We start from the raw sequence: 116,367 nt of genomic DNA, 5'->3' as shown, positions 1-116,367 counted from the left end.
CCTTCAGCCAACCCTGTTTTTTTTATTTTTTTTATTTTAATTCCATTTATATCCCGCCCTTCTCCGAAGACTCAGGGCGGCTTACAAGCTTAGCAGTAGCCTTCATTCTATGTATAGGCCTGCTTATTAGGGCTTTCACACACCCCACAAGCGGCATTATTACAAAGTCAGCTTATTGCCCCCAACAATCTGGGTCCTCATTTTTTATTTTATTTATTTTATTTTTTTAAATTTTAATCCCATTTATATCCCGCCCTTCTCCGAAGACTCAGGGCGGCTTACAAGCTTAGCAGTAGCCTTCATTCTATGCATATGCCTGCTTATTAGGGCTTTCACCCCCCTCCCCCAACGGCATTATTACAAAGTCAGCTTATTGCCCCCAACAATCTGGGTCCTCATTTTACCTACCTGGGAAGGATGGAAGGCTGAGTCATCCTTGAGCCTGGTGGGACTCGAACCTGCACTAATTGCAGGCAGCTGGTGTTACTTAAGGAGGCATTAGCCCACTGCACCACCAAGGTAAATGGGAGGGGGGGATGGCGTGCAAGCACCCAGCGTGGCGGAGAGACCCTGGGGCAAAGGCGGCCAGGGGCTCTCGGTGCCCTGGAGACCCTCCGGCTAAACGTCTCTTTTCGGCTACGACTGAACAGAGCCCTTCCCGTCCGGGCGATGGGGGAGCCCGGTTGGGAGGCGGCCCGGCTTGCTCTGCCTCGCAAGGCATCGGGGGGGGGGGGGGGCAGGGGCAGGCTCCTTCGGGGAGGCTTAAATGAGGCGAGATCCTTCCCGGTGGAAAAAAGGTGGAAGGGCCGCGGATCACCGGCGGCCCCCCCATGGAGCTCCCCCACCCCGAGCGCATTTTATATCTTTCTTTGAAAAAAACCGGCCGTTTCTGTCTTAGAAGACTGAACAGGTGGCGCTGGACGCAGGGCCACTTTGGGACTCAAAACCTCTGTTGCTACCTGAAACATTTGTTAAGTGAGGTTTTTGCCCTGTTTTACGACCCTCCCTGCCAAAGTTGTTAAGTGAATCACTGTCATTTAGTGACCTGGTTGTTAAGTGAATCCAGCTTCCCCCATTGACTTGGCTTGTCAGGTCGCAAAAGGGGATCGCGTGACCCCGGGACGCTGCGACCGTCATAAATATGAGTCAGTCGCCCAACGTCCACATTTTGATCATGTGACCTTGGGGATGATGGTCTTGTAAAAAAGGTCACGAGTCATTTTTTCCAGTGCCGTTGTAAGTTCAAACAGTCCCTAAATGAACTGTTGTAATTTGAGGATTACTCTATGGTGTTATTTTCCCAGCACAGGATTATTTTATTAACTTTATTTTAATGGTTATTTTAGCCTGTTTTTCTCCCCTTGTAAGATAACTGAATAAACAATTTTAAAGGTGCAAATAGAAATTGGATACAAATCTTGCACACTGCATTTTAACCATGGCTAATGCACCAAGAGAGCCTGTTTGGTGTCGTGGTTGAGGTCAGAAACCAGCAGATCCAGTCCTGCCTTTGGCACAGAGCCAGCTGGGTGACCTTGGGTCCTTCATTTTGTCCTTGGAAGGAGGCCACAGGACAGGTCCCTTCCGAAAATGTTGCCAGGAGTCAACGCCAACTCAAGAGACACAATAGCATGCTAAAGAAGTTATTTCACTTCGTTTTAAAATAATGGTATAAACTAAAAAGAGAACAAAATAGAATTATCATTTCTCTTTTACAGTACCAAAAACAGAAGCCTGGGTATGAAAGTAATTATAGTCAATTCTGGAGTAAGGAATTAAACTAAGGTCCTTTGGAACCACCTAGATGGGGCAGCACACAAATCTAATACTAAATAAATTGAAAATAAAAAACCCCTATTTTGTCCAGCTGGGCTTCTCCCATCATGCCCCAATTCAGGGGCAGAATAGACAATTTTCATTCAGCCAACCTACCATCATCATCATTTTTCCCCTAAGACTAGCCACCATATATTCAAGGCTTTTCAGATAGACAAATTCCAGATTTCTGGAATTTAATTTAGCAGCATATTCACATTTTTAAAACTCAATTTCCTCTCCCAAAATTAGTTTACCACCAACCATGAAAGAATTTCCATTGGATTTGACCAAACCAAACACCAAACCACACCATGAAGTCTGTTCAAATTTGGTACATTGCCAGTTTAAGAGTAACTGTGAACTCTTTTTAAACAGCTGTTGAAGAATGCAGTCACTTCCAGAAGTAATTTTTTGTTGGACTAACTTGGTTTTAAAATAATAAGAAACATTTAGTATTTCTTAAAATTCAAGGCCATGTGAATCAGCAACCATTTGTGTATTCTAAATTTATTATCAAAATTAATAACACTTAGCAATATTATCTAATTATCTCACTTTCATAATGAGCTTATGCACTGGAGACAAATTCCTTGTGTGTCCAATCACACATGGCCAGTAAAGAATTCTATTCTATTCTATTCTATTCTATTCTATTCTATTCTATTCTATTCTATTCTATTCTATTCTATTCTATTCTATTCTATTCTATTCATATAACAGAATGAGAACAATAAAGAAATCACATTTTTACCTATATCAATTCTATATCACATTTTTACCTTATTATCAATTCTCATGTTTGAACCAACTCCCAGGTTGTTGACTGGGGAACTGTGGTGTTGAAGTTCTAAAGTTGCCAAGCTTAAAAGACACTGCATTAGACTTATACTAATTTAATTGTGTACCAGAGTACTTATATTGCTGTACAATTTCTACAAACCAAGGTAAAAACATCCTTTATGTTAAAAAATGGGACGCAGTGGCTCAGTGGGTTAGGACGCTGAGCTTGTTGATCAGAAGGTCAGCAGTTTGGCGGGTCGAATCCCGAGTGCCACATAGCAGAGTGAGCGCATGTTACTCATCCCAGCTTCTGCCAACCTAGCAGTTCGAAAGCACGTAAAAATGCAAGTAGAAAAATAGGGAAGGTAACAGCGTTCCATGCGCCTTTGGCGTCCAGTCATGCCGGCCACATGACCACGGAAGACGTCCTCGGACAAGCGCTGGCTCTTCGGCTTTGAAACGGAGATGAGCACTGGCCCCTAGAGTCGGAAACGACTAGCACGCATGTGCGGGGGGGAACCTTTACCTTTACCTATGTTAAAAAACCAACACTCCAAATATAAACTGTATATTATATACCTTCCTGCATGCCACTAGCTTATTAAATATATCAAAAGGTCCCGTATTTATTGAAATAAATAGCATTTGGGGGGAATTACACATTTCATTTTAATTGGAGAAAACTTTATCGGTAATCAGTGATATGGGATGAAAGTATTTTTTTCTTATCCGTTTTTATCAAAAACAGCTTATCTTCATTACCTACTCCAAAAACCTAAATTGGTACCATGTCAAAGGCCTTTTCTGCATCCTATGATACCAAAATAGTGGTTTTCTTTTTATTGGAATGGGGGTTTGGGGGTTTATTGGAGGTTTTCAGTCACCCAGGTCTCAAAAGGACTCCCCACCCCCCTTTTTTTTCCTTCGAAAGGCAACTGGACTGTTTTTCCTTGAGGAAAAAGACCAAACATTTCTCATTCAACAAAACGTTTTGTTCTTCGAGGAAAAACAGTCCCGTTGCTTTTTGAAGAAAAAAAGGAGAAAAGAGCTTTTTATTGGAATATACTATTTTTTTAAAAATCAAAAGTATTATTAACTAAGGCTGTAGCCTCTGTTCTCTTTGTGCCAAAGTGTGGCTACTAAACGTGTTTGTGTGTACACACACACACACACATGTACACGTAACAAAAGTTCTGGAGGATGATTTGCACAATTCCTAGGGTCCTTTTTGCCATTCAGAACTACCACTAAACAAGCTGGCTAATGTGAGCCCAGCAGGGCCTCTGTTTCAGAAGGCAACTGCAGAGTTCAGAGCTAAAGGCGATATGGGAAATTCTGAAGATTGCATTTCTAACGCCTCTATCAGATTGGGGAAATTTAGTGCTTTTCTGATTAAAGACTTTCCTCTGTTGTCGAGTTTACTGATGCCGTTTTAGCATGTTTTTATGCTGCTGTGCTACAGCTGGGGGCGTGGGGACGTTGGCTGGAGAAGACTTTGGAAGCTGCCTTAGCAAATTTTGATGTTGAAGAATGGCATAAATATTCGAATAACTAAATAAAGAGCCGTGGTGACATAGTGGTTAGAAGGCAGTATTGCAGGCTGACTCTCCCCATTGCCAGCAGTTCGATCCTGACCGGCTCAAGGTTGACTCAGCCTTCCATCCTTCTGAGGTCAGTAAAATGAGGATCCAGATTGTTTCGGGGTGGGGGGAAGACGCTGACTCTGCAAACTGCTTAGACAGGGCTGTAAAACACTGTGAAGCGGATGTAAGTCTAGGTGCTATTCCTTCCTTCCCTTAGGATGCAATATTTGCAGGCTAACTCTGCTCACTGCCAGCAGTTCGATCCTGACCAGCTCAAGGTTGACTCGGCCTTCCATCCTTTTCAAGAGCAGTAAAATGTAAAGCACTGTGAAGCAGTATATAAGTCTTAAGTGCTAGTGCTAAATATATGGGAGTGATTTAAAAAAACTTTCTATAGTCATAAAATTTAATACTGGAAATTTCCGCATTCCTTCTTGCTCCCTCTTCCAAAGCCCCCTTTCCCAAGATGAAAACCTGCACAGAGCACCACAAGCCCCTTTTCTTGGTTGGGCTGAATGTTGATTGTTGCTTCTGCCATTTTCCCCCCAGCTGTTATATGTTTTCCATTTTTGGGTATCACTTTTAACACTGTTAGCCACCTGGAATCACGTGTTTGAGATGGGCAGCCATAGAAATCTACTGAATAAATAAATTCTGTTTATTGCCTTTTTACCGCCTGTATTTCCTAGATTACAATTTATCAACCTTTAGGATATTTTGGAAATCCCTCAAACGTTCTAAATGAAAGCCCAGGACCCCCATTCTAAGAGAGACCAAACTGGAGTTGAGCTCCTCCGGGTGGGGTCAACAAGAAAGCCCTGGGCCTGCCGGCCCCTGCCTTGTTCTGCTGCCTTCTGAGGCGAGCCCCTTAAATAAAGGTAACAGCTCGTCATCCATTGTTCCACAAAACCCACAAGGGCCAATGCTAGGCATGGTGGGAGACGTTCCTGGGACCCTTCTCAAGAAAAAGCCTGTCTAGGCTGCAGCTTCCGAATGAGCTCCAGCAGATTCATCTGGAGCGTCAATTCCTGGGAGAGAAAGAAGAGTTTAGGTTTTACTGAGGACAAAAGAGCAAGCCAACTTCTTCCACTCACCTGTCGGCAAGGTAAAGCCAACCCACGTCCACCTCCTGCCCACAAACAAGGGATTGGTGTCAAACTCAATTTCATTGAGGGCCACATCAGCATTGCGGTTGCCCTCAGGGGGCCGGGTGGGTGTGACCAGGGTGGGCGTGGCCTACTGGGTGGGCGTGGCTAGAGTGCGTATGGCCTACTGGGTGGGCGTGGCCAGCTCTACATCGTTCGCATCAAGGGTGCCTACGGGGGGCTTGGCAGGAGTGGGACAGATCTGGGGGTCTCTGGCAGGAGGAGGGTCTCTGGGCCAGGTCCAAGGCAGTGGGGGCCGTTCCCTCACTGTTTCCACGATGGCTTTGCGGGCCACATGAAACCACTTCGCGGGCCGGATCCGGCCCCTGGGCCTTGTGTTTGACATGTCTGGATTAGAATCTCATCTTGGGAAGCAGTAGCCCCCACCCCCAAATCATCTCAGTAACAACGACCCTCAAGGGAACTTTAACCTCCTCCCTGCTGAGGGCCCAAATCATTGTGTAGACCTGGCCAGTTAGCAGGTTTCAAAACGTCTCCCCGGTTTGGACTCTGGTGCAAGAGGAAGCTGAGGCAGAGGAAGCAGTGTGTGTAATCAATCGCTCAGAGTAGAGCTAGAAGGGACCTTGAAGGTCTTCTAGTCCAACCCCCTGCTCAAGCAGGAGACCCTAGACCATCTCAGACAAGTGACTGTCCAGTCTCTCCTTAAAAACCTCCAGTGATGGGGTTGCCCACAACTTCTGGAGGCAAGCTGCTCCACTGGCTAATTGTCCTGACTGTCAGGAAGTTTCTCCTTAATTCCAGGTTGCTTAATGGTAGGTGGGAACGACCTTGGGAAGAGCCACAGGCTAGACCACAGTCTGATAAATGCAATCTGTCTCTAAAGGAGGAGGAGGAGGAGGAGGAGGAGGAGGAAGGGGAATGTCTCAGAAAGGACTCTGCCTACTTTTCAGGAGAATAAAGGACGAGAGGACCACTTTCAGAAGTTGCAAGAATCTGTTACTATCCCTTTACAACAAAGGTGGCATTAGAGCTCACAGCACCAGACCTAAGGCAGGCTGGAGGGCAGCTGATTAACTCCGTGTCTCTCATCCAGCGCTTTCCTCCCTGCTCCATGTTCCCAGGGACCAGATAGCATTGCGTATCAGTGATTGTGCGACCCCTGCAGATACCATACGCTAAGTAAATAAATAAGGAGCAGAGCTGCGTCTCCTAGCCGGACCTTCTGTATGGCCCCTGGCTCTGGCCAGCTGCTATTGCATCCCTTTCTATGGCTCACAGCCCTTTTCTTGGGGGGGGGTGCCTCCGCAGCCTCCCTTTCCCCTTCTCTCTTCCACCCTAGACAGGAGCTGATGTAGAATAGAATAGAATAGAATAGAATAGAATAGAATAGAATAGAATAGAATAGAATAGAATAGAATAGAATAGAATAGAATAGAATAGAATAGAATAAGGAATGAAAAATAGAATAGAATAGAATAGAATAAGGAATGAAAAATAGAATAGAATAGAATAGAATAGAATATAGAATAGAATAGGAATAATAGAACAGAACGGAATAGAATACTACAACAGAATAGAACAGAACAGAGAATAGAATAGAATAGAATAGAATAGAACAGAACAGAGAATAGAATAGAATAGAATAGAATAGAATAGAATAGAATAGAATAGAATAGAATAGAATAGAATAGAATAGAATAGAATAGAATAGAATAGAATAGAATAAGGAATGAAAAATAGAATAGAATAGAATAAGGAATGAAAAATAGAATAGAATAGAATAGAATAGAATAGAATAGAATAGAATAGAATAGAATATAGAATAGAATAGGAATAATAGAACAGAACGGAATAGAATACTACAACAGAATAGAACAGAACAGAGAATAGAATAGAATAGAATAGAATAGAATAGAATAGAATAGAATAGAATAGAATAGAATAGAATAGAATAGAATAGAATAGGAGTTGGAAGGGACCTTGGAGGTCTTCTAGTCCAGCCCCCTGCTCAAGCAGCATGCAAGTCTCTGCCCTGGTGATCTGGAGATGGTCCCTTGAATCTCTCCCTCCCTGCTAGACCCTCCAGGGTGGGCGGCTTCCCCCCCCCCAGGGCAGGGGATCCACAGCCACCCTTCTTTTCGGCACTCAGCTTTGGGCAAGGAAGGCTTCCGGCCTGAACAGACCTGGGGATTGGTGGTGATGTAGAAGCCAGAGACGCCAGCTTTCTCCAGGGTGCTCTGCTGGTCCACCACTTTCTGATCCAGCTCCAAGACTATTTTCTCGTCCATCATCCGTTGCTCGGTATGAATTCGCTGCTCCACAGCCTGTAAAAGGTAAAGGTAAAGGTTCCCCCGCACATGCGTGCTAGTCGTTTCTGACTCTAGGGGCCGGTGCTCATCTCTGTTTCAAAGCTGAAGAGCCAGCGCTTGTCCAAGGACGTCTCCGTGGTCATGTGGCCGGCATGACTAGACGCCAAAGGCGCACGGAACGCTGTTACCTTCCCACCGTAGTGGTCCCTATTTTTCTACTTGCATTTTTACGTGCTTTCGAACTGCTAGGTTGGCAGAAGCTGGGACGAGTAACAGGCGCTCACTGTTACACGGCACTCGGGATTCGACCCGCCAAACTGCCGACCTTCTGATCGACAAGCTCAGCGACCACCATTAACAGCAATTGGCATTTTGAACAATGCTTCAAGCCATGGGCTAAGAGGGAAGGCAGCTCTCCACCCATTAAAGACCAGGCAGGTCCACGGGCGGGATCAAAAAATGTCAAGATGGAGGCCAGGACAATGTAGTCAAAATTCCAGTTGAGAACTGAGAAAAGCAACCTGGAATTAAGACATTTCCTGACAGAATGATTCACCTGTGAAACAGCTTTCCTTTAGAAGCTGTGGGTACTTCATCAACGGAGGCTTTTAAGAAGACCCTATACCAGGGGTCCCCAACCTGTGGGCACGTGGCCCGGTAGTGGGCCATGGTCTGCTGACCAGGGGACAGGCTGGCCAGTGCAGGCACGTGTGCGCGCGCACACATCCACTCGCGCTAGCGCCACAGCCACGGGGCACGAAAATGGGCTGCCGGTGCACCTCGGGGTGTGAAAACAGGACACCGCCACTCCTCGGGTGTGAAAACAGGATGCCGACAGCGTGCCGTGGAGTGGAAAAATGCACAGCGCTGTGTTGCGTAAGAACAGGGCAGGGCTAGTATCATGCAAGCGCTAGCCCCGCCCCATTTGTGTCACGTGTGTGCTCACGGCCCCATGAACGCACGCACACACATGTGCACGTGTAAAATACTTCCTCCCTCCCTTTTCCTCTGGTCCGCAATGGAGGAAGGTTGGTGACCTCTGCCCTCTGCCATTGCAGCTACTTATTTGGAATGGTACAGGGTCTCCTGCTTGAGCAGCGAGCTGGACTAGAACAGAGTTCCCCAATCTTTCCAGCTTGGTGGGGATGGGGGGGGGAGAGGATGGTTCTGTGTAAGTGGCATGTGCCCATCGCTCGCAAAAATGGAGCGCCGCATGTGCGCATGAGCGGCCACTTGCAGAAATGGAACTCATGCGTGCGCTTGCCCGCTATCTGAACAACCTGGCTACAAACGGGCCACAGCCTAGTCGCGGACCAAGGTGCAAGAGTTAGGGAACCCTGGGCTGGAGGACTTCCAAGGTTCCTTCTGCATCTTGTGTGGCGTGAAAACCATTAAAGCTCTATCCTAGTATACCACCTCCAACAATGGATTAATTCAATAAGCACATGAAGTATGTTTGTCTGAATGGGGAGGGGGGGGGACTTCAGAGCAGGTCTGTGACTGGTGTCCAAAATTAGAAGTTGGAAGGAAATTATGTACACCTCTGCTCACAATCTCCCCATGGGGATCTTATGTGTCAGAATCCATTTATATCCCATTCCTAAATCCCTATCTGTGTACCCCTAAATCTCACCCCTCGCTGGATTCTGCCATTCCCAAGGAGGAGAAGAGATGATGTTAATTGGCCATCCCTATCCATTAGATGCAAGGTTGTTTATTCAGCCTGCCTGGAGGCCATCATCAAAGACCAGGGAAAGAACCTTTGAACTGAGAAGAACAAAGAAAGAGGGAGGAGAGATTCTGGTTTGTATCTCTGATTGGAATCTGAAGGGGAGGAAGTAAATGTCGTAAAGGCATGGAAGATCCCGCTTCCCATGGAAGGTTTTGACACCTGAACCTTAATTGATCCGGGACTGACCAAATAGACTGAGGGGAGGGTGTTTTTTTTTACTCAGGGACACTTTAAAAGTATCAATCTGCAACACAGTTTCCAGATCCTGTCTAGATTATCCACTGACAATCATGTTTTAGTAAAAGTTCCTGCTTGGACAATCAAGAGTTCTTCTTTCCTAAGACGTGGATTGGGGTGGGTCCTGACATTATGTGACCTGATTGCATAGAACAAGGGTCTTCAAACGTAGCCCTTTTGTGACTTGTGGACTTCAACTCCCAGAATTCCTCACCCAGGTACGCTGGCTGAGGAATTCTGGGAGTTGAAGTCCAACAGTCATAAAAGGACCAAGTTTGAAGACCTCTGGCATAGAGCTTGAAATCATTTCAGCGCCACAGAGTTACGATTCCTCTCCAGCCCTTCCAGGAACGCTGGGAAAGCAGCTCAGAAGTACTGAAGGGGCATAAAATAAGAGACAGAGCCACGAAGCTGGTGGGTCAAAACCTCCAGTGTCTGGATTCAGACCATCCTTCTAATGTTTCTCAAAGGAGTGGTAAGCTCATTTGGAAAATGAGTTGATTGGAAACCAGACAGGAGAAGAGGCCTAAGAGGACAAAATGTACACCTGGCCTTGCATCCAGGTGTACCTGTGAGGGGAAGGTCCCCATGGATGCAACCAGGTCCAGAGATCAACATCCTGCACTGTGTGTGCTAAAAGTAGGACTGAGGGAGGAAGCAGCCAGTATGTTTGCATTAGGAAATGGACAGGCCAGTTCAGCCCAACAAAGCTTCTGCTGTAAAGCCTCTTGCGGCCTCTTGCGGCCTCTGCGGACTTCGGCCTGAATCATTCACCCTACCCAAGAGACATAAGTTCCTTCCCGCCTTCCTTAGCCGCTGCTGCCTTTACCTCCATCTCTCGCTGCTGAGCGGCCTTCAGGAGGGGCAAGTTGTGAGGCTGGCTACTCTGCTGGTCTTCCTTGTGTTTGCGAAGGACCTCCTGCTTGAGGGCTGGCGGGAGGAGAAAAGCAGAATGAGGCCCCCGAGACGCAGCCCATCACCCTTCGCTAGTGACACGGTGGGTGCGACCCATTTGTGTGCGCGGCTCACGTGCCTCGATGCTCCGTCTGCAGTTTGAGCCGCTGGTTGTAGAGGTTTCGCTCGGTCAGATGCTGGATGTCCAGCAGGCCTTGCACGATTTCAAAGACGGTCCCGTCAAGGAGCGCCAAGGCCAGGTCACTGAGGATGGTGTAGGACAGCCTCTGCTGGGAGGAACTGGGGGGGGGAGGAGAAGAGGAAACATCTTTGTCATCAGGACTGCGCTAAATGGGGGGGGGGCATCTCAACCAGGAAATCTCACCCACAAGAGAAGCCCGTAAGTTGGCCTCTTTCGCCCAAGCGCTAGGCTGCTTTCCTTCAAGGACTGCATCAGGACTTTGGATGCAACTGGGTCCAATTCCCATGACTTTGCATTTCTGCTTGTTGGGTCAAAAATGTTGAAAGCAACGTGTCAGCTGGGTTTTCTCAAGCGTTAAACCCAGTCAACAGAGGCCATGGCCGTATGCATACACATAATACACTGCACCCCTACAAATAGAGTACAGCTGGGGGGGGGGGGTAGGTTTCTGCACTGAAGTCTCCCCTACCCCGACTACCATTTTCTGTTGGGTCCAAGCCTGCCCCTCCCCAGCTCTTATTTCCAAGCCTTCAAACTTTTTTAACAGAATGGAATAAAGGAATATAAAATTGGAAGGGACCCCAGAGGTCTTTTAGGAGCAGGACACCCATCTTGTCAGTGATGCATAAAAGCAGATTGATAGGCCTGGGTACATTTGCATCTTCAGGGCATGCAGTAACAGTTGCTCTCCATTTTCCATTTCCACTGTCATTTCTCAACTCTTTGATGGGGAAAACAGGAGTTTCCCTGACTAAATAAGGCAAGGCCACAGACACATATGTGGAAGACAGAGACTTCAAACAGTGGGAGAAGAAAGTAATGAGTTTAAAAGATGTTTTTTCCTTTCTCAATCAGAAAACAATGCAGTGTGTATACTGCAATGGGTCTAAATGCGACCGGCCGAATAGTTTTGGTTTAAAATTTATTGATCATTCCAGTCAATGGACTGGATTCAAAGTCTGTCAATGTTGTGCCGCTAAAATCAGAACAATAGAGCTGGAAGGGACCTTGGAGGTCTTCTAGTCCAGCCCCCTGCTCAAGCAGGAGTCCCTATATCAGGGGTCTTCATACTTGGCCCTTTTATGACTTGTGGACTTCAACTCCTAGAATTCCTCAGCCAGGCATGCTGGCTGAGGAATTCTGGGAGTTGAAGTCCACAAGTCATAAAAGGGCCAAGTATGAAGACCCCTGCCCTATATCATTTCAGACAAGTGGCTGTCCAGTCTCTTCTTAAAAACTTTGAGTGAAGAGGCACCCACAGTGTCTGGAAGCGAGCTGTTCCGTCCGTGAGCTGTTAAGACTCAGTCCTGCGGAAAATGGGATAAATCAAAGTCTACCCTAAACACAGTCAAGCCTGCTTCCAACCCGACTTTAGAAAGCCAACAGGCGGCCACTGAGCTGCTCAACAGGAGTGGAGTGCTTAGTGGAGCTTCTGTAACGAGGCAATTCACGTCCAAAGAACTGTGGCCACCTTGCATAAAATGATAAAAAGGTCAAAGTTCCCCCGCACATGCGTGCTACTCGTTTCCGACTCTAGGGGCCGGTGCTCATCTCCGTTTCAAAGCCGAAGAGCCAGCGCTTGTCCGAGGATGTCTCCATGGTCATGTGGCCGGCATGACTAGACGCCAAAGGTGCACGGAACGCTGTTACCTTCCCACCGGAGCAGTCTCTATTTTTCTACTTGCATTTTGATGTGCTTTCGAACTGCTAGGTTGGCAGAAGCTGGGACGAGTAACAGGCGCTCACTCTGCTACGCGGCACTCGGGATTCAACCCGCCAAACTGCCGACCTTCTGATCGACAAGCTCAGCTCAGTGTCCTAACCCACTGAGCCACCGTGTCCCTGTCAAATGAGAGGCAGCTTTAATGATGAGTTTGGCCACTTCTTAGAGACCTGTGTGAGGCCACGGCTGTAGGTCAGCCAGGTGGAGAGGAGCCCTCTGATAGGAGAAGGAGAAGGGAGACGGGTCATCTCCTTGGGAATTCTCCTTGGCTTTATGACTTCATCAAGGTTGACTCAGCCTTCCATCCTTCCGAGGTTGGTAAAATGAGGACCCAGATTGTTGGGGGCAATTAAGCTGACTTTGTAATAATGCCACTTGGGGTGTGTGTGAAAGCCCTAATAAGCAGGCATATACATAGAATGAAGGCTACTGCTAAGCTTGTAAGCCGCCCTGAGTCTTTGGAGAAGGGCGGGATATAAATGGAATTAAAATAAAAATAAAATAAAAATAAATCCCTGCAGGCTAAAGCGCCAGTCACTGACACTTATCAGAGTGAAGCTGCCCTCCTAGAGATAAGCTGCCCTCCTTTGGCGGCCCACTCTCAGAGGGGCGAGCGAGGGAGAGAGTGGGGGTTAGATTTAGGGTGGGGGCCTGGGTGAAGGGGAGGGGGAGGTTGGGAGGGGCAGGACCAGGGCAGAGAATGGGAGAAAGAGGAGGTAAAAGGGGGTGGGGGCGGGAGGCGAGTGGGAAAGGAAGATGGGGAAGGGGAGACAAGGGGGGGGAGGGCAAAGAGGGGTTTGTTTGTTTTTTTTTTAAAAAAAACACGCCTTTCTTGAAAAGATCACATTAGGAAGTTGCTCTTCCTTGGACCCAGCCTGAAATCTGCCTGCACCCCATTTCAGAGGCGGCTTCACACGGCCTGATAGCCAAACCGGCATTAAGACACACACACACACACACACACACACACACACCCAAAAAAACCAAACCAGTCCCACCTGGGGTCTTCCGAGTAGCTCCCTCTCGGCCTTCCCCGGACCAGGTGGGGGAAAGCCCGCGATCGGAGCCCGGGGCGAGAGCGAGAGAAGCGCCCGCCGGCCAGTCCTGCTGCCCTGAGCGAAGCCCCTCCTCGTTCCCCCCCCCCAAAGCCCACCTGGGCAGCTCCTTCACCAGCTCCTGCAGCTCCGAGAGCAGCTGGTAGTGCCGCGCCTGCTGCCGCGTCGGACGGTCGCCGCCTCCTCCTCCTCCTCCTCCTCCTCCGGCCGGGGTCCCGCCCGCCTCGCCCCCCGGGAAGGCGAAAGCAGCCCCGAAGCGCTCCATGCATGGCCTTGGGGGGGGGGGCAGCGCGGCGGCGGCTTCTCGCGCGAGCCTGCAGACGCCCCGCCCCCAGAGCCAAGACGGGCGGGGCTTCCACCCCCCCACCCCCCCACCCCCCCCTGCTCCGGCGCCTCCTGGCGTCTCGCTGGATGCGATCCTAAGCCTGGTGGCGTTGCACCGCTGCGTCCTCCCTATGGCTGACTCGGATGCCGCTCGGGTTGCTTGCAAGGGTTGCAACTCTACCTGAGCTCCGGTGTGCCCTGGTGGTATTCTGACGGCGCTGGGTTCCTCCTGTTATGTCCTAAAGGAGCCTCGGTGGAGCAGTGGGCTAAGGCCTCCTTGAGTAACACCAGCTGCCTGCAATTAGTGCAGGTTCGAGTCCCACCAGGCTCAAGGTTGACTCAGCCTTCCATCCTTCCGAGGTAGGGAAAATGAGGAAACAGATTGTTGGGGGCAATAAGCTGACTTTGTAATAATGCCGCTTGGGGGGAGGCGAAAGCCCTAATAAGCAGGCATATACATAGAATGAAGGCTACTGCTAAGCACATTGATTTGTGCTTAGATTGTAAGCCGCCCTGAGTCTTCGGAGAAGGGCGGGATATAAATGGGATTAAAATTAAAATTAAAATTAAATAAAAGCAAGGCAACTTTAAGGCTTGTGGACTTCAACTCCCAGAATCCCTCAGCCAGCCACAAGCCTTAAAAGTTGCCATGGCTGAGGAGCCCTGTGCGGGGTTGCTGGTTCAAATTCTATCACTCTGCTATTGTTAGCTGTCAACTCCTGGTTCCAGGGCATTTCGAAAGATCCTGTCTTGAACGCCCGGGCTTCTGCGGGTACTGTTTGCTCATGAAGGGGGCCCGAATGGGATCGTCAGATCAGCATTTCTGCAGAGCTGGCCTGCTCAGTTTCTCTTTGGGGCCGTTAAGAAAAAACTGGGACTGCTTTTCTGCCTTTTTAATATCCCCCCCCCCAAATATTTTCTTCTCGGGGAGGGGGCTGGCTTCCCACAGATTGGAACCCCAATTCACCAACCAGATGCCAGGAGGGTGCTTTAGCTGAATACCCCAACATTGCAAGGATTCCCCCGTGATAAGCCCCCCCCGCCCCCCAGTGACCCAACACTGGTTAATCCATGTGCAATTCCCCCCCCTTCCCTGTTCTCTGTTGTTTCATCCCTGGAAATTGTGAGTGAACCTTTCAACCATAGAGGGCAGCCAAGCATTAGGGGTTCTGGTTGCCCTCTTCTGGCTGCAACAGGAGTTGCAGCCGCTGGGAGTTAGCTGCAGGAAGTGGTGCCAGAGAAACGTAAACCATCCTAAGAATGTAAGGTGAGGAGAGGCAAGAAGGAGCCAGGTGTTCTGTACCAGCCTGCTACTGGCCCTGCAGAAAAGGCAACCCCTTTACAAACGGCAAGAGGCTGGAATACGTCTGCCAAATTTATTACTACAAAAACAAACAAGACACGAACCAAGATACAGGAGCTTTGAAACACTATCTGAGCGGTTGCTTTCAGCAAACCAGCCCTCCCCACACATTCCCTTTATAAAGAGTTCAGGGCGTGGCTTCTCTCTGCCTCCTTCCAAGAAGCCCCATTGCCTTCCTCTGTTTACTCCTACTTGACTGCCTCCTGCGTCGGGCGTCCTTGAACAGGGCCAGCTGTGGGTCATCTTCATCCACACTGTCAGGCTCACACAGCTGGGTCTCCATGGTGACCAAGTGGGAGGGGCCTGCCTGAGGGCTATCATCAGCAAGATCTTCAACCCCCTCAGCAAGGTCTTCAACACCCCCCTCCTCCTCTGAGTCGTCCGACCCAACTGCCGAACCCACAGGCTGACCCTGAATCACAACACCAGGTTCCAGGCACGGCAGAGACAGGGAAGGGAATTCCTTGCCAGAGACTGCAGAAGAAGGCCAGAGTGGTTCTTTCCATCCCGGGCTTAAAAGGTCTAGTCAGTTTCAGGGCTTTTCGCACTCTCTTTCTTTCTCAACCTCAGCCATTTTTAAAATGTGTGGACTTCAACTCCCAGAATCCCTCAGCCTGCATCTTAAAAGTTGCTGAGATTGAGAAACACTGCTCTAATTTGACTAATTAAGCTGGGCCAATTCCTTTTATAAAGGAAAAGTGGCCGTGGGAGTCAAAAGAGGAGGAGGAGAAGTCTGGAGAAGAACCAGTCCAAATTTGCTGACCTGAAACATGGAAATTCAGTTCCTTCAACATGCTCTGGGACAGAGGTCCCCAAACTATGGGCCATGGCCCACTACTGAGCCGTGGCCTACTGGCTACTGGGCTGTGGGATAAGCTGGCCAGTGTGCGCACACACTCTAGTGCCCGTGGACCCGTTTGTGCATGTGTGCTGGGCTAGCGGCAGTGGATAGCGCCTGCGCGCTTGCACAAACGGGGCTGCTAGCACGCGCACTGGTTTCGTGGCCCGTTTCCGCAGGCGCATGGGGCTAGCGGCGGCGGCTAGCTCCTCCATGCCTACACAAATGGCCGTGTGGGTGCTTGTGGCCCCCTTTTCGCATGTGCATGCGCGCACACAAATTTCCTAGCTCCTCCCTTTCCCTCCAGGCCTGAAAGGTTGGTGCTCTCTGCTGTTGGATACCCATCCAGAGCATCTGGCGGGCTCCCGACGGAGCAGAGTGCTTCAGCTGCCTTTGGGCTCCCTCGTTTACTGGATAGATAGTAATGCCCAGATTGTACCAATCAGACTTATTTCAGTCCAAAACCAGGAGGACGGTGGCTTGTGGATGCATCTGCTCCATCAGAGTTTCCCTACTTTGGCATCTTAAGACACGGGACTTCAGTGCTGGCTGAGCAATTATGGCAGTTGGTTCGTATGTCTTAAAAGTTGCCAAGATTGGGGAATCCTGGACTCCGGAGAGAGGAGACTGCATGGATTGGTCCAAGGCTGGCCTATTCGGTAACCCCATCATGGCTGAGAGGAGTGAGGGAGAGGCCCGACCTGACCCTTGGCATTTTAACCAGCCAAAGGAAGGACCGTCTTCTCCCAGGCATCTCTGCTCATTTGCTGCAGTTTGAGGTTAAGCGCTGGTTCTGCCTTGTGGTGGCAAGCCTTGGGGATACGTTTTTCTTCCCAAGTAATAGCATGTCACTGATGTGACATGTCTCCCCCCCCACCCACCCACCCACAAAAAAGAAAGCAAGTATTTTAATGAACTTTAAATCATCCAGATTGGCTAGGGCAGGTGAGAAATGCACTGGGGCTAGTTAAAGTGAGGATAGTTAAGAGCCAGCATTTCAGGAAAATCCCTGTCTTTATCGGGTGGGACTGTTTATCGTTGGATTGGTTTTTAAATTACATTGTTCCTTGTCCAAAGGTACTTTTCAAAAGGCAAACTGGACTTTGTTTTTTTTTCCCCCTTTCCAAGACATTTTGCTTCTCATCCAAGAAGCTTCTTCAGTTCTGACTTCTTCAGAACTGGAAAAGCTTCTTGGATGAGAAGTGAAACAGCTTCAAGGGGAAACCCCCCCCCCCCAAGAAAGTCCAGTTGCTTTTTCAAAAGCACCCTTCGGACAACCATGACCCGGGTGACTGAGAGTTTCCATAGACATATATTGTTCCTTGTGTTGTGTGGTTTGATTTTATACAGCATTTGGAGGTCCCATTTATGGCCTGGCATTGCCAGTGTCGTTCAGTTTACTGATGCCCCTCGGGGTTGTCTGAACTCAGCATAGATTCCTCGGCCCTTTCCTTAAACAACAGGCAGAGGAAGATGATTTGCCCGGCTGCCCGTTGGCCCTGAGGCTGCAGTGTCTTTTGCCAGCTGGGAAGCCAGTTGCTGAAAGCCCAGCGCTCCCCGTTAAGCCCCAAGCGTGCTGCAATATAAAATAAAATGAGTTTGGCTCAAGGGCTCCAACTGCTCAGCAGCTACAAGTCCATTGGCTGCAGCAATGAGCGCTCCTACTTGCTGTTTGAAAATTTTCCAAAATTCTCCTGGCCCAATGTTCCTTTAGAGCAGGGGGTCTTCAAACTCGGCCCTTTTATGACTCATGGACTTCAACTCCCAGAATTCCTCAGCCAGTCCCTGAGTCATAAAAGGGCCGAGTTTGAAGACCCCTGCTTTAGAGAATTACAGGAAATTAAAGGGCCAGCAACCAACCTAGCCAGAGGCCTTGGTCAGCCTTCCCCAGCCTGGCACCTTCCAGATGTATGGAGACTTGCATTGTCCTGATAAGGATGTCTTTGGGATAGCAATTTGGGGGATGGTTCTGGAGAGCAGAAGAAAGAAGGCTGATCTGGAGAACTGGACTGGACAAAAAATCGTGGGCGCTCCATCGCTGGAGGTTTTTAAGAAGAGGCTAGACCAGGGGTAGGCAACCTTGGCTCTTTTATGACTTGTGGACTTCAACTCCCAGAATTGCTGAGCCAGCATGACTCAGCTTGGAAACTCCCTTTTCCCTCAGCATGGCTGGCTCAGGAATTCTGGGAGTTGAAGTCCACGAGTCATAAAAGCCAAGGTTGCCTACCCCTGGGCTAGACAGTCACCTGTCTCAGATGGTATAGGTTCTCCTGCTTGAGCAGGGGGCTGGACTAGAAGACCTCCAAGGTCCCTTCCAGCTCTATTCTATTCAAAACCTAGTGCTGACCCCAAGCCAGAGCGTTCTCCTAGGGTGCCGAGTCCCTCAGCTACCTTGAGGGCTGGAGCAGGGTGGCCCTAGTTAATCCTTGCGTGGGAAACCCCAGGAAACCCGCCTGAGACATCCAAGACTTCCTTCTGGGCAATTGTCCATGATGGAAACAGCAGCTGAGTTCATCCTGGGCCCCTCGACCCAGCACAAAGGGAGGCTCAGCTAATCTCAATGTACACATAGTTGTACTTTGACAATAAAAGGTTCATTTCATTTCATTAAGGAGAGAGCGCTGGACCTGGGCGAGGCAAATGGTTCACCAGGAAAAGCAGTCCAAAGACGAGGAAGAGCTAGAAATATCATCCTTTTATTTGAGGAAGGACCAGGTGGAGCCAGGCTGGCCTCCAAAGCTTCCTGGCTGATGCCCACCCCCCCACCCCTCCCGTAAGTGAGGAGGATGGAGGCTGTTGCATTGGATATTCCAGGTACCCAGCGACCGACGGATCAGAGGCAGCCCGGGTGCCTGGGAAACAAAGCTCACCGCCTCTCTGCTGAGAAGGGCCCGAGCCAGGTCTGTTCTGATGGTAGCCTCCAGGTCAGCTGGAAGCAGCCCCTGCGCCCTCTTCCTGCAGAGTCTGCCCTCGCTCCCCAGGGACTGGGGACCCCAAAAGTGAAGTCTGCCTCCCCCTTTAAGTAGCACCTTTGCCCTGGCTGCATCCAGGCTTTCCAGAGGTGAATGCAGCTACCCCCTCCCCAAGAAAAGGCTGGTCTGCTGGCTGCCTGCCGCAGACCCCCAGCACCCCAGTCTCCTCCCCTCCCAGCCCCAAACCCAGCCCAAGGCACCCTTCCCAAGGCCTGCGAGGGTCTCCCCGGAGGCCGAGAAGCAGGTCTATGCAGTTAGAACGCTGGTTTAAAGAAAGCCCTCCACCCCGCCCTCCCTGCCAGAGCCCAGCGCCAGCGCTGGGTCCCCGAAAGCCCCCCCCCCCCGACCCGTCCCAGGGGGAGGCCATCCGAAGAGAGGCTGTGGCTCTCTTTGAGGCGGGGTCTCCGCTGGCCCAGAGCGAGAGAGCAGCCCCTCTGGCCCCGGGACAGGTCCTCCTTCTCCCTCCCCTTCCCCTATTGTACAGTCTGCGGAGGGGTGGCGGCTCCCTTGGGCGGCTCCGCGACCCCCTCCCGGCCCTTCTTGCGCGGCGGCTTCTTGATGGGCGTCTTCTTGACGGCGGGGTCTCCGGGCGCGGGGGTGGCCTCGGGGCTGCCGCTCCCGCCGGCCGGCTTCTCCCCGCTCTTGGGCTCGGCGGCGGGGTCTCCGGGCCCCAGGAGTTTCTGCAGCGGGGCGGAGGTGGGCGGCAGCGGCTTGCCGGCTTTCTGCCCGGGGGCGGCGCCCGCCTGCCTGGCCTTCTGCGGGGGCGCCGGCTTCTCCCGCTGGGCCGGGAGGGGGCTCATGCCGTTGGGCCGCGCGCCCGCCTCGCCCCGCTGGAGGCTCTGGGTCTTTTCCTTCAGCTGGGCGGCCAGCAGCGTGGCGGCTTCGGCGGAGAAGCCGGGCGGCGCCTTGGGCTGCGCGGGGCTCCGGGGCGCCTCGGCCGGCCGCCTCTCCGCGCCGGGACCCCCCATCCTCTTGAGCGCGGAGTGCAGAGCGCCGTTGAGGTTCTCCTCCGCTCCGCTCCGGCTGCGCTGCCTGGCCTGGGCGGGGCAGGGCGGGCCCTCCGGGCTGCCGGGCTCCTGGGGGGGCCGGGGGGCCCTCTCCTTGGCCCGCGCCGCCTCGCCGGGGCTCCTCTTGCGCTTGGCGGGGCCGGGCCGGCGCTCCGCTTGCAGCTCGGCCGCGCCGGGCAGGGAGTTGCTGCTCTGGGCCGCGTGGTACTTGTGGTGGATCCAGGAGACTTTGGGCTTGGTGGAGGGGTCCGGCGGGGGCGGCTTGGCCCGCTCCGGGGAGGGGGGCTTGGCCGGCCGGGCTTCCGCCGCCGGGGCCTCCTCCTCCTCCCGGGACTGCCTGGAGAGGCGCGCGATGCGGGCGTAGAGCGCGCCGCTGACCGAGCCGGAGCCGCAGGAGGAGCGCTCGCTGTCCGAGGACTTGAGCAGGGGCGCCTCGCCGCTGTCCGGCGGGCCCGGGGGGCTCTCCTTCAGGACGGTGGACTCGCCGGCCTCCGCCGCCTCCTTGCGCGGCGGCTGCGGCGCCTTCTCCAGGGTGCTGCTCGGGGCCGAGAGGCGCTCCTTGGGCTCGCTGGCGCTCTCTGCGGAGGGAAGGGAGGGAGGGAGAGCGGTCAGGGCCGCGGCCGGGAGGGCTGCCATCGAGACAACTGAGCCAAGCTGCAAAGAGGCAGGGAGGGGACTGTTCCCGCCCCCCCGTCACTTTGAGCCACCCATCCCCCCCAATTGCCCCCCTCCAAGCCTTTTCAGGAGACACCCATTGTCAGAAGGCTGCAGCGGCAGAGAAAAGCCTTAAAAAAAAATACATTGCTAGCCGCCTTTCTGAGAATTTCGGCTCCCTTCAAAGGTAAAGGTAAAGGTAAAGGTTCCCCCACATGCGTGCTCGTCGTTTCCGACTCTAGGGGCCGGTGCTCATCTCCGTTTCAAAGCCGAAGAGCCAGCGCTTGTCCGAGGACGTCTCCGTGGTCCTGTGGCCGGCGTGACTAGACGCCAAAGGCGCACAGAACGCTGTTACCTTCCCACCGGAGTGGTCCCTATTTTTCTACTTGCATTTTTACGTGCTTTCGAACTGCTAGGTTGGCAGAAGCTGGGACGGGTAACAGGCGCTCACTCTGTTACGCGGCACTCGGGATTCGACCCGCCAAACTGCCGACCTTCTGATCGATAAGCTCAGCGTCCCAAACCACTGAGCCACCACGTCCCTTCAAAGACAAACCCATAAAAAACCAAAATCTGAAAGTCTCCAGCAATCATTTGAGATCGCCCACCACTGGGCTTCCTCCTTCTAGCCGTGGCAGAATTTTGGCACACCAGCGAGTGTGGCAGAGAGATTGCATGAAAGGAGGGATTTGGCTCCAACAAGTATTGAGTATGCAGAATACAGCTTGTGCTCAGGGGTGGATTTCATTTCATTATACAACAAGGAAAGAGACGTTCCTTTTAGCTGGTACTTAATCATTGATGTGCAAATGATTTGCACGTAGTTCAAGGCAAAGCTGAGGCCCAGGCAGAATTTAAAAATGCACCAACAGGCGGCTTCCTTGACAGAGGTAAAAGCAAGAATATGGGCACACTTGTGTTGTCAAAGGCCTGCCCCTTCTTCCTATGTCTGTTGTAACTACACTCCAGACTTTTCTAATCTGCCCCAGATGCTGCTGCACTGTCTCCAAATTCAGGGGTAGGGCCAGGGTGCAAAAGGCTGCAGTCCATCTGGGCTTCACCTGGATATCACAGAAACTCACATTATTATCCTTTCCTATCACAAAAAGATGCTGTCCAAGCCAATAGGTTCTGCATCAAGGAAGCAAAAAACAAACTCCTTTTATTCTTGTAGTTCAGGGGTCTTCAAACTTGGTCCTTTTATGACTTGTGGACTTCAACTCCCAGAATTCCTCAGCCAGCATGCCTGGTTGAGGAATTCTGGGAGCTGAAGTCCACAAGTCATAAAAGGGCCAAGTTTGAAGACCCCCGTTGTAGTTTGATAGTGAAAGGTTTCAGGGTGGGTTTTTTTTTAAAGGGGCAATTGGTATGCAACATTTGAGATAAAATTTAATACACTGAACCAAGTTCATGATGCTGAGCAGACTTTGGGTTGTTTTTTTTAAAAAAATCAAGATTAGCAAACATTTTGTTTCAATATTGAGTCTAAGACAGCTACAAATTTCCGTAAAGAGCACTCCTGCCGACAGTTGAAGGCACAGTCCCTCTCCCAACTCCGGTGCCAGATTGGAGACTGTTTTGGAAAGGATTTTTGCTGAGAAATATGAGTGGCTTTTGTACCCAAAGCATTTTGGGAGGTTTGAAGTTTCTTCACCCACGGATATCGTGCGTATTTGCCCAATGTAGTCAACTTGGTCACATTACATTAACTCATTACTTGGAACGAGACAATAAGTCTTTGTTTTTTAAAGCTAGCCAACTGCTCCAGTCACACAACACCCTAACAACAGAAAACAAACAGGTCAACTACAAACTAACCAGCAGATTAAATGGTATATCTGTGGGGAGGGCCAATTCCAAGAGGCTGGAACCCAGCAGCTATTAAAGCCAAGGAGTGGGGGGCTGTCATGCCAGGATCCCAAGTGAGTTTGAAGGGGCGTGGTGGTGTGTTTATGTTTGTATGTGCGTGTGTGTTTTGAAAGCTGGCTGGAAGCCAGGGCAGACACTCCTGAGGCTGGGAGTTGCAACAGCAAGCAAGGGGGAAGCAGGAGAGGGGAAGTCTGTGGAGGTCCCACAGAGAGGGACCCATTTCCTGTTCATGCATGTGCCAAAGCAGCCACAGAGCTTTAATCTTACGCAGAGCTGTGACTGCAGGAGTTAATTTCCACTGGTGGGAACATCTCTGCATCGTAATTATGGTGCTGTTTTTTTCCCCTTTCAAATCCATGCTTGAGAATTCCTTAGGCATTACAGGGTCCTTTGTGAAGAGCCTGTTATTTGCTACAAAAGGGTTGCGGTGGAGCTGGGATCGAGTCAAAGTCCTCTGTTCCATAATGGTTGCCAAAATAAGAGAGGAGAGGAGAAATTAGGAGCTCAGATCCTAGGAGAAGCACCGACCGCAGGCCTGCCATCCAAATGCAGAGTGGAGACTCCAGCCAGCTTTGCCGTCACCACGGGCGCACCCCTCTAATTCCAGAGAACTCCAGCGATCTTATTGTAAGGCATTGGACAAAGTGGACCTTGGTGGAGCAGTGGGCTAATGCCTCCTTAAGTAACACCAGCTGCCTGCAATTAGTGCAGGTTCGAGTCCCACCAGGCTCAAGGTTGACTCAGCCTTCCATCCTTCCCAGGTAGGTAAAATGAGGACCCAGATTGTTGGGGGCAATTAAGCTGACTTTGTAATAATGCCGCTTGGGGTTGTGTGTGAAAGCCCTAATAAGCAGGCATATATACATAGAATGAAGGCTACTGCTAAGCACATTTGATTTGTGCTTTAGATTGTAAGCTGTAAAATGGGGCAAAACTCACTTAACAGCTGCCTCGCTTAGTAAAAGAAATTTTGGACTCAGTTGTGGCCGTGAGATCTAGGACTGCCTGTGTAAGATTAAAAAGTGATGCTTTGATCTTGCTTTGATCCCTGCCTGGTTTCTCAAGAGTGACACATTATTCAGGTAAAAGGTCAAGGTTCCCCCGCACACGCGTGCTAGTCGTTTCCGACTCTAGGGGCCGGTGCTCATCTCCGTTTCAAAGCTGAAGAGCCAGCGCTTGTCCGAGGACGTCTCCGTGGTCATGTGGCCGGCATGACTAGATGCCAAAGGCGCACGGAACGCTGTTACTTTCCCACCGGAGTGGTCCCTATTTTTCTACTTGCATTTTTACGTGCTTTCGAACTGCTAGGTTGGCAGAAGCTGGGACGAGTAACAGGCGCTCACTCTGTTACGCGGCACTCGGGATTCGACCCGCCAAACTGCCGACCTTCTGATCGACAAGCTCAGCATCCTAACCCACTGAGCCACCGTGTTATTCAAGGAAGTCTCAATCCAGCCCTTTGCAATGTGCTGTTCGAGGGAAACTTTGCCACGTCAAAATCTTGAATTCAGCATGCTCAGCGGCCCTCCTGTTCTCTCTAAAGCAGAGCCCCCCAAATCTTTTGGGCACCAGGGACCGGTTCCATGGAGAGAGGTTTTTCCCCGGACCGGAGGGGGCCTGGTTTTGTGTGCTGCCTGCATCCTGCAGATGGGGCTTTGCTTGTTTGTGCGGACCGTTGCTGGCATGCCGCAGCCTGGTAGTGGTCCACAGGACTAATTCTGTAGCGAGGCTCTTGTGAGCTGGGAATTTTAGCATACTTGAACTCCAACTCCCAGCTTGCCTTGGAGAGAAACCGCAGAAGTTAAGGAGCATGGTTCTTTCCCTCTCCCAATATGAGGAAGGCAGAGCCAATCTGATTGGTAGGACCCTTGCCAAAATGCCGCTTGGGGTGTGTGTGTGAAAGCCCTAACAAGCAGGCATATACATCGAATGAAGGCTACTGCTAAGCTTGTAAGCCGCCCTGAGTCTTCGGAGAAGGGCGGGATATAAATGGGATTAAAAAAAACAAAAAAAAACAACCCCTACTACTTGGTAAGCTAGAAAAGGGTGTAATAGACAACATCACCACCAGATGGATCTGTAGCTGGCTGGCAAACCGTACTCAACGAGTAGTCCTCAACGGCACTACATTTACATGGAGAGAAGTAAGCAGTGGGGTACCACAAGGTTCCGCCTTATTCCCAGGACTCTTCAATATCTTCATCAATGACTTAGATGAGAGAATTGAAGGGGAACTCATCAAATTTGCAGATGACACCAAACTGGCAGGAGTAGCCAACACCCCAGAAGACAAACTTGGGATCCCAAAAGATCTTGACCAACTTGAACAAAGACCTCTTTGAGCTCTCGGGCCCAGGCTGAGGAGAAATTTATTTTAATTGGGGTTTTTAATAGTACAGGGTTGGTTTAATCTTTTTTAAATTGGTTTTAACTTTTGTATGGTTGATTTTTAACTCCCTGTAAACCGCCCTGAGTCCTCAGGGAAAGGGCAGTATATAAATGCAATAAAATAAAATAAATAAATAAAATAAACAATGGGCCCTATCCAACAAGATGAGTTTCAATGTGGAGAAAACCAAAGTTTTACATGTAGGCAGGAAAAATCAAAGTTACAAGTACACATTGGCCGAGACCTGGCTTAAAAACAGTAACTCTGAGAGGGACCTTAGAGACCTAGTCACTAGTGGACGATCCCTTGACTACGAGCCAGCAGTGTGGAACAGCAGCCAAAAAAGCTAACACAATCCTGGATTGTATAAACAGAGGCATAGAATCAAGATCACACAAAATATTAGTACCACTTTATGGAACTCTAGTAAGACCACACCTGGAATACTGCAGCCAATTTTGGTCACCATATCACACCATATCTTCTCTTCAGAGAAGAGCAACTAAGATGATTAAAGGCCTGCAGACCAAAACATATGAAGAACGGCTGCAGGACTTGGGTCTGGCTAGTTTAAAGGAAATAAGAAACAAGGGTGACATGATAGCACTATTCCAGTATCTGAGGGGGTGCCACAAGGAAGAGGGGGTCAAATTATTCACCAAAGCACTAGGGGGAAGGACGAGAAACAATGGATGGAAACTGATCAAGGAGAGAAGCAACCTAGAATTAAGGAGAAACTTCCTAGCAGTGAGGACAATTAACCAGTGGAACAGCTTGCCTCCACTGGCTGCTCCATCATTAAAAACTGGAGGTTTTAAAGAAAAGACTGGACAGCCCCTGTCTAAATTGGTACAGGGCCTCTTGTTTGAGCAAGGGGTTGGACTAGAAGACCTCCAAGGTCCCTTCCAGCTTCTATTTTTATTAGCATCCTAGTCCTCAGTTTTGCAAAAAGAAAACTTGAAGAGGGCCCAGTCTGTGTTAAAGGAACAAACCTTTGGGAGAGGTTTCAGCAGCCAAAGTGAGAGGCGACATCATCAGGGCCACAAGAAAGTTTTGCACATTTGTTTTGTAGGTTGTCCTCAACTTATAACTGTTCCCTTAGTGACCGTTCAAAGTTACAACATCACTGGAAAAAGTGACTTTGGGACTATTTTTCACACTTCCGACCATCGCAGCGTCCCCATGGTCACATGATCAAAATTCAGATGCTTGTCAACTGACCCATATTTATGACGGTTGAAGTGTCCCGGGGGTCACGTGATCCCCTTTTGCAACCATTTGACAAGAAAGACTCCACAGGGGAAGCCTGATTCACTTAACAACCGTGTTACTAACTTAGCAACTGCAGTGATTCCTTAACAACAGTGGCAAGGAAAGTTGTAAAATGGGGCAAAACTCACTTAACAGCTGCCTCGCTTAGTAAAAGAAATTTTGGACTCAGTTGTGGCCGTGAGATCTAGGACTGCCTGTGTAAGATTAAAAAGTGATGCTTTGATCTTGCTTTGATCCCTGCCTGGTTTCTCAAGAGTGACACATTATTCAGGTAAAAGGTAAAGGTTCCCCCGCACACGCGTGCTAGTCGTTTCCGACTCTAGGGGCCGGTGCTCATCTCCGTTTCAAAGCCGAAGAGCCAGCGCTTGTCCGAGGACGTCTCCGTGGTCATGTGGCCGGCATGACTAGACGCCAAAGGCGCACGGAACGCTGTTCCCTTCCCACCGGAGTGGTCCCTGTTTTTCTACTTGCATTTTGACGTGCTTTCGAACTGCTAGGTTGGCAGAAGCTGGGACGAGTAACAGGCGCTCACTCTGCTACGCGGCACTTGGGATTCGACCCGCCAAACTGCCGACCTTCTGATTGACAAGCTCAGCGTCCTAACCCACTGAGCCACCGTGTTATTCAAGGAAGTCTCAATCCAGCCCTTTGCAATGTGCTGTTCGAGGGAAACTTTGCCACATCAAAATCTTGAATTCAGCATGCTCAGCGGCCCTCCTGTTCTCTCTAAAGCAGAGCCCCCCAAATCTTTTGGGCACCAGGGACCGGTTCCATGGAGAGAGGTTTTTCCCCGGACCGGAGGGGGCCTGGTTTTGTGTGCTGCCTGCATCCTGCAGATGGGGCTTTGCTTGTTTGTGCGGACCGTTGCTGGCATGCCGCAGCCTGGTAGTGGTCCACAGGACTAATTCTGTAGCGAGGCTCTTGTGAGCTGGGAATTTTAGCATACTTGAACTCCAACTCCCAGCTTGCCTTGGAGAGAAACCGCAGACGTTAAGGAGCATGGTTCTTTCCCTCTCCCAATATGAGGAAGGCAGAGCCAATCTGATTGGTAGGACCCTTGCCAAAATTGACTGTCCCTGAGAAAAGGGGTCTTCTCGGATGCCTGGTAGATGAGACCAGGGGCTTTCAGGAGGAGTCAAGTGGCGGGGGCTGCTTTGCACCTGGATGTTCCCTGTGTTCTCTCTTTGGGTTATTCCGAGTTTGAATTTTTTTTAAAGGTATTTTTGATTGCATTTGGGGCACTTTTAGACAGCGGTGGTCCAACCATGCCATTGGGTCCACAGCAATGTTTGTGTGTGTGTGTGTGTGTGTGTGTGTGTGTGTGTGTGTGTGTGTGTGTACATATACTCTTACAGGGCTTTTTTTTTTTTTTGCTATCCCAACTTTTCCTAATAACCAGCCAAGGAAACGATACCCTTTTGGGGACTAATCTCTGCTCTTGTGACCACTGACTTTCACTTTCAGTGGCCAGGTCTGATCAGAGTCTGGCTCATGCCAGGAGTTCCACTGACCTTCGTGGGGCACGCAGTAGACGGGTCCTTCGTCTGTGGTATCGAAGGAAGAGAAGGAGCCCCTGGACGACCAGGAGGGTGACGGCTGATCGACCACAGAAGGAGGTTCAATGAAGCTGCAGTTCAGTGTATTCTCCAGGTCATGATGAGCCACTGCAAGACATGGAGAGGATGGAAAAGGGAGGTTCAATCAATCAGTCAATCTATCATCTATCTATCTATCTATCTATCTATCTATCTATCTATCTATCTATCTATCTATCTATCTATCTATCTATTCATCCACCCATCTGTCCTATCCATCCATCCATCCATCCACCCATCTGTCCTATCCATCCATCCATCCATCATCTACTATCTATCTATCTATCTATCTATCTATCTATCTATCTATCTATCTATCTATCTATCATCAGAATAGAACTGGAAGGGACCTTTGAGGTCTTCTAGTCCAACCCCTTGCTCAAACAGGAGACCCTATACCATTTTGGACAAGTGGCTGTCCAGTCTCTTCTTAAAAGCCTCCAGTGATGGAGCACCCACAACACCTGAAGGCAACTTCTGTTCCACTGGTTAATTGTCCTCACTGTTAGGAAGTTTCTCCTTAATTCCAGGTTGCTTCTCTCCTTGGTTAGTTTCCATCCACTGTTTCTCGTCCTTCCCTCTGCTGCTTTGGTGAATAACGTGACCCCCTCCTCTTTGTGGCAGCCCCTCAAATCCTGGAAGACTGCTATCATGCCCCCCCCTAGTCCTTCTTTTCTCTAGACTGGCCATACCCAAATCCTGCAAACGTTCTTCATATGTTTTTGTCTCCAGGCCTTTAATCTGTTTCCTGCCTGAGCAGGGGGTTGGACTAGATGACCTCCAAGGTCCCTTCCAAATTATTATTATTATTATTATTATTATTATTATTATTATTATTATTATTATTATTATTATTATTATTATTATTATTATTATCATCTTAGTTGTTCTTCTTTGCACGTTTTCCAAAGCCTCAACATCTTTTTTTAATGTGGTGACCAAAACTGGATGCAGTATTCCTGGTGGGGCCTCACTAAGGTTTTATAAAGTGGTACTTCACGTGATTTTGATTCTATGCCTCTGTTTACACAGCCAAGGACTGTATTAGCTTTTTGGGCTGCCGCCACACACCGCTGGCTCATGTTTAAGGGATTATCATTCTAAGGTCCCTCTCACAGTTACTGTTTTTGAGCCAGGTTTCACCTAATCAGTACCTGTACCTTTGTTTTTTTCCTGCCTAGGTGTAAAACGTTGCTTTACTCCACATTAAATTTCATGTTGTTGGATAGGCCCATTGTTCAAGTATGTCAAGATCTTTTCCACCACAAATGAAATCAGAAAGCCACTTGCATCCAGGAACTCAAAGCGAAGATATTTTATATTCATAAACCACTATCTGATGTCTCAACCCAAACTGAGGGACTGAGCCAAAGTTATTAGTGACTGCCTTGCTGAGCAACTCTTCACAGCTATGGCAGTGATGAAAAAGTAAGTTTATGATCCACATTTACTACCTTTGCAGGTCTGTAAAGTGAGGAAAAGCTGAAGTAAGATCAAAAGCAGTCATGGTTTCACTTAATGACCATTTTGTTTAGCGACCAAGTTGCTGGTCTTAATGGTGTGTGTTAAATAACAACTACATGTTTAAGCAAGTCAGTGAGAGATTCACCAGCTGCGTTCACACAATATGCTAAGCTTGGTTATTATGAATATTGGTTAGTTTTTCACAGTGCTTTTTTTGTAAAAGAAAAAGGTGCCGGAACTCACACATGTCATACAACCCACCTTGCCTACCCTACAAGGTTCCATCCAAAAAAGGTGCCGGAACTCCATTCTGAGCATTCTATGAGAAAAAAAGCCCTGGTTTTTCACCAAAAAACTAACCAGTAGGATAAATGCTGTATTTGGCTGATTACTATTTTTTTGTCAGTCATCTCCCTTTAGGGCAGGGGTGTCAAACTCAATTTCATTGAGGGCTGCATCAGCATTGCGGTTGCCCTCAGGGGGCTGGGTGGGTGTGGCCTGGGTGGGTGTGGCCTACTGGGAGGGCGTGGCTAGAGTGCGTATGGCCTACTGGGTGGGTGTGGCTAGTGCGTATGGCCTACTGGGTGGGCGTGGCTAGTGCGTATGGCCTACTGGGTGGGCGTGGCTACAGTGCACATGGCCTACTGGGTGGGCGTGGCCTACTGGGTGGGTGTGGCCAGAGTGCACATGGCCTACTGGGTGGGCGTGGCCAGCTCTACATCGTTGGCATCAAGGGTGCCTATGGGGGCCTGGGTAGGAGTGGGACAGATCTGAGGGTCTCTGGCAGAAGGAGGGTCTCTGGGCCAGGGCCAAGGCAGCGGGGGCCGTTCCCTCACTGTTTCCAGGGTGGCTTCGCGGGCCACATGAAACCACTTCGCGGGCCGGATCCGGCCCCCGGGCCTTGTGTTTGACATGTCTGCTTTAAGGCCATCTAAACCATCCTCATGTATTGCGGTGGTCCTTTTTGAAAAACAAGCCACGGCTTTTTTGGGCTGTCCCAGGATCAGGGGGCCACCTCATCTGAGAGCCACTGCGGTGAAGATGCCAGGCCGGGAGTGGGGAGAGCAGGTGGCAGCTCCCCTGGCCAGGCCCTTCCTCTTGGCCCCAGAGCCAGGGTGGAGGGGGGGGAGATGCAAGAATGGGGAATCCCAGTTTCAAGTCTTGTTGCAGACCCAGGATCTCCCTCAGCCACGTACACCCACCCGTGGGGTGACTGGGCCTAGCTCTTCTCAAATAGCCAGGCAGGGTAGCGGGGAGGGCGCTGGGCCAGGCCCTGGTTCCCTTTCAGCCCCAGCTTACTGCCTTACACGGTTGGTTTTGTACGAAAAGTAGGAGTCCTCCTGCATGAAACGTGGGAAGCACAGAGGATCCCTAAATGCGGAAGACCCCCTTCTTTGGGCAGTTAAATGGCATGGCCAAAAATCCCCGACTTCAAACCACATTGATGATAAACAACAGCAGTTTGATTGGGAAGGAAAAAAAGCAATCTGGCATGCCAACATCCGCCACACCCCTGAATTTATCGAGGCCTGTTGTCCAACCAAAGGAGCAGTTAACAAGCATCTTGATCTAGATCCAGCATGTGAATGGGTAAGAAACCGGACCATTCGAACTGCCAATCAACAAAAGAACCAATCAGCTGCTCAGAATTCAAATATAACTCCAAACAAACGACCAATTGCGCGATCAACTGACCACTCTGGCCCACAAGACATTTATAAGCTGAGGAAAATAGGACAAGAAAATCCTCTTGATGAGGTCACCTAGTTTGGTAACAAAACGTTCAGAAATTATATTGAAACAAGCTGGGAGAACAAACAACAGTCAAAAGAAATCTAAGTTCCATTCGCAGCATTGGGCAGAGATCTGTCTTTCAGGAGCAGAGTTTGCTTTGGGAATGCCTTTGGGCATCCGTGTAACTTCTGTTGGGAACATTGAAAGCGGCCACAGAAGGCCAGGGAAATACACAACTGGTGTCCATGTGGGCATCTACCGGAAGGAATCCTGTTTACTCATAAGTGCATCTATTTGAGAACAGATGATGCTGAGATAGTGGTTGGTTTTTGCAGCGGATTTTTGCCCTGCTTTAGTTTGCCTGTTTTCCTGAAACTGAGTCAAAGCTTCTGATGGGAGACCTATACACGCAGAGAAGACAGTGGGGGTTGTAGAGGTAGCAATGCCAAGTGACAACAATCCCAGGAAGAAGGAATGTGAGAAGGTTAGAAGGTTGAGCAGGGGGCTGGGCTAGAAGACCTCCAAGGTCCCTTCCAGCTTCTATTCTATTCTATTCTATTCTATTCTATTCTATTCTATTCTATTCTATTCTATTCTATTCTATTCTATTCTATTCTATTCTATTCTATTCTATTCTATTCTATTCTATTCTTCATTCCATATTCTATTCTATTCTATTCTTCATTCCATATTCTATTCTATTCTATTCTATTCCATTCCATTCCATTCTATTCTATTCTATTCTATTCTATTCTATTCTATTCTATTCTATTCTATTCTATTCTATTCTATTCTATTCTATTCTATTCTATTCCATTCCATTCCATTCCATTCCATTCCATATTTTCTATTCTATTCTATTCCATTCTATTATTCTATTCTATTCCATTCCATTCCATTCCATTCCATATTTTCTATTCTTCTATTCTATTCTATTCTATTCTATTCTATTCTATTCTATTCTATTCTATTCTATTCTATTCTATTCTATTCTATTCTATTCTATTCTATTCTATTCCATTCCATTCCATTCCATTCCATTCCATATTTTCTATTCTATTCTATTCCATTCTATTATTCTATTCTATTCCATTCCATTCCATTCCATTCCATATTTTCTATTCTTCTATTCTATTCTATTCTATTCTATTCTATTCTATTCTATTCTATTCTATTCTATTCCTATTCTATTCTATTCTATTCTATTCTATTCTATTCTATTCTATTCTATTCTATTCTATTCTATTCTATTCCATTCCATTCCATTCCATTCCATTCCATTTATTCTATTCTATTCTATTCTATTCTATTCTATTCTATTCTATTCTATTCTATTCTATTCTATTCTATTCTATTCTATTCTATTCTATTCTATTCTTTTCTATTCCATTCCATTCCATTCCATTCCATTCCATTTATTCTATTCTATTCTATTCTATTCTATTCTATTCTATTCTATTCTATTCTATTCTATTCTATTCTATTCTATTCTATTCTATTCTATTCTATTCCATATTTTCTATTCTGTTCTATTCTAATTCCAATTTCTATTCTATTCTATTCTATTCTATTCTATTCTATTCTATTCTATTCTATTCTATTCTATTCTATTCTATTCTATTCCATTCCATTCCATTCCATTCCATTCCATTCCATTCCATTCCATTCCATTTATTCTATTCTATTCTATTCTATTCTATTCTATTCTATTCTATTCTATTCTATTCTATTCTATTCTATTCTATTCTATTCTATTCTATTCTATTCTATTCTATTCCTTATTCTGTCCTGTGCTGTGCTGTGCTGTGCTGTGCTGTGCTGTGCTGTGCTGTGCTGTCCTATCCTATCCTATCCTATCCTATCCTATCCTATCCTATCCTATCCTATCCTATCCTATCCTATCCTATCCTATCCTATCCTATCCTATCCTATCCTATCCTATCCGTAGCAGGGCCTGAGGAGGAACTGGAGAGGACATGGAAAGTCAAGGCCAAAGTGCTCCTACTGGTGGTAGGAACACCCCAGTGCTGTGACTCCAAGGCTGGGAGAGGAGCTCCAACAGATCCGAGGAGCAACGTCAGGACTGTTCTCTGTCCAGAAAAGCACAGCTAAGAACCCTCCAACTCCAGGCCTCTGGGAGAGGATCTAGAATTGGGAAAGGGCTTTCTCAGACCGGAAACTGTGGGCAGCCAGGGAGGCTGTGGACTGATGGGGAGACGGTAGCAAAAAATAACGCCACCAGCAATACAGCTAAGTCCTTACAACAGATCATTTAGCGACCGTTTAATGTCACAACGGCACTGAAAATGGGACTTACTTTTCACACACGTTTGTAGCGTCCTGGTGGTCACGTGATCAAAATTCAGACACTTGGCAGCTGACTCATACTTATGACCGTTGATGTGTCGCAAGGCCACACCATCCTCTTTTGACAATCAAAATAAACGAGGCAGCCAAATCCACTTAACAACAGTCTTATTAACATACTGTATCGATTGCGGCGATTCCCTTCGCAACTGCGGTGAGAAAGGTCTAAAATGGGGCCAAAGGCACTGAACAAATGTTTCACTTAACAACAGAAATTATGGACTCAATTGTGGTCGTAAGCCGAGGACGACCTGTACAACCCCCTCCCTCCAACAAGCAAATTCTGCAAGCTCAGAAACTTTGCCAAGAGAAATCCAGAAGACATTCTTAAGCCCTCAGCACAGCAGGGAAGTAACTTGCCACCTTGGGCAGAGGAGTAGGGTTGGCCCAGCTCTTTCAAGCTCTTAATTGTGTGTGCGCGTGTGCGTGTGTGTGCGTGTTACCTCCCCAGTCCCTGATTATCCCTGAACTGAGATGGCACAAAAGCTGCCCAGGCTCTGAGCTGCTCCGGCAGTGATGCTCCAGGCAAGCCCAACAGAAGGGGCTCTGTGTGCGGCAAACCTGGGGGGTGGGGGTGGGGGGAAGCAGCGCTTCCAATGCCTTCAGACCTCTGGTTCTGGGTGAGTCACCGCCAAATAAATGGTGCTGAGAGTGGCTGGAGAAGGCTTTCCTGCGGGCCTCTCGCCTCGCCTGCCCGAGTGTTTGTTCTGCTGCAAACAGCGGCCCCGGAGAGATGCTTTAGAGACCGAGCAGCTGTGAGGCTCCCCTATGTGGGAAGGCAGGAGGAGGCGAAGGCTGCGGAAACCGGCATAACCGCCTTCGGTGCCTCACAGCCGGACACAGGACAACCAGGCTTCGGAACTGCAGCCCAGGATTCTCCCCTTTATCTTCCAGAGCCAGGAGGCAAAGACAGGAATGGAGGATTATTCCATCTTCAGTTCCTCTAAGGCAGGCGGGGGTGGGGGGGTGGGATTGGGGGAAAACCTTCGCCAGAAATCTTCAACTGCACATAAGAAAGGGAAAGAGGCCCATGAGCAGACATGCCGAGGCTTCCTAGCGCACTAGGAATGGTCAGAGGCAGCCAGACTCTCAAGCTGGGGACAGAGAGAGCTCCTGTCCCAGGAGAATCCTGCTGGATACAAGGGTGCCATCCTTCCTCTCTGGAATGACACTAAGCACGGATGTGGTTCGGATGGGGAAGGAAGGAAGGAAAGAAGGAAGAAATCAGGAAAGAAAGAAAAATCAGGAAGGAAGGAAGGAAAAAAAATGAAAGGAAGGAAGGAAAAAATCAGAAGGAAGGAAGGAATCAGGAAAGAAAGAAAAATCAGGAAGGAAGGAAGGAAAAAAGAAATGAAAGGAAGGAAGAAATCAGAAGAAAGGAAGGAAGGAAGGAAAGAAGGAAGGAAGGAAAAAATCAGGAAAGAAAGAAAAATCAGGAAAGAAAGAAAAATCAGGAAGGAAGGAAGGAAAAAAGAAAACAGAAATGAAAGGAAGGAAGGAAGAAATCAGAAGAAAGGAAGGAAGGAAGGAAAGAAGGAAGGAAGGAAGAAATCAGGAAAGAAAGAAAAATCAGGAAGGAAGGAAGGAAAGGAAAAGAAAGAAATGAAAGAAAGGAAGGAAGAAATCAGAAGAAAGGAAGGAAGGAAAGAAGGAAGTAAGAAATCAGGAAAGAAAGAAAAATCAGGAAGGAAGGAAAGAAAAAGAAAAAAATGAAAGGAAGGAATGAATGAAGGAAGGAAGGAAGGAAGGAGAAGTGGAGTGCCCTGCCTTGCCTGCAGCTCTGGCGCCCCCTCCCCCTCTGGGCGCTGCAGCCATGTGGGTCTTCCACAGCAAACCTGGGCCACAATGAGAAGATACGGCAAGGCCTGTGTGCCAAGCCAAAGAACGGAGCCTGGCACCAAAGCATTTCATTCTGGTGAAATCAGAGCACTCTGGCAACTGAGGGGTGCGCCGGGAGGCCCAGCCTTGGAGTTGGTGCAGGCAGAGGGAGAAATGCAGGATGTGGGGCTGGCCGGGCACCAAATGGCTCTGGAGGCAGCCTCAGTCAGCCCCCCCCGCCAGATTGTGGATCCTGGCAACTGCCCAAAGAGCGCTTTAGGGGAAGCGAACAAAGGGGTGAAAAAAGGCAGGAAGGGGGAAGCATCAGCTTGTGGCTGCAGGCAGCCCTGGAGCTGCTCACTGGGGGCTTTCAGCCAAAGCCCTGAGAATCAGCATCACGCAAAGCTGTGAAGCCAGTTTACAAATTGGGGTGCCCAAGCCTCCGTGGCAGGTGAATCCAACCTGAAGCAAGCGATCTATATTTGGGGGGGGGTGCTGCCACCCCAAGGGTCCTATGGGAAAGAGGAAGGAAGGGGAAGAGGGAGCAAGTCAGTCTACATAGAACATAGAACTATAGGGCCGGAGGGGACCTCAGAGGTCTAGTCCAACCCCCTGCTCAAGGCAGAAGTCCTTATAACATCCCGGACAAATGGCTGTCCGATCTTTTCTCGAAAAGCTCCCGTGACAGAACAATCACAACTCTGGAAGGCAAATTATGCCACTGATTAGTTGTTCTTTGTGGCAGGAGGTGTCTCCTTACTTCCCGGTCGAATCTCTCTTTAACAAGCTTCTATCCATTCCTTCTTGTCCTGCCCTCAGGGATAAGTCAGTCCCCTCTTCTCAGCGATAATCCCTCAAGTCCTGGAAGAGAGTGACCATGTCTCCTCTTCTGATCCTTTGCTTCTATAGGCAACCTAAAACACTCAGAGAGCCACTGGGACCCGTTTCCCGCCGAAAAGAAAACACTGGGAGCTGCAAAACCCTTTTGACATCTAAAATGAAGATGACACTGCATAGATCGTTTTTACCCTTATGCTATGTATAAAAAAACTATAGCGTGCTGCATTTATGAAATCAATGAATTGCTACAAAGAGAACAAAATTTTATTTCTGCATGCAACAAAAGCATTTTGAACTCCAAAAAAACAAAAACAAAAAAAAGATGCTGGGTCGAAGGTTACTTTCGAATAAAATACTCAAATGTCTATTTGAGTCCTCGTATTTATGAAATAAAAAGCTGGTGCAAACTATAAAAACTACAAACAGAAAAATAGAAAAGAAAAAAATTGCGGGGGAAAAAAAAGAAAAGGACAGGAGAAAGAGGGGAAAAAAAACCCTTTCTCCTTCATCCCAACAGGTAAAAACAATCTTTACTAAACGTCCAGTAAGGACAACCACATATATTCATATTTTCTCTTTGTCTCTCTCCCTCCCGCCCTCTTTCTGCCCTTGGTCTGCCAGTCCTCTTCCTCCACTCAGTGTGTTTGTGTGTTGTGTGTGTGTGAAGAGAGAGAGAGAGAGAGAGAGAGAGAGAGAGAGAGAGAGAGAGAGAGAGAGAGAGAGAGAGAGAGAGAGAGAAGGGAAGCACAAGTGCCTCCCTCTGTCTCTGTCTCTCTGCAAACTGGGAGCCGCAGGAGAAGGCTGAAAGAGCCGCATGCGGCTTCAGAGCCGTGGGTTGCTGACCCGTGCTCTAGACATAAATAGGGCCCTCAACCGTGCATCATGTGCCCGATATGGGAACACAGTGAGCGAGTTTCAACAGCTACATGGTTCCAGTATGGTTTGAGTGGCTTCACACCATGGTTCAACCATGGTTTATTGGCAGGCCTCCCACAACATTAAAATCTCGGTGTGTGGTGGCGCAGTGGTTAGAATGCAGCATTGCAGGCTAATTCTGCTGACTGTCGACTGCCAGCAGTTCGATTCTGACCAGCTCTGATTCAGCCTTCTATCCTTTTGAGGTTGGTAAAATGAGGACCCAGATTGTTGGGGGCAATAGGCTGACTCTGTAAACTGCCTAGAGAGGGCTGTAAAGCACTGTGAAGCGGTATATAAGTCTAAGTGCTATTGCTAGTGCTCTTCCTTCCTTCCTTCCTTCCTTCCTTCCTTCCTTCCTTCCTTCCTTCCTTCCTTCCTTCCTTCCTTCCATGGTATGCAGTGGTTAGAATGCAGCATTGCAGGCTAATTCTGCTGACTGCTGATTGCCAGCAGTTCAATTCTGACCAGCTCTGATCCCATTCTTTCAAGGTCAGTAAAATGAGGACCCAGATTGTTGGGGGCAATAGTCTGGCTCTGTAAACCGCTTAGAGAGGGCCGGAAAGCACCGTGAAGCACTATTGCTATTGCTACCTCCCAGGATTTGCAGACTGCAAGAGGCATGTTCTAGGAACCCAGCTGGCCTGTTTTAGTGTTTGGCACTGCCTTGAGATGCAGCCACAGGGAAGGTGATGGTGCTCCTGTGTCTTCACGTCCTGAATGGAGCATCTGGCTAGCAGCTGTCGGGGTCCGAAACTGGCTGGCTCGCTCTGGCCAGGCATTGGCTGGGGAGGGCAATGGGACTAGCCAGGACCACACCCCATTTCTAAGAGATCTGCCTCGGCTTGTGTGGCACAATCCCTCTCCTCTTCTGGAGTTCCAGCGAGGAGCACCAGCCAGCTCCCTCCGCACGACAGAGGCCAAGGGGAAACCTCTTGCCGCCACTGTTTATACAAAATCTCCAACCAGCAGTAAACGCCAGGAAGTGCAGACACACAGGCTCATTCAGTCCAAGCCTCTCCTTCAGAGAAAGAGCCTCTATTCTAGCCAGGGGAGGGAGCCAGCCCCAGCGTGCTACTGTAAACACGGCTCTGCTGATCATTTCAGGAGAAAAGCGTTCCAGGGTTTTGGCGCTGCAGCTCTCAGGATCTTCCACAACTGTATTTCCCAGCGACAGTTGAAAAAGGTGAATGAAGAAATAATAATTACCCAGGTTGTTGAGTGCCAAAGGTACAATGGATAGGATAGGACAGGATAGGACAGGATAGGATAGGATAGGATAGGATAGGATAGGATAGGATAGGATAGGATAGAATAGAACAGAAAAAGGAATAGAATAGAATAGAATAGAATAGAATAGAATAGAATAGAATAGAATAGAATAGAATAGAATAGAGCTGGAAGGGACCTTGGAGGTCTTCTAGTCCAGCCCCCTGCTCGAGCAGGAGAACCAGACAGGTGATTGTCCAGTCTCTTGTTCAAAATCTCCAGTGATGGAGCGCTCACAATTTCTGGAGGCAAAGCTGTTTCACTGATTGATTGTCCTCACCGTCAGGAACTTTCTCCTCAATTCCAGGTTGCTTCTCTCCTTGATCAGTTTCCAACCCTTGTTTCTCATCCTTCCCTCTGGTGCTTTGGTGAACCACCTGGCCCCCTCTGCCTTGTGGCATCAATGATCTGGAATCAATCCTCACCTTGTCCTACTTAGCTTTTTTTTAATTATTAAGATGCATAAGAAGTAGGGTGTGCCCATAAGATGCCCCTTAACTTTGTGGGATATTTTTTTTATATCTTCTTTGCAGGTACTAGGTTCTCCTCTATTGTCCCTTAGATCTGTAGCGATGACGGAACTTGCATATCCAAAGAGATCTCTCCCAGAGGATCACCCATGATAAGAGCTCATGGATGAGGGATAAGCTATGACCCACCGGAGAAGGGAAGGGCAACCACTCCCCTCTTCCCAAAAGAATGGGCCTTCACAACCAGGATTGGCCTTGCAGGCTAGAAGGTCCCCACCGAGCTACTGGGGAACCACAGAGGGCAAGTACAGCCAGCTCTGAGGCTTATGATGCCACTGGATTAAGGCCAAAAGGATCTCCAGATGGTGCTCTGCCCAGAGGCAAAAGGGGAGGTCATAGGCATTTTCATCCCACAAGGACTATCAGAAGGGTGAACCGTCGCCAAAGCAGAAAGATTGACATTCTGGAACTGGAATGGACCGGAATGGGCCACTTCTTGGTATTGTGGACCAAGAAAAATATCAGAGGAAAGAAGGAGCAGCCATCTTCACAACCCAAAGGGTTAAGGTTGGTGTCAGCTGCAACCCAAAATGATAGAAAGCAGAGACAGATATTCGCAGGGAAGTCAAAGTCTCCCAAAAAAGCAAGCACAGCATTTCAAGCCTGTTCTGTACCAGCCTACTACCGGCCCTGCTGATAAGGCAGGGACAGCCCCTTTTACAAGAAGGCAAGAGGCTGGAACTAAGCCTGCCAAATTTATGGACACAAAAGCAAACAGAGCAAAAACAAGACACGAACCACGAAACAGGAGCTATTCAAACGGTTGCCTTCAGCAAACCAGCCCTCCCACGCATTCCCCTTTTATACAGTTCAGGGCGTGGCTTCTCTCTGCCTCCTTCCAAGGTGCCCCATTGCCTTCCTCTGTTTACTCCTGATTGACTGCCTCCTGCATCGGGCGTCCTTGAACAGGGCCAGCTGTGGGTCATCTTCATCCACGCTGTCAGGCTCACACAGCTGGGTCTGCGTCGTGACCAGGTGGGAGGGGCCTGGCTGAGGGCTCTCATCAGCAAGCTCTCCAACGCCCCCCTCCTCCTCCTCTGAATCGTCCGACCCAACTGCCGAACCCACAGGCTGACCCTGAATCACAACAAAGCCAGCCTCTAACCTTGTTTGTACACGGGTGCAGCATCCATGCACATACAAAAGGAATACAGCTTAGATTGTGGCACCACACCCACACTCATATTCACACAGACAGAGAGGGAGAGGGACATAAGGAGTGGCCAAGGTTGAGAATCAACTGCTCTAGATAGGTTCAGCTGGAAACTTGTCTGTTTCAGGAAGCGGGGGGGGGGGAATAGTTTGCATCTGTTCCCCTTTTTACACCTATAAAACTTTTTACCAATGTGGGAGTTCTCATGCTACAGATGCAAAGCAAGCAGGAACTCAACGCTTCTAGGATGCCTCATAGCATCTTGTCAAGATAGCACCAAATAGCAGCACTATTGACTTATAACAGTTCATTTAGAGACCATTCAAAGTTACATCGCTGAAAAATGTGACCATTTTTCATAGTTATGACCTTTGCAGCAGTGGTGGGAGTCAGTCGGTTCGCACCACTTTGGCAGAACCGGTAGTTAATTTTTTTTGTTGCCCAGGCCCAGAACGAACTTCCGGAACCGGCATCCATACAGAGAACCGGTCATTCACATATTTGAATCCGACCACTGCTTTGTAGCATCCCCCTGGTCACATGATCAAAATGGCAACTGGGTCATATTTGTGACCTTTGAGGCATCCTGTGGGGGGGGGGTCACGGGATCCCCTTTTGCGACCTTCCGACAAGCGAAGTCCATGGGGAGGTTCACTTCACTTCCGGGATACTAACTTATCAACTGCAGTGATTCGCTTATGGCAAGAAAAGTCATAGAACGGGGCAAAACCCACTTAACAAATGTCTCACTTGACAACAGAAATGTTGGTCTCAATTGTCATAAATCGAGAACTTCCTGTAGAATGCTAAAGTTGGAAGTAAAATAGCATCTGAAATAATAGGAAAATTTGACGCCTTTTAGGGAGTGAAGCAGAAAACAGATTAATAATGTTTTGCCAAGAAAATCCAGTGTTTAACAGAGCAAATGCTGCCAGCAACCTAAAAGACACATGGACTTCATTGGACAGGACACACAAAAATCAAACTGATGATCTGCTTTGCAGGCAAAGATGGAAAATCTCTATTTAGTCAGCAAAAGAAAAAAAAGAACAAAAAGAATTGGCATTGACTATTGTTCAGATCACAGGTTCCTTGTAAAACTACAACTTAAAACTAAAGAAAACAAAATTGTTTCTTAACAATATTCCATAGCAGTGAAAAACAAAACAAAACTAGATTTAATAGATTGGATTTGATAAAACAGACTACCTGTAGAACTCGGACTGAAATACATGCTGCCCTTAAAGATGAAACAAATAACAATGGCCAGAAAGCAAAAAGAGATAAAATGGCTACCTGCTGATTTTGTGAAAATAAAAATGGAAAGTAAAATACAAATTCCCCCCCCAACCGAATGCTAAAGTCCAGAAAAAAACAAACAAAAAGAGACAAGAAAATATAGGTTTTTGTACTGAATGTATATCATCATGATACATGTAGACTAAAATGTTAAGTATATTAACTGTAAAAGTATATTAATAATACATTAATTATATTAAGGGCTGCCACAAAGAAGAGGGGGTCAACCTATTTTCCAAAGCACCAGAAGACGAGAAGCAACGGATGGAAACGAATCAAGGAGAGAAGCAACCTGGAATTAAGGAGAAACTTCCTGACAGTGAGGACAATTAACCAGTGGAACAGCTTTGCCTCCAGAAGCTGCGAATGCTCCAACACTGGAGGTTTCTAAGAAGAGACTGGACAGCCATTTGTCTGAAATGGTATAGGGTTTCCTGCCTTAGCAGGGGGTTGGACTAGATGACCTCCAAGGTCCCTTCCAGCTCTATTCTGATTGAATGATATTTAAATAAACAGTGCTAGGAAATTGTACATTAACAACTGAATGGAGGCAACAGGAGATTTGTTTAAGAACATTAAAGAAGGGAAAGGTTCAGGAGCATACTCAGAATCTATCGTGAGAAATTGTGGACCAGAAGAAATAAAAAAGGGAAATAAAAAAGATTGGAGAAACACCAACAGCCTCAGACACGGTGAGGATGTCACTTGGAGAAAAGGGAATAATGGGGATCCCAGGAGTCGCTGGGTGAAGGTGAAAAAAAGGGGACAAAAACCTGTTGGCTGCTCTGTTCCAAAAATAAAGGTGAGGTCCACAGGCAATGTCAACCCAAGGCAAATAGATGGAGAAAAAGCTGAAGGAGCAACTGACTTTAACAGAATTACAGAGTTGGAAGGGACCTTGGAGGTCTTCTAGTCCAACCCCTTGCTCAAGCAGGCGACCCTATACCAATTCAGATAGGTGGCTGTCCAGTCTTTTCTTAAAAACCTCCATTGATGTAGCACCCACAATTTCTGGTGGCAAGCTGTTCCACTGGTTGATTGTCCTCACTGTCAGGAAGTTTCTCCTTAATTCCAGGTTGCCTCTCTCTTTGATCAGTTTCCATCTGTTGCTTCTTGTCCTGCCTTCAGGGGCTTTGGAAAATAGGTTGACCCCCCCTCTTCTTTGTGGCAACCCCCAAATATTGGTAGACTGCTACCATGTCCCCCCAGTCTTCCTTTTCATTCAACTAGACATACCCAATTCCAGCAACCATTCTGCGTATATTTTAGCTTCCAATCCCCTTTATTTTCTTAGGCATGAGAACTCCCACATTGGTAAAAAGTTTTATAGGTGTAAAAAGGGGAACAGATGCAAACTATTCCCCCCCCCTTCGTGAAACAGACAAGTTTCCAGCTGAACCTATCTAGAGCAGTTGATTCTCAACCTTGGCCACTCCTCATGTCCCTCTCCCTCTCTCTGTGTGTGAATACGAGTGTGGGTGTGGTGCCACAATCTAAGCTGTATTCCTTTTGTATGTGCATTGATGCTGCAGCCGTGTACAAACAAGGTTAGAGGCTGGCTTTGTTGTGATTCAGAGTCAGCCTGTGGGGTCGGCAGTTGGGTCGGACGATTCAGAGGAGGAGGAGGGGGGCGTTGGAGAGCTTGCTGATGAGAGCCCTCAGCCAGGCCCCTCCCACCTGGTCACAACGCAGACCCAGCTGTGTGAGCCTGACAGCATGGATGAAGATGACCCACAGCTGGCCCTGTTCAAGGATGCCCGACGCAGGAGGCAGTCAATCAGGAGCAAACAGAGGAAGGGCACCTCGGAAGGAGGCAGAGTGAAGCCACGCCCTGAACTGTATAAAAGGGGAATGCGTGGGAGGGCTGGTTTGCTGAAGGCAACCGTTTGAATAGCTCCTGTTTCATGGTTCGTGTCTTGTTTTTGCTCTGTTTGCTTTTGTGTCCATAAATTTGGCAGGCTTAGTTCCAGCCTCTTGCCTTCTTGTAAAAGGGGTTGTCCCTGCCTTATCAGCAGGGCCGGTAGTAGGCTGGTACAGAACAGGCGTGCAATGCTGTGCTTGCTTTTTTGGGAGACTTCCCTGCGAATATCCCAGATCTCTGCATAAATAAAACAGGTGAAAGCAAACCAGAGTTTTGCCGGCCTAAACATTCAACATACAGTAGAATAACCGGGCAGAAGGACCTTTCGTTTATATTGCCTTTACACAGGTCGTCCTTGGGGCTGGCTAGTCTAAAGAAAAGAAGAAATAGGGGGGACAGGAGAGCAGTGATCCAGTATCTGAGGGGGTGCCACAAAGAAGAGGAGGGGGTCACGTTACTCTCCAAAGCACCAGAGGGAAGGACGAGAAACAATGGTTGGAAACTGATCAAGGAGAGAAGCAACCTGGAATTAAGGAGAAACTTCCTGACGGTGAGGACAATCAAGCAGTAGAACAGCTTTGCCTCCAGAAATCGTGGGCGCTCCATCATTGGAGATTTTAAAGAAGAGACTAGACATTCACCTGTCTGAGATGGTATAAGTTCTCCTGCTTGAGCTGAGGGCTGGACTAGAAGACCTCCAAGGTCCCTTCCAGCTCTGTTCTATTCTAAATAGTGACCATTTGAAGTTACAAGGGCACTGAGAAAAGTGACCTATGACCATTTTCACACTAATGACTGTTGCAGCATCCCACACGGTCACGTGATGAAAATTCAGACGCTTGGCAACCGACTCATATTTATGACATTTGCCGTATCTTGGGATCACGTGATCCCCTTCTGTGACCTTCTGACAAGCAAAATCAATGAGGAAACTGGACTCACTTAACAACCGTGTTACTAACTTAACAACTGCAGCGATGCACTTAACAACCGTGGAAGAAAGGTCATAAAATGGGGCAAAACTCACTTATAACAAATGTCTCACTTAGCAACAGAAACGGGCTCGATTGTGGTCGTAAGGTGAGGACTACCTGCATAGGCTTCTCACTTGACAACAGAGTGCCTGCTGCATTTCCACTGATAAAGCTCTTTTCTTCTTTTTTGATAAGTGGCATGGCTGGCCTCCAGAAGCGCTGGGCGCTCCATCATTGGAGGAGGTTTCAAGAAGAATAGTATAGAACAGAGTTGGAAGGGGCCTTGGAGGTCATCTAGTCCAACCCCCTGCTCAGACAGGAAATACTATACCATTTCAGACAAATGGCTGTCCAATCTCTCCTTAAAAACTTCCAATGTTGGAGGATTCACAACTTCTGGAGGCAGGTTGTTCCACTGGTTAATTGTCCTCACTGTTGGGAAATTTCTCTTTAGTTCTAGGTTGCTTCTCTCCTTGATTAACTTCCATCCACTGCTCCTTGTCCTGTGTTCAGGGGCTTTGGAGAATAGCTTGACTCCCTCTTCTTTGGGGCAGCCCCTGACATATTGGAAGACTGCTATCATGTCACCCCTAATCCTTCTCTTCATTATTTTATTTATTTTTTATTTTAATTCCATTTATATCCCGCCCTTCTCCGAAGACTCAGGGCGGCTTACAAGCTTAGCAGTAGCCTTCATTCTAGACATACCCAAGAATTTGGACAGCCATTTGTCCGGAATGATATAGGCCTCTTGCTTGAGCAGGGGGTTGGACACTAAGGCCCTTTCTGACAATGTCATTGACACAGTTGGGAGGATTAGGGAGACCGTAGAGGACAGAGGGGCCTGGCGTGCTGTGGCCCATGGGTTCCCAGGAACTGGACATGACATGGACGTGACTGAACAACAACAACAAAGTCCTTTACAGCCCTATTTTATGCTCTGTGTGTGATTTCTCCAGAATTTGTCCATATAATTAATTAGAATGATTAATCGGTGGAAGGGCTTACCTCCAGACGTTGTGGGTGCTCCAATGCTGGAGGCTTTTAAGAAGAGGTTGGACAGCCATTTGTCTAAAATGGTATAGGGTTTCCTGTATGAGCAGGGGGTTGGGCTAGAAGACCTCTCTTATTTTGTATTCACTTCTAACATTCTCCGTACTGCCGAGAGCTTTGTCTCCTCTTCTCCTCGAGGACCATAAAAGCCGAGAGTCTCCAGTAGCACAAAGAGGCTCCAATTTCCCATGTAAGAGACTCCGGTCACCTGAGAATCTAGTTGCCTGGGGTGCCCGAGGTGTCTCCCGGCCCCATTTAATGAGCAGCTCAGCTCCCCACCACTGAACAAGTGATTCCTTGTTCCTGTATGTCAGGGGTTGTCAAACTCGCAACGTCACGTGACGTGTCAAAACATATCTCGACTTTTTTTCCCATTGCCGGCAATGGGTTGGGCGAGGTTTAGACATGACGCATCTGACGCGCATGCCGGCAGTTTGACACCCCTGCTGTATCTTGTGAAGATGAATGACCCAGGGTCGAGGCAAGCTACCAAAAGAAGCCTCACTCCTTGCATTTTCTTTCTCTGGGGAACTCACACTTTAGTGGGGGGCGGGGCAGAGTTTATCTCTCCATAAGGCACTGTTTCTCAACTTTGGCAACTTTAGCATGTTGTTGTTGTTGTTAGTTGCAAAGTCATGTCCAGCCCATCGTGACCCCATGGACAACGTTCCTCCAGGCCTTCCTGTCCTTTACCATCTTCTGGAGTCCATTTAGGCTCCCAACTCCTGCTTCAGTGACTCCATCCAGCCACCTCATTCTCTGTCGTCCCCTTCTTCTCTTGCCCTCAATCTTTCCCAGCGTTAGGCTCTTCTCCAGTGAGTCCTTCCTTCTCATGAGGTGGCCATTGATTTTAAGCATAACTTTACTAGCATGAGAAATGAGTGCAATGGTGGAAGTTTGAACATACTTTGGCACTGCCTTTCTTTGGAATTGGAATGTAAACTGATCTTTTCCAATCATGTGGCCACTGTTGTTTTCCAAATTTGCTGGCAAATTGAGTGTAGCACTTTTACTGCATCGTCTTTTAAGATTTTGAATAGCTCAGCTGGAATACTGTCACCTCCACTAGCTTTGTTGTTGCTCAGCTTTCCTAAGGCCCATTTCACTTCACATTCTAGGATGTCTGGCTCTTAGTCAGTGACCACCTCATCATGGTTATCAGGGACGTTAAGCTCGTTCTTGTATAGTTCTTCTGTGTAATTTTTCCACCTCTTCTTAATCTTTTCTGTCTCTGTTAGGTCCCTGCCATTTTGGTCCTTTATCATGCCCATTTTTGCATGAAACGTTCCCTTCATCTCTCCAATTGTCTTGAAGAGATCTCTGGTCCTCCCTGTTCTATTGTTTTCTTCTATTTCTTTGCACTGTTCACTTAAGAAGGCATTCTTATCTCTAACTTTAGCATGAGTGGACTTCAACTCCCAGAATTCCCTGGGGGAATTCTGGGAGTTGAAGTCCATAACGTCTTAAAGTTGCCAAGGATGAGAGATGCTGCTGTATGGGCATGCAATTATTCAGTTTATGCCAGGGGCATCCCCATGGAGTGGTCACAAGCATCACACTGGCAGCAATGACTGTGTGGCCAAATCCTTTCTCCTGGCATCAGCCCCCACTCCCACTTTCGTGTCCACTAGCTGGATGGACCCGTGACCTGGACTGTGGAGTGGAGTGGATCCTTACCTACAACTTTTGGCAACTTCTGACGGCGAAGCGGGATGCGAGGCAACTTCAAGCTGATTTGGCTGAACTGTCCGCAAAGGCGCCTTGAAGATTTTTTACGAGCCAAGTCCTGGCGGATGCTGTGAAGGAAACAAGGCAACCAGGTGAGACCACGGTCAAAAGTTGCTGCATGGATAGTAATAGCACTTATATACCGCTGCTTTACAGTCTGGAAGGGACCTCGGAGGTCTTGTAGTCCAACCCATCCCGGACAAACGGTTCTCCAGACTTTTCTTAAAACCCTCCAGTGATGGGACACCCACAGCTCCGGGAGGCAGCCTCTTCCCCTGATTACAGGTAATCCTTGACTTCGTTTAGTGGCATTCAAAGTTACAGCATCACTGAAAAAGCGAGTTATGACCATTTTTCACGCTTACGACCCTTGCGGCATCCCCAGGTTCATGTCATCCAAATTCTGGCACTTGGCAACTGACTCATATTGATGACGGTCGCAGTGTCCTGGGGGATCCTGTGATCCCCTTTTGCGACCTTCTGACAAGCAAAGTCAATGCGGGAAGCCAGACTTGCTTAACCGGGTTACCAATTTCACCACTGCAGAGATTCACTCAGTTGCAGCCAGAAAGATTGTAAAAGGGGGCTGAGCTCACTTAACAACTGTTTTGCTTAGCAGCAGAGATGTTGGGCCCCCGCTGTCGTCGTAAGCCGAGGACTCCCTATAGTTGTTCTTAGGAATTTGGGCAGCCAAGGCAAGCTGGCCAGATGGGAGTGGCTCCCGGCCCGTTCTTCCTCACCTGTCCCAACACCCCTTCCCGCCAGGGCTCTCTTCTGGAAAACCGGTTCCCTGCAGCTTCCCTCCTCCCAGCTCCCTCCCCCCAGACGCTCTCTCCCCCCCCCCCCCCGTACTCACTCCTGGGCCTGATCCTTTTTCCGGCAAATGCAGCAGCAGGACAACAAGGAGAGGAGGAGGCAGAGCAGGAAGATCAGGAGGACTCCGGCGCCAATCACTCCCATCCGCTGATTGGCCTCTGGGGAAAAGAGGCTGGCAAGAGTCAGTGGGCAGAGCAAGCAGCTGTGGGCCACAAGCAAGCTGCCCTGGAGAGGTGGGACACGTGTGTGTGTGTGTGTGTGTGTGTGTGTGTGTGTGTTGCAGAGGGTGTTGTAAAAAGGCAAGAGGGTGACTGTGGCAATGCGAGGGGGCTGTTGGGGGTCCCCCCTTTGGGCCACACCTCGCACCTCCCCCACCCAGCTGGGGCAAGAAGGTCTGGGGGAAGGTTGGCCAAGGACTTACCCATGTGGCACATGCCGGTGAAGGGGTTGCAGGAGTCCTCGTGGCAGTCGCATAGCTGAGCGCAGTTTGCACCGTAATGGCCAGCTGGGCAGGTGAGGTTGCAGCTGGCGAAGGAAGAGGAGGCCAAAGAGGTTGGTTCCCGTCCTTGGAGAGCGGATTGTGGTTGCTGCTCACCACAATCTCCGATTTAAATTACTCTAGAGAAGCCCTACTGGAAAGCGCAGTGGGATAATGCCACATTTAACGTTTGCCTGACCGAAGGCAGGGTCTCCAACATGGTGCCCAGGAGTTACATCGCAACTTGTGGGCATCTTGGTAGATGCCCAAACAGAAATAATATGCATTTCTCTGCCTCTTCTAATAAAACCTTCTCACTACTTCAGGCAATGGGGCAACTTGCCTAACGACTCCAGGGGTTCCCATTACACACTGACTCATATACAACTCTACCCCCCCTTTTAGCCCAGCCTTGCAATTTAGAATAGAATAGAGCCGGAAGGGGCCTTGGAGGTCTTCTAGTCCAGTCCCCTGCTCAAGCTGCAGGACCTATACCATCTCAGACAGGTGATTGTCCAGTCTCTTTAAAAACTTCCAGCAATGGAGCACCCACGATTTTTTGGGGGGGTAAGCCAGTGGTGGGATTCAGCTGGTTCGCACCACTTCGGCAGAACTGGTAGCTAATTTTATGTTGCCCAAACCCAGAATGAACGTCCAGAAGCGGCACCCACACAGAGAACCGGTTGTTCACATATTTGAATCCCACCACTGAGGTAAGCTGTTCCACTGGTTGATTGTCCTCACTGTCAGGACACCCATTTGTGAAACCCAAAGTCTCCACACACCATAGGATTCGGTCTGGAGGGCTGCTTCTTTGCCATTTGGCCCCAAAGGGACCAGGGCCCTGGATCAGGAGATGGAGGCATGTCCTGGCCGAAGAGCTTGAGCACTGTTGTTGTTAGCTGCGAAGTCGTGTCCGACCCATCGCGACCCTCCAGGCCTTCCTGTCCTCTACCATCTTCTGGAGTCCATTTAAGCTCACGCCTCCTGCTTCAGTGACTCCATCCAGCCACCTCATTCTCTGTCGTCCCCTTCTTCTCTTGCCCTCAACCTTTCCCAGCATGAGGCTCTTCTCCAGTGAGTCCTTCCTTCTCATTAGGTGGCCAAAGTCTTTGAGTTTTAGCTTCAGGATCTGGCCTTCTAAAGCAGTCAGAGTTGATCTCCTCTAGGACTGACCGGTTTGATCGCCTTGCAGTCCAAGGGACTCGCAGGAGTCTTCTCCAGCACCAGAGTTCAAAGGCCTCCATTCTTTGGTGCTCAGCCTTTCTTATGGTCCAACTTTCACAGCCATACATTGCAACTGGGAAGACCATAGCCTTGACTATACGCACTTTTGTTGGCAGGGTGATGTCTCTGCTTTTTAGTGTGCTGTCTAGATTTGCCATGGCTTTCCTCCCCAGGAGCAAGCGTCTTTTAATTTCTTGGCTGCAGAGCACAGCTCCCCCCTTGACCTGCTCCTATGAAGGCAGCTACCGGTCAGTGGGCAAAGGCGGGAGAAAGTGCTCAGCCGTTCTCTGCATCCACTTTTGGGTGACCTGCGAAGCCTCGGCCCGAGTGTGGGACTCTCCTGAGCAAGGCTCCTCTTGGCCACAGAGCTTCATGGCCTGCACACCAGACCCGGCTTCCTGTCATTGTGGTGATGCTCTAAGCAGGAAGAAGAGAGAGGAGGGCACCAAAAGAGGGACTGGGAGAACAAAGAACATAGAATCCTAGAGCTGGAAGGGACCTTGGAGGCCATCTAGTCCAACCCCCTGCTTAAGCAGGAGAACCTCTACCATTCCAGACAAGTGGCTCTCCAGTTTCTCCTTGAAAACCTACAGTGATGGAGTGCCCACAACTTCTAGGGGTATTCCCTAGGTCAGAAGTCCCCAACGCCCGGTCCGTGCCCCAATGCCCGGTCTGTGGACCAGCACTGGGCCATAGCATGCCAGCAACCAGGCCACATAAACAAGCAAAGCTCCATCCGTGAGATGCAGGCAGCATACAAAACCAGGCCCCCTCCGGTCTGTGGAAAAACTTCTCGCCTTGGTACCTAAAAGGTTGGGGCCCTCTGCCCTAGGGGCATTTCCATCTAAATTACTTTTTAATTATATCAACAATTAGGTAAGTTGTATGGTATAATGGTATTTTTCATAGGAAAAAACATGTAACTTCTAATTCTCTAGCTGCCCAGATTTACTTGCAAGTGGGATAAATATTTTATTTTATTTTTATTTTTATTCCATTTATATCCCGCCCTTCTCCGAAGACTCAGGGCGGCTTACAAGCTTAGCAGTAGCCTTCATTCTATGTATATGCCTGCTTATTAGGGCTTTCACACACACACTCCCAAGCGGCATTATTACAAAGTCAGCTTAATTGCCCCCAACAATCTGGGTCCTCATTTTACCTACCTGGGAAGGATGGAAGGCTGTAAAGTGGATCATGCACTCTTTATTGTGGCCAGCCCAGCTGCTGTCTACGAGGTACCTCGCCCACCTACTTCTTTGCCTTAGAGGGAATGTCAGTCCTGGCATCCCAAGACTTTATCTTTATTTTTATCGTTGTGAGTTTTTATACCCTTGCTTTTACGCTGCTTTATGGGCTGCAAACCACCCAGAGTTATTTTATGATGGGTAGCTTCCGGCGCGATCTAAAAACTTATTTATTTGAGCAATCTGACCTGGTTTGATGGGTTAGGGTTGGGGTTTTAATATGTTTTTAATTACTGTTTTAAACTTGGGCATAATATTTAATTGTTTTTTTAACTTTTGTATTCTGTTTTTATATTTATTGCCCTGTACACCGCCCTGAGTCCTTCGGGAGAAGGGCGGTATAAAAATATAATAAATATAATAAATATAAATATACAGATTACAGATTGCATATAGCTATAAAGATTGCATGGCTACAATTTGCTGGTACACGTTTTCACATTTGTATTTTAAATAAGTACCAGAATAGATCTGTGAAACCCCGGAAGATTTATCGTATCCGTGTTCCCCCACCAAAAACAAAGGAGAGCCAACATCTGGGCCTCTGCCCGTTCAGTGCCTTTGCTGTACCACCACAGCCTCCTCATTGGGGTCCTCAGAGGCTGGAAAAAATGAGGCAGCCCCCAACCACAAAACTGGCTGGCTCCAGGCCAAGCCCTGAGCAAACAAATCCTTGGAATGTGACTGCCAAAAAAGAAGAAAAAAGAAAATATCCATCTGGCAGCTGCAACAGCATCATTTTTAATGTATGTTGAAAAAGGGAGCGGGGGGGCTTCAGTCATAGCCGTGGCTTCCTTCTCGATTTTTATGGACATCCCTGGCCCTTAGCTCTTTTTAATGGCTACTAAAGTCTTCCTCCAAATTGTGGGTCTAGCAAGCAGTTCCGCCCTGGTTGGCGTTGAGTCCAGTGGGTGGGCCAAATGCAGGATGCAGCCTGGGTTTATCTAACTTCCCCAGAGCCTCCTTGGGGGAGGGCTTTGAGAAGTGGAAGGAGCCAAATGGGTGACCTGCAAGGCTAAAAATACCCAATTCATTTTTAAATCTCCTTTAAATCCTACGGGAGGGAGCTCCTATGACCCAGCCCTCTGGCTTAGCCAGGCTTCCGAGCAATAAATAAGTAGCCCCCATTTAACAGCCATTCTTAAAAGTGGGATGATTTTCCCTATTTGGTTTTTTTTTTGGTCACCATACTACAAAAAAGATGTTGAGACCTTGGAAAAAGTTCAGAACTGAGATGATCAAAGGCCTGGAGTCCAAAACGTATGAAGAACGGCTGCAGGACTTGGGTTTCGCTAGTCTAAAGAAAAGAAGAATTAGGGGTGGCATGATAGCAGCGTTCCAGTATCTGAGGGGCTGCCACAAAGAAGAGGGGGTCAAATTATTCACCAAAGCACCAGAGGGAAGGATGAGAAACAATGTTTGGAAACTGATCAAAGAGAGAAGCAACCTGGAATTGAGGAGTAACTTCCTAACAGTGAGGACAATTAACCAGTGGAACAGAAATTGCCTCCAGAAATTGTGGGCACTCCATCGCTGGAGGTTTTTAAGAAGAGGCTAGACAGTCACTTGTCTGAGATGGTATAGGTTCTCCTGCTTGACTAGGGGCTGGACCTCCAAGGTTCTACTCTACTCTACTCTACTCTACTCTACTCTACTCTACTCTACTCTACTCTACTCTACTCTACTCTATTCTTTAAAGTGAAAAATGGGTGCGTCTTCAAAACAACGTAAGTTTTTCCTCCCAAATGGACAGTTTTTAAAAGAAAAAATGTGGCCTTTGACCACAAGAAGGTCGTGTGCTTCTGACCTAGAGAGGTACACCTTGGGCCAGCTTTGCTTAGGGCTCCCTTCTCCATTAGGGCAGATGTTCCCCGTTTATAAACCGGTGCTCTGCTTGCTGTGTTCTGAGATCGTTGAGGCATTGATGAGGCGAAGTGGAAAGTAACAGAACGTTTACTGAGTTTAACTCAGAAGCGGCTCTAACAGTCGCTTTGACATCTATTTATATGGACTGCCAATAGGCGGCAGCCAATGAATTTAAAACGATCTTCCCGCTCAAAACACAAACTTGCAAAGACAGACAGTTAAGAGTTTAAATGAATGCAACAGTTAACCATTTATAACTGCCTATATCAATTCTCCTCAATACATAACACCCATCCCCCCTAGATAGTTCACACATTCAGGACATGAACATAGTCTTGCAAGTACTTTGGTGGCTTCCGCGACCGCTCTGAACGCCTCAGTACCATTGGTGGTTCCCGGTCTACCAGCTCCCTTGGCTGGCAGACTGGGGCTCTCAGACTCGCTTGCTATGGGTAGACCCATGTCCCTTAGTCTGGTCTGGCCGGGTAGACCTGAGCCAATGTTTCTGGATGGAGCGGTTACCAATGAGCTGGGAAACAGGTCCATCTGCATGTCCCGTTCAGTGGGTGCAGTCCCTCCGCTCAGGAGTGACTCACTCCCAGATAACACACCTTCCACAACTCCATGAGTCTTGCTGGCACCCGGAGACTCAGTTGTGAGTAGATTATCTTGGCTATAGAATTTCTTATGAGGGCATCGAAATGGACCCTGTTATGTACTGGGCTTGTGGTAGCTCACCACAAGAACCGTTAGTTCTCCAGCAACCCAGACAGGACATCTCCAGTCCTGCAATTGGTCAACTTTGGGGGGCAAGCATGGGTTTAATCCGATGGGTTGCTACCAGACGGTCTGGCTATATACTGTGGTGGGGTGCACCCAAGTTCTCAGTACAGTTCCAGCTTAATAAAAGAATGAGTTTCTCTGTACTCAACTGCGTGTCTTCATTCCTGCTCATCAGAGCCCACGACATAATAGACACAGCCAAAGTGAAAGCTATAACTGAATGGCAGCCCCCAAAGACTCACAAACAGCTCCAGAGCTTCCTAGGGTTTGCCAACTTCTACCATCAATTCATTCCCTCTTTTGCTGAGATTGCTCTACCCCTTACAGAATTACTCAAAACGGGGAAGGGAGGGGGAAAATCGCGACCTGGCCAACCACTAGCATGGACTATGAGTTGTCAGAAAGCTTTTGAGAATTTAAAAAGACTATTTGTGGCTGAATTCTACACCTCATCCGCCGGCAATTTTGGTGGCCGGGGCTAAAACGAGATGTAAAAATCTATGTCCGGAGTTGTACCGTATGTGCCACCATGAAAAGAATTCCAGGGGAAACCCCTGAGCTACTGCAGTCGATGGCAGACCCTTCTCAACCATGGGAAGAAATAGCTATGGACTTTATTGTAGACCTACCCAACATTAGAGGAAATACTGTCATTTGGACTGTGTGATAGATCTGTTTTCGAAGCAGGCTCATTTCATCGTCTGTAAAGGACTCCCATCTGCACAATGGTTGACTAACTTGTTCCTGAAACATATCTACCAACTGCATGGTGCCCCTAAGCAAATAATTTCAGATAGAGGAGTGCAGTTCACAGCGAAATTTTGGAGAAATTTCCTTAAATTAATTGGATCATCCCAAGGCTTATCATCTGCTTTTCATCCAGCTACCAATGGGGCTGCAGAATCCGCTAACAAAATGGTGGAGCAGTATCTCAGATGCTATGTTTCCTACCAACAGACAAACTGGACTGACCTCCTCCCCTTCGCCGAGGTGGCCTACAATAATTCTGTTCACAGCAGCTCTGCCTACACGCCTTTCAGAGTAGCCACAGGAAAAGAGTTCAGCCTGATGCCTGACTATCCTCAGGTTCCCTCCGCTTCTCAGACACTTGATCAATGGGTGAGGGGGTGGGAAGAGGTTTGGAGAAACACTAAAATGGTGTTAAAAAAGACTTCTGAGACTTATAAAAAACAGGCTGACAAAAAGAGGGCTCCCCAAAGAACATTCCAAGTTGGGGAAAAGGTTTATCTGTCAACTAAATATTTACACCTCAATTACCCAGCAAGAAATTAGGACTGAAATTCTTGGGGCCTTTCCCCATTGTGAGAATCATCAACCCGGTCACGGTACAATTGAAGCTCCCCAGACTTTTGGGGAAAATTCACCCGGTTTTCCATTGTAGCTTACTGAAACCTTTTCGGGCCTCCACTTTAAGACCTCCCCCTAAGAAGGCACCCGGACCCCTCATAGTAGCGGGTCAGACCCATTATGAAGTGAAATGTATTCTTGACTCTAGAATCTTTAAGGGAAAATTGCAATATGTAGTACAATGGAAGGGATACCCATTGTCTGAAGCCATTTGGGTGAAATCTAACGATGTGAAAGCTGACAGACTTATCAAAAAGTTTTATGAGAAACACCCCAACAAACCAAAAGCCAGCTCCTAACTTGTGTTCTATTTACATTACAGGATCTGTACTTTTTGTAAGGGGGGCCGGATGTCAATGCTGCAAACATTGACATGTTTTTGCACTGACAATATAAGAGGCAGCCTTTTGCTTTAACTGTTTGGCTTTGAATCACTAAAGCACAGGAGGGATTCAATCCAGACGTTTTAAGAGGATAAGAAATAGTGTGCTTCAAGGGAAAGGAAACTTCATGTGTTGGACTAATTGGTGAAAGTGATTTATGACATGTAATTAAGGGAGGGAGATTCTCTGGGATATGATGAGTCAAGGGGAGGAGAATTCAGATTCTGGCATCCATCCATGAGTGCCGATGCTCCGTTCTGCTCATTATAGACTTTTTTAGAATAAATAATCATGCAGTGCTCTTTGATGTGTCTTTTTAATTGGACCCATGACACAGACAGTTAAGAGTTTAAATGAATACAACAGTTAACCATTTATAACTGCCCATATCAATTCTCCTCAATACATAACACTGCTAGTGCCAGATCTGCCCTCTTCAGCTTAGCGCGTTGCTGGCCTCCTTCCACAAATTGTTAGGGGAAGGTAGGAAGAGGAAGGAGGCAATTGGCATGCAGAGGGTAGAGATGAGCCAGGGCTGTGTGTGTGTCTGTAGGTTTGATGGAAGCCAAAGGTGTGAGAACGCCGCAGAGCCTGGGAAAGGAATGCCAATTGCACCAAATGGCACTAAATATCCGAGCTGCTCCCAAAACATGACACTGGACAAAAGACAGACTGGACCGGGTGGTGGTGGGAGGTGATGGTGGGAGGGAGGGAGGGCCGGGGAAAAGGGGAAATTCTGTAATGCTTTACATGGGAACTTCAGTTCTGCTTTTGCTGCAACCACTACTCCTTGGTAAAAGAACCTCAAGCAAATGGGAGTCAAGGGTCTTTCTTTCCTAGGGACCCAGCTAGGGCTTAACCCTAATCCTCACCCTACCTGCCCCCCAGAGAAGGAAATATTTTGGAGGATATTAAAAAAGACAGAATATTATATTTTCCCAAAGGAATAATGCAGAAAAATCCTAGGCAGAAACCAGACCCCCGTCTCCTTCTCCCAAGCAGGCCAGCTTTGTAGAAATGCAGATTTGATAATCCTATTCAGAAAGACTGGGCCACCTATTCATAAGGAAAGTGCCTTCAGCCCCAGCCCCAGAGAAGGCTGGAGCTGAGGGGATGAGAAAAACAAAGACTCCAAGGACAGGAACATGACTTTTAGGACACAATAGGATTAACCCACCAGCAATATTAAAAGGGCATACGCAAGCTCATGTCAAAGTACATTGCACGGGAACAAGAAGACTCTCAAATGCAAAGCCAAAAAAAGGTTTAAAAACCCACCTATCCCAACTCCTTTTTGTCAGCTTTCCCAGAACCACATGCTTGTTGATTTTATTTGTCAATAAACAGAACCTTCTTTCCTAAGCAGTTCAATTTTGTTTATTCCCGGCTTGGACTGGTTTTCCTTTCAACAGCTTTATAAGCAGCTTTATGGTGGCAATCTATCATCAAAACTTGCATCGGACCAATGGAGAATCCGGCTGAGGATTCTCACCAGCCGAGTGAGCCAAGCCCTGGTCCAAACTGGCCGAAGGGGGCTCACGGGAGAAGGCTCGGCCTGCAAAAGCAGCCCTTTGGCCATCCCATCCCCCCAGGAATGCTGATGCCTCTTGGACCTCCCGAGCTTTTTCCTTGGTTCGGATCCTGGCCTCCTCAGGGCCAAGTGCTGGCTCTTCACAGCAGCTGCAAGCTGGCCAGCTCACAAAGGAACGCACTTCCTGCCTGCTGTGCTGTTTTCAATTAGACGACGCTCGGAGAGTTTGCAGTTCTGCAAAATTTTGCATTTTAATAGGTTTCCAGCAAGAATAGAGAGTTCTTGAAGGTTCAGCAATCTTGTGGTGCTATCGTCGCTATAAGCACACATTCACCCCACTTGGGCTAGCATCATGGTGGCAGGCGCTAGCATCGCATGAGCGTCATGCAGGTGTTCGTGGCCCCGTTTTCATTGCACATGCAATTGTGGCCTCCTTCGTGCATGCATGCGCATAAAGGTGTCTCCACACACCCCTGCACCAGGCCGCCCGCAAAGAAAGGTGGGGGACCCCTGCTGTAGACCTGCTCCCTGGCACGGTCCACTTATCTTAAACTTGTCAAGGTTGAGAAACACTGCCTAAGCCAACTTTCAGCTTTTCTGATGGCACAAACAGATCAAGGCAATCTCTCCCAACTGACTGGGAATAGCACACTCATCCATCAGAAGCCAAAAGGAGAAATTCTCCACTAAACCTATTTTTAGTGTGTCCCAGGGCTTCCCCTTCCATCTGCGTCAAAGTCCTTACATAGTTTGCCCGGAGCAATGTAGGGGACAAAAATCAGAGAGAGTTGCTTCTCTCCCCCCACAACCTGGTTTACAAGTGTACAAAATGTGCTACACAAACGTTTCTGGAACTCGGCAGAAGCTGTGCAAGAGGAAGGAAGGAAAGTGAAAAAGGAAGAAGTGGGGGGTAGACATAGGATGAAAGAAAAAGCAGGAAGGAGGGAGGGAGGGAGGGAGGGAGAAAGGACGAGACATATTTGGAAAATGTCCCAGCTTTGGGGGTTGATTATAGACAATTGATGATGTCCAAGGGCCAATTAAAAGATAATTTTCATAACTGCATCTCCTCCAATCTGGTGTGAGAAGTCAGCTCACCCCAGAGAAAGAAATATTTGGGGGAATATTAAAAAGGCAGAATATTATATTTCCCCAAAGGATTTTAAAGATAGAAAAGCAGGCCCAGTTTTTCCTAACAGCCCCAAACAGAAACTGAGCAGGCCAGCTCTGTAGAAATGCAGATTTGATGATCCCATTCGGGCCCCATTCATGAGCAAACAGTACCCGCAGAAGCCCGTTCAAGACAGGATCTTTCAGAATCCCCTGGAACAAGAGTTGACAGCTAACAATAGCAGAGTGATAGAATTAGAACCAGCAATCCCTCACCCCAAAAAACAACAACACAGCACACAGCCATCAGCCACAGCCCCAGGGAAGCAGGACATGACCTTTAGGACATAATAGGATTAACCCACCACCATCAGAATACCAAAAGAGCACACTGTTCATGCCATAGGAACAGGAACAATTGCAAACACAAAAGCCCAAGAAGGTATAAAAACCCACCACTCCCATCAACATGTGGTCAGCTGCCCCAGAGCCACATATCTTGCGGTTCTGCTTCTCAATAAACTACAACCTTCCTTCTAAAGCAGTCTCCATTTTGTTCATTCCCAGCTTGGACTGGACCCTGATGAAGACTTTTCTTTCAACGCTGGTAACAATATCTAGGAATTTTATAGTTTTTTATAGGGAACAGATATACCGATCCTACCATTCTTGCAACCACAGGAATTAACACTTTTCAGCAATTGTGGCCAACAAGGGCTTCAAGAACCGCAAAGAGGTTTGGGGGATGTGGGGCCCCATCTGTGAACTAAATTCGGAAGCTGCTTCCATCTTCTTCATAGATCCTGGAGCCAATTACTAACAACCCATGAGACACTGGGCTATCCTGAAGCTTGTGATTTCATTATACAGATGTGGTTTTTTTTTCATACTTGCACAATTCCCCAGCGTGCTGACTAGGGAATTCTGGGATTTGAAGTCCTCCCAAGTTAAAAGGGCCAGGGTTGAAAAACAGTGCTTTAGCAGGCTAGTTAAAAACAGGCTGGAGCTGATTAAGCATCCTGCAGTCCATCTGGGAATGATGTGAATTTTCATCCCAACACACTGATGAGTGCACCAGGTTGGGAAAGCAGATGCTGAAGAAAAGAGATGCCTAAGCCTGCAGGAATTGTGTTTTACATATATAATTAGAAAAGAAATGGGGTGTAGGAAGATTTTCCCCTTCGCTCTGAGGGAGGAGTCAGCTTTCTTTGCTGAAAACACAACAAGAATTTGTGGGGAAAAAATAGGACAATAAATACAAGCTTTGTCTTGAATAAGCATGCCATGACTGAACATGCGGAAGGGGCAGGATGTGCTTTCCCTGCTAAAGCTAAAGAACTGTGGAAGACAGGAAACCAAGATCTTGTGCTTCTCAGTTCAGCCATAGGGGGACAACTTTCTGCTGGCCCCACAGATGCTATTTGAGTATTGTTTAAAGGCTGCTCTTTTTTGAGCGTGGGTTGGATCAGGGCTTCTTTTGTCATAGAACGCTCAGAACGGAGTTCCGGCACCTTTTTTTTTTGATGGAACCTTGTAGGGTAGGTAAGGCAGGTTGTGTTCTGTACCAGCCTGCTACTGGCCCTGCAGAAAAGGCAGGGACAACCCCTTTTACAAGAAGGCAAGAGGCTGGAATTACGCCTGCCAAATTTATTGCTACAAAAACAAATGGAACAAGACAAACCAAGAAACAGGAGCTTTAAGAAACAGGAACTATCCAAGCGGTTGCCTTCAGCAAACCAGCCCTCCCACACATTCCCCTTATATAGAGTTCAGGGCGTGGCTTCTCTCTGCCTCCTTCCAAGGAGCCCCATTGCCTTCCTCTGTTTACTCCTAATTGACTGCCTCCTGCGTCGGGCGTCCTTGAACAGGGCCAGCTGTGGGTCATCTTCATCCACGCTGTCAGGCTCACACAGCTGGGTCTCCATGGTGACCAAGTGGGAGGGGCCTGGCTGAGGGCTCTCATCAGCAAGATCTTCAACCCCCTCAGCAAGGTCTTCAACACCTCCCTCCTCCTCTGAGTCGTCCGACCCAACTGCCGAACCCACAGGCTGACCCTGAATCACAACAGGTTGTATGACGTGTGTGAGTTCCGGCACCTTTTTCTTTTACAAAAAAAGCACTGGGTAGGATCATAAATTTATTTTGGGGAAAGGAGGAAAAACTTATGAACCTATCCACTCTTAGTCCTTAGCTTTTTTTTAAAGAAGTGAGATGAACGCATTAACCTTTTGCAGGGCTGGGGGCATACTTTTGCTCCTTTAAAGTATTTCCACCCCTCCGAGCCCAAGCAGGATATGGTCAAAAGGGGTTCTGGGGGCCCGCATAGGCACTGACCATGGCTGAGTCTGAATTAAAAGAAGCAGATATAGAACCAATGGAAGCAAGCTGGCTGGGGGATTCTGGGAGCAGAGATCCACTCAGATGAAAGCTGCTGAGGTTGAGAAATTACGCCTCATTGTCATATAGGTCTATGCATGAAGGAGACATTTATAAAGTGTATAAAATGGTATCGAAATGGTGACACTTTCCTGCTTATTTAACTGGGCTGGCTAGTCTCCCAACCAGTGTTTCTCAACCTCCATAGCTTAAAAATGTGTGGACTTCAACTCCCAGAATCCCCCAGTCAGCCTGCTTCTTTCAGTGCTTATATATTAGTTTTATTCCCCAGCGTGGCTGACTTGGAAATTCTGGGAGTTAAACCTTCAGGGCAAGGCTGAGAAACCCTGCTGTAAACATGGATCTAAGTGGCTCATTAGCAAGGAGGACCCAACAGGAAACAGGGCACCCTTGTATTTGTTTATTTCCTTAAAGAACACAAATCACCTTGTCATGAAAAGAAGAGGAAACTGCTGCAAGTCAGGGACATAAATTATGTTTTCAGTCTTACAGACTTCGTAAGAAAAGCATACATTCCCTTTTGTTTTGCTTTAGCAAGCAAGATCACAGATGTTTTCCAGCTTCCTTGGCTAAGCCCAGCCTTGCCCAGAGGCAGATGGGGTGGGAGTGGGGGGGTGGGGCTGAGTCTTCCCATGTACCGGTCACTTACAAGATCCCATGGAATCCAGCCCGGCAGAGGCACCTCCCGGTCTCAAAGTGGCATTCCCCGTTAAAACAACTGCTGCAGACGAAGGCACAGTTCTCACCGTACGTCCCATTGCGGCATTTGGTCTCGCACCTGGAGAAAAAAGCAGCAAGAGAAAACAAGGTAAGGGAGCTAGGGATTACGTCTGTCTGGAGTGGTTGGTTTTGGGGTGCTGTCTGCAGAAGCACAGGAGCAGATCTTTGGATCCAGCCAAGCCACTAATGTTTGTTTGCCCTTCCTGAGAACCACCATTTCCAGGGCAGTATAGATTTTAGTTACAGCATATCTACCTAAAACAATCAACACAACAAATAATAGAAACAAACAGGGTGCCTGGTAGTGATCAAAACAAGTTAAGATGCCGGTCAGAACTGTGCAATTGGTGGAGCCTTGGTGGAGCAGTGGGCTAATGCCTCCTTAAGTAACACCAGCTGCCTGCAATTAGTGCAGGTTCGAGTCCCACCAGGCTCAAGGTTGACTCAGCCTTCCATCCTTCCGAGGTAGGTAAAATGAGGACCCAGATTGTTGGGGGCAATAAGCTGACTTTGTAATAATGCCACTTGGGGGGTGTGTGAAAGCCCTAATAAGCAGACATATACATAGAATGAAGGCTACTGCTAAGCTTGTAAGCCGCCCTGAGTCTTCGGAGAAGGGCGGGATATAAATGGCATTAAAAAATAAATAAATTGAAACCACACGCCCTTTTATGCATATCCCCCAGGTCATGCCTGTAAAAAAGGGGCTGGACTTTGATCATACAGTAGTACCCACCATCTCAACTTTGTTGACTCCCCCCCCCCTTCCTTGGGGATGCCCCTGTAATTCGTAACAAACTGTTATCATACCACTCCTTAATTTAATGACAACTGATAAATTCATAGCCAAACACCTTCAGGGAAGATCATCAAATGAACAGTGAAGTGTTAATAGCACTTTACAATGCCTTGGAATACTGCATCCAGTTTTGGTTACCACGATGTAAAAAAGATGTTGAGACTCCAGAAAGAGAACAGAGAAGAGCAACAAAGATGATTGGGGGACTGGAGGCTAAAACATATAAGGAAAAGTTGCTGGAATTGGGTATGTCTAGTTTAATGAAAAAGAAGGACTAGGGGTGACATGATAGAAGTCTTCCAGTATCTCAGGGGCTGCCACAAAGAAGAGGGAGTCAAGCTATTCTCCAAAGCGCCTGAAGGCAGGACAAGAAGCAACGGATGGAAACTAGTCAAGGAGAGAAGCAACCTAGAACTAAGGAGAAACTTCCTGACAGTTAGAACAATTAATCAGTGGAACAACCTGCCTCCAGAAGCTGTGAATGCTCCAACACTGGAAGTTTTTACGAAGAGACTGGACAACCATTTGCCTGAAATGGTATAAGGTTTCCTGCCTGACCAGGGGGTTGGACTAGATGACCTCCAAGATCCCTCCCAACTCTGTTATTCTATTCTATTCTAAATAATTTCCCAGTTCTATGAAGGATGTAAGCTATTCCACAAATGGACCACCCGCATCTTCTCTTGGGGTCTTTCATCCTTGATCAAAGATGCCAAGCACCATAGAGCAGAGGTCCCCAACCTTTGTGAAGAGAGGTTTTTCCACAGACCGGAGGGGGCCTGGTTTTGTGTGCTGCCTGCATCCTGCGGATGGGGCTTTGCTTGTTTGTGTGGCCCGGTTGCTGGCATGCCGTGGCCCAGTACTGGGCCACGGACCGGGGATTGGGGATCCCTGCCATAGAGGACCTCCAACTGCGACTCCTGGGAGGCCCAGGAAGGCTAAACATTTCCCACACCCCTGTGCTGGATTTATAAAGGACGTTCTCTCTCTTTCCCACAACCACTTGGCCCTTACAACACCAGAGAGTTGACGGCTGGGGAAGAACAGTGGGCTGATGATCAGCTAGTGAGTTTTGAGGCCTGTTGGGAGTCTCCCTGCCCTTCCAGGAACTGTTCAGAGAGTCCTTGAATTACAGCCATTTGTTTGGTGAGCATTTCAGGTTACAATGGCACTGAAAAAAGTGACTTATGACCAGTCCTCACATTTACGACTGTCCCAGCATCCCCACAGTCAGGTGATCAAAATTTTAGGTGCCTGGAAACCAGCATATATTTGTAATGTTTGCACTACCATTTGCAACTTCCCCAGCCGGCTTCCCCCCAGCAAAGCTCCTGGGGGAACCCAAGTTTGCTTAATGGCCACAGGGTTCATTTAACCACTGCAGTGATTCACTTAATGACCATTGCAAAAAAAAAGTCATAGGATCAGGGACGACTCCCTTGCTTGGCAGTGGAAATTCCAGTCCCAGCTGTGCTCGCACTCTGGGGACTAGCGGGAGAGTCGCGAAAGCCAGACGCTGAGAGGGAGACTTGAATTACGGATCTGGCCGTTTGGACTAACAGAACCAGGTCTTGAAGAAGCAGCCATGGATTAATCTGGGATCCAAGAAAGGCTGAGTGATCCCTTGAAACGGTCATCTGGAACGCCAAAGGTTCTGCCTATGTTGAGAGTGTCACGTGTGTGCATGATGGAGCCGTAGGCTTGTTGACCCTGAGGGGTGCCAAAGGAAGAGACACCAACAGGAGATTATCAAGGACAGGGGTCCTCAACCTGGGCAACTTTAAGACTTGTGAAGTTCAACTCCCAGAATTCCTCAGCCAGCAAAGCCAAGGTTGAGGACCGCTGATCGAGGACACTCAGTACTCAGGGGCCATCAGACACTCACCTGTCTCCGATCCAGCCTGGATTGCAGTGGGAACACTTGCCATTGATGTGGTTGCAGGTGTGGCCGTCCTTACAGGGGGGGCAGGTCTGCTCACAGCCCTCGCCATAAAAGCCCAGGGAGCAAATCTGGTCACACCTGGTGCCATTCCAACCAGCTTCGCAGGCCAGGCAACGGCCGTCCGCAATTGTACACGGCTGCAGCTCCTTGCACTGACCGCACCTGTGGAGACGAAGCCGAAAGTGCCATGAAGGGGCCACAGGGCCAGGTGAGGCAGCTGGCAGGAAGTACTGGATCATTCTGGCCTTAGCAGGCACCTGGCACCCACCAGGCGCTTGGCAGGGAGGCTTCTGGGCACTTCTTCCCCTTTTTTAAAAGATGGGATTCTTCCCTATCCAAAGAGAAACTTAGGCTATACAGATATAGTCCTTGATTCACAAGCATTCATTTAGTGACTATTTTTATTTATTATTTATTTTATTTTTTTATTATTTTTTTACTATTTTTTTAATTTTCATTCTTATTTGTGGTTTTACTTGTGTGTAGTGTGCACTGTGGACAGAATTTCGTTGTGAGTTACACAATGACAATAAAGATATTCTATTCTATTCTATTCTATTTTATTCTATTCTATTCTATTCTATTCTATTCTATTCTATTCTATTCTATTCTATTCTATTCTATTCTATTCTATTCTATTCTATTCTATTCTATTCTACTCTACTCTACTCTACTCTATTATTTTATTCTGTTCCGTTCCGTTCCGTTCCGTTCCATTCCATTCCATTCTATTCTATTCTATTCTATTCTGTTCTGTTCTGTTCTGTTCTGTTCTGTTCTGTTCTGTTCTGTTGCAACAGCATTGAAAAAAATGACATGACTTGTCCTCACACTTATCACCACTGCAGCATCTATGTGATTGCATGATCAAAATTTGCTTGCTTGGCAACCAGCATGTGTTTATGACATCTGCCGCATCCCTAGCTCGTGTGGTCACCATTTGTGACTTTCTCAGCTGGCTTTTGACAAGCAACGTCAAAAGGGGAAGCTGGAATCATTTAAGAACCACATCATTCCTTTCATGGCAGTGATGCGCTTAGCAACCATGGCAAAAAAGGTTGTAAAACAGGGTGCATCTCGCTTAACAACTGCTTTGCTTAGCCATGGAAGTTCTGATATCAATCATGGTCGTAAGTTGAGAACAAGCGCTACAGACAACGTTTTTTGGGAACTGGCTGTGTTGTGATTGAGGTGGAATTCCCCTAAGGTCTCTTGATCCCTTTTCTCTCTCAGTCACTGCAACTCTGAAAATCCTGAACCAATGTGGTTTGAGGATCTGGCAGCTGGGGATGATGGAGGCTGAAATCCCCCTTGTTGCACATTGTCTGTTTTGAAACATCAAATTTCTCCTGAACTGGTGTGTGTCTGTGTCTGTGTGGCAGAGGGCAAACCTGCACGTGGGGCTTCTGCCGTCTTCTGCATTCACAAGGCACCCGGGCAAGACTCTGCCCTTAGCTATTCCAGATAATTGGAGGAATCCCCCAATTCTGCTTTCTTTGAGCAGTTTAACAATCCAGGGCTGTTCCTTGCTTAAAAAATTCAAGTTATAAATGATCTCCAATGGCCAACCAGGGACGTTTGGGGATTACGTATTCTTTTTAGGGGTTACCTCTTGCAGTCTCTTTCAACGTTTTTCTTGCAGTAGGACCTGCATAAAGAGACTGCTCCTTACTCAAAGTTTGCGGGGAAGATCACACGATACCTGCTGGTGAGTCCCAAAAGATGTCTCTCCACCTCGGCAAGCGTGGCTGATTGGGGATTGCGGGGGGTTGAAACCTGCCCATCTTAAAACTTGCCGTGGTTGAGGAACGCTACCCTGAGCTATTCCGATGAAAGGTCCAAAGGGGCTGGGCACGGGGTGGAAGTGTTGCCCATCTGTCCTGCCTTTCTGAATCCCCGGGGGTGGGAGGGGGGGTGGAGACTCTGAGGGGGCCCTACTTACCGTCGCCTGCAGCCTTGTCCGTAGAAACCGGCCGGACAGGCCTCGCGGCAGAACTTGCCTCGATAGCCCGGATCACAGGTGCAGGTCCCATCCACCTGGTTGCACTTCCCCATGTGGCACTGACAGTAGCGGTCGCAGCGAGGGCCGAAGGTCCGGCTCCGGCACTGGCAGCGCCCCGTGAACTGCTCGCAGGGCGAAGTACTGCAGGCGCACTGGTTGTTGCAGGTGCGCCCCCACCAGCCCGGCTGGCAGATGCAGAGGCCCGTCTTCTGATCGCACTGCGAGTTGAGGCTGCAGTAGCAGGCGCTGGCACACTGGGCCCCCCACCAGTTCGGCTCACAGGAGCACTTGCCCGTCTTCTGATCACACTTGCCGTGCTTGCACAGACAGACGTTCTCACACCGAGGCCCCCAGCGGTTGGCGTTGCAGGTGCACTGGCCCGTCACGTCCTCACACTGCCCGTTGGGGTAGCAGTTGCATAGCTCCTTGCAGTCCGGGCCCCAAAAGAGTCGGGGACACTCTGTGAGGGATGAGAGGAGCAGGGGAGCACCCTGGGAGGGGTCCGGCTTCCCATAAACCCCCCCCCACGGTTAAGTTTGAGCAACTTTAGCCGGCCACCCTGCTATAGCACAGTGGCTGTGGATTGTTGATGCTAGTATTTTTTTTTTAAAAAAAGGCCAGCAAACAGGAGGGCTGACCGGCACCTCTGCTGCCACAGCTGTGCCATTATTGTTCTGCCGAGCCAGCAGGTCTGGCAGGAGACCCTCCGGTGAAGATGCCGCTCTCTCCTAGCAAATCTCTCAGGTTCACCGTTTCTCAACCTGGCAACTTTCAGATCTGTGGATTTCAACTTCCAGGAGGTGAAGGCTCCCACCTTAAAGTGGCAAAGGTTGAGAAACTCTGCTCCAGCCTATTTCTTTATTAGTCTTTATTGCCTCGCTCTTCTGCCACGGAAGTACTTTCCCCCTCCTCTATGCCCACATTTTCATCCTTGATTCCTGTACCGCTTTCAATTTACGTCTTTTGAAAATTTCGATTTGGGATTTGATATTTTCATTATCATTAAGTCCCTCGAGTCCTTGATTATACTGGGACTGAATCAGCCTTGAAATGCTGCTAATCAATTTATTTATTAAATTTCTATTTAATAAATTTAAATTGGGAAAGTAAATTGGACTGGAGTTGCTACTTGCACTCAGAGTCCACAAGATGCATTTGTTAGGAAATCTTCTTGGCAGGCGTCTCCAAGCTTGGCAGGTTTAAGACTTGTGGACTTCAACTCCCAGAATTCCCCAGTCACCATAACTATCTGAGTAATTCTGGAAGTTGAAGTCCACAAGTCTTAAATTTTTCAAATTTGGAGACCCCTGCACTAAAACCAGGGAGAAAGGGAAAAAGGAAGGAAGGAGATGAAAATGAGAAGGAAGTAAGTAAGGAAGTAAGGAATGAAGGAAGGAAGGAAGGAAGGAAGGAAGGAAGGAAGGAAGGAAGGAAGGAGATGGGAATGAGAAGGTGGGGAGGAAGGAAGGAAGGAAGGAGATGGGAATGAGAAGGTGGAGAGGAAGGAAGGAAGGAAGGAGATGGGAATGAGAAGGAGGGGAGGAAGGAAGGAAGGAAGGAAGGAAGGAAGGAAGGAAGGAAGGAAGGAAGGAGATGAGAATGAGAAGGGAGGGGAGGAAGAAGGAAGGAAGGAAGGAAGGAAGGAAGGAAGGAGATGGGAATGAGAAGGAGGGGAGGAAGGAAGGAAGGAAGGAAGGAAGGAAGGAAGGAAGGAGATGGGAATGAGAAGCTTGTTTAATACAATCCTTTCCTTTTTCACTGCCTTTCCTCTGAGAGGGCAAGGAAGTGCACATTGGTGGTCAATGCCAAGGTTTCCTTCACAGCAGCCCAGCAAGGTGGGGCGCTGGTGACTGGCCTAAAGCCCCCAGGTGAGGGTCCTGGATGGGGGTTCGGTCTTCCTAATCCCTGAGGTCTGAGAAGCTCACAAGCAAGGTAAAAAGATGAGATATAAAACTGAAGTAACCATCATGATCATGATCTCCATCATCATCTCCCCTCCCCCACTTATCTTTTCTGCTGGACAGCTGGGAAGTCAACCTTCTGGACGCTGGTGTGTGTGTGTGTGTGTGTGTGTGTGAACTCTGGCCTGGGTGGGACTCTTGATGGCCCTCTTTCCCTGGGGGGAGGCTTGCAGGTTTAGAATAAGTTTAGAATAACAGAGTTGGGAGGGACCTTGTAGGTCATCTAGTCCAGCCCATTGCCCAAGCAGGAGAGTCACCCCCACCCACCCCTCATCCGGAGGATGTTCCCACGCTTACTGGTTTCGCAGTTGGCCCCAAAATAGCCGTGGCGACAGCGACACTCGTTGGGTCTCACACACACCTCGTTGTCCGTGCAGGTGAAGTTGCCCTCGCAGACGGCTGCAAGGAGAGAGATGGTGAAGGGGCGCGAGAGGCGTCTCCCCCATTCCCCACGCCCATCTGGAGATTTGGCTGTAGGCCTTCTGGTTTGGAGAGAAATCAGCCAGGAGGAGCCGGGAGGCTGAGGGAAGCCCCCACCCCATCCCTCGGCCTGCCCAGTTGCCCGTGATTTACACCAGGAATCGCTTCCCAGGACAACTGTTCTTTGGCTACAGGCCGTCCTCGGCTTACAACCACAAGGGAGCCCAGAAGTTAGGTTGCTAAGTGAGGAATTTGTTATAAGTGGGTTTTGCCCCATTTTACGACTCTCCTCGCCCTGTTTGTTAAGTGAGTCACTGCAGTGGTTAAATTAGTAAAACGGTTGTTAAGTGAATCTGGCTTCCCCGAGGGCTTGGATTGCAAAAAGGGATCCCGTGACCTCAGGACACTGCGACTGTCATAAATAGGAGTCAGTTGTCAAGCATCCAAATAAATATAAGTACAAATATAAATATAAGCACAAGTACAAGTACAAATATAAGTATGAATATGAATATAATTGACGTGACTGCAGCAATGGTCATAAGTGAAAAATGATCATAAGTCACTTTCTTCAGTGCCAATGTAAGTTCAATTGGTCACTAAGCGAAGTGTTGTAAGTCAAGCACTCCCCGTGCAGTAGTCCTTGACCTACAAGTGACCTGTTCAGATTTACAAGAGCACTGAAAAAAGTGACCTACAACCGGGTCCTCCCATTTACAATCCCTGCGGCATCCCAGCAGTTACAGGACCCAAATCCGGGCATCCAGCAACCGGCATGTATTTGCAATGGTTGCAGCATCCTGAGATCCTGGGATCAAGCGATCGCCCTTTGGGACCGTTCCAGCCTGCTTAATTAACTTTAAACATTAACTTTCCAGCTAAGTTAATGGGGGAAGCTGGATTTGCTTAATGACTGTGTGGTTCACTTAACAATTGGAATAGAATAGAATAGAAGAGAATAGAATAGAATAGAATAGAATAGAATAGAATAGAATAGAATAGAATAGAATGGAATGGAATGGAATGGAATGGAATGGAATGGAATGGAATGGAATAGAAAATATGGAATGGAATGGAATAGAATATGGAATGGAATGGAATGGAATGGAATAGAATCGAATCGAATAGAATAGAATAGAATAGAATGGAATGGAATGGAATGGAATGGAATGGAATGGAATAGAATATGGAATGGAATGGAATGGAATAGAATAGAATAGAATAGAATAGAATAGAATAGAATAGAATAGAATAGAATAGAATAGAATAGAATAGAATAGAATAGAAAAAAATAGAATAGAATAGAATAGAATAGAATAGAATAGAATGGAATGGAATGGAATGGAATAGAAAATATGGAATGGAATAGAATAGAATATGGAATGGAATGGAATGGAATAGAATAGAATAGAATAGAATAGAATATGGAATGGAATAGAATAGAATAGAATAGAATAGAATAGAATAGAATAGAATAGAATATGTAATAGAGTAGAGTAGAGTAGAAGAGTAGAAAGAGAAGAGAAGAGAAGAGAAGAGAAGAGAAGAGAAGAGAAGAGAAGAGAAGAGAAGAGAAGAGAAGAGAAGAGAAGAGCTGGAAGGGACCTTGGAGGTCTTCTAGTCCAGCCCCCTGTTCAATTGTAGGGATTTGCTTAACAACCTTGCAAAAAAGGTTGCCAGTCACTTAACCACTGCCTCGCTTAGCAATGGATGTTGTAGTCCCAAATCATGATTGTGAGTTGAGGACTCCATGTAATGCTTTTCTCTTGTAGAAAGTGTTCAGTTGATCACAAATGCCTCAAATTATCTGCAGAAGGGCTGTCAGAATGTCTAGTCCAGCAGTCCCCAACTTTTTTTGCACCAGGGACTGGTTTCGTGGAAGACAGTGTGGGAAGAATCCAGAGAAAGACATATTTTGGGAAATATTAAAAAGGCAGAATATATTTCCCCAAAGTATTTTAAAGGCAGAAACCAACTCCCCCCACCCCCCCAGTCTCTCTGCCTCAAACAGAAACCAAGTCTGCAGAAATGCAGATGTGATAATCTTGTCAGAAAGATTGGAGCCAGGAAGCTGGGATTAGAAAGACAAAGATCTCTAGAATCAACAATCCCTCACACCAAAGAAATCCAACACTCATCAGCCACAGCCTGAGGGAAGCAGGACATGACCTTCAGGACATAATAGGATTAACCCACCACCATCAGAATACCAAAAGGGCATGCCACATGAACAGGAACAACTCCAAACACAAAAGCCCAAGAAGGTATAAAAAACCCACCACTCCCTACGGCATGTGGTCAGTTTTTTCCAGAGCCATCTTTCTGTCTGGCTCTCCTCTTCAATAAACTGGAACTTTCTTTCTAAAGCAGCCTCCATGGTTTGATTATTCCCGGCTTGGACTGGACCCTGATGAAGATTTTTCAGCACGCTACCTAGATCCCCCGCATGCAGAGTTTACACTAGGGTTCATGCTCCTGTGAGAATCTTATGCCTGATGATCTGAAATGGAGCCGAGGCGGTGATGGTAGCATTGGGGAGTGGCTGCAAATATAAAGGAAGCTTCGTTCGCTCACCTGCTGCTCACCTCCAGTTGTGAGGCCCAGTTGCTACAGGTTATGGACCAGGACCGGTCCTTTGCCCAAGAGTTGGGGACCCCTGGTTTAGACAGTCTCCATCACTGACTGCAAACTGGATATCAAACCTCTCCACGCTTTTCCAGATCCTATTATGACCCTTTTACTTGCGGCTGCAGATTGCAAATGGCTGAGCAGGGAAGGTGACCTGTGTCTCCCAGGGGCCTCCATAAGCTTCACCTTTCCCCAGGTTGCCAATTCAGGCTGCCGTGCCCAAGGGAAAAATGCCAGATCACAACCTGGGCTCCCTCAAACAGCCCCTCCCCTCAAGAGGAGCAGCAAAGGGAAATTTGCCTGAAGCCCCCCAAAGTGATAGGAACGAGGAATGGAGAGAGACACTGATTAGAGCAGCGTTAGTTGGAGCAGAGACAAGGGGGGGAGAGACAGAATAGCAACCTAGCAGGGGTGGCACAATGCCCCCCAGAGGGAAGGCGGCATACTTACCCTTTTGTTAAGCAGAGAATGCAGCTCCCTGGCACATGGCGGGCAGCCTCCGTCAGTCCAGGGCACGAGGGCGCATGTAAAGGAGGAGTTAGGGAGGTGGTTAGTGCATCTGTGGAGGACTTCGGGAAGATTAGTTGGTTATTATCCAGACAGGCAAAGGGGGGAGGGGCATGGCACAGTCCCACCGGGAGGCTTCAGAGGGCAGCTGCACAGACACACAGCATGCACTCACTCCGGAATTGACCGGGGCCACGCCAAGCCTTGGTCTGTTCATCCATGCTGGAGCTCAGCACAGCCCTTGGACAAATGGACATTAGGACCCCACCCCAATGAGATCAATCAATCAGAATAGAGCTGAAAGGGACCTTGGAGGTCTTCTAGTCCAGGGCTTTTCAACCTTTTCACCCATTGTACCATTTTTAGGATATGGCAATATCCGAGTACCACCAGTCACCTAGCAAGGTGTCAAAAACGTGATGGCCAAAAAACAAAAAGGGAAAAAGTGATGAACTACAGGTAGTCCTCGACTTACAACAATTCACTTAGTGACTGTTCGAAGTTACAATGGCACTGGAAAAAGTGCCCCCCAAGCCACAGCCGAGCAAGACACCTGCCTGCCCGCCTGGTGGCACTCTTCCTCCTGTCAGAGGTTTTCATTGTTGTGAGCATTTCTGTTGAGGATCAGCAGTGGGGGTGGGGTGGGGGGGTGTTTGGTTTTTATTCTCCCCGTCTGCTGGGTGGTTGCAGCAGGTTTTGGTCACTTCACATGACCCTGGGACACTGTGACCGTCATAAATATGAATCAGTTGCCAAGGATCTGAATGTAAATCACAGGACCCTGGAGATGCTGCAACATTCCAGCTGATTGGTGCTTCTTCTGGGCTCAGCAGAAGCGCCGGGATCAGCGCTGAGCTCCAGCTGGATCCTGGAGCTGATCCTGGTGCTTCCGCTGAGCCCTGACAGCCCTGCAGCTCCAGCCATCTCTCACTCAGGCTTGTGTGGTGCTGCCACCGGTTCAGCTCATTCCCCTCCCCCTCTACCACTTTTCTAGGATGGTCGCGTACCACCTGCCAGGTGCCAATGTACCACAGGTGGTACCCATACCACTGGTTGAAAAGCCCTGTTCTAGTCCAGCCCCCTGCTCAAGCAAGAGACCCTCAGACAAGTATCTGTCCAGTCTCTTCTTAAAAACCTCCAGTGATGAAGCACTCACAACTTCTGGAGGGAAGTTGTTCCACTGGTTAATTGTCCTAATTGTTAGGAACTTTCTCCTTAATTCCAGGTTGCTTCTCTCCTTGATTAGTTTCCATCTATTGTTTCTTGTCCTGCCCTCTGGTGCTTTGGAGAATAATGTGACCCCCCTCTTCTTTGTAGAAGCCCTTTAGATATTGGAACACTGTTACCTTGTCCCCCCTAGTCCTTCTGGCGATACCCAAATCCTGCAGCCATTCTTCATATGTTTTAGTCTCAGGACCTTTAATCTTCTTAGTTGCTCTTCTCTGCACTCTTTCCAGAGTCTCAACATCTTTTTTGTAATGTGGTGACCAAAACTGGATGCAGTATTCCAGGGGTGGCCTTACTAAGGCTTTATAAAGTGGGACTAATATTTCATGTGATTTTGATTCTGTGCCTCTGTTTATACAACCCAGGATTGTATTAGCTTTTTTGGCTGCTGCCACACACGGCTGGCTCAGGTTTAGGTGATCTCCTTTGGAAGATGAAAGTGGATTATAGATATACAAATATAAAAATGACGTATCCACTCAGATCTCAGGGATTTCACAGACAGGCCACAGAGAGCAGGAAAGTGTTTTTGCCACTTTCTCCTTCCTGGTCTGGTGCTCATGTCACACCTCAGGTGGCCTCTTCCCAGCCAAGCCCTGGCCCAACCTGGCTTCCCACCCCAGATCAGCCACACGGTCAGCCAGGTGCACTCAAAATGTAGTCACATCATCTTCACTGGCCTTTGTCTCTCCAGTTGAACCCCAAATTCTGCTGCTTCTCCAGCCCCATTGGGCCCCGATGCCCGTTGGGAGTGACTCTGGGGCTGTAGGACTGGCCAAATGCCGGGCCTCCATCCAGCCTCTCAATGCTTGACATGCCTCCCCTTCTGTGCCCATGGGGCCCTGCCAGATTTGCCGATTCCCACAAGGAGTCCCCTGAATATTTTCACCCAACCTGAAACTTCCTGACAGGGAGGACAATCAACCAGTGGAACAGCTTGCCTCCAGAAATCACTGGAGATTTTTAAGAAGAGGCTAGACCAGGGGTAGGCAACCTTGGCTCTTTTATGACTCGTGGACTTCAACTCCCAGAATTCCTGAGCCAGCATGACTCAGCTTGGAAACTCCCTTTTCCCTCAGCATGGCGGGCTCAGGAATTCTGGGAGTTGAAGTCCACGAGTCATAAAAGAGCCAAGGTTGCCTAGCCCTGGGCTAGACAGTCACTTGTCTGAGATGGTGTAGGGCCCTCCGCTTCAGCGGGGGGCTGGACTGGAAGACCTCCAAGGTCCCTTCCAGCTCTGCTCTATTCTAATCTGCTCTCTCGGGGGTGGGGGGCAGAGCACCTTCTGCGATCTTAGCCAATCCATCCAAAGCCAGTCTTGTCACATTTGTAGAGACTCTGGCTTGGGAGGGCTGACAAATTACAGCCTTCAAAGCTTCTTCCTGTTTCTCAGGCTTCTGATGGGCTCCTTAAATTCAGCGAGGCTGGCAGGTCTCACTGTGGACCAGAAAGGATGGGAATTCACAGCCTGGGGAGGGGGGGGAAAACCGCACATTCCCCAAAATGCGGAGGTGAGCTGTCGCATGCATGTTCGAAATGCAATTTCCCGCTAATCATCTCAAAAACGGATTAGGTGATTGAACTGGTGTAAAATACTTTTGAAAAATATTTTCCCCATAATTATTCCAAAGGTGCTTTTTTCACGAGGCAACTGGAAGACTTTCTTGTTTTTTTTTTCTTTGAAGACGTTTCGCTTCTCATCCGAGAAGCTTCTTCAGATCTGACCGGATGGTGGGGGAGTGGGAGGATTTATACATTCCCCCCCATCCGGTCAGAGCTGAAGAAGCTTCTTGCATGAGAAGCGAAACGTCTTCAAAGAAAAGAAAGTCCAGTGAAAGTCTGGCGAAAAGGCACCTTTGGCATAACTATGACCTGGATGACTGAGAATCTCCACAGACATTTCCCCATTAAAAATAAAAGAAGCTGGAAATTCCTGGAAACCTGGCTTGGATCCTAAGGAGGGAGGCGCGCAAATGGCACCATCCCCTCAGCCTCCCAAACATTCACCTCTGGCTTGGCTTCCTAGAACAGAGGCAGCAACTTCCAGTTGCTTCCAAGCTCGATATTCCCACCCCACATACACACACACAATCCAGTGAATTTGCACACTTCGTTCTTCTGCGGCTTTGCCCGTGGCCATTTCCACCCCACCCCCACCCCCAAAGCTTTGGAGACCAAAGGCATTGCAAAATATCGCTGGGCAGGAAAGGAAGAGGCCTCCTCCGCCAGCTGGAACAGCAGCACATTGACCAAGAGTCTAAAAATAACTTCTCCAAGTTTCCCATCAGTGCCTTGGGACTCCAAGTCCCGAGAACGCCCAGCCAGCCTCGGCTTTCTGCCCCTCCCCTCCCGGCAAAGGACTGTTAGCGGAACTTCTGGAGGCCAAGTTCCAGCCGGGCCGGGGAGCTGCTGGCCGCAGACAATGGCACACACAAAGCGCAGCCCTGGGCTCCCTTCCTTGGCTCTCCAGCGGATCCAGGAGCTGGGCAAGGAGGCCACAGACAGGCTCTGGGGCTGTCAGCCCAACGTCTGCAGCAAGAAAAGCCGCTTCTGCAGCCTGCAACCATTAAGCTTTTTGGGGGGCAAGACCAATCTGATGTCTATAAGCCAGTGTTTTTCAAGCTTGGCCACTTTAAGGGGCGTGGACCGCAACTCCCAGAATTCCCCAGCCAGCCCTGCTGGCTGGGGAATTCTGGGAGTTGCCATCCACGCCTCTTAAAGTGGCCAAGCTTGAGAAATACTGCAGTAAGCAAAGATCTAGTTCAGACATGTCAAACACAAGGCCCGGGGGCCAGATCCGGCCCGCGAAGTGGTTTCATGCGGTCCGCGAAGCCATCCTGGAAAGAGTGAGGGAACGGCCCTTACTGCCTTGGCCCTGAGACCCTCCTTCTGCCAGAGACCCTCAGATCTGTCCCACTCCTGCCCAGGCCCCCATAGGCACCCTTGATGCCAACGATGTGGGGCTGGCCACGCCCACCCAGTAGGCCATACGCACTCTAGCCACGCCCACCCAGTAGGCCACGCCCACCCCGGCCATACCCACCCGGCCCCCTGAGGGCAACCGCAATGCTGATGCGGCTCTCAATGAAATTGAGTTTGACATGCCTGATCTAGTTGATCTTCTGTGTAACACTGTGTATGTTCTCTAGGAGAGGGGTCCCCAATCCCCGGTCCGTGGACCAGTACCGGGCCGCAGCAAGCCAGCAACTGGTCTGCACAAACAGGCAAAGCCCGATCTGCAAGATGCAGGCAGCACACGAAACCACGCACTCTCCGGTCCGCGGAAAAACCTCTCTCCACGGAACCGGTCCCTGGTGCCCGAAAGGTTGGGGTCCTCTGCTCTAGGACGTAAGTAAAACTTCTGTCTCCTCCTGATGGATCTCTTCCAGCCCACCCGCTTGAAACCGGCTTGAAATCGCTCAGGAAATGACGATTTATCTGCCAGAACGTTTGCTCAGGTAGTCCTTGACTTACAGCAGTTCACTTAGTCACTGCTCAAAGTTGCAACATCACTGGGAAAAGTGAATTATGCCCCTTTTCAGAGTTGTGAGCTTTGCAGCCTCCCCCTGGTCACATGATCAAAATTCTGATGCTTGGCAACAGGTTCACATTTATGACGGTTGCTGTGTCCTAAGGTCACATGATCCCCTTTTACGACCTTCTGCCAAGCAAAGCCAATGGGGGAAGCCAGATTTCACTTAACTACAGGGTGACTAACTCATCAATCACAGTGATTCACTTGGTGGCGCAGTGGGCTAATGCCTCCTTAAGTAACACCAGCTGCCTGCCATTAGTGCAGGTTCGCATCTCACCAGGCTCAAGGTTGACTCAGCCTTCCATCCTTCCCAGGTAGGTAAAATGAGGACCCAGATTGTTGGGGGCAATAAGCTGACTTTGTAATAATGCCGCTTGGGGTGTGTGTGTGAAAGCCCTAATAAGCAGGCATATACATAGAATGAAGGCTACTGCTAAGCACATTGATTTGTGCTTGTAAGCCGCCCTGAGTCTTCGGAGAAGGGCGGGATATAAATGGGATTAAAATAAAAATAAATAAATAAAACAACTGTGGCAAGGGAGGTGATAAAATGGGGGGAAACTCACAAAACAACAGAAATTTTGGGCTCAATAGTGATAGTAAATGTTAACCCCCCCCCCCAAAAGGACCTGGTCCCTGGGAACTTCACCACGTCCACCCAGGCTTCTGGAAGTGGTTGGCACTGTTCATCTGCCTTCCCTTCTTGGTTTCTGGCCTCTGCTGGCCCTCTCCTATATATCCTGCCCCTCTAAGGCTGCAGGGAGACAAGGGGCTTCTCTTCAGGTAGCAGAAGGAATTGTCCAGACTTCTTCCAGGACAAGAAAAAAAAGAGGCTGAAATTTCAAGGAAGTGAATTTGGGTTGGGCATCTAGAAGAATTTCCCAGCTTTAAGTGCTGTTCAGCAGGGGAACAAACTACATTGTGCGGTGACTACTGGAGGAGTTTAAACAGAAGCTGGACGGTGAACTGTTGGGAATCAATTTAAGCGCATCCTGCAGGATTCTATAATAATAATAATAATAATAATAATAATAATAATAATAATAATAATAATAATAATAATAATAATAATAATAATAATAATAATAATAATAAGCTGGAAGGGACCTTGGAGGTCATCTAGTCCAACCCCCTGCTCAGGCAGGAAACCCTATACCATTTCAGACAAGTGGCTGGTCAGTCTCTTCTTAAAAACTTCCAGTGTTGGAGCATTCACCACCTCTGGTGGCCTGCTGTTCCACTGGTTAATTGTTCTGACTGTCAGGAAGTTTCTCCTTAGTTACAGGTTGCTTCTCTGCTTGATGAGTTTCCATCCGTTGCTTCTTGTCCTGCCTTCAGGTGCTTTGGAGAAGAGCTTGACTCCCTCTTCTTTGGGGCAACCCCTGAGATATTGGAAGACTGCTATCATGTCACCCCTGACCTTTCTCTTCATTAAAGATTCTAGACTAGATGAGGTTCCTTCCCACCTTCTATGGTTTTCACCATAAAATGGCCAGATGGGACAATTCACTCAAGTAGCTCAGTTAAAGAAAGAGTGTTGTTGTGCAATTAGCTCACATGGTGTAACAAAATGGTGGGTTTGTTGTCACTGTGAGTTGTGGGGGGGGCACAAAGGGAGGCTCAGCCAATCTCACTGTACACATGTTGTACTTTGATAATAAAGCTTCATTCATTTGCAATGCTTATTAGTCTTGTTTAGGATTAACCTTGGTGAGTTTTCTCTGAGTTTTCTCTCTTGAAGATGTTACCTAGTTGAATAAGAAAATGTCTGCAGGCAAACAACTAAGCTCAAGAGCACCAAGGATTTCCCCTTTTATGCAAAGCCAACCAATGTGGTTAGTTTATGCTTCAATATGCCACGAGAATCTGGAACCGGGTTGATTCAGTAACCAGTTAAAGCATACTGGACAAGCTGAACCAATGTGGTTAGCACATTGTTCAATATATTTGACAATTAAATTGGGTTAATTGAGCACAATCAGATTCATTGTGCTGCATAAACCCAGTGTGCTCCCTCCTGGAGACAGAGATCTCAGCCCCAGCGTCTGGGACAATTCTCTGTAGCCAACATGCCACGGCCAACTAGGTGCGGGACAACTTGGTGCGGGACAAGAGTTACACTAGTATTAGAGAAATGGTGCAACAGAATAATTAAAGAAAGGATACAAAAGCAGTGAGCTGCATTGGCTCCCAGTTGTCCTCCGGGTAAGATTCAAGGTGCTGGTAATGGTTTTCAAAGCCCTACATGGCATGGGTCCGGAGTACCTTAGGAACCACCTGCTGCCAGCGTCAACGTCCCTCCGTCCAGTGCGCTCCCACAGAGAGGGACTCCTAAGGGTTCCGCCGTTTGGAGAATGCCGTCTGGTGGCTCCCAGAGGGAGGGCGTTCTCTGTGGGCGCGCCTGACCTATGGAACCGTTTACCGGTTGAGCTCCGAATGGCTCCCGACCTTCGCTCCTTCTGACGTGACCTAAAAACCTATCTGTTTGAGCAATCCGGTCTGGTCTGACGGGTTCTGTTGTAATTATTGTTTTAAGGTAACTTATCTTCTGCATTTGGGCATTTGGGTTTAATTTGTTTTCAATATCTGTATTTGTTCTTTTGATATTTATGTCACTGTTCACCGCCCTGAGTCCTTAGGGAGAAGGGCGGTATACAAATCAAATAAATAAATAAATAAAATAAATAAATAAAAGGAGGGACAGAATGAAATGTGAGTGACCAAAGTGAAAATATTTTTAAATTTATTTTAAATAATTAAATTGAATCGTTAAATTGTCCCACAGTGCATCAGCCGTCAGCGAGTTGGCTCTGGCGAGAAGATTGTCCCATTCTGCAACCCCAGTGTTCTGTCCCAGCCTATGTGAATCCTTGTTAACTCACAAGGACAAAGCCCTCTTCCAACAAGTAGGCTGGAAATAAAGGAAAAATAAATAAACCCCATTTAATATTATTTACAGACCTGAAAAATGTCCCAAAAGCAAAGGCAAACAAACCACGATTCAAATAGAGAATTGTTCACAGGCAAGGCAATCAGAACATGATCCCATGAAACTTGAGTCCTTTGCAAACGGTTGCCTTCAGCAACCAGCACCGCCAATGCCTTCCCTTTTTATTATGCAGCTCCAAGGCGTGGCTTCTCAATGCCTTCTCCTTCATCCTTGGAGCCACCCCATTGCCTCCCTCTGTCCTACTCTTGTTGCCTGTTGGTGTTTGCGAGCGTATATGATGTCTTCCAGCTGTGAGTTCTCAGAGTCTGACTCAGCTAATTAAAAAAACTTTATAGATTATTGCTTAACTTAAAGATGGAGGAGGAGCAAGTTAAAGGAACAGTGATAATATGGGCAAAAAATGTTGGTCATTCTATAGAGCTTGAAGAATGGGAAAAGCTATGGGATAGAAATATTAGACTAACCAAAGCTGTATCATATAAAGAAAATTTGTATAAAATGTTTTATAGATGGCATATAACACCAGTAAGACTAGCTAAAATGTTTAAAAATACTTCAAATGTTTGTTGGAAATGTAAGCAAAGACCAGGTACTTATTATCATATCTGGTGGACATGTCCTAAAACAAAAAGGTTCTGGCTTAAGATACATTTATGGTTAGAGAAAATGATTAAAAAACAAATAGAATTTAAACCAGAATTGTTTCTCTTAGGAATGATAGGCCCTAACTATGATAAGGAGAGCGGATACTTAATGTTACATGTATTGACAGCAGCGAGAATTATGTATGCCCAATACTGGAAAAATGAAAAGTCACCAACTGGAAAAGTATTAATTAAGAAGATATTGGAATGTGCAGAAATTGATAGCTTAACCTTAGAGATTAAAGAGGAAGAGCATTTAGTCTATTATTCAACTTGGAATAAATTTTATCAATGGCTAGATAAACGAGTTAGAGAGAAAGGAATGTGATATGCAACTTTGAATCTATTTGACTAAGAATGTTATACATTGAAAATTTAGTATTGTGTTTGATAATTTATGATATCTATCAATGTTATTGTTAGGCTCATTATCTTTATTTATATGCTGTATATTTACCCAGACAACATGCTGTTTGCCAAATATTGAATGTTATTAGGGGAAACCCCAATCCCTACCCTTAACCTTTCCCCTACCCCAGGGGTCGGCAACCGGAAAAAGGCAAAGAGCCACTCAGAACCGGTTCCATCACAAACACAAAAAAGTGGGAGCTGCAAAATGTGCGCGCGCGTGCATGCACGCACGCGCATGCGCAAAACAAGGCAAAACGTGCACCAGCCCTGCCCCCCATCCACCTCCAGTATGGATGGCTCTGCCAAAAGAAAAGCAGCCGAAGCAAGCCTCCCATTGAGAGAATGGGGCGGCGGAGGCTTGCAAAACGGCGGATCCAGCCTCTGCCGGCGGCTTGCAAAACGGCGGATTGAGCCTCTGCCGGCAGACACGCTTGCAGAATGGCGGATCGAGCCTCCGCCGTTCTGCAAGCCTCCGCCGCCGGCAGAGGCTGGATCCGCCGTTCTGCAAGCCTCCGCTGCCGGCAGAGGCTGGATCCGCCGTTTTGCAAGCCTCCGCCGCCCCATTCTCTCAATGGGAGGCTTGCTTCGGCTGCTTTTCTTTTGGCAGAGCCATCCATACTGGAGGTGGATGGGGGCAGGGCTGTGCGCGCTTCCCCCCCTTCCCTCTCGTCGCCGGGGCTGTGCGCGCTTCCCCCCCTTCCCTCTCATCGCCGGGGCTGTGCGCGCTTCCCCCCCTTCCCTCTCGTCGCCGGGGCTGTGCGCGCTTCCCCACCTTCCCTCTCGTCGCCGGGGCTTGCAAAACGGCGGATCGAGCCTCTGCTGGCAGACACGCTTGCAGAACGGCGGATTGAGCCTCTGCCTTCTATTCAGCTCTGGGAAGTGAGGGGGAGGGAGGGGGAGTTTGGGGGGGAGGGGGAGCTCCACGGTGCAAAAATAAAGCCCTGCCGCTCTTTGCGTTGCTTGCCCGACTGGCTGTCACGGGACCACACGGATCGCCTCGCTCCCACCGGCAGCTGATTCCTTCGAGTTTGGTCTCGAGCGATTTTGCATTTTCTCCAGTGCTGAAAGCCACTCGGGGAACTTGAGTTACCAGCTCCCCGATCGCTCCACCCTCATCTTCTCTTCGTTCCGCTTCCCCTTCCGAAGGTTCCTCTCGCCGTCCGTGACTAAAGTCCCACTCCCACGCCCCGCGGCAGGTTGGATCCCCCCCCAACTATCTTGAGTACCTACAGCCCCGCGCTGCCCTCCCCCGGGCCACCGCAGCTGGAGAGGATGGCTCTGAAGTTAGATATTTCGCCCGTAAGTCGCAGAGGGACCCAGGGTGTTCATAATTGATCCATAAAAACCTAATACCAAATAAAAGTAGGATACATCAATAAAAAGATCCAATTTGATTTTCCCCCCGCCACACACACACACACACACACACACACACACACACACACACGTTGGAGATCCTCCGGCGTGGCTTGGGCACCCAGAGGCTCCCGCTGCCCCCTTTTCTCCACCGGGCGAGAGAGGCAAAACGTGCACCAGCGGATCCAGCCTCTGCCGGCGGCTTGCAAAACGGCGGATCGAGCCTCTGCCGGCAGACACGCTTGGAGAATGGCGGATCGAGCCTCTGCTGGCGGCAGAGGCTCGATCCGCCGTTCTGCAAGCGTGTCTGCCGGCAGAGGCTGGATCCGCCGTTTTGCAAGCCGCCGGCAGAGGCTGGATCCGCCGTTTTGCAAGCCCCGGCGACGAGAGGGAAGGTGGGAAAGCGCGCACAGCCCCGGCGACGAGGAGCCAACGGGGGAGGCGGGCGGGCGAAGCGCGGCTTTCGCTCGGCGGGGCTCTCAGCCCCGGCGACGAGGAGCCAACGGGGGAGGCGGGCGGGCGGGCGAAGCGCGGCTTTCGCTTGCCGGGGCTCTCAGCCCCGGCGACGAGGAGCCAACGGGGGAGGCGGGCGGGCGAAGCGCGGCTTTCGCTCGGCGGGGCTCTCAGCCCCGGCGACGAGGAGCCAACGGGGGGGCGGGCGGGCGAAGCGCGGCTTCTTGCTCGTCGGGGCTGCTAGCCCCGGGGACGAGAGGGAACGGGGGGGGGGAAGAAGCAGATCTACTTACGTTTTACTTCTTCCTCTCTTCCTCCACTCTGCCAGTAAAAAAACAAAGGTTTGTGGGCGGTCCCACAAACCAACCAATCAATTTAAACTTTTCAAGTTTTTTTGTGAGAAGTTTAAATTGATTAAGTTTTTTTAGTACCATTTTTTTTTTCAAGAGGGAGGAGGCCTGGGAGCCGCATGGGCCGGCTCAAAGAGCCGCATGCGGCTCCGGAGCCGCGGGTTGCCGACCTGTGCCCTACCCTATCCCAAATCCCCATTTCCCTGCCTTCCTTTTTAACCCTATGAAACTAATAAGAGAGAGAGAGAGAGAGAGAGAGAGAGAGAGAGAGAGAGAGAGAGAGAGAGAGAGAGTCTGACTCAGCTTCCCAGCTGGGCCTCAGCCTGAGCACGAGTGGAGGGGCCAGGCTCTGCATCAGATTGTAAATCCTGGAGCTCATCAGAGCCTTCCTCCAACTCTGATGGCTCTCCAGGCCCCTCCTCCTCCTTCTCTGATTCCCCAGACTCAACTGCCAGGTCCACTGGCTGGCACGGAATCACAACACTCCAGACCCAGGTTGACGAAGCAGTTAGTGAGGTGTGCAGTTGGTGTGCCCACAGCAGAGACCATCAAGGAATCTTCTTTGCAATCACCCCCACTTCAGGCCCAACCTTTGCCCATCAGCCCTTTATATGCCCCCAAGGGCCACTGGGAAATAGGAGAGGAAGGGTTGCTCTCTCTTCTCCAAAACTCCATGGAGGCTCATGCAGAGCTTCTGACTGGCCTTGAAAAGGAGGACAGGTGAGATCTTACCTATCAGGCACTCCTCCTCTTGCTGTCTCCATCCTGGGCAACAAACAAATCCAGAGGACCTGTGGAGGAGACGGAAATGAGTTCACCTTCACATCTCAGGCCAAGCAAAAGGACACTCGCCAAGCCTCCTGGCCACTCGGAGAGGCCACACTGCAAGAGCTAAGCCTCTTCCTCGCCTCCCTCATGGCGTCCCTCTCTATACCCAGCCCTCTCCTCGCCGACACTTCTCCTGTTGAAAGAAAAATCTTCATCGGGATCCAGTCCAAGCCGAGAGTAAACAAAATGGAGACCGCTTTAGAAAGAAAGTTGGAGTTTATTGAAGAGTAGAGCCAGACAGAAATGTGGCTCTCGGGCAGCTGACCACATGGTGCTGGGAGTGGTGGGGTTTTATACCTTCTTGGGCTTTTCTGTTTGGAGTTCCTGTTCCTGTGGAATGAACTTTGACCTGAGCTTTTGAGTGTGCCCTTTTTGGTATTGGTGGGTTAATCCTAATATGTCCCAAAGGCCATGTGTTTAGAGTTTGGGTGGGGAATGTAGATTTTAGGGGTCTTTGTCTTCCTAATCTCATCAGCTTCTAGCTTCCTGGATCCCACCTTTCTGAACAAGATTGTCAAATCTGCATTTCTACAGACCTACCTAGGGGAGAGAGCCTGGGCCTGGTTTCTGTCTTTTAGGGTTTTTTTTCTCCATTACTGTATTCCTTGGAGAAATATAATATTCTGCTTTTTAATATTCCCCAAAATATTTCTTTCTCTGGGGGGGGGGTGCTGTCCTCCCGCACCCCCTTCCCAAGAACGCCAATCTATCTACAAATAACATAGGGATTATTTTTCCAGGTTAGCTGCAAAGTCACCAAGTAGTAGATTTACATTCTAAAGAAGATTCGAAGCAAGAGGATTCTGGGATTCTGAACTTTCTTACTGACGCGTTCAGATCATGAGTGAGAAGACAATGGCTACAAAGCGACACACAGATCCCACAGCCTTTTGTTGTGATCTTCCTAGCAACCCTGAAGGCAACTTTATCTCTGCTTTGGGTCTCTGCTCTCTGAAGGTGACAAACACATAAAAACGATGGCTTATACCAAAATAAAGCAAAGCCCAGTTGTGAAAATAAAACCCACAGCAACATGACTAAAGCCAAGGGAAAACTTCCAACTGCAAATCCTTTGCATCAGCTCCCTGATGGCTGCATCTGATCATTAACGATCAGCTGCAATCACCCATCTCTAATTTGATAATACACATTTAAACCAGAGCATCCGAAGTGGCCCTGGAGGTCTTCTAGTCTAACCCCTGACCAAGAAAGAGTCCTTATGCCATCCCAGACAAATGGTTGTCCAATCTTTTCTTGAGAACACAGCAATGAAGCACCCACATCTCCAGAAGGCAAGCTAACCTAGGCGGTCCTTAACTTACAATCATCGATCGAATAACTGCTTCAAGTTAACACTGAAAAAAAGTGACTCATGATGGGTCTGATGACTTGTGACTGTTGTGGCATCCCCACAATCATGGGATCAGAATTTGGTTGTTTGGCAACTGAGACATTATTTATGATGGTTGCAGCATCCCAGGATCACATGGGCGTCATCAGTGACCTTCCCAGCCGGCTTCTGACACACAAAGTCAAGGGAGGAAGCCCTTAATGACTGAGTGATTCACTTAACAACTGCAGTGATTCATTTTACAACAAAAGATACGAAATTGAGGGCAGGGCAAGAAACAAGGGATGGAAACTAATCAAGGAGAGAAGCAACCTGGAATTAAGGAGAAACTTCCTAACAGTGAGGACAATTAACCAATGGAACAGCTTTGCCTCCAGAGGTTGTGGGTGCTCCATCACTTTTAAGAAGAGACTGGACAGCCGCTCGTCTGAAATGGTATAGGCTCTTCTGCTTGAGCAGGGGGTTGGACTAGAAGACCTCCAAGGTCCCTTCCAGCTGCTATTCCATCCAATCCCATCCCATCCTATTCCAGCACTACTCACTCTGAACAAGGCATCCCAATGGATTTAGGTTCTTTTCGGATGAATGGGAACATGAGAGAGTAGAGCTGCTGCGGAGCACAAAGAGACAATGCAGGAAGAAATTCACACCGTCTTTTGCCACTTAAATGGATGCAGGAAAACTGCATTCTGCCCAAACGAATTTCCCTCGGAAGGAGACTCTAAAATCAAATTGTTTTTGCTGTCAGACTAAGTAGTAAAAATGGACAGGGGACAAACGCAGGCGAATTCTTTTTGCAGGGTCTTGAAAATAAATGTCGAACTCTGATTTGGAAAGCAGTTGCTTCTAAAAAACAGCTGACAGCCCAAACCTCTTCTCCCTCAGCTGGCTGCGCATAGACAGGAGGACAGACGGAGATTTACTAATAATGCCAAAGCACTGACCATTTCCTAACAGCGTGGAGTTTCAGGATGTGAGGGAAAGAATGAGCTTAATTGGCAACTGCTGGGGTTGATCTTGGAACTTCTATTTATCTATGCAATTCAAATAATAATAATAATAATAATAATAATAATAATAATAATAATAATAATAATAATAATAATAAGTCCCTTTCTTTGAACTCAACTCGTGCTGGCCTCAGGGACTCAGCCACGGAAGATGGAACGGGTGGCTCTTGCCTTCTTCCTGATCCACCTTGCACACTTTGCTGGCCAGGTACCCTGCCAGGTAGTAGAAACAACAACTTGCACCTAAACATCGGCAAGCAAAAGAGATGGTGTTAGACTTCCGGAGAAAAAAGGAGGAACCTGCCCCACTTTACATTGGAGAGAACTGTGTAGAGAGAGTTTCCTCCTTTAAATTTCTGGGAGTCTACCTCTGTGAAGATCTGACCTGGAAAGTTAACACAACCCAGGTGGCTAGAAAGGCCCAACAGAGGCTTCACTTTCTTAGGATCTTGCGGAAGAACAGGGTGGAACAACGGCTAATGACCCTCTTTTACCGGTCTACTATAGAGAGCGTCCTCTCGTGCTGTATCGTGGTTTGGTATGCTGGTCTGACAGCCGCGGATAGGAAAGTATTACAGAGGGTGGTGAGCACAGCACAAGACATTGTGGGCTGTCCCCTGACCCCACTGGATGACCTCGCCAGGGCCCGCTGCCTTGGAAGAGTGAGGAAAATCCTCAGGGGCGACTCACACCCTGGACGGTATCTCTTTACTCTCCTACCATTGGGCAGGAGATATAGGAATATAGCCAGCCGTACCAACAGGCTGAAAAATAGCTTTTATCCGTGGGCTGTTAGGCTTTTAAATGGGACATAATCTTATGCAGAATTGACTTGGGAGGCCGGTGTGTGGTGTAGTTGGTTCACATAGTGTGGTGGGATGGAGGGTTTGTTGTCACTGTGTGTTGGGGGGAGAGAGCACGGGGGGGGGGGAGGCTCAGCTAATCTCAATGTACACATGTTGTACTTTGACAATAAAGGTTTTTTATTATTATTATTATTATTATTATTATTATTATTATTATTATTATTATTATTATTATTATTATTATTACATTCACAGCCCCTGCCACCTGTTCCAAAATCAGAAGACCTTTTTCTGTGGCACTGCCATCTGGGAGTCTGGTTTTGCAGGGCTATTGCGGAAAGCGGTGGCGTTTTCAGACTTGGCGGGGATGGAAAATCCCCAAGCCTGGTCCATCCACCTTCTGTGGTCTGAATAGGACCAGACTTCCTGGGCTCTTTATACCAACTGAGGGCAGCTGACCAGGTTTCGGTCTGTTGATGACATGCTACATTTGGGACTGACCCTCGAAGGAACTGGAAACTGTGGCTTGTGCAGAACAGTTGGGCTGCTTTTAGCAGGTACAGGTAGTTCATTTAGTGACCATTCAGAGTTACAACGGCAGTGAAAAAAGTGACTTATGATTGCTTTTCACACTTACGACCGTTGCAGCATCCCCATGGTCATGTGATCGGAATTCAGATGCTTGCCAAGTGGTTCATATTTATGACGGCCGCAGCGTCCTGGGGTCCTGGGATCTCCTTTTGCAAAGTGTTCCAGTATCTGAGGGGCTGCCCCAAGGCAGGGGAGGCCAGGTTGTTCACCAAAGCACCAGAAGGCAGGGCGAGAAACAATGGTTGGTGTTATATAGTGGGTTCTTTGCCTGATTAATTTTAATTTAATTTTATTTTATTAGATATATATACCACCCTTTCCCGAAGGACTCAGGGCGGTTTACAGGGCATTTTAAAATCACACCAATACAAAATACAAAAGTTAAAGGACAATTAAAAAGATTAAATTATCCTTGAAAATAAAAACCCCAGTTAAAAATTCTCAGCCTGGGCCGGAGAGCTTGACGAGACAAGGCGAGTGAGTTCAGCAAGAATCATTCTTTATTTGCTTACAGGAACTGAACTGAGCAACAGGGCTGTGAATGCAGCCATTTATACTCTGGCCTCTAGGTGGTGGCCAATAGGTTTAAAGCAACCTATTGCTGCCCTAGAAGCAGCCAATGGTGGCACTGGAGACGGGTTGTCTGAGGAGCTGGGAGTTGTTAGCCAGCTTCCCTGCTTAAACAACCTTCCAGCAATTAACCCCACATGATACTCTTTAGTAAGACAAAACCCATTATGTTACAGTTGGAAACTGATCAAAGAGAGAAACAACCTGGAATTGAGAAGCTTCCTAACAGGGAGCACAATTAACCTGTGGAACAGCTTGCCTCCAGAAATCATGGGCGCTGCATCATTGGAGGTTTTTAAGAAGAGACTGGACAGTCACCTGTCTGAGATGGTATAGGACAGGTTCTCCAGCTTGAGCAGGGGGCTGGACTAGAAGACCTCCAAGGTCCTATTCTATTCTATTCTATTCTATTCTATTCTATTCTATTCTATTCTATTCTATTCTATTCTATTCTATTCTATTCTATTCTATTCTATTCTATTCTATTCTACTCTACTCTACTCTACTCTACTCTACTCTACTCTACTCTACTCTACTCTACTCTACTCCACTCCACTCCTTCTATTCTATTCTATTCTATTCTATTCTATTCTATTCTATTCTATTCTATTCTATTCTATTCTACTCTACTCTACTCTACTCTACTCTACTCTACTCTACTCTACTCTACTCTACTCCATTCCATTCCATCTATTCTATTCTATTCTATTCTATTCTATTCTATTCTATTCTATTCTATTCTATTCTATTCTATTCTATTCTATTCTATTCTATTCTATTCTATTCTCCAATATCTATTTTATTCTATATTCCAATATCTATTCTATTCTATTCTATTCTATTCTATTCTATTCTATTCTATTCTATTCTATTCTATTCTATTCTATTCTATTCTATTCTATTCTACTCTACTCTACTCTACTCTACTCTACTCTACTCCATTCCATTCCTTCTATTCTATTCTATTCTATTCTATTCTATTCTATTCTATTCTATTCTATTCTATTCTATTCTATTCTATTCTATTCTATTCTATTCTATTCTATTCTCCAATATCTATTTTATTCTATATTCCAATATCTATTCTATTCTATTCTATTCTATTCTATTCTATTCTATTCTATTCTATTCTATTCTATTCTATTCTATTCTATTCTATTCTATTCTATTGTGGCAAAAAAAGAAAGAATGTAACTGTAACACAAGAACTGCCTTGCTTAGCAATCAAAATTCCAGATCACATAAGTTGCATCTGTACCCCTCCAATTGCAAGCCAGCCCAGCTTTTAGAACGCTGCTTCCTCCACTGGAGTCCAGGTTGGTTTAGAGGATGCTCTGCAAATCTAGAGTGATATCCTGACGTCCAATTAGGACTCGGGAGACCACACAATCTAGGAAATGAATTTGGAGAAGTGATTCTTTTCAGATTTGGGGATCTGGCTTCATTTTACCTCCATCTACTTGCTCCTTGCCTTGAGAGAAAAAGAAACAGACCAATAAGAATAAATGCCCTGTTGCGAGACATGGAATTTCACCTGAGGAAGAATGGACTTGGTTTCAGATGAGCAATAAAAACGTTTTATTCCGTGTAGTTTTTAATTTAAAAAATGCAGGCTGGGGGTTTTGATCTGGCGTTTTTTGGATTCCGAATAGCTCTGTTCTTAATCTAGCTTCACCATCCCCAAGGAAGGGCTCTTCAGAGGAGGCCTGTTAAATATTCTGACTGATAAAAGAAATGGTAAAAATAGAACCAGCCCGTCAACGGCCATCCAAAGAGTCTCCTCCAATCTGGGAGCCAGAACAAGGTTTCCACCCACACCAATCATCAGGGCAGACCACACTGGTAGAATCCCCTGTCCCCAGAGGGGATCCCATTGGGGAAGACTGACCTACTGCAACGATCAAGGAGGTGACCTGCTGCAAGAGGTGAGCAAAACCATCTTTGAACCATGCCCTGTGGTCCCAAAGTCTATGGACTGATTTCTTTGCACAGTTGAGCCTGACCCTTGGATTGCACGGGGTGCCCTGGTGGCAACAGAGCCTGGCTGGATCTCCGGCCAGTGGAGGGGAGGGGCAGGTGTCCCTCCTATCATGGCTTAGCTCCTTGCTACCTCCCCTCCCCCAAAGGAGCTTGAGAACAATCCCCTGGGTAGCCTCAAGAGATGATCTTCTCATATTTTTGTAATTTCCTTTTAAATGGGTTTTCACTTAGTAGTTCCATTCATTTCATTTACTCTTCTCAGATGCGACAACAAGCAGCAAAGAACAATGAAAACCCAAATAAGCTACAAATACAACAATGTTGGAAAGCAGATCAAAGGAACAAAGTTAAGTAAAACGCAACGATCCACGGATACGATCGGCTGCCAGCCCAATACATTTTCTCACGCAGTAGTTGATGCCCCCCAGACTTTCTGTGGCAAATTGGAAATGTGAAAAGTAAGCCAAGTGAAGGGTGGGGCTCATACCTTCACAAATGACTGCATGCTGGCACAGGCAGGCACACCACAAAAGCAGGGGGGGGGCGGGGAATCATCCAAGGCAGGGGGCTGTAGGCACACTGATGCCCCCAACACCACAATGGAGATACTGGCAGTGATGCTTAAAGTGCTGAGTGCCGTGCCATGAATTTCTCCAGGAAGCGTGCGGGGCAGGCTTATCCGTCATCCAAAACCAGGTGAGCAAATGGCCTCCACACAAAGTAAGACACCCCACCATTTCAACCAATCAACTCCCGCGGCCCCTTTATGCATCTCCATTGTTCATAGGAAAGCCATCATCTGCACCTGAAGGGGAGTAGAAATCTGGGACAGTTTCTTCTGAATCACAGTAGAGCTGGAAGGGACCTTGGAGGTCTTCTAGTCCAGCCCCCTGCTCAAGCAGGAGATCCTATATTAGGTTGACCCTCCTCTTCTTTGTGGCAGCCCCTCAAATACAGGAATATCAAGTCCCCACCAAGTCCTTCTTTTCTCTAGACTATGCCAAAACCAATTCCTGCAGCCGTTCTTCATATGTTTTTGTCTCCAGGCCTTAATTTTATTTATTTATTTTTTATTTTTATTACATTTATATCCTGCCCTTCTCCGAAGACTCAGGGCGGCTTACAAGCTTAGCAGTAGCCTTCATTCTATGTATATGCCTCCTTATTAGGGCTTTCACACACACACCCAAGCGGAATTATTACAAAGTCAGCTTAATTGCCCCCAACAATCTGGGTCCTCATTTTACCGACCTGGGAAGGATGGAAGGCTGAGTCAACCTTGAGCCTGGTGGGACGCGAACCTGCACTAATTGCAGGCAGCTGGTGTTACTTAAGGAGGCATTAGCCCACTCCTCCACCAAGGCTCTAATCATCTTAGTTGCTTTTCTCTGCACTTTTTCCCAAGTCTCAACATTTTTTTTGTAAAGCAGTTACCAAAACGGGTTGCTTCTGGGTAAGACCCTTAGGAACAAAATTCAAATGGGTGCCGTATTTGATTTCCTGGGTTGTCCTGTCTATGGCCTCTCCATCCCCTGCCTGCCTGCACATGTCCGTGGCTGCCAGCCCAAACCGCCTCTCTCGTTCCGGCTTCTGTCCACTTTCTGACCGTCTGCCACCACCACCATGGTTTTCCTGGGAGAGAGAAAAGGAAGTGGTGCTCAGCTGCTTCCCCTTCTATGGGGGAGAAAGTAGAAGTATTCTCTGCCTCTGTGAAGGAGGAGGAAGAATGTCCTAAGATTCTGAGAGAAGATTTACTTTGGAGTAGTTTCTTAGTTCACGTAAAATCGACAACAGCACGTTAAGCAGCCCCCTCTCAAACGCTGTATTTTCACCCGTACATTTGCTATCTTGAATGAAAACTATTGTCCTCTTTAAGAGCTTTTAAGATGGGACCACGGAAAAGGTCTCTGTTTTTCTACCTTACTTTCAGATGCCCGAAATTTTCTTTTTTTCTTTCTCTGGGGAAGGTTCTCCTTTGACAGAGATTGAAATAATTAGAGCAAAGTTTTCACATTTCTTTTCCACAGGGAGTTACCCAAACTCAAACAACTGCACACAGCAGGTCACATTAAAGACACTCACAAGTCAAATAAACAAACAAACAAGATGAGAGAACTCGTCCCTACATTTAGTAGTTTAGTTTATTGTATATTGTATGGTGAAAATCTATGTTGTTGCTAACAGTCAACTTAATGGCCACATAATCAACCAATCAACCACACTTCAGTCCAACAGTTCAGATCCTCATGTGTTCCCTTTTTATTCTTTTCAGAAGCTAAGAATGATAACAACAACATCATCTGGCTGACTGTGTGATGATGATGATTGTTGTGGTTGTTGTTGTTGTTGTTATTGATCATCGCACAGTCAGCCAGATGTTCAGACTGGATTTGGAATTTTTGTTTACCTATTGAGTCCTTACCAAGGACCTGGGATAGGCAGATTTGGATGTTTGATGGTATTACAGATATCGCCACAGGATGGAAGCAGTTCCTAGTAAGGCCACCTTTTGCAATTGACTAATGGTGAATTTGTCAATGCCAATGGTGTTCACGTGGTGCTCCAGTTGTTTTGAGATTGCACCCAAGACGCCTATTACTATTCGTACCACCCTTGCTTGCCTTTGCCACAGTCTTTCTATTTCTATTTGTAGGTCTTTGTATTTTGTTATCTTCTCCAGTTCTTTCTCATCTATTCTGCTGTCTCCAGGCACTGCCAGGTCCACCATCCAGACTTTTTTGTCTTTCTTATCGACAATTGTTAAGTCTGGGGTGTTATGTTGCAGGTACTTGTCTGTTTGAATTCTGAAGTCCCAATGCAGTTTAACTTTATCATTTTCTATGACTTTCTCTATTTTATGATCCCACCAGTTCTTGCTTACAGGCAAATGATATTTCTTGCAGATCTTCCAATGCACCATTGTTGCTACTTTGTCATGCCGCTGCTTGTAGTCAGACTGTGTGATCTTCTTGCAGCAGCTTACCAGGTGGTCCACTGTTTCTTCAGCTTCTTTGCATAGGTGGCACTTACTGTCTGTTTCTGTCTTCTCAATTTTGACTTTGTATGCATTTGTCCTTAAGGCTTGGTCTTGTGCAGCCAGAATTAGTCCCTCGGTCTCTTTCTTCAACTTTCCTGCTCTTAGCCATTGGCAGGTCTTGTTAGTGTCTGCTTTCCAAGCTATTTTTTTTAATGTACTGGCCATGTAGTGCTTTGTCTTCCCATGCCTCTATTCTGTTCTTCATTTGGTCTTTCTTGTAGGCCAGTTTGGTCTCTCCAGTAGTCTCTCTTGATATTAACCTCTCCCAGTCTTTCACCATTGACCTGCAAACTGTGTCTTCCACTGTGCCATCGATCTTTGCACAAATTTTCTGATATTTCTACTGACTCCTGTTATTTCTAGGCACTTGATGTCATGTGGCAGAGAGTAAATGCCTTTTTGTAGTCAATCCATACCACATTCAGGTTGGTATTCCTTTTCTTGCAGTTTTCCAAGATCATTTTGTCTATTGGGGCGGTTTCCTTTCTGTTCGGGTGGAAAGAGATTGTTTTCAACTAGATGCTGTTGTACTGCATCAGCTACCACGCCAGTTAGCAATTTGAAAGTTGTTGGTAAGCAGGTAATTGGCCTGTAGTTGCCTGGTGTTGCCCCTTTTGCTGAATTTTTCATTATTAGGTAGGTTTTTCCAGTTGTTAGCCACTTTTCAATTTCTCCTCCTTGTAGTATATTGTTGAACTGCTCGGCAATGAGTGGGTATATAACAGTTAATGTTTCAACCAAAACCCATGCAGTTCGTCTTCACCTGGTGCTGACCAATTTTTGATCTTCCTTGCTCTTTTTTCTACCATTTTTGTTGTTATTACTAGTTCTTTCATTTCAATTTCTGTTTTATTTGCATCCACCTCTTTTAACCAAGCCTCATCCTTGTTGTGTTTCTTTGGGTTATCCCCAGTGCTTTTTTTCTAAAAAAAAAAAAAGGTGCCAGAACTCAGAGGTGCTGTCACTGGGAGCGATGCCGGTTTCTGTAAGAACCCTCTCTTGCTACGGCATCGCCGCCCTTCCTTTGCACCCCCGCCCCTGCGGCTCGGAGCCACAGGCCGTGGGGATTCCCCTCCCCACAGCCGCCGCGGGGATTCCCCTCCCTGCAGTTGCCACGCCGTGGCCTGTGCTGAGCCCCCACCTGGAGCTGCTCCGAACCCCGACCCAGAGCTGTGTTCCTCGTGGTAGCGGTCTCCAGTGCTGAACAGCTGACGGCCTCCGGCACAGTCCCTGACACCAGCTGAAGATGCCCCGGCTGTGGAGCGCTGTGTCAGACTGCCCGGCGTATCTGGCACCAAACAGCTGATGGCCTCCAGCCCTGACACTCGTTCACTTACTGCCCCGTCGCTTCCAAACCCAGTAAGTGAGCGAGTGAGCAAGTGGCATTTGGAAGCGTTTAGAAGTGACGGGGCAGTAAGTGAGTGAGTGAATGAGCAAATGGCATTTGGAAGCGTTTGGAAGCGACGGGGCAGTAAGTGAATGAGCAAATGGCATTTAGAAGCATCGGGGGAGTGAGTGTGTGAACGAGCAAATGGTGCTTGGAAGTGTCGGCGCAGTAAGTGAGCGAGTGAGCAAGAGACCTTTGAAAGAGATGGAGCGAGTGGGGGAGAGACTGAACGAGGTGCCTTTGAAAGAGATGGAGGAGTGAGTGAGAATGACTGGAGGCTTTTGTGAGCAAAGTGTGAGTGAGTGGGGGGGGCTTTTGCGAGCGAAGGGTGAGAGATAAAGTGAAAAGTGATGGGACGAAGGGGAAAAAAAGGCACTGACTTCTGACTTCCTCTGTTGCAGGAGTAGAAGGAAGCATTAACATTGAACCTCAACTTTTTACTTTTCTATAACATTATAAACTAGCCATTTCTATAACAATAAATGAATCTAACCAATGAAACCCAAAATAACCCCCCCTTTTTTTTAGTCATCAAGTTTTTGACACCTTGTTAAGCACTGGTAGTACTTGAATATTGTCATGTCCTAAAAGTGGTACAATTTCTGAAAAGGTTGAAAAGCCCTGATGTAAATGCAGCCTAAATTGTTTATTGCATCCTATTTGCAAATAATATCTTACTTACCTAGTTGAGATGGTGTAGTTGGGCAGCAGGGAGGGGTGCAAAGTTCTTGCCTTCGCTGCAGAAAACTTGCCTATGCAACGTTTGCCATCCGGGTCTTTGGGCGCGCTCAACAGCAATTCCTATTGGCTTTCGAAAGGTAGGCAACCTTGGCTCTTTTATGACTCGTGGACTTTCGAAAGCCAATAGAGGGAGCAGCACAGCTTGTGCAAAAGCTTTTTTTTCCTTAAAAAAAAAGGTGCCGGAACGCCGTTCTGAGCGTTCTATGAGAAAAAAAGCCCTGGTTATCCCATATCTGCTTCCAGAACTGCACTGTTTCTTCCTTGTTAGGTACTGACTGATTCATTGCAGTTTCTCCATTGATGGATTGGTAGAAACGTTTCTGATTGGATTGAAATTGGAGGTTCTGCCTATAATTTGCAATTTGAGCTTCGTATCTACTGATTTTCCTGGTTATAGCTGTTATTTGCTGCTTTATTATTTCCAGTCCTTCCTTGATCTTCCTTGTTTCTAAGTGGTATTTCTTGATTAGGTATTCTTTGGTCTTCTTGTTCTTCAGCTTCTTTTCTCTCATCTGTTCTAGCTTGCTTGCATCTGATCTTAACTTGCTGATCTTATTTTCTAGTCTAACCTTCCATTTTTGTGGTGCGTTTGTTTTTCTTCTTTGTTGATTTTGCATCCCAGGTATTCAGTTATAACTGCAGCTGTGCTGTACCTTAGTTGGTTTGTTTCTTGCAGTGAATTGGTGCTTATACTTGATATTGCAGTATTTGCATCTTTTTTAATTCAAGTTTTATTGGTTTTTCAATATTTACTTATACATGTATTTGTGAAGCAATATGGTGGTTGGGTAGTGAAAAGTAACAAATAACAAGTTGTTTGTAAATAGTTCAGGTTGCATCAATAAAGATTCCCTCTCTGATTCCCTTAGTTTTCACATAGTCAAAGTGATCATGTTAGTACATTTCTAGATGTGACCTAATCAATTAAGAAAGTTTTCAATGTAATTAGACTAATAGATATCAAAATCCTGTTTTTAAGTTTTACCTAATTGCAATAAAATACTCTAAAGTGGCCTATAATATACAGAAGAAAGCTTACTTTTTGGGTAACCTACAATTCCCTATTTCAGTAAAGAATAATTCTCTTGTCTACAAAACTTACATTGTTCATTACAAATCATTCTTATGATTTAACAGTAAATTCTCGTTTTCATCTTAACAAATCACCAATTGTTAGAAAAGATTTTTTGTCTTAACCATTCAACACTTATTAAAATGCTATCTTATATTATAAGATTCTAAATTCTATAGTATAATTCAAAGTTTTATTCTAAAAGCTTAATTTTGTTTTCCTTTAAAAATCTAAAACCTAAATATGAAATCAGTTTATATTTTTTAAAGATTCCCCTTAGTCCATCAAAAAAGATTTTTTTAAGTTCTGTCCTTACAAATCCCCCCAAAAAGACAAGTCTAAATCTTTAAATCTAACTCTCGCCTTCCTTTTGTGCCAATCAGACTTCCATCTTAGTGTCTTTAAATTCTCAAATGTGTCTCCCTTTCTTCCTCTACCTCTTATTTGAATCCATGGATACCATCCAAATGACAGTTTTGCCAAGCTGGTGTCCCCTTTATAATCATTAAAATATTGCTTTAATAGCTCAGTTTTTGATGTTTGATGTAATTCTTGTTCCATTTCCATCTGGGTTAGGTAGAACGTAGTAGCTAATGTTGTTATCATTTGATTAGCTGAATCCTCAACATACTGTATTTGAAGGCCTTTGATATCTTCGCTCTTAACGTTGCTTTCTTTGGGTGTTGTTGTTTTTTGAACTGTAAGTTTTATAGTTAAAGTTGGAGTTTGACTTAAAAGTGTTTGTTGCTCTTTGAAGTCTCCTATTTCAGTGTTAATTTCCAGTTCTTCTATTTGTTTTTGGGTTGTCAGTTTATCACTTAAGGTCAAAGTTTGGTCTGATGGCTTTGAGTTGTCAGGTTTATTATGCAATTTGGCTTTAATTTGCTCAGTTATAGCCAAGATTGTGTCCAATATCAATTTGTAGTTAAGTGGTGGGATATAGTCATCCATTTTGTTAGTGTTTACATTACAGCTAAGTCTTCCATGGAGGCTATTTTAATAGAAGTCAGTAATTTTCCACCTCCAATGCTCCTAAAAGTTGTTTTCAGTGCCAGGTGTTCCCACACTTGTCTTTGAAGATAATATCAAGGACAACTCTGTTATTCAGTCAGCTGTCAGAATAAGCAAAAGATTTACTTGCAATTCCAGATTTAGCCACAGGATGTCATCAGTAGCATATAGAATAAGTTGTAAAATTCTTTCCCCCCAAAAAAAATTAATATAAAGCTTTTATATAATTAGTCCATTCTTTTTTCCTTAGTTCACATCTTAAACAGAAAATAGGGTAGTAGATCCCCACAAAAATATGAGCTTTTTAATAGGTAGGAATGAGATTGCTTAGTTTCTTTGCTTAATCAGATGGTGTTTTCCCCCCTTCGCTTTAAGGCTTAAAATGTTATTCCCCCAAGTATACAAAAGCTGTTTTTTTCAAAAAAAGGGGGGGGGGAAGAAAATTTTCAGAAAAGTCCCACAGGCAGGCAGTTAGGGGGATAAGAAAGGAAAGGTCTCACCCAAGTCCTCCAGATTGCTTTGTTGTGCTAGATGGTGCTTTGGCTTTCAGCAGGGAACGGCTTAATGATCAGCCATGTTGACGGCCGGTCTCTTCTTCTTTGGGCCAAAAGGAGCTGCTCTGGATTCAAGCGGAGGGCTGCTGCCCTTCCATGATCACAGGAGGGCCACATTGCAGTGGTCGCCCCTCCAGGGTGACTTTCGACCCTTTTCAGGGTCCTCCAATGAAGAAAGATCGGACGGCAGGGAGGGAGCTCTCTCTGTGCATCCGAAAGCGCCGCGCACACAAACCGGAAGGCTGTATTTGCATCTTTTAATTCTTGTGCTACCTGTTTCTTTGGAACAAGCTTCAATGCAGGCAGCCTTATTCTGTTGTTTTTGTGCTGTTCTAGATGCTCAGTTATTCTTTGTTTCAATTCTTTTATTTCTTTAGTTAGAGGGCTTTGTTCTTCCTGAGGAAGAGGTGCCAGGTTTCCAAATGAGAACAGTTGTATATCTCTGCTGGATTCCTTCACTGCCAACTCCCCCTGGCTTGCCTCTACATTCTGAATTACTTCTGGCAAGGCTTTGATTTCTTTGCCCTGGGTAAACCTTTGCAGTTCATCCAATTCTGTTTCTGTGAATACTTTATTTCGTATTATAAATCGGCATTGATCTGCTAGTCTCTGTTCTGTTATTTCTGATTCTGGATGTTGTTCTTTCCAGAACTGGTGCATTCATTTTAGATATCCTCTTCTTGTTGGACTTGATCTGTAATAACAGATCATTATTTCTTTGTTTTCAGTCACTGTGTATCTGCCACAGGTAAACACCTTTTCTTCCAGTAGTTCTGCAGCTGCTGGCCCTGGTTGCTCAGCCAACAGTCCTGAGTCCTGTAACCCATTTTTCACCAGATATCCAGGAACTCCAACATCTAGCGCGGACCTTGTTAACCCAGGCAACATCCGAGCCCGTATGGCATTCTGAAATTTACGTCTCACCATATTTTTTATGGGAGAGACACTCTTTGTCTGACTCCTCTGATGATACCTGTCCAGTATGGTTGAACCTCTGGTATAGCTCTCATCTTCCTCAGAGTACACAAGCCCCACAACCACGTCAAGGTAGTGCCTCACTGGGGGGGGGTTGTTGTTGTTATTGTTGTTGTTGTTGTTGTTGTTGTTATTATTATTATTATTATTATTATTATTATTATTATTATTATTATTATCCTTGCATCAGACAGTTTCATTAACAAGGCACCTGATAGTGAAAAAGATTTAGGCGAGACCTGTAAGAACAAGCAATGGGTCAAGATCAGGTAACTTGGTCTTTCAGCTAGACTTCTGTTTATTTACATCCTGCTCTGTGGTTTTTATAAATAACTCGAAGTGGCGAAAATGCCTAATACTCCTTCCTCCTGCTGTTTTCCCCACAACAACCCTGTGAGGTGGAAATGGCCTGAGAAAAAGTCCATAGTCACCCAGCTGGCTTTCTTGGCTAAGGTGGGACTAGAACTTCCCGTCTCCTGATTTCTATCCCTGGTGCCTTCACCGCTACACCAGACTGGCTCTTAGGCATAAAGCTAAGGTACAGATGGTATTGTGCAACAGAGCAGCTTGGACCCATTGCGAGGGCTCTTTTATCTAAACGATGGAGGAAAAGGGGACCATCTTAATGTCCACCTGTCCAGTTATGGTGGCTTTGGGTGCTGGGTGCAAGCAAAGTTGGTTCGTTCCATCTGGAAAAGTTTATTGAGAGTTCCCTCCCTTCCATCCAGAACACAGCACACAAGCGATGCTTGAGCAGGGTCCACAAGATTGTCTGGGACGCTACACACCCTCTTCACGACCTGTTTTCCATGTTACCTTCTGGGAGGGGGGACGGGCTTCGTGGTATCCGAAGCAGAACATCCAGATTCAGTCACAGCTTTGTTCCATACAGTATTAACCTTGTGAACTCTAAAGCGTTCTCCTTCCGTTATGTATTCAAGATGGACAGTGATTCATATTTATATGTTACTTATATGTAAGGGTGTAGGTCTATACATATGTTGTATATAGTATGTTTTAAATGTGTGTTATGTATGCGTACACTTTGAGAGCAAGCAACTAAATTTCATTTTTAATGTGTGCCGTTGTGCCCACAGGAAAAAAAAATTGACAATAAAGGTTATCTAAATCTAATCTAAATCTAAATCGCCTGATCCTGCTTTATAGTTGCTGAATATCTTTAGAGAAACTGATGTTAAGGAAAATGATAAACACTTTTCTAGTGTTAGGCTTCCTGCAGCCATTTAAAAGACGTTTGATACGCTAAATCTTAAAATGTGATCTTCTAAATTATGGGATATTGCTACATCCGCAAGCAAAATAACATCTAATGTTAATGTTTGAAAGGGAGTTACAAAAACTTGCTGTTTTTCCTTGCAGGAACGAAATGACATGCTTGTATTTCAGATATTGCTATATATTATCTACCTTCAGATTCAAATAGCTAAGAAAGATATTTCGTTCCATCAGAGATATCAGTATAACTGTATGAATCTATTATATAGTGTTTCCCTGAAAATAAGACCCAACTGGATGCTCGTAATATAAACCCCCCCCCACCCCCCAAATTAAGCTCCAGTTAATATTGTCAGCCAGACGGACACATTTAGTACCGTGTTTCCCCCAAAATAAACCCTAACTGGAAAATAAATGTGTTGTGGGGAGTCAGCTCCTCACAGAAGGAAATATTAAAAAGGGCAGAAAAATATATTTCCTAAAAAGATATTGAAGAACCAGGAAAACACGCCCAGTTTTTTTCTTGATAGCCCCAGGTTTCTCTTCCCCAAGCAGAAGCCAGCTCTGTACGCATGCAGATGTAAACCATCAGGAAGGTTGCAGGGCCCCAGCTGGGAGATTAAGAAGACAAAGACACCCAAAATCCACCTACCCCAGCCCCAGGGAAGCAGGACATGACCTTTGGACATAGTAGGATTAACCCATCACCATCAGAATAATAATAATAATAATAATAATAATAATAATAATAATAATAATAATAATAATAATAATAATAATAATAATAATAATAATAATAATTTAATTTTTATACCGCCCTTCTCCCGAAGGACTCAGGGTGGTGTACAGGGGAATACAACAAAATCCAACATACAAAAATTAAAAAAAATATTAAATATTACAGCCCAATTCAATACATTAATACAATAACATTAAAATACCCCTAAACCCATCAGACCAGGTCGGCTTGTTCAAATAAATATGTTTTTAGGTCACATCAAAAGGAGCGAAGGTCGGGAGCCGTCCGGAGCTCCACCGGTAAACCGTTCCATAGGTCTGGCGCGCCCACAGAGAATGCCCTCCCCCTGGGGGCCGCCAGTCGACACTCTTTGATCGGAGGCACCCTGAGGAGGCCCTCTCTGTGGGAGCGCACTGGACGAAGGGAAGTTGATGCCGGCAGCACATGCTCCCGTAAGTAACCCGGACCCATGCCATAATACCAGAAAGGCACACTCAGACTCTTGTCCAAAGTTCACGACACAGGAAATAGCCTCAAACAGGAACAGGAAGCAACTCCAAACAAAAGGATCCAGAGGGTATAGGAACCTACTCCCTACATGTGGTCAGCCCTTCTATTCTGCCAGCCACCTTCCTGTCTGGTTCTCCTCTTCAATAAACTACAACCTTCTTCCCAAAGCAGTTGCCATGTTTATTCCCAGCTTGGATGGAACCAGGATGAAGACTTTCCTTCCAACAGTGTCTTTTGGAGCAAAAAATAATATAAGATCCGGTCTTATTTTCAGGGAAACACAGTATGTACGGAAAGGAAATGATGTGCTTTCAATGGTATTTATTTCTATATGTATAGAGCTTTAAAAATGTCATTTTCTTGTCTTACTTAAACTGAATTCTACTAGAAAAATATTGAAGTTGGATTTTTTTTTATTTTTTTTTATTTTAATTCCATTTATATCCCGCCCTTCTCCAAAGACTCAGGGCGGCTTACAAGCTTAGCAGTAGCCTTCATTCTATGTATATGCCTGCTTATTAGGGCTTTCACACACACCCCAAGCGGCATTATTACAAAGTCAGCTTAATTGCCCCCAACAATCTGGGTCCTCATTTTACCTACCTGGGAAGGATGGAAGGCTGAGTCAACCTTGAGCCTGGTGGGACTCGAACCTGCACTAATTGCAGGCAGCTGGGGTTACTTAAGGAGGCATTAGCCCACTGCTCCACCAAGGCAGTGTTTCCATAAAGAGAAGAATCCAATTGGGTTAATCATTGCAATAACTGGAATGAATTCAGCACAACAGGGGAAACAACAGAATGTTGTATTTTCCATACAACATACAGTTAACCTGCAGGACTCACTGCCACAGGGAAGGGAGATGGCCAGTCGCTTAGCAGAGGGAATTGTGTGAAATTCATGGGAGACACAATGTAGAGCAGGGGTCTTCAAACTTGGCCCTTTTATGACCTGTGGACTTCAACTCCCAGAATTCCTCAGCCAGGCCTGGCTGAGGAATTCTGGGAGTTGAAGTCCACAAGTCATAAAAGGGCCAAGTTTGAAGTCCCTTGATGTAGAGGCATGTGAGGTTCATTCTCCAACAACATGATTCTTGTGGCACCTTAAAATTAAAGTCCGCACGTCTGAAAGTTGCCAAAGTTGAAAAACACTATATCTAAAAGTTTGAAAATCAGCCTTAACTGCACAAAAGGCTGAAGTTTTTTGGCTCCATTTCCTTCCGCTGCAGCACCTGCTTTACAAGTGTCTGAATACACATTACAGAATACAGAACTGCAGAGTTGTAAGGGACCTTGAAGGTCTTCTAGTCCAACCCCCTGCTCAAATAGGAGAACCAATCTCTTCTGGAAAACCTCCAGCGATGGAGCATCCACAACTTCCGGAGGCAAGCTGTTCCACTGATCAATAGTTTTCACTGCCAGGAAATTTCTCCTTAGTTCTAGATTGGATCTCTCCTGGGTGGACACTTATCAAGGATGCTGGCTAGGGAATTCTGGTAACTGGCTATCTGTAAATTTCCAAGATAGAGTAACACAGTGAATCTTACTCTTTGCAAATAAGAGAAGAAAAAAAGGCAAGAAAAGGAAGTAACACAGTTCCACCCTTGGGGACATGTAGGAAGCATCATCCTGGCAGTGAGATGAGATGTTCCTTGCTTCCTTATTTTCTGTCCCCAAAGCAGCTAAAGTTTGCAAGTGCCTAAAAGCCTTGGTGGAGCAGTGGGCTAATGCCTCCTTAAGTAACACCAGCTGCCTGCAATGAGTGCAGGTTCGAGTCCCACCAGGCTCAAGGTTGACTCAGCCTTCCGTCCTTCCGAGGTAGGTAAAATGAGGACCCAGATTGCTGGGGGCAATAAGCTAACTTTGTAATAATGCCGCTTGGGGTGTGTGTGAAAGCCCTAATAAGCAGGCATATACATAGAATGAAGGCTACTGCTAAGCTTGTAAGCCGCCCTGAGTCTTCAGAGAAGGGCGGGATATAAATGGAATTAAAATAAAAATAAAAAATAAAAAAATAAAAGGTGGTGTGTGGAGAATGTCTGAAAAACAAACAAACTTGGAGGTGCTGACAAAAAAAAACAGCAGCCTCCCCTTTCTCCTGCACCCAAACAAACAAAACATATCTTTAGGACACAAGCAGTTGCTTAGCACATAGTCCTGGACTCTGCTTGCCTGAATTCAAATTGTATCCTACAAGAGTTAACCACATCTCTACTTTTAACCGTGAGGGCTAGAAACTTGCTTAGTTTCTTTAAATAATTTCTAGCTCCTCTAGGAGCTGACTTCCACAAGGAGATCCCGGTGTTTGCAAATATGATGTGCATCTACTATGACAGCTTCCCATGTTTCATGTATTGAACAATAAAAACACAAATATCCGAAAACAAGATAAAGCAGGACAATTCTTAGTACTAATTAATCACCAACCAGCTCGTGGCTACAATCTTAGCCAGCACCCACAGGCTTTTGGGGCATCCTAGCATCTTCAGGCAAAGGGTGGGAAAGCCCTGGTGGCTCAATGGTTAGAATGCAGCGTTGCAGGCTAACTCTGCCAACTGCCAGCAGTTTGATCCTGACTGGCTCAAGGTTGACTCGGCCTTCCACCCTTCCGAGTTCTGTAAAATGAGGACCCAGATTATTGTGGGGGAGGGGAATATGTTGACTCTAAACCGCTTAGGGCTGTGAAGCACTATGAAGTGGTATATAAGTCTAAGGGCTATTTCTATTTCTATTATTTCTATTCTGTTGCCATGGTGGTGCAGTGGTTAGAATGCAGCATTGCAAGCTGACTCTGCCCACAGCCAGCAGTTCCATCCTGACCAGCTCAAGGTTGACTCAGCCTTCCATTCTTCTTGAGGTCGGTAAAATGAGGACCCAGATTGTTGAGGGGCAAGATGGTGACCCTGCAAACTGCTTAGAGAGGGAAAGCACTGTGAATTAGTATATAAGTCTAAGTGCTATTGCTCTTCCTTCCTTCTTTCTTTCTTTCTTTCTTTCTTTCTTTCTTTCTTTCTCTTTCTTTCTTTCTTTCTTTCTTTCTTTCTTTCTTTCTTTCTTTCTTTCTTTCTTTCTTTCTTCCTTCCTTCCATCCATCCATCCATCCATCCATCCATCCATCCATCCATGGTATGCAATGGTTACAATGCAGCATTGAAGGTAGACTCTGCCCAGTGCCAGTAGTTTGATCCTGACTGGCTCAATGCTGATTCAGCCTTCCATCTTTCCAAGGCTGGTAAAATGAGGATCCATACGTTGGGGTAAGAGGCTGACTCAGAGATCGCTGTAAAGTCCTATGGCGCGATATATATGTCTATAGATAAATCCTGGGGCTATTGTTCTCTCAGCTCCAGAGACAGCTCTGATCTAGGCTAGAGTGGGGAAGTGCTGGGAGGGATCAAGACCTAAAAGAGTGGAGGCAGGTTTGGCTGCCTCCTCACCTTGCCACCAAACAGAAGATCTGAGGGGCTGGAGAGGAGAGTGGTTAATGAGCCTGACATTTTGCACACCGAAACGTAGTCTTTCAAACTGTGCTGTAGTGCCAGCTTAGAGGCAGCTCAGTTGCTGCAAGACTCAATCCCAAGGCTTTGATTCCGAAACGCCTCTTGGCCCTTTGCACACTTCACTGCAGGGGTAGAGTTGAGGAGGCTGTTCCCCACTGGGAAGATCTTCAGAGCTCCCTTCCAATGAAGCCCAACGCAAAGGCTCCCAATGGTGTCTTATACAACTAGCAAGGCGCAACTGTTGTGCTGATACAGCATGCATTATCCAAAGAGCTGAGCTACTGTATAGTATCATGCAGGGGAGGCTGGGTGGGGTAAAATAAAGGCAGTATGTCATCTGGGACTGCACACCTGATGCCCCAATCAGAATAGAATTGGAAGGGACCTTGGGCGTCTTCTAGTCCAACCCTTGCTCAAGCAAGAAGCCCTAGACCATTTCAGTCATGTGGTTGTCCAGTCTTTTCTTAAAAAACCTCCAGTGATGGAGCACCCACCATATCTGAAGGCAAGCAGTTGCACTGGTTAATTGTCCTTACTGTTAGGAAGTTTCACCTTAATTCCAGGTTGCTTCTCTCCTTGATTAGTTTTCATCCATTGTTTCTTGTCCTGCCTTTAGGGGCTTTGGAAAATAAATTGACCCCCTCCTCTTTGTGGAAGCCCCCCAGATACTGGAACACCGCTATCTTGTCCCCCTTAGTCCTTCTTTTCTCTAGACTGGCCTTATCCAAATCCTGCAACCGTTCTTCATATGTTTTTTTGTCTCCAGGCCTTTAATCTTCTTAGTTGCTCTTCATTGCCCTTTTTCCAAAGTCTCAACATCTTTTTTGTAATGTGACAACCAAAACTGGATGCAGTATTCCAGGTGTGGCCTCGCTAAGGCTTTATAAAGTGGTACTAATATTTCATGTATTAGTACTGCTTTATATATTTAGTACCCTGCAACTTTTTCAAGTGTGGGGTGGGCTTTGTTTGCAAAGATGCCCTCTAGACACTTTAACCCTGGCCCACATGGATTTGTGGGGGTCATGAAATGCTCAGATGCATGCCTATAAGGCTGGATTCTCACAACATGCTTTGCTCTAAATTCTCCAGTTAGTCTAATGTGCAAATCCAGCCCACAAATGAACGCCCTTGGGCAGCATCCAAGCCCAGACAGCCACATAGAGTTTTGCGTTTTATTTTGTCAATGCTAGTTGACACATCAAAGAAACAGCACACAGGAGCTGCATCCCAAAGCTGTGGAGAGTGTCAGTTTGTTGCCCCTCCTGGAGTGGAGGTTTTGAAATGGAACTGAATGTGCTTCTCCGAAAGAGCTAATTTGCTAATCTTTAAGAAATATTAACATTTAAGAAAGGCAGGACGAGAAACAATGGTTGGAAACTGACCAAAGAGAGAAGCAACCTGGAATTAAGGAGAAACTTCCTGACAGTGAGGACAATAAACCAGTGGAACAGCTTGCCACCAGAAATTGTGAGCGCTCCATCACTGGAGATTTTTAAGAAAAGAGACTGGACAGTCACTTGTCTGAGATGGTATAGGGTCTCTTGCTTGAGCAGAGGGCTGGACTAGAAGACCTCCAAAGTCCCTTCCAGTTCTATTCTATTCTATTCTGAAATTTAAAAAATGCCATTAGTTAAGAAACGTGCTCCAAATCAAGGATCCAGCTGCGGATGCTACTAACCTCTTCTGCTGTTTCAAGCAAGCAAACACATCCTCCCCCCCCCCCCCGTTTGCGTGAACCCCCACCTCTCTAAGTCTGCAGTCAAACTATCGGGTGATTTGATACCAACAAGAGCACATAATCTGTAGGGCAGGGGAATTCTGTAATGCCCACAAAAAGCTAAATTGCACCCTTTCCCTTTCCACTGGCTTTCTTCCATTGCAAAACAGACATTGTATCGGTAGGAAAAATGTGGGCCAGAGAAGTGGGGGCCGCGGGGGGGGGGGGCTGGGGAAGGACGCTCAGCCAGAAATTCCACCGCAGAATCTGCAAAGGCCTCCGCTGAAGCGAGCTTGTTTGCAAGACTTTAAATCAAAAACAGATGTAGCGTCTCTTTCCATCGGGTTTTAGGTTACACTTGGAAGGGGATTGGGGGGGGGGCGCCGTGTTAGTTGTTCTTTGAACCTCGTGGAAAAAAAAGGGGGGGGGACTTATTGGGGAAGGAGCGCTCCCAAAACCTCGGCGCCTGCCTTTTATCTGTGGAATTTCCCCCCCCCCCCCACTTTTTGGAAATCGGCGCTCACGGCGCAACATGGCTGTCAGCGAACAATGGGGGGCGGGGGGGGATTTTTTTTTTATTTTTTATTTTTTGCAAGAGGAGGAAGGGGCCGAAATGGCTTTGTGAGCCGGGATGCGCGGATGGGTTAACGCTGCAAACGGCGGCTTTTGCTGGAGAGGAAGAGGAAGAGAGAGCGCGCGCGAAAGGAGGAGAAGGGGAGCGAGGCAAGGGGACGCCGGCTGGCGGCCGGCAGCCTTCCCTCGGAATTCAAAGCGCCCCTCCAAGAGGCGCCCCCCAGCCCGGCTCAGCCGGGTCTCCAACTCAGGAGGGCCCCCTCGGCCCGGGGTGTGTGTGTGTGTGTGTGTGGAGGGGGGGAACGACACACGGGGACCCCTCCGGAGCTCTCCGGCAAGAAGAGGCGCCTGGAGCAAAGCTGGTCCCGGCCGCGGCTGTCAAAATGCGCCCGGGCCACGGGGGGATGGGGGGCGGCGGGGCTGTCAGGAGCGGCGGAGGGACCCCATGGGGGTGTCTGGAGGTCCCCACCGACCACCCGGTTGCTCAGCCCCAGACAGGAAAGGGCGGAGGAGGCCGCCTCTCCCCGCAGGACGCCCTTCCCGGCCTTGCGCCTCGGATGGAAGGGGCGGCGGCGGCGGCGGCGGCGTTCCCGGGGCTCCGGTTGGGGGACCCGGCGCGACAGCTTCGCCACGACTCTGCCCGGGAGGAAGCGGCCCCAAGAGCATCCAGCGCAGCCCACCCCTCACCCGTCCCGTCCCGTCCCGCCTCGGCCTCTTACCCCGGCGCCGGACAGACGTTCCTCCCGCGCGGACTCAGCTCCGGGGCAGCCCCGGTGCCCGCGAAGAGCAGCAGCAGCAGCAGCGGCAGCCGCCGGGCCAGGGCCGGGAGCCACCGGCCGGCCCCCGCAGCCGCTCCCCCGCCGGCCAGCCGGGCCCTCGGCGGCGCCTCCATGCGTGGGGAGCTGCGCTTCCTCCAGCCCTCCCGGGGCAGCTCGCCTCCCCGACGGCGGCGACGGCTGCTCCTCCTCCTCCTGGCTGCTCCAGGATCCCGGCCGGAAGCGGCAGCGCGAGAGCCGCCCCCCCTCGCCCCCTCTCGCCCCCCGGCGGCGGCAGGAGCAGCAGGCGGAGCAGGGGGGGGGGGTCGGCCGGCCGGTCAGGAAACGTGGCCCGCTTCCCCGCGCCAGGCGCTCCGGACCGCGGAGATGCGACGGTGCCGCGGGCCGGAGGGCTCGGGCTTCGAGCAAGAAGCGAAGCCCGGGCGGGGAAGGGAAGCTCTGCTCCCCTTGGAAGCGGGCGCCGGGATGCCCTCTCCGCCGCTTTGTGCGGAGCTGGCGGCGGCTGGCTGCAATTCGCCGGGCCGGGTAGGCTGCCCTGGAACCCGCACTTGCGGGTCGTGTGAACGTAGACCCTGGCGTTGCGGGACTTTTGCGGGCGTGGCTTGGGACTAGATGCCCGGCGGGACTGGACGGTGCAGATAGTGGGATTCCTCGAAGTATTCGTCCGCAGTGCCCGGATCTCGAGGAGTAATCTCCGGTAGTTGGAAAGCTTAAAGCTAAACCCGGGTTAGGAAGAGAGAAGTGGTGCGTTCAACGAAAGGGTGGCAGAATCCGAGAATCCCGTAAACAATTTGGCTTCTGGAGGCCCAGATTTGGCCCCCACAGCTTGCCCCTCAGCTCGTCTGTCTGGGAAACTGAGCAGGGCTGGGCCTCTCTTAACACTTGGAGGAGACGCTTCCTGGAAATTCCAAGGCTTTGGACTAACGGGGAAACCAAGAAATCGAGCCACGTGGCTTTTGTCACAGCAGATGACAGCCCCTAGCAGCCTAGCTGATCCTCTGAAGAGCTTGCTGGATGAAAGGCCAAACAGGATCCCAGAACGGACACAGTCATAGCCAAACACTTTTCTCCTTGCCAAGGACGCTTCATGGACTTTCTGTGAAGTCCCCGGCTTGATGTAAAGCAGAGGCCCCCAACCTTTTGGGCGCCAGGGACCGGTTCCGTGGAGAGAGGTTTTTCCGCAGACCGGAGAGTGCGTGGTTTTGTGTGCTGCCTGTATCTCACGGCTGGGGCTTTGCTTGTTTGTGCAGACCAGTTGCTGGCATGCTGCGGCCCAGTACCGGTCCACGGATCGGGGGTTGGGAACTCCTGATGTAAAGGACGCCACCGTTTTTGACCTATTGTGCTCAGAAGCCACTTCCCGCCAACCTGTGTGGTGTTTCTCTGGTGTAAGAGCAGGAGGGGCTGCGGTCCAAAACACATCCTCTCCCCAATCCTTCCTTGGGCTCTTCTGCATCAGGCAGTCCCAGAAAGACCAGCTTTCTCCCTCTGAGAATCAACAGAGCGCCTTCCCCTCTGAATGACTGAACAACCTATGGCTTGTGCGCATGTATGACCTGCTAGGGAAGCGGTGGATCAGTGGGTTAGGACGCTGAGCTTGTCGATCGGAAGGTCGGCAGTTTGGCGGGTCGAATCCCGAGTGCCGCATAACAGAGTGAGCGCCTGTTACTCGTCCCAGCTTCTGCCAACCTAGCAGTTCGAAAGCACGTAAAAATGCAAGTAGAAAAATAGGGACCACTACGGTGGGAAGGTAACAGCATTCCGTGCGCCTTTGGCGTCTAGTCATGCCGGCCACATGACCACGGAGACGTCCTCGGACAAGCGCTGGCTCTTCGGCTTTGAAACGGAGATGAGCACCGGCCCCTAGAGTCGGAAACGACCAGCACACGTGTGTGGGGGAACCTTTACCTTTACCTATGAACTGCTAGAACGGTGCCTGGGGCCAGAGGGAGAGATTCTGTGATGGTCACTTTCCCAGCTCAGCCCCTCCGGACAGATGGATTCCCATGTTTTGAAGCTGCTGTCGGGTTGGCTGGGTGATGGAGGGTGGAGCTGGACATCTGTGCCTTGAACAAACTCCCCTTTCAGGAAAGGGGATCTTAGCCTCATATGTGAATCCAGCCAAGGAATGCTGGTTGTTTTTCCTCTCTCTCTTTGATCCAGGCTGCCTGTCAGAAGAAAACCTTTTCCCCCATGCAGTCTAGTGTAGCTTCCTGGCCTGTCACTCTCCCGTTTGTTCTAAGGCTAATACTGCTCTGCACTGCACTGGTGAGGACACACTTGGAATTCTGTGTCCAATTTTGAATCATCATGATACAAAAGATACCGAGACTCTAGAAAGAGTGCAGAGAAGAGCCAAAAAAAGATAAGGGATCTGGAGACTAAAACGATGTGATGAATGGCTACGTATGTCCAGCTTAACAAAGAGACGGATTAGGGGTGACATGATAGCTGTCTTCTAGTACTTGATGGGCAGTTACAGAGAGAGGGGATCAGCCTATTATCCACAGCACTCGAGGGCAGGACAAGAAGTAACCGGTAGAAGATCATTAAAGAGAGATCCAATCTGGATCTAAGGAGGGATTTCCTGACACCGAGAACAATCAGTGGAACAGCTTGTCCCCTAGAGTTGTGCATGTTCCATTGTTGGAGATCTCCAAGAAAAGATTGGACAGCTACCTGTCTGGGATGGCATAGGTCTCTTGCCTTGAGCAGGGGGGTTGGACTAGAAGACCTCCAAGGTCCCTTCCAGCCCTATGGTTCTGCTCTTTTGCTTTGCACAATATAATTCTTTCCCTGGGCTTCAGCCTCTCTGGCTTCCTGCTTTAAATCTGGAGAACCTGCTTTGGCTTTTCCAGCTTGGGAAGTGTGGATAGCCAGGGGGCTGTGGAAGATGGAAGGGGCAACTGGGTGGCACCAGGAACAACACCTTGGGCCCCCTCTGGCAGACAGAGAAAGCAGAAAGCAGGTGTGGTTCAGGCATCTCCAGAAGACACAGCAGAAGTCTTGCAGTGCCTCTTGGCATATTAGTAATAAAAAGTTGCCGTGGAGTGAAGGGCTATCAACCCCCCCCCACACACACATTTCATTATATTATTTTACACTGCCACGGTCAGAGTTGATAATCCCACATTTAGGCAAATTTCTTAGCCATTCTGATCGGTTGTATTTGCAGTTTTTTACTTTCAGGTATTCTTCTCATGTTCTCCTATTTTTACTTTCAGATATTCCTGACTTTAAAATGTAGCTGAAATCTGCCCTTCCCTGTGCAACATGCACACCTGCTGGATTGCTAGGCAGAGTTAATTTTCTGATTTGCTGAAAGTTATATTCTGTGCTGACCTTTCATTGCAATGAAGGGGTCTTCTTCTGCATCAAAAGTGGGGGCCCAGAACCCGGTGCAATGCAAGCCAGAGAGGCTGCCCCCTTCCGGCGCTGCCTGGATCCCGAGATGCAGATTAATGCTGGTTTCTCCAGCGGCTGGGCTGTCCCGATGGAGTGGTGCACTGCCATCTAGTGGAGGCCTTTTGGATTGCAGGCCGAAGCAGAAGTCATCCTTAGCACAACGGCTATCTTAGAACTGTGGCTGAACCTTAACAGGAATGGAATGGAATGGAATGAAAAATATGGAATGGAAAAAAATACAATAGAATAGAAAATATGGAATGGAATGGAATGGAATGGAATGGAATGGAATGGAATAGAATAGAATAGAATAGAATAGAATAGAATAGAATAGAATAGAATAGAATAGAATAGAATAGAATAGAATAGAATAGAATAGAATAGAAAATAGAATAGAAAATAGAATAGAAAATAGAATAGAAAATAGAATAGAAAATATGGAATGGAATGGAATGGAATAGAATAGAATAGAATAATGGAATAGAATGGGATGGAATGGAATAGAATAGAATAGAAAATATGGAATGGAATGGAATGGAATGGAATAGAATAGAATAGAATAGAATGGAATAGAATAGAATAGAATAGAATAGAATAGAATAGAATAGAATAGAATAAAATAATGGAATAGAATGGAATAGAATGGAATAGAATAGAATAGAATAGAATAGAATAGAATAGAATAGAATAGAATAGAATAATGGAATGGAATGGAATGGAATAGAATAGAATAGAATAGAATAGAATAGAATAGAATCGAATAGAATAGAATAAGGTAAGATAACCTTTAGTGTCTTTTTTTTTTTACTGTGGGCACAACGGCACACATCAAAAATGAATGTGATATCCTATTTTGAATATATATTAGTAAGGAGAATGATATGTATTGACCTACTGATACCATTTATGATTATTATTTAGCATATACATTACAGCTATTTACTATTATATTAATTAGGGTTAACTGAACATATGTACCCGGACAACAGTCTGTTTGCTAAAGCTTGAAAATGTTATGTGGGGGGGCGGCAACCCCAGTGTTGCTCCCAACCCCATCCCTACCCCAATCCCAAGCCTAACCCCACCTGAACCTTAATCCTTACCCTGGTTCTACCCTTTCCCCAACCCTATAAAATTCAATAAAAACTTTTTTTAAAAAAATGAAATTTAGTTGCCCGCTCTCAAAGTAGAACACATACATGACACATACCTAACCATACTATATACGCATATGTATAGACCCACACCCCTACATATACATAACAAATAAATATTAAATACTGTCCATCTTGAATATATAATGAAAGGAGGAAGCTTGAGTGTTCACAAGGTTAATGCTGCATGGAATGAAACTATGGCTGAATCTGGATGTTCTGCTACGGATACCACGAAGCCCCCTCCTCCCAGAAGGGAACAAGGAAAACAGGTTGTGAAGAGGATGAATAGTGTCCCAGACAATCTTACGGACCCTGTTCAAACAACGCTTCTGTGCTATGTCCCGGATGGGAGGGAGGGAACTGCCAATGATCTTTTCGGCCATCCTCACCACTCTCTGCACCGCCTTCCTGTCTGAAGCAGGGATGCTTCCAAACCGGACTGTGATGCTGTATGACAGGATGCTCTCGATCGTCCCCCTGTAGAAAGTGGTCAGGACAGGGGAAGGAAGATGTGCTTTTCTCATGCGATGGAGAAAATGCAGGTGCTGCTTTGCCCGCTTCACCAGTTTCTCACTGTAGATTGTAGAATAGAATAGACTAGAACAGAACAGAACAGAATAGAACAGAATAGAGGAATGAAGAATAGAATAGAATAGAATGGAATGGAATGGAATGGAATGGAATAGACTGTAGAATAGAATGATAGAATAGAACAGAACAGAATAGAATAATGGAATAGAATGGAATGTGGATCAGCGTCAGAGAATAGAATAGAATTACAGAATAGAATAGAATTACAGAAAAGAACAGATGTCAGAATTCACTTATATTTCATTTCTATCTCTTCTGTGCAAAACCCAACTCTTACCCTCCCTTGGATTCTGCCATTCCCAAGGAGGAGAGGGAACAAGCATGGGGTTTTATTGCTTTCACTTCCTTCCTTAAATGTAACCTTTTGTTTATTCCGCCTGCCTGCTATCCATCACAATATAATCAATTACTCTCTCACTAGGCATTTCCCTCTTATCTTGCAGGCAGCTAGGAAAGTGGGGGGAAAGGGAGGAATATTTATTTATTTTATTTTTATTTTAATTCCATTTATATCCCGCCCTTCTCCGAAGACTCAGGGCGGCTTACAAAGCCTCCGGAATCTGGGTTGTTTCTCTGGTTGAAATGTGAGGGGGTGGAAATGATCCTGCTAGGAAGGAACTGTTGTCTCTCTTATCCCATGAGGGGCTTCCCACCTGGAGCTTGGCTGATCCGGAACTGACCGAATGAAGCGTGGGGTGGGGTTTGCTTGGGGACACTTTAAAAATCTCAATCTGTGAGGGGATTCTTCAGATCCTGTCTATTATGCCTGCTATCTCCTATTTCTTAGTAAAAGTTCTTGCTTGGAAAACCTTGTCTCCAAGAGTCCTTCTTTCTTAAGATGTGGGCTGAAGTGGGTTCTGACAACAGAATAGAATAGAATAGAATAGAATAGAATAGAATAGAATAGAATAGAATAGAATAGAATAGAATAGAATAGAATAGAATAGAATAGAATAGAGGAATGGAATGGAAAATAGAATAGAATACGGAAAGGACAGGACAGGACAGGACAGGACAGGAAAGGAGTGGAATGGAATGGAATAGAATAGAATAGAATAGAATAGAATAGAATAGAATAGAATAGAATAGAATAGAATAGAATAGAATAGAATAGAGGAGAGGAGAGGAGGGTAGGGTAGAGTAGAGTAGGGTAGGGTAGGGTAGGGTAGGGTAGGGTAGGGTAGGGTAGGGTAGGGTAGAGTAGAGTAGGGTAGGGTAGGGTAGAGTAGGGTAGAGTAGAGTAGGGTAGGGTAGAGTAGAGTAGAGTAGGGTAGGGTAGGGCAGAGTAGAGTAGGGTACGGTAGAGTAGAATAGAATAGAATTCACTACATCTGAAGGCAGTGTGTTTTATTGGTTGATTGTTGTCACTGTCAGGAAATTTCTCCTTCTTTCCAGGTTGAATCTCTCCTTGATCAATTTTCATCCACTATTCCTTGTCTGGCCTTCAGGGGGTTTGGAAAAAAGGTTCCCCCCCTCCTCTGCACGACAGCCCCTCAACTATTGGAAGACTGCAATCCTGTCTCCCCTGGTCCTTCTCTTCATTAGACTAGCCAGGCCCAGTTCCTGCAACCGTTCTTCACACGTTTTCACCTCTAGTGATGCAGCCGAGTGCCACTTAAGGCATCTCAGCAGTGGGCAGAGAACCTGCTCTGTGCGTGAAAGCCTGGTCGGGCGACTGAATGGAAAAGCCATGCTTGGTGCCTTCAGACCTATTGGGAGTTCAGCTGCCAGGATCCGCAGCCAGCGCAGCCCTTGTTTGAAGACAGCTCCATCCACAGGATGTCTGCTGCCTACATCCAGGCACCCTCCTTGGAGCAGTTCCCAGGCAGGCCTGCCTTGTGCCACCTTCAGAAAAAGTCAGCAAAGCCATGTGCTGCAATTGAACTTTTTACTATCTTACTTCTGCCACTCTCCTGTGCTGTTCCTCCATACTAGCACTGTTTTACTCTGAAAGTTTTATACAGCACTGGAATTTTAGAGAGTTGGAAAAATACTTTATTTCAAAGGGTGCTTAAGTAGTATTTAAACCAGCAGGAGAGCAGAAACGCCTCCTATGGTGAGGAAGCATTTTAAAAAGCAGAACAGAATTGCAAGGGGTCTTGGAGGTCTTCTAGTCCAACCCTCTGCTCAAGCAGGAGACCCTATACCATTTCAGACAAGTGACTGTTCAGTCACTTCTTAAAAACCTCCAGTGATGAAGCGCCCACGATTTCTGGAGGCAAGTCGTTCCACTGATTGTTCTATCAGGAAATTTCTGCTTAGTTCTAGGTTGATTCTCTCCTTGAGTAGTTTCCATCCATTGCTTCCTTTTCTGGTGCTTTGGAAAGCAGTTTGATCTCATCTTTGTAGGAGCCCCACAAATATTGGAACAGAGCTATCATGTCCCCCCTGGTCCTTCTTTTCATTAAACTAAAAGGTAAGGTAAAGATTCCCCCGCACATGCGTGCTAGTCGTTTCCAAGTCTAGGGGCCGGTGCTCATCTCTGTTTCAAAGCCAAAGAGCCAGCGCTTGTCCGAGGACGTCTCCGTGGTCATGTGGCCGGCCTGACTACACGCCAAAGGCGCACAGAACGCTGTTACCTTCCCACCGGAGTGGTCCCTATTTTTCTACTTGCATTTTTTACATGCTTTCAAACTGCTAGGTTGGCAGAAGCTGGGACGAGTAACAGGCGCTCACTCTGTTACGCGGCACTCAGGATTCGACTCGCCAAACTGCCGACCTTCTGATTGACAAGCTCAGCGTCCTAACCCACTGAGCCACCGCGTCCCTTCATTAAACTAGACATACCCAATTCCTGCAACCATTCACGTTTTAGCCTCCAGTCCCCTGATCATCTTTGTTGCTTTTCTCCAAAACCAGATGCAGTATTCCAAGTGTAGTCTTATCAAGGTATTACAAAGTGGCATTAACACTTCATGTGATCTTGATTCTGCAACCTAGGACTTTTTGGCAGCTACAGCTCACTGCTGGCTCATATTTAAGGGATTGTCCACTCGGACCCCCAAGTTCCCTCTAGCCGTTTTGAGCCACGTATCACCTATTCTATACCTGTGCATTTGGTTTTTCCATTGAATTTCATGTCCAGTTTTTTACTGGACAACCCAATTTAACTCTAATGACATTTTCTGCCCTGCAACCCCTCTCCAGCCAACTGCACTAGAATCCTGGGGTTGGTAGAGTCCTTAGAAGTCTTCTAGTCCATTCTTCTGCCCAGGGCAGGAATCGTCAGAGTATCCCAGACAAATGGCCATCCAATGTTTTCTTGGAGCCTCCACAGATGAAGCCTCCCAAGTCCAGGAGGAAATCCGCTGCTGAAGAACTCCCATGGTTGGGAGATGCCTCCTTAGACTTAGGAATAGAACACAGAACAATGTTTGATCATGATTTGACCAAAAAGTGTGAGAAGAGGATCCAATCACAAAGCCCTATAGTTGGGAGGAAGCTGGGGGCCTTCAGGCCACCTTTAGAGTGGGACTCCTCCAACTAGCTCAGACCAATTGTCCTTTCTTTGAACACTTCCCCAGGGATGGAGACCCCGGGACTCCAGAAGGCAAACTCTTCCACTGCTTAATAATTCCCAACAGCCAGGAAATTCCTCCTTGAACTTGGATAATACTCTGAAAAGTTTCCATTCCTTGCTTCTTATCCTTCCCTTGAACACACTAGAGCATAAATTCATCCCCTTCCCTGGGTCATCCCTTCAAGACTGGAAACCTAACATGCCCGGCCAGCCTCCTCTTTTTTAGGCTAAACAATGCTCAGTTCCTTTAACCCATTTTTCACAAGACTAGGCCTTCAAGCCTCTTTGCTGGTCTTCTCTGCCCCCTTTCCAAGTCCTTGGCCTCCTTTTTGTATTGTGGTGACTGGAACTGAAGAAGATATTGTGTGTGTTTCAAATAGCGCAGCATACAGTGGCGCTCTCACTTCCTATGATCTAGTCCAGGGGTCGGCAACCTCGGCTCTTTTCTGACTCATGGACTTCAACTCCCAGAATTCCTGAGTCAGCTATGCTCACTCAGGAATTCTGGGAGTTGAAGTCCATGAGTCATGAAAGAGCCGAGGTTGCCTACCCGATCTAGTCTCTACCTCTATTGCACTGGTGCTGTTAGCAGCTGTGGCCAGATGTTGAGTCATGCAAAATCTGTGGTCTACAAGAACACCAGATCCTTGCAAATACGACTGCTAACCCAGCGATCTATTTTGTACCTGTGCATCTGGGTTTTTCTTGCCAAAATGTCTCACCGCTGAACATGTTACTAGACAGGGCCCAGTGTTCAAGTCTCTGTAGATCTTTTTAATCTTGAGCTCGTATTCTGGCATGTTAACAACCCCCCCTCCCAAGGTTTGTGTCATCTACAAACATTGTGAGTACACCTCTCTTCCTCATCTTGGACATTTATGAAGATATTG

General features: G+C 47.4%; 2 protein-coding genes across 2 annotated transcripts; both read right to left on the bottom strand.

Annotated features, from left to right (window-relative positions):
• Nucleotides 1–4,820: 4,820 nt before the first annotated feature.
• LOC310646670 (protein DGCR6-like) lies at nucleotides 4,821–13,719 on the bottom strand. Its single transcript, XM_083373314.1, has 5 exons — nucleotides 13,538–13,719; nucleotides 10,599–10,759; nucleotides 10,395–10,495; nucleotides 7,471–7,611; nucleotides 4,821–5,209 (listed from the first exon to the last, which is right to left on the bottom strand). Exons 1-5 carry the CDS (start codon nucleotides 13,702–13,704, stop codon nucleotides 5,141–5,143), a joined length of 639 nt encoding a protein of 212 aa, XP_083229440.1. The 5' UTR covers nucleotides 13,705–13,719; the 3' UTR covers nucleotides 4,821–5,140.
• A 5,620-nt stretch (nucleotides 13,720–19,339) lies between these two features.
• On the bottom strand, nucleotides 19,340–106,947 carry SCARF2 (scavenger receptor class F member 2). The gene is made up of 11 exons (XM_083373244.1): nucleotides 106,748–106,947; nucleotides 82,571–82,629; nucleotides 67,655–67,756; nucleotides 65,337–65,856; nucleotides 63,338–63,556; nucleotides 60,583–60,711; nucleotides 47,965–48,068; nucleotides 47,584–47,701; nucleotides 46,677–46,795; nucleotides 27,639–27,791; nucleotides 19,340–20,521 (listed from the first exon to the last, which is right to left on the bottom strand). The coding sequence occupies exons 1-11, from the start codon at nucleotides 106,918–106,920 to the stop codon at nucleotides 19,410–19,412; spliced, it is 2,808 nt and encodes a 935-aa protein (XP_083229370.1). The 5' UTR covers nucleotides 106,921–106,947; the 3' UTR covers nucleotides 19,340–19,409.
• Between the last annotated feature and the right edge of the window lie 9,420 nt (nucleotides 106,948–116,367).

Source organism: Vipera ursinii (assembly GCF_947247035.1).
Source record: "Vipera ursinii genome assembly, chromosome: 14".
NCBI classification, from domain to species: domain Eukaryota; kingdom Metazoa; phylum Chordata; class Lepidosauria; order Squamata; family Viperidae; genus Vipera; species Vipera ursinii.
This window is presented reverse-complemented; position numbering and strand designations above follow the sequence as displayed.

Bases quoted from the DNA above. Each gene is read 5' to 3' on its own strand.
- LOC310646670 (XM_083373314.1), bottom strand. From the start codon at position 13,704: ATGGAGCGCTTCGGGGCTGCTTTCGCCTTCCCGGGGGGCGAGGCGGGC. The intron at 10,496-10,598 runs GCACGTGAGCCG...TCCTCCCGCCAG, and splicing joins ACTGCAGACGGAGCATCGAG to CCCTCAAGCAGGAGGTCCTT. The intron at 7,612-10,394 runs GTAAAGGCAGCA...TACCTTTTACAG, and splicing joins CTCAGCAGCGAGAGATGGAG to GCTGTGGAGCAGCGAATTCA.
- SCARF2 (XM_083373244.1), bottom strand. From the start codon at position 106,920: ATGGAGGCGCCGCCGAGGGCCCGGCTGGCCGGCGGGGGAGCGGCTGCG. The intron at 82,630-106,747 runs GTAAGAGGCCGA...TCTCCTCCACAG, and splicing joins AACGTCTGTCCGGCGCCGGG to GTCCTCTGGATTTGTTTGTT. The intron at 60,712-63,337 runs GTGAGTGTCTGA...TTTTTTCTCCAG, and splicing joins CCAGGCTGGATCGGAGACAG to GTGCGAGACCAAATGCCGCA.